The 141,274-nt window shown below is 50.1% G+C and overlaps 2 long non-coding RNA genes across 2 annotated transcripts; one reads left to right on the top strand and one right to left on the bottom strand.

Annotated features, from left to right (window-relative positions):
* Positions 1–23,351: 23,351 nt before the first annotated feature.
* LOC142301864 (uncharacterized) lies at positions 23,352–50,943 on the bottom strand. Its single transcript, XR_012752901.1, has 8 exons — positions 50,763–50,943; positions 24,713–24,814; positions 24,549–24,619; positions 24,401–24,469; positions 24,194–24,265; positions 24,011–24,079; positions 23,757–23,904; positions 23,352–23,669 (listed from the first exon to the last, which is right to left on the bottom strand). It is a non-coding gene; the product is annotated as an uncharacterized LOC142301864 (long non-coding RNA).
* A 190-nt stretch (positions 50,944–51,133) lies between these two features.
* LOC142301865 (uncharacterized) lies at positions 51,134–116,776 on the top strand. Its single transcript, XR_012752902.1, has 3 exons — positions 51,134–51,361; positions 67,279–67,412; positions 116,716–116,776. It is a non-coding gene; the product is annotated as an uncharacterized LOC142301865 (long non-coding RNA).
* The last annotated feature ends 24,498 nt before the right edge of the window (positions 116,777–141,274 follow it).

The raw sequence follows: 141,274 nt of genomic DNA on the forward strand, positions 1-141,274 counted from the left end.
TAATATACATCACTACACCCCCATATACACCTGTAATATACATCACTTCACCCCCATATATACCTGTAATATACATCACTACACCCCCATATACACCTGTAATATACATCACTTCACCCCCATATATACCTGTAATATACATCACTACACCCCCATATACACCTGAAATATACATCACTGCACCCCCATATACACCTGTAATATACATCACTGCACCCCCATATACACCTGTAATATACATCACTACACCCCCATATACACCTGTAATATACATCACTACACCCCTATATACACCTGTAATATACATCACTGCACCCCCATATATACCTGTAATATACATCACTACACCCCTATATACACCTGTAATATACATCACTGCACCCCCATATACACCTGTAATATACATCACTGCACCCCCATATACACCTGTAATATACATCACTACACCCCTATATACACCTGTAATATACATCACTGCACCCCTATATACACCTGTAATATACATCACTGCACCCCCATATATACCTGTAATATACATCACTGCACCCCCATATACACCTGTAATATACATCACTACACCCCTATATACACTTCTAATATACATCACTACATCCACATATACATCACTAGACCCCTATATACTACACCTGTAAAACTACATTGCCATATACTACATCACTACACCCAAATATTACTCACCAGTTACCCCCCCCCTCCCCTCCACTCCCCCCATTGTCCCCTCAGGTTACTAGTCACCACTCACCTTTCCCTCCTCAGGCACCTCCGTACGGGCTCCCGCTGACATCCTTCTTCTCTTGTACAGCTCTCCGCTGAGCTGCTTCCTCTCTCCGGCTCCATCTGCTGCATCTTCTTCTCCTGCCAGGGCGGGAACTTTTCAAATGACACACACGCGCGCCGTACTGACGACATCAGGGCGCGCGCGTGTGTCACAGAGAAAGTGCCACCAGGCAACAGAGGACAGATTCCTGCGTTCCGCTGCTGCACTGTGCGGTGCTGCAGTATCTGTTCTATGTTCCCTGCCGGCACGTAGCGTGTGATGAGGGCAATCCGACCACGGGCCGCCCGGAGCCTGGAGCTTCGGACAACAGGTCAGATTGCCCTCAGCAGTGACCGGCTAGCAAGGACGCCCGGAGCCAGGCGGGCCGGTCACAGAGAGTAGGCAGGCCGGATGTGGCCCGCGGGCCGCCCCTTGCCCAGGTCTGTACTAGACTGTTCAGTAGTCTCTCCTCTACAGCTCCAGTTTGGCGGGAAGCCTTAGCAATAAACAGTTGTGCTGTTACAGTGAAAAGAATGGATCCCTGTTATTCTGTCTCTTCCTGGTAGCTATGAATCTCAACCGCTCTAATTATCAGTCCCTTAGATAACTGTATGATTGTACTCACTCTACCGGCATCCACAGATAGTTCAACTCAGCCCAACGATGACTTGTAGGAAGACAAGGAGAAACGCTGTAGTTTTCTTCTAGAATCTTGTATTAAGTACAAAGTAAAGGCAGCTGAAAAGGAATAATCTGTACAGGGTTGTAGACATGTGTTCAGCAATGGTTCCTCTCTAGACTAAACTGAAGGAGAAGGGAGGAGCATTCTATACAGAAACCAACTAAGGGAGGAACATAGGGACAAACTTCATACAGTCTAATCTACCTAGTAACAATAAGGAATTTCCTGATAGGAGGAAAAATATGCAATGCAAGAAATATATACAACAGGTTGTTCCCATTCATGGGACACAACACTCCCCGTCTGAAATCATCAGATTTCACAAGTCCTTGTACGACATAAGGAGTCGATCCTTTCCCTCGATGTCACGAAACCTGTAACGAGAAAAGAGAAAAACACAAAAAAAATGCAACGGTAATGCACTGAATTCAAGTCCATGCTTGCTTGATGACGCATTGTCCTTGCGTAAAATGTAAAAGTAGAAAAATGGAAAAAATGAATTCAAGTTCAACAAACCCATCTTCAGATTGGGGAAGCCGCAAACATGCCAACTCTTCCTCCAACCTAATAATCCAACGGTAAAGTTTTAGTCCAAAGGAAAAGTTCAAGGTTCAATTGGACACGGATAGTTGTGTCTCAGTACAGCAGGGGTAAGGAAAGGTACGCTCCCCGGCATGGAAGTGTCCAACGACAAAGTTAGTTCATGTAACGTCCTCCTTTGGTAAAAGTGGGACGAGTTTGGTGACACCAGGATGATTCACGCACATGTGCCAGCCGTGGCACGTTGAAGACTTGTAGAAACAGTGAGCGATGTGAATAAGACGAGCTACGGCTCGTACCGCAGATGACCAACTTGTGAAGCGATCGAAGCGATGATGTTTCGACTTCTGTTTTGATGTCACTGAAGTGTAGTGAGCGGAGATGATTGGTCTAATTTCCTTGTTGGATTTTGGTTCCACCAGCTCGCACATTTGCCGGCGTAGTTATCACAGGTCTCCTCGTATAAGATACTTGGAGGTGTCAGCCACATGTTGGCTCCAAGTTTGGACGCAGCAGTGAGTCTCGTTCCTTGGTCAACTGGGTTTTGTTCGGTGGGAATGCGGTACCACTGTTCAGCATGATCTCTGTCGAGGATATTTTGCATAAACTCGACAAAGTGTTTCTCCATCTCTGGTTGTCTTTTCAAGGTGCGTTTTAGAGAGGAGAACCTTGTGGTTGCTTGCTGGGAGTTGTTTGGCAACCTTGGCCTTGGAAACCGAAAGGGTAATGGGGCTACCCAAGTGTTAGTCATTTTGAGAGAACTCTTTATCCATAATCTTTATGAATTCCTTATCTTCTCTCGTCAGTGCCAATTTATTGTCTTCGTTTGTAGACTCAAACATTGTTGACCCGAAGTCGTCATCCCAGAGATGGTATGCGTCCGCGCAGTCGGGCGGCTGCTGTCGCCACCTGGTGTCGCTCAGCCTCTCTTTCACCCCGCAGTGATGCGGACATGGTTGAAAGTGAGTGCTGCGACCGTTTGGGAGGAGGTGCGTCTTGTAGGAGGAGATCGCGTCGGGACTCTTCATTCTGCCCACGCAGACATTTCCTATGATCACCCAGCCTAAGTTGTAGCGCTGAGCGAATGGTGCGTCGTGTGGCCCGTTGATGTGTTGGCGTACTTTGTGCAGCCGAAGGATGTCTCTTCCAAGCAGAATCAGGATTTTTGCATTATGATCAAGAGCTGGGATCTTGCTGGCGATAGTTCTCAGGTGAGGATGGTGAAGAGCTGCCTCCGGTGTCGGAATCTCTTCCCGGTTAGCCGGTATCTGGTTGCACTCGACGAGTGTCGGTAGAGGTATCTCTATGGTATTTTCAAGAGATGTTACCACGAGACCACTGGCTCTTCTTCCGTAAGCTTCTGAGATGCCGCTGCACGTACCTAGTGTGTAAGGGTAGGCATTTCCTTTTAAGCCGAACAAGTCGAAGAGTTCAGACCTGGCAAGTAACCTGTTGCTCTGGTCGTCCAGGATGCTGTACACCTTCACGGCCCTTTCTGGGTGACCTTTGGGATATACCCTTACTAGGCATATTTTCGCACAAGACTTGTCCCAGAGATCTTTTCCGCAAACTTCGGTGCACGAGGAGGATACTGTGAGGTGGTTTTCAGCTTGGCCTGTACTCTCCCCGCCATGACTTGTGGTAGGAGAAGGTGTAGGTGCAGGATCAGGCTGAGATGGGTGGAGCGCTTGTACGTGATCCATGCTGTCACACTCCATGCACTTAATTGTAACCTTACAGTCCTTGGCGAGGTGTTCTGTAGAGGCACAACACCTGAAACATACCCCAAACATTTTCAAGAGTTCCTTTCATTCTTGGAGGGGTTTCTTCCTGAAGCCAATGCACTTCTTCAGGCGGTGTGGCAGTTTGTGAATAGGACACTGGCGGTTTGGATTTTCCGCCTTCCCGCCTTCATTGCCCTTGTCTGGTGCTGACGTTGGTGTAGGTGGTAGAACATCGGTCTTTTTGACGGATACTGGGCCCCTACGTTTTCTGTCATTTTGATGAGTGCTCTCATACCTGGGAGCTGGTGAAGTAGAGTCGGTGGGTTCTCCACAGGTGAAGCTGGGGTCTGCCTTACGTTCCGCGATGCCGTTGGTAAACTCGCAGAAGTAGAAGAATGGAGGGAAGGAGACTTGGTGCTCTTTTTTATAGTTTGTTCCTACCGTGGTCCACCTTTCTTGCACATTGTAAGGTAACTTGGCGACAATGGGTTTCACCCCACGAGCGGTGTCCAGGTAGCTGGGCCAGGTAGGTGTGTGTCTGACATGTGTTCAGCAATGGTTCCTCTCTAGACTAAACTGAAGGAGAAGGGAGGAGTATTCTATACAGAAGCCAACTAAGGGAGGAACAAAGGGACAAACTTCATACAGTCTAATCTACCTAGTAACAATAAGGAATTTCCTGATAGGAGGAAAAATATGCAATGCAAGAAATATATACAACAAGTTATTCCCATTCATGGGACACCAGACCTGTGCATACAGTCGGTCAATGCGATTTAAGCAAAGTGCTGGCATTGAATTCTTGACAACAGAAGGTGTCACCCCAAATTAAATTCATCAGAGAATGCAAGCCATTTATGGTGATTGTGTTGATGTGAGCACTGCGCATCGTTGGGCCAGTAAGTTTAAAGATGGTGCGGCGGGAAGGTCTGACTTGCGTGACCAAGAAAGAGTTGGATGTCGTGTGTCAGCAACCACTGAGTTAATTAGCATGTTAATATTGATTTTGAGCAAAATTAATTTCAGCCTATTTATTTAGCCTTCTATAATAGTCATGGTCTCTCCTGTGGTCCCTGGGGAATATTTATTGCCTACCCCTGTTTTAACCCCTTACCAACATATTATATACTTGAACGTCATATGCTGGTTTCCTGACTTTGATACAGACTCTAAAACTGAGCCCACTTCTCTACCAGCAGATGACATCTGTTTCATGCAGCCTTCTTCTGCCTCAAAAATCTGCACCCTCAACTGTTAACCTGTTAAATGCAGCTGTTTATCTGTGACGGCTACATATACAGCGCACCAACAGGGTGACACATCATTGCAAATGAACATTGGTGCTCCCATGATGAGATGGATTGATGTGACAGCCAGGGGTCTGCTGAAGGCCTCCATGCCTGTTGTGATGGTTCTCCTGTGAAAGCCAACCCATTGCTAGTGTTAATAGGAGACTATGATTTTTTTTTATATATATATACAGCAATATTGTGCTAATTGTATTTTCTTTCCTGATTTCTATTCCATCATGTCACGATTCGCATGTGCAGAGCATCTTGCACACTAGGAGATGCTCTGCTGTGTTTTCTTGGGTTACTGGCTAGCAGGTTGATTGACAGTGCAGGCTTTCATGCTGGTTCTGGGAGGGGCTGATTGCTCAGGTGTTCCATCTTCTGGGTAATTGCTCTGCTTCTTTACTGAGCATGCTCTCCCAGAACTTTGTCAGTTGTACTTTCTTATTCTGTAGTTGTGCTGTTGACCTGTGTTCCTGCCTGTGTTCTGATCTTTGTTTCCTGACCCCGGACGGTTGCTTGACTCCTCTCTGCCCACTCCCTGTTCCTGTCGTTATCTCCTGGCTTTTGACTTCGAACCATTACCTGACCACATCTCAGTTTTCTCCCTTAATCCATTACGTGCTTTCTTGGAATTTTGACCCTCGAATCGTGACCTGAGTACGCCTCTGTGTATGTGCCGCCCCCCGCGTCAGCAGCCAGGCTGCTCTGATCCGGATCCACGGTGGCTCGAAGGATCTCCGGACCCGGGGGTCGGGGTCGCGCGGCCACTCAGAATAAAAAGGGGGGATATTTACAAGGGAGGATGTGGAAAGATCGTGACTCCACCCGTGGTGTGTGGTAAGGTGGAGTACCACCGCTGCAGTTGGGAGCACCCGGTGGCGATGGTGGGGGCAGCCTGGTGTTTAACTCCTCCACGGGTAGGGGGAATGCCCCGGGACTTGATGAGGGTGACGGGGAGGTGCCGATGAGACGGTAAGGGTCACCTATGTACTCATTCAGTCCAATAACGCTGACACCGACAACTGTGGTAATCCAAAGTTCTTGACACCGCTGCCGCTTGGAGGGAGCACGCCTGGATCCCGTGCCCGTTGGTGTTGCCTGTTAGCCTGTGACCTTTTCCTTGGCACCTTTTCTTCTAACTGGTCCCTTTAGCATAAAATTAGTCGGGTCCCGCTCACCAGTGTGGCTAACTGGGTGAGCTTGCTCTCAGGGTTCACACTTGGGGTTTTCTGGACTATGTAGTGGGAAAGTCCTATCCCACTCGTTGCGCTAGTACCCCGATTTTGGAGCGGGTAGAGAACGGATCTTGAAGGCTCCGTCTTCGTCGGCTAAATTGCCAGGACGCCTGGAGCTACTTCCTGACCTAGGGTCCACGTACCCCGTCGTGCCCTGGCCCCTGCCCGGTGATGGCACAAGCCCGCCGGCTGTTCTCCTCGACAGTCCGTGCCCCTTGTCACGATCCCCTGCGACCGGGATCCAGCTCCTACAAGCCCCAGTCTAACGTCTGCCACCTAGAAGTACAGAGGAGCCCAGCTCCTGACCTCTCCTCTCGAGAGTTAACCCTCAACAGCACTCGTGACCTCTCCTCGAGAGTCATTCCTCAACTGAACAGCTCCTGACACTCCTGACCTCCCCTTAACCAACCCCCCAACCCTATTCCCTTCAGGCTGTCCACTGGTGTGTCTGGTGGGTGTGGTGCAGAGTGTTGCTAGGATTTTGAGTAGCTTGTTCTTGGCAACACCAAAGGTCAGGGACCCGTAACCAAGGAGGAGGTGGATAATGTGCAGAAGGGCAGATTGCACAATACCCTGTGACGACCTGATAGGCCAGGGTGTCACATTTACCGACTGTGTCCATATGTAGCCTCCTGTTACCAGACCCCGATTTTCCTGACTACTCTACTGTTTATACTACCCTTAAGTAGTGACTAGCATCACACATAAGATGAAAAAATGGATGGTATCATTCAACCGTTCAACTCTTCCGGTAAAAAAAAAGAAGTCCTCACATGCCTATGTCAACAAAAAAATTAAAAAAAAGTTATGGCTCTTGGAATAAGGGGAGTAAAAATTGAGAGTGCAAAAACTGACAATCATCCAGTCAGAAAGGGTTGTTTTTTTCTAACATTGCACACTATAGAAGACGAATGTAAACATGTTGTTTGAACACATTTTTTAATAGGATTTTTAAGTGTGTGTATATATATATATATATATATATATATATATATATATATATATATATATACACACACACACAGACCAGTCCAAAAGTTTGGACACACCTTCTCATCTCTAGAACTATTAAGAGGAGACTTTGTGCAGCAGGCCACCACTGCTAAGGACAGACAACAAGCACAAGGGACTCTTTTGGGCTAAAGAACACAAGGAATGGGTATTAGACCAGTGGAAATCTGTGTTTTGGTTTGATGAGTCCAAATTTGAGATCTTTGGTTCCAACCACCATGTCTTTGTAGAAAAGGTGAACGGATGGACTCTACATGGCTGGTTCCCACCATGAAGCATGGAGGAGGGTGATGGTGTGGGGGTGCTTTGCTGGTGACACTGTTGGGCATTTATTCAAAATTGAAGGCATACAGAACCAGCATGCCTACCACAGCATCTTGCAGCGGCATGCTATTCCATCCAGTTTGCGTTTAGTTGGACCATCATTTATTTTTCAACAGGACAATGACCACAAACACACCTCCAGGCTGTGTAAGGGCTATTTGACTAAGAAGGAGAGTGATGGGGTGCTACGCCAGATGACCTGGTCTCCACAGTCACCAGACCTGAACCCAATCGAGATGGTTTGGGATGAGCTGGACGGCAGAATGAAGGCAAAAGGGCCAACAAGTGCTAAGTATTTCTGGGAACTCCTTCAAGACTGTTGGAAAACCATTTCCGGTGACTACCTCTTGAAGCTCATCAAGAGAATGCCAAGAGTGTGCAAAGCAGTAATGAAAGCAAAAGGTGGCTACTATGAAGAACCTAGATTATAAGACATTTTTTCAGTTGTTTCATACTTTTTTAAGTATTTCATTCCACATGTGTTAATTCATAGTTTTGATGCCTTCAATGTGAATCTACAATTTGCAGAGACCTAAAAATAAAGAAAACTCTTTGAATGAGAAGGTGTGTCCAAACTTTTGGTCTGTACTATATTTGTATCTGTGTATGTGCGTGTCTGCATGTGCATGGGGCCCAGTGAGACTCTTTCGCCCGAGGTCCACACAAGCCTTGAGCCGGCCCTGGTTGGTCTTACCATAGTTGTAGACATCACGTAGTATGGCAGCCAGAATCCGGATTGTATATTTAGTGGTTTCTGAAATTTTGAAGATATTGATGTAATTGGGAAACATATCGCTCATAGAAGCACAAGACTTACAAGTAATAAGAAAAGTTTTGGGATGAGCGATGAAAACACACGCCAATCCTCAGCAGGTTCTTATCCCGTCTCCTGCCAGTGGTTTTTGGAATTTATAATTTATTCTCGGGCACTGTTGACATAGCAACAAGGGGATGGAGAGATAAGGCAAATATTGAACTGGTACAGAGAGACAGGGAGGATGAAGAACTGTGAAGCATTTAACCCTATAATTGACAGTGTGAATAAAGGGAAACAATCCCTCTACATTAATTTATCAGCAAGTCACTCATACGTCCATCTGTAATGTGCAGGCTCAATGCTCCTGAGCGCTGCGGTGGAGAGGACAGGCTTTTACTGAGCTCTGGGGACATCTAGTGGATGCTCAGTGAACTGCTTCAGAGCAGAAATTATGGTGTAGAGAAAATAAGGAAACTGAAGGTTAATCATCAGTAATTACTGCAGGTTGGAGAAATTCATGATGTAAATATCGCTAAGCTAAAAGTCACTGGTGCAAAAAAAATGAAAGAATACCAGAGCCCCTTGATACCAGGGGCTGCTGATAAGTCTTTGGCTGTGTGATTTTTTTTGTTTCTATGGTAACGAATGTTACATCACATGAAAGCCTTATGTGTCTAATATATGTTTTCAAAATGTTGTGTTTGTTGCTTATGGCAGCAGTGTTCTATGCACACAGGGAAAAAATGGCGGAGTCTAATGCGATATTCACAGCAACTGAGAGCAGAGGAGTCATAAAATTCTTGTTTCTGCAAGTAAAATCTGTGAAGGATATTCATGGTGATATGTCGCAGACATTGGGGGATCAATGCCCTTCATATTCCACAGTTAAGAACTGGGTTGCCAAATTTAAAACGGGCCACTTCAGCACCAATGATGAGGAACGTCCTGGACGACCGAGAGTGGTTGTTCCCGGGATCGTCGATGCTGTGCGCAACCTCATACTGGAGCATCGATAAATTTCAGCTAAAGCAATAGCAGACATCATGGGGATTTCCCATGAACGTGTTTGTGTCATTATTCATGAACATTTGGACATGAGGAAGCTATCTGCAAAGTGGGTCCCCAAATGTTTGACAACAGATCAGAGAAGCATGCGAGTGAAAACTTCCTGGTCTATTTGTCAGCGTTTCCAGACTGATAAGAATTTCCTGGACTGACTGGTCACTATGGATGAGACCTGGATTTATCTGTATAACCCTGAAAACCAGAAGTCAAAAGAGTGGAGGCACAGTGGTTCTCCTTGTCCAAAGAAGCTCAGGGTGCAAAAATCAGCCACTAAGGTGATGGCGTCGGTGTTCTGGGATAAGGAGGGCGTGCTGCTAATGGACGACTTTCAAAAGGGTTCCACCATCAATGCAAGGTATTACATTGAACATTTAGACCAACTGAAGGCAGCTCTGAAGACTAAAAGGCGCGGCAAGCTGTCCAAGGAAATCTTGTTCCTGCAAGACAACGCCTCCGCTCACACTGCACAAGCAACCACGGCAAAACTGGCAGAGCTGGGCTTCCAGCTGGTGGACCACCCACCTTATTCACCAGATCTAGCTCCCTCCGAGTATCATCTGTTTCCAAACCTGAAGAAACACCTCAAGTCTACCAAATTTCACACCATTCCTGATACCATGGCTGCTACGGATGCTGGTTTGAGACACAACCGAAATCCTTCTCTTTGCTAGGCTTACAGAACTTGGAATAACGATGTAAGAAGAGTGTTGACATCAGTGGAGAATATGTGCAATAAATGTAAAGTTTCATCATCCTATCTCGTTTCTTTCTGGATAAAGCCAAAGACTTATCAGCAGCCCCTCGTATATCTGGGATTCCAGATTGCATGCTGCTATTAATGAAAACTTATTATTTTTGAGACTTTAAGATAACTGAAATTAAACTCTACTTTTAAAGTTGATTTAAAGGGTTTTTCAGATTTGGAAAACCCATGTCCCATGGCTGCAAACAAACTGGCCTTACTCACCCTCTCTGGATCCAAAACCAAGTCTCTGACACTGCTATTGGTGTCTGTGCTGCAGACAATCAATACGCTCAGTGCTGCAACCAATCAGCATACTCAGTGGCACTTTGGGAGAGCTGCTGAGCTCAGTTATTAGTTGCAGAATTATCGTTGTGACGTCAGTGCTGGAGACAGTGATAGGGTAGATGCTTTATTAGAGAGAACCTTTCAGCACAATTTTGTAATTTAAAGTAAATACCTGGCTGTAATATTGCTGTAATGCTGATTACATTGATATCTTTGGGGAAGAATACGCTTTGTGTTTCTCAGGGGCTGGACTGTATCCTGGGTCTTCTCCTCCCTGTTTGTGATTCCGCCGACACCTCTATCTGCCTCAGTTCTTAGAATGTAGAATTGTTGATTAATTAATAAATCTTTTATTCCATAGGTCTACGCCTTTCGAGGTATGAAACCTCTTCCTCAGGACCAGAATATCAACAATAAGGTATTGATACACGCGTTTCGCCAGGGGCTTCTTCGTTCTTCACGAAGAAGCCCCTGGCGAAACGCGCGTTAGGGTATATTATTTTCTTCCTCTGCTCCTTGCACTTTACTTTGGCAGCCTGACACTGGTCTGTATGGCTGCACTTGTATCCCCTTGCCTCTCCATGCTTCTGTGGTACATTTCTGGGACTTTGGGCCAATGTAATAATTTCTTTGCCTTTGTTGCTACTTAATTGCTGCCTTTTTGGTGCTTTGGGTCAGTGCAATAACTATTACCTTTCTGCTGCTATGTAGGTATTTTGGGTCAGTGCAATAGATATTGGGTTATATTTTATATATACTGATTTTTTTTGCACTTTTTGTCCATCATGCTGCTACTTATAGTTTTTGGGTTGGTGCAATAAATATTGGGCAATGTTACTTATACCATTTTGGTTCTTTAATAAATTACAGCTCATATACTGCATTTTTCCTTCATTTTGTATAATTTGCACAGGTGGGCTTGTTTCATATGCCTGATCCATTTTTTCATGCACTGTTTAAAGCCGCATTTTTCCTTTAGGTCCTTGTTATCTAGCCTTTTTTGAGAGTGTTTATAATGATGTTTCTGTGATCGTGCAACATTTTGGGGAGTGCAATATTTAATAAATCTCTCTGCACTGAGGACCCCTAGTGGTCAATTTATATATCTCCCATTAAATATTTATTGGTGATACAATTGTGCATTTTAGGATGCTTATGGATGAAAATAATTTTCATGGCTTATTCCCCCTTTTTTGTTTGCCATTTGTTTTTTGTTAATTTGCTGATTTTGTCTTCAATAAAGATATAATTTGATTCAATTTTTTGGCTATTTACTCTATGCTCTTTATAGTTCTTTTTTCACATTAGGTGAGTGTATACTGTTATACATTACTCCTCTGTCTATCTGGTAAGACCCTATCAGCGCTTCTGTTTTCTAGTTTTAGCAGGTCATAGAATGACAGGCCTATCACGATTCTTCTGTGCGGAGCATTTTGCCTTTGGAGATGCTCTGATACGCTTTCCTGAGTTACTAAGCTAGCACCCTTATTGACAGCGCAGGAATCCATGTTGGTGCTGATCTCTCAGGTGTTCCACCTTCCTGGTAATTGCTCAGGTGTCTTTTGAGTATGCTTGCCTAGAACCTTGCCAGTTGTATTCTCTGGTTCTTCTGTTGTGCTGTTGGCTTGTGTCTCTATTAGTGTCCTGATCTTGGTTTTCTGACCCCGGACTGTTATTTGACTTCTCTCTGACCGCTCCCTGTTCCTGTCATGACCTCCTGCCTTCTGACTTCGGACTGTTTCCTGACCACATCTCTGATTTCTCCCTGAACCTATCACGTGCTCTCCTGGATTTCTGACCCTCGGTTATTGACCCGACTACGCCTTTGCTTACTCCTTGTGCTCATATGTGTCCTCCCGTTATCAGACCCTGGCTTTCCTGACTACTGTTCTGTCCATACTACCCGTAAGTAGTGACTAGCATCACAGGTCACTGCTTTTTCAGTGTCCTGACCTCCTCTCTTTGAAATGTCCTCTTCAAACAGAGGACATAGGCTGAGAGGACAGGGAATCACAGAAAGGGAGGATAAGACACAGTGCACAATCTCTCCTCTGTGCACCAAAATCTAATTAGCAGAATCCCTCATATGGTGATTGAAGAAGAACCATAAAGTAGATTTCTTCACCAAGGTATCAATGTAATATGTATTACAGCACCATTTTAAACATGTATTTACTTTATATTACAAAATTGTGATGAGTTTGACACGTTCTCTTTAAAAAAAAAAAAACCAGTAGCAATGGGAAAACCCCTTTAAAGAATTACTAATAGTAATTTTGAGATGCTCGGTGAGGAATAATGCACTTGCTGCCCTCAGTGCACTTACAGTCTCATTTACTTAAAGGAGTAGTTCCATCTCCAAGATCCTATCACAATATGTAGTAGGTATAATAATAAAAGTTTTAATCCCTCCAATTAGAAATGTAGTATAGTTCTCCTGATATAGCCATGTGTCTTACCTCATGTGTAGGACATTGCAGCTTAGGTATCCATGGTTATCACCATGTGCAACTAATTACCTGTCACATACCCATGGATACCTAAACTGCAATGTCCTACACATGCGGTAAGAGACCTGGCTATATCAAGAGAACTACACTATATTTCCAAATTAGTGGTATTTGCTATAATTATTATTATTACATATTGGAATATGATCTTGAAGATGGGAATACCCCTTTAAAGATTCAATATTGATTTTCTCAGCAATGAAAATGTATTTTTGTCAGGAAAATATGTTTGAACTTATCCTTTACCATATTAGCAGCAACGTAATTTATCTGGTGACCCTATAACTTCTGTCAGGTTCCCTTGTCCTAAGCTGAGAACAGAGATGGACACAAACAAGTTGTTCTCTATGGTGAAGCTACCATAGAGGCAAGGACACATGACTCTGGCATTGTAGATCGCTCAGTGGTCATAGTCCCTGACAATCCCCACACCTTACTTCATGTTACCTTTCTCCCAGACAATACATCCCTCCAATAAAATTCTGACACATTAGATTGGATAATTTGGCTACAGCAGCCTTTATTATAACAAATAAATGTCAAAGAGCTCAACCACATAATAAATTTGGTAAGGTCCTTGAAGCTACAAAATCTGGTGATTAAAAAAAAACGTAATTACTCCCAGCCATAACCCACAGATTTGGGAGCACCATATGTGGCACCCCTGACCTGATCAGGCGCCACTGAGTACTGCACCCATGCTGGGTCAGTACAAAACAGGTAATCCCAGAGGCTGACTTGGGTGTGGACAAACACAGACACTTAGAACCAGGAACACACACAGCTTAGAGGGGACCCCTGGGTGGACCCAGGGAGGGGGCGTGGCCCTCGCATCCCAGCTAGTGGTGGGTGTGGGACTGGACACAGGGAGTTGTGCAGAGGCAGCCGAAGGAGTAGGAGTGGAGGAACCGCGTCTGGAGGGCAGAGCAGAGGAGCAGGGCCCTGTCAGACACTGTACCAGTCAGTGGCTGCTGGCGGGGGAGAAAGGCTACCCAGTGGTGCCGCTTGAAAACCACCTAGGGCAGTAGCAAGAGGTGGCTGAGTAAGGGGACCGCCGGTAGTCCAAGCCCGCACGGGGAAACAGGTCCCCAGAGCAGGGGCCCATTCAGTTGGCCTACCAAACCTGCTGGTGAGGGCACTTTATACGCCTCACCAACCACACAAAGTCCGCAGCTACAGCAGCAACGAGGGGGCGCATAAAGAGGATCGAGCTGGAGCCATCTTATCCTTGGTCCACGCTGCCCGCAAATGTGGCGCCCTGGACAAGCCAGGGGCCACAGAGAACAATACCTACACACCCCACACTCCCGGTCAGGCACACCGAAGTCAGACACAAAACCCTTGTTGCTTTCCTCCAGGGGCTGATGTCCACACCAGGGGGTGGGCCAGGCGGTTGGCCCCGCCCACCGAGGAGTACACAGTCCTGGAGGCGGGAAAAGTAAACAGTTTAGTTTTGGAGGTGAAAGTGAGAGGAAGGAAAGTGGTAGTGGAGCAACTAACTGACAGCGTCCGGGTGTGTGGCCCGGGCGGTACAGCAAGGTTGGCAGACGGTGGTGACCGTCTGCAGGAGTGGCCTATCGGAGTCTACCGTAAGGACCGTGGACGGGCGGTGGCCCGGCGGAACCGGACCGGTACGCAAAGAGAAGCCAGCACCATCTGGCAGGGGCTTACGGACCCCGGCAAGGCTAGGAGTCGCCGTGAATTTGCTGAATTCGTTAGTGAAGGGAACCTCCTGGGTTTCCCAGCAGCCAAGCCCCGACAGAAGGCAACAGTCTAACCAAAAGAGGGAGACACCGCCACCGCCAAGACAACCGTTTCCCAGGGGCTCCTCCGGCCCATATCCAAGCTGGGGAGCAGGTTACCGGTGGGAACCCATTGGAACCATCTACCGTACATAGGTGCAGGGAAAGGCAGTCACCTTCAACCTGCCGGGAGAAACAACACCGCAGCCGTCTGTGGGACCGGTCCATCCAGCCGTGTGTTTTACCGAGAACTGTATCCTCATCATTGGCTGAGTGAGTACCACCGTGCCGTGCGGCACAGCGATGCCCCCGCGACCCTGCACCTCACCAGGCCCCGTAACCCGCCTGTCATCCATCCCTACCCCATCACCGGGCCCCGAGAAAGCTTCTCCCTGTCATCGCTCCCGGGATCCCCGTCCAGAGCAGCGGTGGTGTCACCATTATCACCCCAACCGTGGGTGGAGTCACGGACAATATCCAATCCCCACAATCAAATCCCCTTTTCACTCACGGGCGAGGAACGCCGCTCGAGTCCCCGGGATCCGGCCCACCGCTCGAGCCACCACCGAGCAGCAGCAGCAGCCGGACCCGAGCAGTGGGAGAGCGCAGCGTCCCCTCCTCCGCCCGCGACAACTTGGCGTCACGAACAGGATCCTACCGTTCTACCAACTGGTGGAAGTGCGCCTTGTGTAACCGCCGGAGGTGTCCGGCCGAAAAATTTGTAAAGCCGCCATCTTGGGCGCGAAGAATTCCCGCTCGAGCGTCTCCTCGAGTAGTGGAGGCGCAAAGGCCAAAACCCCACCCCTGTAGAGGAGGAGCCGGAAAGAGACTAAGGGGGACGAAATGGTGGCTGGTCGCATGTGAACGTGACTATACGAATAGGGACGCCAGGACCCCACGATCCGCTAACCCCTGAAAAGAATGTCTGCTCCACCCAGCTATGCGGAGGCTACCGAGCCGGTGCCCGGAACAGCAGCATGGCTGAGGGCCCAAACGGCAGGGATCTGCCGACATTACCGCAGGCAGATATGTAGGCTGATGGAGCAGTGGACCGCGGAGGTGGAGGAGGTAGCTGCGGTCGCCCGGGAGTACGGAATGGAAGCAATGATGGAGGAGCTGGTGAGTGACCCACGCCCCTGTGTCCCCGAGGGACCGGCCAATGCGGCTGAGGGACCCGGTCTACCCCTGGCCCCCATGTTGCCCCCGTCTTCCCCGCCCGTGCACCCCGCTGATTCTGGTCCGTCTGGCGTACATCCCCTCGTAACAGTAGCTGGAAGAGTGGCGAGCCCGGAGACTGCGGCAGCTGGCGGCAACCCGCCTGGCGTAGGGTCAGATGATAGTGACTCCAGACCTGATACAGAGCCTGTTTCCGAGGAGGATGAAGGAGTCATCGCCCTGGATGGCATGGAGGCCACTTACATTCCCCGGAGCGGAAATAACGGATACCGGGCGGCCCTTCCTCGTCGCGCCTGCTATGTGCTGGAGGGGCTGGTGCCTGTGTTCTTCCACCCAGGGCCGGCTGAGGATGATGAAAGCGAGCAGTGAAGTCGGCGGTCCTCCGCCTAAAAGTTGTCCCCGTTGGGACCACCAGTGTGTTAAAAGTACCGTTTAAATGAATGATAAGTAAATAATACCGTGAAAGTTACCTGATTTGCTGCTGATTTGCACCGGTCGTTGCCGGCAACTGGTCCCCGTTGGGACCCCCTTTATAATTATGCATAAGGAACTCCTTATGGACAAGCCTGAGAACTTGCAAGGCAACCACAAACTTGTGGCATGTAAATAATGTTGTTTTATGGCTTTCACCGTTACCGCCTCCGGAGAGGCAGATTGGAGGAAGGGCTCGCAGTGGAGCAGGCTGGGGCCCAGCCACCACCGGAACCGGTGGTGATCCTCTGGGGGTTTCAGGGGTTCCCCATGGACGTGGGTCCCCTGAAAAGGACAGAACCCGCTCGGGCAACTTGTGCAGGACTGGGGTCAAGGGGTGCTGCCTATTTAATTAGGGACAGCATCAGGGCCAGGTTGCTTGGGTGGGAGAGAGCGGAAGCCGTACCGTTACGCAACGTTTAAGTAAGAGTACCTCCCGATGTGGGAAGATGTTATTTTAATTGTAATCCCTGTTTTACCGTTTTTCTATTTTTCAGTTGTGAAAATAAAACCGGTGATGGACGGGCAGCCTGCAGATGGTCTGCATTTAACTAAGGGGAAATATGGCACCCTGGACAAGCCAGGGGCCACAGAGAACAACACCTACATACCCCACACTCCCGGTCAGGCACACCGAAGTCAGACACAAAACCCTTGTTGCCTTCCTCCAGGGGCTGATGTCCACACCAGGGGGTGGGCCAGGCGGTTAGCCCCGCTCACCGAGAAATACACAGTCCTGGAGGCGGGAAAAGTAAACAGTTTAGTTTTGGAGGTGAAAGTGAGAAGAAGGAAAGTGGTAGTGGAGCAACTAACTGACAGCGTCCGGGTGTGTGGCCCGGGCGGTACAGCAAGGTTGGCAGACGGTGGTGACCGTCTGCAGGAGTGGCCTATCGGAGTCTACCGTAAGGACCGTGGACGGGCGGTGGCCCGGCGGAACCGGACCGGTACGCAAAGAGAAGCCAGCACCATCTGGCAGGGGCTTACGGACCCCGGCAAGGCTAGGAGTCGCCGTGAATTTGCTGAATTCGTTAGTGAAGGGAACCTCCTGGGTTTCCCAGCAGCCAAGTCCCGACAGAAGGCAACAGTCCAACCAAAAGAGGGAGACACCGCCACCGCCAAGGCAACCGTTTCCCAGGGCCAGAGCCTGCGGGCAAAAGGGGCTCCTCCGGCCCATATCCAAGCTGGGGAGCGGGTTACCGGTGGGAACCCATTGGAACCATTTACCGTACATAGGTGCAGGGAAAGGCAGTCACCATCAACCTGCCGGAAGAAACAACACCGCAGCCGTCTGTGGGACCCGTCCATCCAGCCGTGTGTTTTACCGAGAACTGTGTCCTCATCTTTGGCTGAGTGAGTACCACCGTGCCATGCGGCACAGCGCTGCCCCGCGACCCTGCACCTCACCAGGCCCCGTAACCCGCCTGTCATCCATCCCTACCCCATCACCGGGCCCCGGGACAACCAACCCCCTACCCACGGAGGGGAGAACTAACAACAAAGCTGCTCCCTGTCATCACTCCCGGGATCCCCGTCCAGAGCAGCGGTGGTGTCACAAATATCACCACAACCGTGGGTGGCGTCACGGACAATATCCAATCCCCACAATCAAATCCCCTTTTCACTCACGGGCCAGGAACACCGCTCGAGTCCCCGGGATCCGGCCCACTGCTCGAGCCACCACCGAGCAGCAGCAGCAGCCGGACCCGAGCAGTGGGAGAGCGCAGCGTCCCCTCCTCCGCCCGCAACACAAACAGGCCAGAAAGGGAAGAACGGCAGTTGCGACTTCCCTGGGTGATTCCAGTAACACTACAAGTAGGAGTCACCTCAAAACTAGAAGGGCAAGGAAGGCGAGTCAGCAGTCACCCCTACATCAGCCGAAGGGATACCTGGTTCCTCCTGGTTCATCATAGCATCGCCCGGGTTAACTCACCCCTGCCATCTGAAAGTGAGTAAAAACCCTGAAAGACATTGCTGCTTGTGTGTGAGTTCTTCTGCGACCTGTGGTACTACACACTTACACTGGGCACTGGGGCCAGCCTCACTCTCGGGAGGCCACAACAACTGACTGCATCTACCATCAGCCCCAGGCGTTCCCTAAACTTCAGTGGCGGTCACCCCCTGACCGCAATTACCGAGAGTGGCGTCACGATTCCCATAGAAGTTAACCTGACCTGCCTGTTGTCAGAAGATCCTCATCACGTGGAGTCCCTGAAGACCCTGAGGCGACCTGAAGGTACTGCGGGACTTCACACATATCCCATAACAGATACCAAGAGACCCAAAATTTTGATGCCTTAAAGAGGTGGTTCACCCCTTTTCATTACTTGCCACATTGATATTATGTTGAGAAACAAGGTTTCTCTCAAATACCTTGTGTTGCCAATAGTGTCTGTGAGCGGTGCTATTGCGGTCCGTTCACCCCTATCGCGTGACCCCCGGGCTCTGTGACCTCTGATGTCCGGTGATGTTGCAACTTCCTGTTGACCTGATATCACCGCGGCAGGCCCCAGTCTTCCTGAGTCACTGAAAAATGGATAGGGCTTGGATCAACTGCTAACAAGAAGGTGCTTGAAGGAAGGGACTATGTAAATATAAAAGATTATCTCCAGCACTCAAAGGGACAAGATGCAATAAATAATGCAAACAGTATTTTTATTAATTATCTGCAAAAATGCAGAACACCACAACCATAGCAAAGCCAACGTTTCGGCCTGTGACAGCCTTTATCAAGGTTTTGCATATGGTTGAGGGAAAATAGACAAGATTAAGGTGGGTAGGGTAGGAAGAGCGCCTTAAAACAGCCAGTAGGAGCAAGGACAGGGTAGCTACACGCAGCTGTCACCATTGAATCCTTGGACCCTGTCCTTGCTCCTACAGGCTACTACTACTGGTTTTACGGTGCTCTTCCTACTACCCACCTTACTTCAATATGGAGCTGTGCCGCCCCCGTGTCAGCAGCCGGGCTGCTCGGATCTGGATCCACCGTGGCTTGAGGGGCGTCCGGACCCAGGAGTCGTGCGGCCACTCAAATGAAGGGGGATATTTACAGGGGGATTATGTTTAGAGTTCATGACGCCATCCGAGGTGTGTGGTAATGTGGAGTATCACCGCTGCATTTGGGAGTAGCCGGGGTCGATGGAGTGGGGCAGCCGGATGTTAGAACCCTCCACGGGTAGGGGGGATGCCCCGGGACTCGGTGATGGGAGCGGGGGGAACACTTTCATACTCACACAGTCCAAAAAGCTGACACCGACAACTGGAAAAAACAAAGTTCTGGACACCGCTGCCGCTGTGGGGAGCTAGTTTGGGTCCTGTCCCCGATGGTGTTGCTTGATGATCTGTGACCTTTTCCCTGGCACTTAGCATGAAACTAGTCGGGTCCCGCTCCCCAGTGTGCTAACTGTGGGAGCTTGTGTACCGCCCCCGCGTCAGCAGCCTGCCGCAGCTGCTCGGATCCGGACCTGCGGTGGCTCGAGGGGTCTCCGGACCCGGGGGTCGGGGTCGCGCGACCACTCGGAATAAAAAGGGGAATTATTTACAGGGGATGTTATGGACAGTTCGTGACGCCACCCGTGGTGCGTGGTAAGGTGTAGTACCACGGCTGCAATGGGGAGCACCCGGTGGCGATGGTGTGGGCAGAAAGATGTTTAACCCCTCCACGGGTAGAGGGAAATGCCCCGGGACTCGGTGTTGGTGACAGGGAGGTGCCGTTGGGACGGTCAGAGATCGTTTTAGTACTCACTCAATCCAATAATGCTGACACCGACAACCGTGGTAAACCAAAGTTCGTAGTATCGCTGCAGCAGGGAGGGAGCACGCCTGGATCCCGTGCCCAATGGTGTTGCTTGTTAGCCTGTGGCCTTTTCCGTGGCACCTCTCTTCTAAATGGTCCCTCTAGCTTAGAACTATCGGGTCCCGCTTACCAGTATGGCTAACTGGGTGAGCTTGCTCTCAGGGTTCATGCTTGGGATTTGCTGGACTATGTAGTGGGAAAGTCCTATCCCCCTCATTGCGCTAGTACCCCGATTTTGAAGTGGGTGGAGAACGGATCTTGAAGGCTCCATCCTTGTCGGGTAAATTGTCAAGATGCTTGAAGCTCCTTCTCGACCAAGGGTCCACGTACCCCGTCGTGCCCTGGCCCCTGCCCGGTGATGACACAAAACCGCCGGCTGTCCTCTTTGACAGTCAGTGACCCTTGTCACGATCCCCCTGCGACCGGGGCCCAGCTCCTACTAGGCCCAGACCAACATCTGCCACCTAGTAAACCAAGAAGCCCAGCTCCTGACGTCTCCTCTTGAGAGTCACCGCTTAACTGTCACCTAACACTCCTGACCTCCCCTTACCAACCCCCCAAGTGGGCGACCCGATTCCCTTCAGGTCAGCCACTGGTGTGTCTGGTGGGTGTGGCCCAGAGTGTTCCTAGGATTTTTATTAGCCTGTTCTTAGCAACACCAAAGGTCAGGGACCCGTAACCAAGGAGGAGGTGCATACTGGGCAGAAGGGCAGATTGCGCAATACCCTGTGACGAGCTGATAGGCCAGGGCGTCACACTTGCTCTCAGGGTTCACGCTTGGGAGTTTCTGGACCGTTTTAGTGGAAAGTCCTATCCCCCTCATTGAGCTAGTACCCAGATTTTGGAGTGGGTGGAGAACGGATCTTGAAGGCTCCGGCCTCGTCGAGTCAATTGTCAGGTTGCCTGAAGCTACTTCCTGACCTAGGGTCCACGTACCCCGTCGTGCCCTGGTCCCAGCCCGGTGATGGTACAAGGTCGCTGGCTGTCCTCCGCGACAGTTACGTGCCCCTTGCCACGATCCCCTGCGACCAGGGGTCCAGCTCCTACTTTGTCCAGACCACAGTCTGCCACCTAGTTGTGTCATGGTTTGCCTAACCGTCCACATGGCTAGGGGGCGGAGCCTTCTCCTGGGCCTCACTTCTGGAGCCTGGATGCCTTAAAAGCTGACATTTCCAGTGATCCAGCGCCGGCTATAAGCTTAGCGCTGCTTTGCCTGTGAGTGCTGGTCCCTGTAAGTGTGATCCTGATCAGTTCCCTCTCTGTGCCCTAAGCCTCTGTCTGTGTTCTGTCCCCTAGTCATTCTGCCATTCCTCTGTCCCACCTCCTTCCTTCCCACAATAGCCCCGGTTGTTTCCCCCTCTCCTATCTACCCATTCGGTTGTTTCCATTGGTACCGACCTCGGCTTGATCTCGACTCCTCCATTGCTAGTTCCTAGGTCTTCCTGCTGCCCGTACTGTGTATGACCTGGACCCGTCTGACCATCCCCCGCATGCTCCATAGCTTCAGCTGTTCGGCTGATGCTAGCAGACACTGCATTAGCACACACTGGGAGTTCCCGTCCTTGCTCATTCAGCTCTGTGCAGTGTCTTTCCCTGCAGGACTCTAGCTCCCCCTGCTGGCAGCCTGACAAGTTGTTTCCAAGGAGCCTGGCTCCTGGCCTCCTCAATTCACTCTCCCTTCTCCAACTGAACCACTCCTGATCTCCCCTTAACCAACCCCCCAAGTGGGCGACCCTATTCCACTCAGGCCATCCACTGGTGTGTCTGGTGGGTGTGGTGCAGAGTGTTCCTAGGATTTTATTGACTGATGTTGGTAACACCATTAGTTGGGGACCCATAACCAAGGAGGAGGTGGATATCGCACAGAAGGGCAGATTGCACAATACCCTGTGACGACCTGATAGGCCAGGGCGTTACACAAAGTATTGTAACCACAGGCACCTTACCCGAGAAATGGTCTAGAGACAACTAACCCGTCTAATTTCCCTCTCAATAAAAACACTGTTTGCATTATTTATTGCATCTTGTCCCTTTGAGTGCTGGAGATAATCTTTTATATTCCTGAGTCACTGGGCTTTGGGTGGTGTTTCATCGCACGTCACAGCCCAGCATCACTTCTGCTTGAAGCTCTCTGCAGTGAAGGAAGAGGAGGCAGGGAGATGCTGGGCTGGGCTGTGCTGAGCGGTGAAATTCCGCCCACAGCCCAGTCACTCAGGAAGACTGCGGCTCGCCTCAGTTAACGTGACATCACCAGACATCAGAGGTCACGGAGCCTGAGGGGTCACGTGAAGGGGGTGAGCGGACCTCAATAGTGCTGTTCACAGGTACTATTGCCAACACAAGCTATTTGAGAGAAACCTTGTTTCTCAACAGAATATCAATGTGGCCAGCAATGAAAAGGGGTGAACCATCTCTTTAAGTCCCACAAAATCACCAGACCAACTAGATGAAAATACAATTGAGGAATCCATATATTGATGGACCCCCTAACCAATTTAAAACAAACTTCAAGGACCCCGCCAAGTGCCAATAGCCACCATAATCCGAGCACTGTACATCAAATATTTATTCTGAAAAACCTCCTAAAATAAGGGAGAGCAGGTAGGTCTTAGTTCTTGTCTCTAAAATCAGGAGAATAAAAAACTCAATCCCCACACTGGCCTTATAAAGCCTATCTTTCCACTGTTTACTCCTCCCCACTAAAGTGTCCCCACCTCTCCCCAAACTAAATGCTGGTCTCTGCCCATTGTCGTGGACTAAAGGCCGCTTTACAAGCAACGACATCGCTAACGAGATGTCGTTGGAATCACGGAATTCGTGACGCACATCCGGCCTCGTTAGCGACGTTGTGGCGTGTGACACATACGAGCGACCGCTAACGATGCAAAATACTCACCAAATCGTTGATTGTTGACACGTCGTCCATTTCCCAAATATCGTTGCTGATTGTGGACGCAGGTTGTTTGTCGTTCCTGAGGCAGCACACATTGCTACATGTGACACCGTAAAACCACATAAACTAAACCTCAAAATAAATATCTTTATTAATAATATTGATTTAAAATATAGACACCATATGTCTTCCAAACAACAATAGACAAATACAAAGTGAGTGAAGCTTAGTTGAAAAATAGAAAGGCGTGAGAGAATGAGTAATAGATCAGTGGTAGGTATCGGGTTTCATAGAACCTAAGCTATATCTCTTAATGACCCTTCCTACCAGCGGAGGGTGTCATAATGTTTAGGACCCCCCCCCCGCTCCAGATGGCTAGCCCTCACTATCCCTATTTCCAACTGGCTTGTGTCCACCACCAACATCCAGGTGCAGAGTGTGTTAAAGACAAAACTACATGTAATACACAATAGCGTTAAATGTAGGTTTTTTCACTGAATAGATATTCAATCTGAAAACTTGATATTTGTTAGAAGGGAGCGACAGGGTCTGCCACGCAGGCTCCTGCAGCTCCTCCCGACGCGTTTCCCCCCCTTCTAACGCAATGAAAGGGGGTTCATCAGGGGTACAAGATAGAAGACACCTGTAAGAAAGACAGACATGTGTCACTAATCAAATTCAGGATTAAATATGCTTCCTTGAACCAATGTGTGCAGCAAAGATGACTTACTTAGAAAATGGTTAAAGCCAGTGACTCAATAAGTCTTCTGACCAGGATAGGTGCGACAGGTATTACTGTATCCTTTTTTTTCCACAAGATCCCCTATTGTTCCATCAGGATAAATGGACTTATAAGAGGGGTTATGTCTTTGGACTTACTACAAAACAAAACAAAAAGAGTGAAGAGGAAAAAGTCCCTTAGGGCAACATGCAGATTGCACAGAGTCACTACGACAAGGATGGCAATAAACACATAGAAAGAACCTGATTCCTCCTCAATGAACCATGGCCCAACGGATGTGTATTGGTCTCCAATTCACGTGAATAGAGAACCTGCGATGTATAATCAAAATATCACCATTAGAGTCATGATGGAGTAGGGGGCCATCCCCCCCCAAAAAGAAAAAAAAAAAAAAAATTTATTTAAATAGAGGCAATTATATCTACCCTATTGCATCAAATGAGTCAAGGTAGTGGTTGTTCCAGCCTAATTCCTGGAGAATTCTCACCACAGGGTTCCTGAATGTAAAATAAAGGAGTCTACATCATACCCCCATTTCGTGTATCAACATGCGTAAAATTCTTGAAAACCACATATGACATAGGATCACTATAATGTGGATGGTAATAAAAGATAAAAGATGCAAAAAGAACCTGATTGTTCCTTAGTGATCAGGGGTCCAACGGATGTATTATATTCTCCAATTTAAATGAAGAGAGAATCTGTAATGTACAATCAAAATATCCCTGTTAGAGCCATGATGGAGCAGAGGGCCATACCCCAAAAGGCCATTATATCTACCCTTTGACACCAATATGTCAGGGTCGGAGTAGTTCCAGCCTGATTCCTGGAGAATTTTCATAACACGGCTCCTAGATGTGAAAAAAAGGGGACTCCATCATACCCCCATTTACATATCAGTCATGCATAAACCCTCAAATCACAAAAAAAAAAAAAAAATATACCTGCAAAAGAGAAGATACCATCCGAGGAACATCTATGTAACAACCTGCTGCAGTCAGCAATAAATGATAGGCCACCGATAGAGGGGAGAGCAGAATATATGCCTGTAATGAAAGGACTTCCTTATTAGTCCTAGGAATTAAAAAAGTACTGAGGTCCCACCTGTTATAGGTCAGACCTACAAAAGCAGACTAAATCAGTATCAATGGGGGGCCCCCTTATGAACATACAAAGCATTCGCCCCTCCTGTAGCCCTAAACCGAAGTGCCAACCAATCCTATTATATAAAGATTTGATTTTAATCTTACCTTTGCAGTCTTCTCTTCTGCAGGGGGCATCGCGCTCATACATGCTTACCACACATTGAAGCGGAGCCTCTCCCACTGCTCTTTCCAGACACAGCAGTTTGATTGATCTTTCTGGAAAAAATTGCAGCATATTAGACAGAGATAGCATGGAATCCAATCAGATTTCAGCCTGTAATCCACATCTACATTTCAAAGTCTGCACATCTTGAAATCCCATAAAGACGTAGGAGTTGCTACCCTCCCCTTTCATTGTGTAGTTATGTCCCCCTTCCTGGACCACTTCCTGGTAAACATGTCCCCATCCTGATATATATTTATTACATTCTGGTATATTTGTCCCCATCATGGCCCCATCCTGGTAAATGTACCCCATCCCAGCATATTCCTCATCCTGGTAAATGTTCCCCCATCCCGGCATGTATCTCATCTTGGTAAATGTACCCCATTCCTAGTAAATGTTCCCCCATCCTGGTAAATGTACCCCCATCCTGGTAAATACAGTTAGGTCCAGAAATATTTGGACAGTGACACAAGTTTTGTTATTTTAGCTGTTTACAAAAACATGTTCAGAAATACAATTATATATATAATATGGGCTGAAAGTGTACACTCCCAGCTGCAATATGAGAGTTTTCACATCCAAATCGGAGAAAGGGTTTAGGAATCATAGCTCTGTAATGCATAGCCTCCTATTTTTCAGGAGACCAAAAGTAATTGGACAAGGGACTCTAAGGGCTGCAATTAACTCTGAAGGCGTCTCCCTCGTTAACCTGTAATCAATGAAGTAGTTAAAAGGTCTGGGGTTGATTACAGGTGTGTGGTTTTGCATTTGGAAGCTGTTGCTGTGACCAGACAACATGCGGTCTAAGGAACTCTCAATTGAGGTGAAGCAGAACATCCTGAGGCTGAAAAAAAAGAAAAAATCCATCAGAGAGATAGCAGACATGATTGGAGTAGCAAAATCAACAGTCGGGTACATTCTGAGAAAAAAGGAATTGACTGGTGAGCTTGGGAACTCAAAAAGGCCTGGGCGTCCACGGATGACAACAGTGGTGGATGATCGCTGCATACTTTCTTTTGGAAGAAGAACCCGTTCACAACATCAACTGAAGTCCAGAACACTCTCAGTGAAGTAGGTGTATCTGTCTCTAAGTCAACAGTAAAGAGAAGACTCCATGAAAGTAAATACAAAGGGTTCACATCTAGATGCAAACCATTCATCAATTCCAAAAATAGACAGGCCAGAGTTAAATTTGCTGAAAAACACCTCATGAAGCCAGCTCAGTTCTGGAAAAGTATTCTATGGACAGATGAGACCAAGATCAACCTGTACCAGAATGATGGGAAGAAAAAAGTTTGGAGAAGAAAGGGAACGGCACATGATCCAAGGCACACCACATCCTCTGTAAAACATGGTGGAGGCAACGTGATGGCATGGGCATGCATGGCTTTCAATGGCACTGGGTCACTTGTGTTTATTGATGACATAACAGCAGACAAGAGTAGCCGGATGAATTCTGAAGTGTACCGGGATATACTGTCAGCCCAGATTCAGCCAAATGCCGCAAAGTTGATCGGACGGCGCTTCATAGTACAGATGGACAATGACCCCAAGCATACAGCCAAAAGCTACCCAGGAGTTCATGAGTGCAAAAAAGTGGAACATTCTGCAATGGCCAAGTCAATCACCAGATCTTAACCCAATTGAGCATGCATTTCACTTGCTCAAATCCAGACTTAAGACGGAAAGACCCACAAACAAGCAAGACCTGAAGGCTGCGACTGTAAAGGCCTGGCAAAGCATTAAGAAGGAGTAAACCCAGCGTTTGGTGATGTCCATGGGTTCCAGACTTAAGGCAGTGATTGCCTCCAAAGGATTCGCAACAAAATATTGAAAATAAAAATATTTTGTTTGGGTTTGGTTTATTTGTCCAATTACTTTTGACCTCCTAAAATGTGGAGTGTTTGTAAATAAATGTGTACAATTCCTACAATTTCTATCAGATATTTTTGTTCAAACCTTCAAATTAAACGTTACAATCTGCACTTGAATTCTGTTGTAGAGGTTTCATTTCAAATCCAATGTGGTGGCATGCAGAGCCCAACTCGCGAAAATTGTGTCACTGTCCAAATATTTCTGGACCTAACTGTATCCCCCTTCCTGGCATGTTCCCCTTCCTAGTAAATGTTCCCCATCCCAACACGTTCCCCCATCCTGCTAAATATTCCCCATCCTGACATGTTCCACATCCTGGTAAATATTCCCCATCCCGACATGTTCCCCCATTCTGGTAAATGTACCCCATCCCGATATGTTTCCCCATTTCGACATGTTCCCCCATCCTGGTAAATGTTCCCCTTCCTGGTAAATGTACCAGATCCTGGCATGTTTTCCCCATCCTGTCATGCATGTTTCCCCCATCCTGTCATGCATGTTTCCCCCATCCTGGCATGCATGTTTACCTCATCCTAGCATGCATGTTTCCCCCATCCTGGCATGCATGCTTCCCGCATTCTGGCATGCATGTTTCCCGCATCCTGACATGCATGTTTCCCCCATCCTGGCATGTATGTTTCCGCCATCCTGGTATGCATGTTTTCCCCATCCTGTCATGCATGTTTTACCCATCCTGTCATGCATGTTTCCCCCATCCTGGCATGTTTGTTTCCCCCATCCTGTCATGCATGTTTCCCCCATCCTGGCATGTTAGTTTCCCCCATCCTGGCATGTTAGTTTGCCCCATCCTGGCATGTTCGTTTGCCCCATCCTGGCATGTTAGTTTCCCCCATCCTGGCATGTTAGTTTCCCCCATCCTGGCATGTTTGTTTCCTCCATCCTGGCATGCATGTTTCCTCCATGCTGGCACTGCCCCCCCTCCTTGGCACAGTTGCACACAAGTTAAATAAAAACAAAAAAACATACAACTCACCTTCCAGCACCCGCTTCACCGCTGCGCACTGCTGGGTCCTCAGTTCCCGCGCGGCCAGAAGACGTCATTACGACAGCTCCGCTTACTGATGCTCCTCCGTCTCCTACAGACCGTCATTACGACAGCGCCGCTTACTGACGCTCCTCTGTCTCCTACAGACCTGCGGCCTAGGAGAGGAGGAGTGTCAGAGCAAGGAGAAATGTCCCTCCGCTCCAAAACTTTGAACTGCCGGCATGACTGCACCAGCAGTGCAAAGCGGCAGGATGAGGCGACAGCGCGCGTGCCGGCAGAAAGGGCTCTGCGTGCCACGGCTGGCACGCGTGCCATAGGTTCGCCATCACTGGTGTAGAGGGATCATTCTAAAGGGGGCTTTACAGGCTACGATATCGTTAATGTTTTATCGTCAGGGTTACGTTGTTAGTGACGCACATCCGGCATCATTAACGATATCGCAGCGTGTGACACTTACCAGCGACCTTAAGCGACCTCAAAAATGGTGAAAATTGTTCACCATGGAGAGGTCGCCCCAAAACCAAAAATCGGTAATGGTTGATTATCGATGTTGTTCGTCGCGCCGACGGCAGCAAACATCGCTGTGTGTGACACCGCAGGAGCGAAGAACGTCTGCTTACCTGCCACCGGCCGCAATGCGGAAGGAAGGAGGTGGGCGGGATGTTACGTCCCGCTCATCTGCGCCCCACCGCTTTGATTGGCCGGCCGCTTAGTGACGTCGCGGTGACGTTGCTGTGATGCCGAACATCCCTCCTCCTTGAGGGAGGGATTGTTCGGCAGTCACAGCGACGACGACGATCAGGTAAGTGCGTGTGACGCTGCCGTAGCGATAATGTTTGCTGCGGCAGCGATCACACGATATCGCACACACGACGGGGGCAGGTGCTTACACACTCGATATCGCTAGCAATTGATAGCGATATCGTAGTGTGTAAAGCCCGCTTTATTCTTATATCCACATTGAAACATAACCAAAAGGTAGAAGATATAGATTAGATATTAGAAAAAAATGTGACAGTGATGGAGATCAATGAGTGGAACACGTTTCCACGAGAGGTGGTGAGTGCCAGAGGATGGACAAATATCTGTCTGAGATGTTTTTGTAAAGCGGGCTTTACACACTGCGATATCGGTCCCGATATCGCTAGTGTGGGTTCCCGCCCCCATCTGTTGCGCGACACGGGCAAATCGCTGCCCGTGCCGCACAACATCGCCCAGGCCCGTCACACATACTTACCTGCCCGGCGACGTCGTTGTGACCGGCGAACCGCTTCCTTTCTAAGGGGGCGGTCCGTGCGGTGTCACACCGACGTCACTGAGCGGCCGCTCAATAGCAGCGGAGGGGCGGAGCTGAGCGGGACGTAACATCCCGCCCACCTCGTTCCTTCCGCATAGCGGCCGGGAGGCAGGTAAGGAGAGCTTCCTCGTTCCTGCGGTGTCACACGGAGCGATGTGTGCTGCCGCAGGAACGAGGAACAACCTCGTTACTGCTGCAGTAACGATTTTTGAGAATGGACCCCCATGTCACCGATGAGCGATTTTGCATGTTTTTGCAACAATGCAAAATCGCTCATCGGTGTCACACGCAACGGCATCGCTAATGCGGCCGGATGTGTGTCACCAATTCCGTGACCCCAACGAGTTCGCATTAGCGATGTCGTAGCGTGTAAAGCCCCCTTTAATCCTGCATTGAGCAGGGATTTGGTCACGATGGCCATGGAGGTTCTTTCCAATTCTAACATTCTATGATCCTATTGAAGGAAGGTGTGTATGCTGGGCCATGATGCTTCCTTACTCCTTAGCCAGTGGGACTTGGTGCTTGTAAACCACTTTGGGCAGGGTGTGCAACACCTACAGTTCTCTTTATGGCAACATCCACCACCCTGCAGCCGGTCACGGTCGTAGACGTAGCATATAGACATACGACACTGAAGTTCTCTTGGCAAAGCAAATAGAACAGTTTATTTGATCCTCCACTTTTATGACAGACATAGCCACAATTCTATGATCCTGCTGCTGCTTTCTTCTGGGGTACTTTGCCTGACCTATCCCACTAGTTGTAACCTTGTCCTCCAGCTGCTTGGCCCATGCTGCCACTTCCCCCTCTTCTCTTTTTGGCTACCCCTGGTTCTCTCACTGCCTCGGATGGCTTCTAGTCATTCAACTTCCTTTTGGCTCGTCCAAGGTCCTCTCTGCCCTGATTGCCGTGTAGTCCCTGGACTCTTCTAAGTCCGTCCCAAGGTGAGCTGTAGGCTCCGGACCCTTGGAGGATACCACCAGGTTCTCCAAAAGACCCAATTTACAAGGCCACACCCTCACTCCAGGAACACCAATGCAGAACTGAAACCCCACAAGGCCCATCTCACTAACCAACCCACTGGCCATCTGTCATTCCTCCCACCTTGCTCAAAGTTCCTTTACAACCAGAAAGTGTCTGACACTGCTACATCTATAAAGCCTACACCCTGAGCCTCCTTGGCTAAAGTATATATATATATATATATATATATATATATATATATATATATATATATATATATATACCATTAATACAGTTACAATACAGTACACATTATGGAATAACACATTTCTACGTTAAATTCTCGGCCTCTAGGTGGTGCACAGTTCTGGCTCTGCTACATCGAGAAACTACCTCATCTAGCAGCAGCATTTCTAGCACATTCTCTATAAGCTGCAACATGTGTATCGTCACTGGGCCGGTGATGAAGGGATGTCTTGTGGATGTCCCGGAGGCCTGGCCCAGCTTCGTGGCCCCAAGGTGTCCACGAAGGGATGAAGGGAAAATTGGTGGGGATGTTAGGAGTAGTTGTCTCGTGATGCCACCTGTGATGTGCGGCCAGGGATTAGCCGCCGCTGCGGGTGTTGTCCTCTGGGGCGGATGGTGGCCACCACCGGTGTTGTGGAGTGTAAGGCCTTCCTTTCTGTGCTCTTTAGTGTGGATCCTTGTGACTTGAAATTACTTAGCGACCACAGTTCTGTGTTTAAGTTTCCGTCCCACTTAGCAGGCAGTGTGAATCCTTTGTTGGGCCTGACCGTGATCACGACTCCGGACTCTATATGCCACTGTGCTCCGGGATCTTGTGGTGGCTAGAGGGACGTGAAATCCCCCTGTCCAGCAGAATCTGATGGCAGAACATGAAGTGTATGCCACCCTAGGGCTCTGCACTCTGAACTGCGCTGGTACTGAGGGAGCTATTGAGCTCCACCTCCAGCTACCGTGTTGCTCCTGTGTCTCATTAGCTCACCCGGTATCTCCTACTCTTCTCTCCTCCTGAGGGTAAGCTGCAGCATTCCCAACACCCGGTCCGGAGGGAGCTCTGAGACATCACCCTCCGCCGGTCCCGAGAGAGCTCTTAAGCACTCCTCTCGGTGGCCGTGTTCTTGACTCTTCCGAGTCTGTAACTGTTGTGAGGTAAATGTGTCTGTGTTCTCTCACTTCCCCTGTGCTGCCCCTTCCTGATGACTCACTCGTGGTTGGGAAAGTCCCGTTGCTATGGCGACCGCCTCTAGCTCAGTTCCAGTGGAAAAGCACCTAAACTGTGTGTTGTGTAATGTGATAATCACCAGTGGTTAACCTCTTCCTTACCCGGGATGAGTACTGCACCTTAAGTGAGATGCAATACCCTGTGGCGACTAAATCCTCAGGGGCGCCACATATACAATACATTTCGCACAAAACACATAGCATAAAATAAGGTAGGGGTGGGGGAAGCACAACCACCTCCTAAACTATGATTCTATGAAACCAGGCAGTAAATAACCTGGGTTTCACCTCTGCATAGACTCATACCTGTAATCAATAAACCTAACCCCTAACTCAGTAGTGAGGGGGTGGTTGTCTCGAGCCCCACGTTCATTGGAGCTACTGTTACTCTTAACTATATTGGCAAGTGCAGAGTGCCTACATCGTTAAGCTGTGCATTAAAGCAGGGAGACTCAATCTCCCTGCACTGCCACTCTCCACTCTCTGACTCTGCCATTCTGTGGCTTGCGGTCTATCTATAGCCTTCGGTCTACAGAACAGTAGGATAGCGTAAAGAATGGCATTGCTCCTGTGAGGGGTTATGTCACAGGAAGGGGTGGGACCTCCTCCGCCTAGCTAATACCAGGAAGCTGCGTTGTGCTGTGGCTGCTGGAGAGATGAGGCTCGCGGAGAGATTTAACTGCTAGAGGACTGAGCTGCTGTATAATGCAGCCATGTTCTTTTTATACATAGGACTCAGCATGAAAGATCTGAGGCATTGTTTTCAGGGCACAGATAAGTGGATGTTCCTATTTGGCTTGGAGGCGTCATGTTCAAAGGTTGCACAAGGAAGGAGCTGCATATTAGAGAGGTTGAACATGTTAGGGGCTGCTAGGGGAAAAGGGTGATTTTGAATGCGAGCGTGTGTGCTGGAGAGCTATTCAGGAATGGAGGTGATGTTACCCCCATAGGACACCATGGAAAATGTTGATGTTACTTAGCTTGGGGGATAATGTGGTGGCCATTATACAGAGTGAGAGTTACTGCATGAGTCATTCTGAGCTTGGGGGGGGGGGGGGGTCATACAGCACTGGAGCTAATTCAGGGTTATTATATAGTTTGGGGCTAATAGAAGGGCCATTATACAGTTTGCAGGCTATTGTGGGGGTCATAGTACAGTTTGGGGGTTAATATTGGAGCCATTGTACAGTGTGGGAGCTAAAGTGGAGACCATTATACAGTTTGAGGTTTACTCTGGGGGCCCTCATACAGTGTAGATGGAAGGCTCTCATACATTGTAGGGACTCTGTGGAGGTCCTCATAAAGTGTGGGGGCCATTATACAGTGTTGGAGATAATGTGAAGGCCATTATACAGTTTTGAGCCTACTGTTGGGGCCATTATACAGTTTAAGGGCTACTGTGGGAGATATCATAAAATGTACGGACTACTGTAGGGGCTATTATACAGTGTGGGTTCTACTGTGGTGGTTATTATACTATGTTTTGGGGGAGCATTTGAGACATTATACTATGTACTGCGGAGCTGTGGATGCATTTTAATGTGTGTAACGGAGCTGTGGGCCCATCATACTGTGTATAGGGGACATGTGGGCCCATCATTCTGTTTATAGAGTGGCTGTAGGGACATTGTACTCTGTATAATGGAGCTGTGGGCACACCAAACTTTATATAGGGGATTTGTGGGTCCATCATTCTGTGTATAGGGGAGCTGTAGGCCTATTAATTATACTATGTATAAGGGACATGGGGCCCATCATCATTTTGTGTATATGTACCGCCCCGCGCTCGGCTGCAGCCGAGCTGCTCGGATCCGGGCTCGTTGGTGGATGGCTCGAGTGCCTCCGGACCCGGGGTCACTTCGCTTTGAAAGGGGGGTGCTGGCGCTTTTGGTGGGGGTTAGGTAGGTGCACGGCCGGAGCCGTGCTTGAGTTTGTGACGCCACCCACGGGTCGTGGTGAAGTTGGACACCACCGCTGCCATTACTGGGCACCCGGTGGAGATGGTAGTGCAGCAAGATGTTAACCCCTCCGTGGGCAGGGATGATGGCCCCGGGACCCGTTGGGGATAGCTGGGCGGTGCAGGGCGGTGTGCGGCCGGATGGCACTGTTGTACTCACGGTTATTGCCACACACACGTCTCTGGTAAACCAAGTTGATGGTGGTCGGTGCCCGCAGCCGGCTGCGTCTGGTCCCCCACCCGGTTCGGTGGTCTTGGCCTTTTTCCTGCACCGTGTTGTGTATCTGTGGTCTGCCTGCGCTTCAGAGACGGGAGTCCGCTCCCCGGCTTTGTGGAGGTCAGGAGAGCCCTTTTGCCCGCAGGCGCTGGCCCGTGGGATCTCTCTGCCTGTGCGGTGGCTGTCTATCCCCCTCAGTGGGCTGTTGTCTTCAGTCGGGACTTGGGTGGGAAAGGACCTATAATCCAGACCGCAATCAGTTAATTAACTCAGTCCAGTGGATTCTGGACCTCGTTTCAGGGTCTGAGCACCCTCCCTGTGTGCTCCGGTTTCCGAGTGGGTTCCCCGGGTCAGTACCGGCGGGCCACTACCCTGTCCCGGTCCACCACGGTTCCACCGAGCCATCTTTCCGGCTCTATACTAACATATTTACAAGTATGATTACTTCTGGTTCATCCCAAGACGGGAGGCACTATGCTTTAACGTTGCAACATATAAAAACATTTTTATTAAACAGGAATGGGACGGGACCGGGTCCTTTCATTTGCCCACCCAAGCAAACCTAAACCTTGATGCTGCCTCTAAAAACATGTCACCACCCTTTTCCCCAGTCCAGGAATCGGGTTCGGGTCCGGGTCTTGCCCATACGGGCCGGGTAATACGTTCCTTACCCAGCAGTCTCTCAGAGGCCCCACGTCCAGGGGACCCCTGACCCGGAGGGTTGTCACCGATCTGCATGGTGATGGGACCTCGGCCTCCTCTACCGCAGGCCCTTCCTCCAACTCACCTCCCCGGGGACTGTAGGACCTGAAATGGTGGTCTGGGATTATTTACAAGCCCAAAAGTTTTTGGGTGGCCTGCAAGTTCTCAGGCATGTTCATTTAAACGGGCAGTAACGGGGATCAAACAAAGTCCCAACGGGGACGGGCAGTATGGTAGCCTGGTATCGCTACCTCACTCAACAGTCTTCTTCATCCTCCTCAGGACTGTATGGCAGGGGAGGGGACTGGGTGTGCCTCCGGGCACTGCGGCTCACCCTCCTTTTCACATTGAGGGCGAACCATCCCCTCTCCCCGCAATGCCAGGTGTAGCTCACCAGCTCTCCGGGCTCCAAGTCCCACTCGAGGTGACCAACGGGCAAGTGCGGGTACACGTCCCTGCGGGACACAAACACTTCCGCCTCCAGGCTGGGCTCAAAGATAAACCCCCATCCAACGCGGGGGTCAAACTGCCGGACTTGGCCTTTGTAGGTCGGGCCCCGTATCCGGTAGGTGGCGCTGCAGAGATTTTCTTTTTCTCTGATGGTCCGGGCCAGCACCTCCGCCTTCTGCTTCTCTCGGGCCACAATCTCCCGGCCCAGCTGGCCCTGCTGCCGCTCCCAATAAGGAGCGTCCTCCTGCTCTGGTTCCCTTTGTGCAGAGGTCGGGCCCAGCCGGAGCTACCCCGTGCCGGCTACGACCGACACCTTCTACACTGGGGAGCTCCGCTGTGTCGTGGCCTGCTTAGCTGCCTCCCAGCGGCAACCCCGCGTCACCTCAGCCGAGGCTTGGAACCTAGGAGCGGCCAGCTTTACCTGCTGGGCTGGCTTCCGGACAATGGCCACCTCCATCTTGGCCGGACTGCAGGGGCCTGGATATCTTGGGGCGCGGTCACTTACGGGACTGGCGGGTCCGCACCGGGAACGGGCATCCTCTGTAGATGGGTCTTCCATGGATGCAGTATTGGCGCCGGTCGGATGACTGGCCGTCCGCGGGCTGCTTCCATCGGCGGGTCCTCGCGGGCGGATTGGACGGACTCCGCTGCCGGTGTCGGGGGCAGCGGACCGAGCGGGGGAGCAGCGGCAGCCGGTACGGGCAGTGAGGGAGGCAACATAGAGGGCAGGGGCAGACCGGGTCCCTCAGCCGCGTCGGCCAGTCCCTCAGGGACACAGGGGCTTGGGTCGCGTACCTGCTCCTCCAAAATTGCCTCCACTTCACGTACCCGCACGGCAGCAGCTATCTCCTCCATCTCGGCCACCCACCGCTCCATCCATCAGGAAGCGCACCTGGGCTTGCAGATGGCGGCACATCAGCGTCGTCGGGGCTTCCACCCACACTGCTGTTCCAGGTGCGGGCTCCGGTGCTGCGAGCTTGCGGGACGGGTCGGCCATGGCGCTTTCGCGGGGTCCAGGAACCATAAATGTGGCAGGATCCTGGAGTCCCTGCCATTTATCAGCTTGGTCACATGTCGCTGAATCTTCAACCGACCCCCTCGGTCTTTTCGCTTTTCGACCTCTCGCTTTGCTGCACGTCGCGTTCCCAGGGGGCGGAGCTTCAGTTTTTCACGCTCTTTCTGCGGGGAAGACGACTCTGGTGGGAATCTTCACGCTAAAAGATGGCGGCAAGATAGCGGACTCTGAGAATATCGCAACGGATCACCGCTGACTTCACTTCAAGGCGCACTTCACTAGGTAAGTGAATGGGTAAGTATCCTGTTCGTGACGCCAGAAGAGTCGATGTGTACTGACCTGCTCGGATCCGGGCTCGTTGGTGGGTGGCTCAAGTGCCTCCGGACCCGGGGTCACTTCGCTCTGAACGGAGGATGCTGACACTTTTGGTGGGGGTTAGGTAGGTGCACGGCCGGAGCCGTGCTTGAGTTCGTGACGCCACCCACGGGTTGTGGTGAAGTTGGACACCACCGCTGCGATTACTGGGCACCCGCGGGAGATGGTAGTGCAGCAAGATGTTAACCCCTCCGTGGGTAGGGATGATCTTCTTCTTGTCTTCAGTCGGGACTTGGGTGGGAAAGGACCTATAGTCCAGACCGCAATCAGTTAATTAACCCAGTCCAGTGGATTCTGGACCTCGTTTCAGGGTCTGAGTACCCCCCTGTGTGCTCTGGTTTCCGAGTCAGTTCCCCGGGGCAGTACGGGCGGGCCACTACCCTGTCCCGGTCCACCACGGTTCCACCGAGCCATCTTCCCGGCTCCTGCAGGCTAAGGCCACCGTTTGCCTCCTAGCCAAAGGTCCCCGGGCTCCAACCCCGGCACCTGTCAGACTGTCACAGGCCTGTCCTACAGGCCTGACCTTCTCCACTGCTCAGCACTCAACTAGACTCTGACTAAACTGTGCTGTGTTTTCCTGCCTCAGACCCTCTGAACTCATCGGTGGGCGTGGCCAACCACCTGGCTCCACCCCCTGGTGTGTCCATCCAGCACTGAGGGAGGTGACTAGGTTTTAATGGTTGGCTGATGACACCTTATTGAGGGACAGGTGTAGTGTGGGGGTCTATCTGTGACTAACTGGCTAGTCCAGGGCGTCACATATAGGGTGGCTGTAGGGACATCATACTCTATATAAGGGAGCTGTGGGCCCATCATACTATGTATAGGGGACATGGGGCCCATCATTTTGTGTATAGGGTGGCTGTAGGGACATCATACTCTGTATAAGAGAGCTGTGGGCACATCAAACTGTGTATAGGGGATCTGTGGGCCCATCGTTCTGTGTATAGGGGAGCTATGGGAACATTATACTCTGTATAAGGGAGAAAAAACAAAAAGCCAGCACTAAATGTGCACTTCAGCACTAAAAATTCCAAACTGTACTTATTATAAAAATTTTGAGATTTTTGGCAAAAAATTGCAATTTCTTGAGCTGCCTCGCCACATCACGGCAAATCTCATTTGAGGCAGTCCTACACTAAAATATTTTTATAAAATGTGCCATACGACCTCACATATGAATAGTAGAACTGCTCTTAGCAGCACTCACCTGGTCTATTTCAATCCCGTACCCATGACTGAGTCATGGCTGTGGGCGGGACAGGTCCAAGCAAATGCTGCATGACGTAAATAGCCTGTGGACAAGGCCTGATGACTTAATGTGAACAGTCACCAACCGCCAAAATCTAGACAGATGGAATACATCCCAAATTGAGGTGCATAGCATACATGCATAAGGGAGCTGTAGGCCCATCATCTAATATATAAAGCTCAATGTATGTGTGTATGTGTGTATGTGTGTATGTGTATATGTCCGCTAAAGGAATCCGCACCGTCGCATGTAAAAATCACGAAATTTTGCACAGACACCCCATGTGACTCAGGGAACGTCATAGACTATGTTTGGGCAGGAAAATTTAACCCCGTGCTTTCCAGTTACGCTACAAAATCCTACAGCCATTAAACTGAATGGAGTTGGGAACTATAAGCTATAAATAGCAACTGTCAGTGGTTGCTATAGGAACAAAATTAAATGTTAGTATAAGATAGAATAGACGGATAGAGAGAGACAGAAAAAGACAGACAGACAGACTGGGAAAGAGACAGACTGGGAAAGAGACAGACTGGGAAAGAGACAGACTGGGAAAGAGACGACCGGGAAAAGAGGCGGCCGGGCAAAGAGGCGGCCGGGCAAAGAGGCGGCCGGGCAAAGAGGCGGCCGGGCAAAGAGGCGGCCGGGCAAAGAGGCGGCCCGGCAAAGAGACGGCCCGGGAAAGAGACGGCCCGGGAAAGAGACGGCCCGGGAAAGAGACGGCCCGGGAAAGAGACGGCCCGGGAAAGAGACGGCCCGGGAAAGAGACGGCCGTAATAGGTTGCGGTAATGTGCGGTAATAGGGGCACATAGGGAAGCAGGGGCTCCGTTTTTGTGTGTCAGTAGGATGAGGAGCTTGTTCAGCTTGGGAGGAGATAGGGAAGATGCTGGAAATGTGAGAAGTGAAATGTGTGTCTTTGTTGTAATCTCTGTAGACAAGTCATGGCTGGAAAAAGTTATGTCAGTCTGGGCTAGATGGAAAAGACGGGAAAGTGAGAAACTCCATCTAAAAGAATGTCAGCTGTAAGTCACTATAACTATTCTGTAGTCACTTGTATATTCTGCTGGACTTATATGTCACAATATGGCGGTAATATAAGTGTTGGTCTTTGTGTAGAGATTTATCTTCAGTAACAGCATAGTTGTCTGCTGAGGTTCCTCTGTACTATCAATCAGGGTGCGCTACACCTCTGCATGGACACTTAGGAGATTTTTGCTTGCAGTACTGACCATTGGCTATAGATTCTTGTTTGGAACGTATGGATAGGAGAAGCTAAATAATGGATCCTTTGTTGACAGAAAATTGTGTCATGACAAATGGACTGTGTTCTGATGATTCAGTCTGCATTTTGACAGCATCTGAAGGATCCAGTGTTGGGGGTGGTGGCACCGAAGTGGAAGTGTGTGGACAGCCATCTTGGGAGAGAAGAGTGAGAGCTGCTAGGCAGAGGACGTGTGAATCTTCATGCAACGCCATCCATGGGAGCCGTGTGACCTGGTGAGACGAAAACCACTCCAGTTAACAGAAGACAATGTCCCGATCAGTTACTCCAGCAAGGGAGAAGCAATGTTTAAAGCAAGGAGTGGAGACAAAAGTCCCAGGAACTGGTATCAGTGATGCATCTGGATTGCCCTCCTGCAGTTCAGCTGTGGTACCATGCATCAGTATCTGAATCGCTGCTTTCCTCTCAACCACGCAGTTGGATGGACATAATTTGGCATTATTACAGCAAACAGAACCAGGTCAGTAAGTCCTGAGCTCAGACCTCACCACAGTGATCATGGAGAGAGCGTGAATGCAAAAGCAGTTAACTTGGCACCAAACTTAGTGCAGCAGATATAGGTACCCAATCAGTGCCCAACAGACCTTTTTGAGCTATTAGTGTCTGAACCGGACTACCGCTTTAGGAAAGTATACACAACATTTTATCGAACATTTCTTAAGTGAATTACCTACAGGGTGGAAGGAAAAGGAGATTTAGAGGTTTTGTTAAGTTTGTGAACTTCTGTGTTGCACCACCAATAGGCCATCTTTGACATCCATCTGATTACTTCTTTATACTAGATCAACTTAAAACTTCTCAGCCACCACACTAGGCGGGTATACTAATAGGCAAATAATAGTAACGTAGTGACTACATCTGGGCCTACTGAGTTGTGCAGCACAATGGTCCTGGTCTGTATTGACTGGGTTTATGGTAATCTATTTGGAATCTTTCTTTCGTTATTGGAAAAGCATTTTATTCAAGTTTTTTAGTAAAGAGTTCCTTTGGCAAATTTTATGTTTGGATATTTTCCTTGTTCACTGTTTTGCTGTATGCTGGGGAGCACACCCTGGTACACGGTCTACCTATGGCCAACAAAAAATAATACCAACAGTGTGGAAAATATACATAATTACCAAAGAGGGGAATTCCAACTAAACCTATTTGGTAAGAGATTGACAAGGGTGACTTACACCTGCTTACAGCTTCCTGTGAGACAGCTGAAACTATCAAGCTCGTTGCCTCCATGTGAGTGAAGTTCAGTTGACAACAATGTACACCTCTGTCCTTCTGCCATCCCTGAATGGGAAACCACTCTGCCATCAAAGGGCCACCACATCCTGTATGTATCTATGTAACATATCCCTCCATCCTACATGTTTTCTTATAAAAGGGATGCACCCCAATGCAACAACCAAATTCCAACAACTAAGGGTTCACTCACATCATATAAATACACTGATTGCATCTTATGCAATCTTATGCTACTTATGGCCATGTAAAATGGCTGAGACTTGCCAATGCAACTCTATGGGTACAAGAAAAAAAAAAAAGACAGCACACGGACCATCTTTATGCTGTTCACATTTTACAGTTATATTACCATCCCGTAGCATAGAACACTGTAAATGGTTGTGTAAATGATTGTAGAATAATACTTGCTGAGAAAAAAATGCATTGTATATGCATATCATACGGCTGTGACAAAGATGCTATGGTGTTTCCCCAAAAATAAGACCTACCCCGAAAATAAGGCCTAACAGGAGTTTTCAGCAAGGCTTAAATATAAGCCCTACCCTAAAAATAAGACCTAGTCACGGGTCAATAATAAAATGTCAATACAGCTAAAAAAGTTAAAGAATACTGCAGGACACTTCATTTTAGAAAACTAGACACCTCCCCAAAAGAGAGAAGAAAGAAGACAGAAGACCCTGTGATCATACTCACCAGATGACGACCAGGAGCAGTGGAACGCATCAAGGACCTTCGGGGAAACGCACAAGATCGCACACACACACAATTACACATCAGATCACACACCCACACTCACCACATCCAGCGTTATCAATTGCACAAGTACCTGGGACACTGTGCAGTGGAGTGCCAGGACCTGCAGGTGGAACTGTGACGCCCTGGACTAGCCAGGTAGTCACAGACATAACATCACACACACACCCTCCCCTGGATAGTCTACATCAGTCAAACAAAATCCTTGGTGCCTCCCTCCAGGGTCTGATGTCCACACCAGGTGGGGCGGAGCCAGGCAGTTGGCCCCACCCACCAAGGAGTTCACAGGCCTAAAGGCGGGAAAAAGCAGTGAGTTGTAGTTCAGTTTTGGAGTTGAGTGGAAGTGGAGTGAGGAGTTGAGGTTGGAGTGGAGAAACTGCTAGTGTCTGGGTAGGAGCCCAGGCACTGTCAGCAAGGTCGGCAGACGGTGGTGGCCGTCTGCAGGAGTTAGTGGACCTCTGCGGAACCGTAGGACCGGGGTCGGGCGGTGGCCCGCCGGTACCGAACCGGGGAGCGGAGTGAAGCTAAGCACAAAGGCAGGGCCATCGGACCCCGACTAGGCTGGGAGCCGCCGACAACAGTCAAATCCGAGAGTGACCGGAACCTCAGGGGTTTCCTAACACCCAAGACCCGACAGAAGGCAACAGTCCACACAGTGAGGATAAAAAGCCACCACCATAGGCTAGAGATCCAAGGGCCAGCACCTGCGGGCAAAACGGGCTCCTTTGGTACATATACGCCGGGGAGCGGACTACCATTGGGAAACCATCGGAGTCAACACATTCTACACAGGTGAAGGGAAAGACAGCCACCATCAACCTGTCTGGGGAGAGCAAAGACACTGCAGCCGGCTGCGGGACCCGTCCATCCAGCCGTTTGGTTTACCAGAGACTCTGAATTTGTGCCTGAGGGAGTCCCACAGTGCCATCCGGCACCGCGCAACACTGCCCCTGCAACCCTGCACCCCAGCCATCCAGCCTCCCCGTTCCACCACCGGGCCCCGGGATCACCAACCCCTACCCACGGAGGGGGAACCAACATCCTAGCTGCTCCCTGCCATCGCTCCCGGGATCCCCGTCACCAGCAGCGGTGGTGCCCATTATCACCACGACCCGTGGGTGGCGTCACAAACTATCTCCCAAAACAAACCACCTCCTTTTCACTCGTGGGCGAGGAATGCTGCTCGAGTCCCCGAGCAGCAGCAGCCCCGGACCCGAGCGTAGCGAGCGCGGCCCCTCCGCCCGCGTCAGAACACAAGGAGGACCCAGCGGTGGAACGCAGCATAGTGACAAGAGAGCAGAGAGTCCCCTGCTGGCTGGAAGCAAGTGGTATCACCGGATGTGTGGAGTGTGTGTGCGATCTTATGAGTGTATGTATGAGTGTGCGTGTGTGTGTTTGAGTGTGTGTATGCAATCTTATCAGGGGCTGGCTGGCACAATTTAGCCTGGGGGGCAACCACAAAGCAGTGGCCCTCAAGTTGCGGCAGCCTGCCAATGGACTGTTCATCTCTGGACGCTGCTTTAAAGCAGCAGTGGTAACAGGCTTTATGAACAGGCTGGTGCATTATATATATATATATATATATATATATATATATATATATATATATATATACACAGAACCGCGCTTACTGCGTACATAGATACTGCAAAAGAACCAAGATGACTACATACAGTAGATACGGGAACTGAAGCGAGCTTATTGGAGCAGAGCTGAGATATGGGAGCAGAACCAAGATTACTACAGAGATAGGGGAGCAGAACCGAGCATACTGCCGCGATATGGGAGAAGAACCAAGCTTACTACAGAGATATGTGAGCAGAACCAAGCTTACTACAAAGATATGGGAGCAGAACCGAGCATACTACTACAGAGATATGGGAACAGAACCGAGCTTACTACAGAGATATGGGAGCAGAACCGAGCTTACTACAGAGATATGTGAGCAGAACCGAGCTTACTACAGAGATATGGGAGCAGAACCAAGCTTACTACAGAGATATGGGAGCAGAACCAAGCTTACTACAGAGATAGGGGAACAGGACCGAGCTTACTACAGAGATATGGGAGCAGAACCAAGCTTACTACAGAGATATGAGAGCAAAACTGAGCTTACTACAGAGATATGGGAGCAGAGCAGCGCTTACTACAGAGATATGGGAGCAGAACCGAGCTTACTACAGAGATATGGGAGCAGAACCAAGATTACTACAGAGATATGGGAGCAGACCCGAGCATACTACAGAGATATGGGAGCAGAACCGAGCTTAGTGTACCAATACAGGAACACAATCGTACTTACTCAGTCTTCTACATAGAAACAGCAACAGAACCAAGCCTCCTACATACATACGGGAACAGAACAAGCTTACTGCATACACATAGCACTAGAACAAAGCTTACTACTTAAATATGGTACCATAACTGAGCTTACTATATAGATATGGGAGCAAAACCATGCTTACTACATAGTTACAGTACCATAACCCAGCTAACTACTTGTTGCTTCTATATTTTGAATGTTAAACACGCACAGCAAACTGATGGCACACGGACTACACACTGATGCCATCTGTGTGCTGTGCGTATTTTTCACGACCCATAGACTTCTATTGACCATAGTCATCTGTGCTGCAGGAAAAAAAACAGACATCACTATATGTAAAATACACAGACATGCGAGTAGCACCATAGGATATAATGAATATATGCGGTAAAAAAAAAAACGGATATAACACGTACCAGAAACATGGACATGTGAAGGAGGAATTAAGGTGATAGTTACGTCACAGTGCAGGAATGGGTTAATTTACTTGTCTTTTCATAAACACAGAAAGACAAATTAAATTCTCTAACACATGTGAATAAGCCCTTAGGGCCCGTGTCCACGATCAGTGTCGGCAGCGTCTTGGACGCAAAGTGTTTTCACTGAGTCCAAAATGCTGCATTGTACAGCACACGCACAGTGAATGGATTTACAGAAATCTCCGGCCCCCTGGGCTTCTTTAGACTCTCCATAAATTGACCTGTGGTGCAAGTTTCTGAGCTGCAGTTTGTGAATTTATTCTAAGAGATGCTAGAGCTCTGAGCGGGAAAATACAGCAAAAATCCACTGTCAGTGACCCTGATCGTGTGCACGGACAGCACGTCTCCGCTAGAGAAAGTACACTGCGTCCAGACCGTGAGGAAGCCTGATGGTGGGCACTCACCCTTAAAGATATAAGATACAAATGTTTTACACATACACCACAACACTATAACGGTATGTGGCCACGGTCCAGACATGCTGCATCCTGGAGGCAGCGTGTCCTCTCCTGTAGGGCCGCGAGTACTCTCCGAAGGGACTGTAGCTGCCTGTGCCCACAGTCAGGGTTAAGGCCGCTGCGGTCGTTTTCTCTGAGGAAAACACTCGCGTCTCCGTAGCAATAAAGTGACATGCTGCAGCTCGGGGATCCACGCCACAGGTCAGCTTTTGCTGTGGGACGGGCAGTACATGCGCAGTGGGCATGGAATTTTTAGAAATCCATCCACTGTGCTTGTATTGTACAACACAGCGTATTGGATGCAGCAAAACCACTCTACATCCAAAACACTGAACCCTGATCATGGTCATGTACCCTTACATACACACATCATACACACATACATAGAACCCCACAAACACGGACATGCAAACATACAGTACAGACACGTACACCCACACGACATACACACATGTACACAGATTTATTCACATTAAGCAGATACATATTTGAAGATAATCACAAACATATAAACATACACATACATAAATAGACACAATCCTGTACACACAGACATGCACACATACTGGGGGGCTTTTACTTTTGATGATTGAGGACACTTCTCTTGCCTTCTGTGTGGCCTACAGACTTGTTTGACGCTCCTCTTCGGTGAGGAGGCAGCGCACGCTGCATGACGCAGGACCAGGATTTTCAGGGCCCCATACTGGCAAAATTTTCAGGCCCCTTGAGACTCTGCCCAGGCTCCACCCCAGCTCCGCCTCCACCCCTCAAACCTTCCATAGTACCACCGCCATTCTTGGAAAAACTCCACTTCTGCAAACCGTCCTCACAAACCAAATATTAACCATTGTTCGGCTCAGCTATGCAGCACAGTCGTCATTTTGACAGCCTGAAAAAAACTGCATGCACCATGTTTTTGGGTTATCAAAATGACAAGCTCCAGACGGAATCATCAGCCATATGTGTGTATATCTAATATATAAAACTCAGTGTATGTATGTGTGTGTGTATGTCCACTAAAGGAATTTGCACCGTCGCATTTACAATCACAAAATTTTGCACGGACACCTCATGTGACTCAGGGAGTGTCATAGACTATGTTTTGACGGGAAAATGTAACCCCGCGCTTTACAGTTACTCTCCAAAATCCTGCCTCCATTAAACTGAATGGAGGTGGGAGCGACAGGCTATTAATAGCAACTGTCAGTGGTTGCTATAGGAACAAAATAAACTGTTAGTATAAGAAGCTTATGTGTGAGATAATAAGATGTCGGTGAGGAAACTGATAGAGAGACAGCCGGGGAAAGAGACAAGCCTGGAAAGAGACAAGCCTGGAAAGAGACAAGCCTGGAAAGAGACAAGCCTGGAAAGAGACAAGCCTGGAAAGAGACAAGCCTGGAAAGAGACAGACTGATAGAAATACAGACAGACAAAGAAAGACACAGACAGAGAGACAGACAGACAGCGACACACAGACAGACAGACTGGGGGAGAGACAGTTACTATCCCGGGCAACGCCCGTGTACTACAGCTAGTGTGTGTATATATATATATATATATATATATATATATATAAATTGAGGATGCAGGCTGCTGGCTGTGTGTATATATAATATAGAGTCTGTATGTATGTATGTATGTATGTATGTATGTATGTATATATATATATATATACACATATATATATATACACTCTACGCATCGGGTATTCTAGAATTTACGTATTGTGTAGTTAATGCATGATTTTTGTTATATATATATTATATATATAGATGTTGTTGTGTGTAGTTACCAAGTTTTTGTGTAGGGCGCTGTACATGTTCTGGGTGTTGTCTGGGTGTGGCGGGGGGTGAGAGCGGTGTTGTTTGTGTGTTGCGTTGTTTGTGGAGCGCTGTGTGTCTGTAGCGTTGTGTGTGGGTGTTGCGCGGTTTGTGTGGGTGTGAGGTGTGTGTGTGTGTGTTTTGGTGGGAGGTCTGTTTTGTGCAATGTGTGTGTGTTGCGCGGTATGTGCGTATATTTGTGTGTGCCGCGGTGTTTGTGTGTTGGGTGTTGTGTGTGTGCGGCGTTGTCTGTGTGTGTGGGTGTCTGTGTAGGGCGGTGTTTGTGGTTCCCAGTGTGTGTGTGGTGTGTTGTGCAGTGCGTGTGTGGCGGTCGGTGTGTGTGTGTGTGTGTGTGTGTGTTTTGGGGGGAGGTGTGCATCCCCCATCATGCGCCATCCCCATGCTGCGCACCCCCCATCGTGCTCCATCCCCCCATGCTGCGCACCCCCCATCGTGCTCCATCCCCCCATGCTGCGCACCCCCCATCGTGCTCCATCCCCCCATGCTGCGCACCCCCCATCGTGCTCCATCCCCCATGCTGCGCACCCCCCCATCGTGCTCCATCCCCCATGCTGCGCACCCCCCATCGTGCTCCATCCCACATGCTGCGCACCCCCCATCATGCTCCATCCCCCATGCTGCGCACCCCCCATCATGCTCCATCCCCCATGCTGCGCACCCCCCATCGTGCTCCATACCACATGCTGCGCACCCCCCATCATGCTCCATCCCCCATGCTGCGCACCCCCCATCGTGCTCCATCCCCCATTCTGCACACTCCCCATTGTGCTCCATCCCCCATGCTGCGCACTCCCCATTGTGCTCCATCCCCCATGCTGCGCACTCCTCATCGTGCTCCATCCCCCATGCTGCGCATTCCCCATCGTGCTCCATCCCCCATGCTGCGCATTCCCCATCGTGCTCCATCACCCATGCTGCGCACTCCCAAATGTGCTCCATCCCCATGCTGCGCACTCCCCATTGTGCTCCATCTTCCATGCTGCACACTCCTCATCGTGCTCCATCCCCCATGCTGCGCACTCCTCATCGTGCTCCATCCCCCATGCTGCGCACTCCTCATCGTGCTCCATCCCCCATGCTGCGCATTCCCCATCGTGCTCCATCCCCCATGCTGCGCACTCCCAAACGTGCTCCATCCCCCATGCTGCGCACTCCCAAAAGTGCTCCATCCCCCATGCTGCGCACTCCCCATCGTGCTCCATCCCCCATGCTGCTCCATCCCCCATGCTGCGCATTCCCCATCGTGCTCCATCCCCCATGCTGCGCACTCCCCATCGTGCTCCATCCCCCATGCTGCGCATTCCCCATCGTGCTCCATCCCCCATGCTGCGCATTCCCCATCGTGCTCCATCCCATATGCTGTGCACTCCTCATCGTGCTCCATCCCCCATGCTGCGCACCCCCCATCGTGCTCCATCCCCCATGCTGCGCACCCCCCATCGTGTTCCATCCCCCTTGCTGCGCACTCCCCATCGTGCTCCATCCCCCATGCTGCGCACCCCCCATCGTGCTCCATCCCCCATGCTGTGCACCCCCCATCGTGCTCCATCCCCCATGCTGTGCACCCCCCATCGTGCTCCACAGTCACACATCAGAAAGTATACACGCACACATCTGATCGCATACACTCACACCCCACTTCTGCCTGTGCCCTCCGGTGGGAGGTCCCAGCAGCTGTGCTGCACGCCGTGCTCCTCTGCTTTCTACCGACACACACACACCCGATCGCATACACGCACACACCCGATCGCATACACGCACACACACACTGACGATATCGCACATACGCGCTCACACACTCACAACATCCGGAGATACCACATGCTTCTGGCCATGTGATCCTCCGGCAGGTCCTGGAAGATCACTGCACGCACAGGATCGCCGCCGAGAAGCAAGCGATATCACGGGATGTTGTGAGTGTGTGGATGCGATCTGATGTGTGTGTGAGGTGTGTGTGAGAGTGAGTGTGATCTGATGTGTGTGTGTGTTCCTATGTGTGTGCGTGTGTGTGTTCCGCCGCTGCAGGACCTTGATGCGCTCACCTGGGAGCCGGTGTACGCTGGTAACCATGCTAGACAATATTACATGGTTACCAGCGTACCCCGCCCCCCGCTCGCACGGGAGCCCACACCAGCGTACGCCGTCAACCCCAGCAATGCGAGGGTATGTGTCGGCTGGGTTGGTGGCGTACGCTGATGTGGGCTCCCGGGGGTACAGCACTCACCTGGGAGTCGGGTCTCCATGTCGTTTCGGGGAATGCGTGCAGGGGGCGGGGCCAGAACGAGCGTGCAATGCGTGAGGGGGGCGGGGCGTAGCCGAGTTGCTAATGCGTGCAGGGTGCCGGGGCGAGGCCAATCAGTGTGGGGGGCGGAGCCGAGGCGAGGCAAACGGCCAATCCGTGCGGGGGGGCGGAGCCGAGGCGAGCGGCCAATCCGCTGTTTGTCACCGTAAGGACACAATTTTGGAGCAAGACAGACAGACAGACAGAATAAGGCAATTATATATATAGATATAAATCTAGAGTCTGCTGGCTGCATATACAGTGGGTACGGACGGAAAGTATACTTGTTTAATAAATTTGCAAAACTTTCTAAATTTCTGTTTTCTTCTGTCCAGATGGGGGTTGGGGGCAGAGTGTACAACAAGGAGAAAAAAAATAATTTTTTTGAATTTACCAAATGGCTGCAATGAACCTGAGTGAAAAATGTAAAGGGGTCTGAATACTTTCCGTACCCACTGTGTATAATATAGAGGTTGGGGGCTGCATATAGTGTATACACATAGACATAATGCAGACAGTAGTGTGCTCCTGTATATACAGTATGGTGCTGTGTATGAGCCGAGAGACAGACAGACGCACACCGCTCCGCTCCATGCCCACAGGCGCACACCGCTCCGCTCCATGCCCACAGCGCTCCGCTCCATGCCCACGGGCGCACACGGCTCCGCTCCATGCCCACGGGCGCACACAGCTCCGCTCCATGCCCACAGGCGCACACGGCTCCGCTCCATGCCCACAGGCGCACACGGCCCTGCTCCATGCCCACAGGCGCACACGGCTCCGCTCCATGCCCACAGGCGCACACGGCTCCGCTCCATGCCCACAGGCGCACACGACTCCGCTCCATGCCCACAGGCGCACACGGCTCCGCTCCATGCCCACAGGCGCACACGGCTCCGCTCTATGCCCACACGGCTCCGCTCCATGCCCACAGGCGCACACGGCCCCGCTCCATGCCCACAGGCGCACACGGCTCCGCTCCATGCCCACAGGCGCACACGGCTCTGCTCCATGCCCACAGGCGCACATGGCTCCGCTCCATGCCCACAGGCGCACATGGCTCCGCTCCATGCCCACAGGCGCACACGGCTCCGCTCCATGCCCACACGGCTCCGCTCCATGCCCACAGGCGCACATGGCTCCGCTCAATGCCCACAGGCGCACACGGCTCCGCTCAATGCCCACAGGCGCACACGGCTCCGCTCCATGCCCACAGGCGCACACGGCTCCGCTCCATGCCCACAGGCGCACACGGCTCCGCTCCATGCCCACAGGCGCACACGGCCCCGCTCCATTCCCACAGGCGCACACGGCTCCGCTCCATGCCCACAGGCGCACACGGCCCCGCTCCATGCCCACAGGCGCACACGGCCCCGCTCCATGCCCACAGGCGCACACGGCCCCGCTCCATGCCCACAGGCGCACACGGCCCCGCTCCATGCCCACAGGCGCACACGGCCCCGCTCCATGCCCACAGGCGCACACGGCTCCGCTCCATGTCCACAGGCGCACACGGCTCCACTCCATGCCCACAGGCGCACACCGCTCCGCTCCATGCCCACAGGCGCACACCGCTCCGCTCCATGCCCACGGGCGCACACCGCTCCGCTCCATGCCCACACGGCTCCGCTCCATGCCCACAGGCGCACACCGCTCCGCTCCATGCCCACGGGCGCACACCGCTCCGCTCCATGCCCACGGGCGCACACCGCTCCGCTCCATGCCCACACGGCTCCGCTCCATGCCCACAGGCGCACACGGCCCCGCTCCATGCCCACAGGCGCACACGGCTCCGCTCCATGCCCACAGGCGCACACGGCTCCGCTCCATGCCCACAGGCGCACACGGCTCCGCTCCATGCCCACACGGCTCCGCTCCATGCCCACAGGCGCACATGGCTCCGCTCCATGCCCACAGGCGCACACGGCTCCGCTCCATGCCCACAGGCGCACACGGCTCCGCTCCATGCCCACAGGCGCACACGGCTTCGCTCCATGCCCACAGGCGCACACGGCTCCGCTCCATGCCCACAGGCGCACACGGCCCCGCTCCATGCCCACAGGCGCACACGGCCCCGCTCCATGCCCACAGGCGCACACGGCCCCGCTCCATGCCCACAGGCGCACACGGCCCCGCTCCATGCCCACAGGCGCACACGGCCCCGCTCCATGCCCACAGGCGCACACGGCTCCGCTCCATGCCCACAGGTGCACACGGCTCCGCTCCATGTCCACAGGCGCACACGGCTCCGCTCCATGCCCACAGGCGCACACCGCTCCGCTCCATGCCCACAGGCGCACACCGCTCCGCTCCATGCCCACAGGCGCACACCGCTCCGCTCCATGCCCACGGGCGCACACCGCTCCGCTCCATGCCCACGGGCGCACACGGCTCCGCTCCATGCCCACACGGCTCCGCTCCATGCCCACACGGCTCCGCTCCATGCCCACACGGCTCCGCTCCATGCCCACATGGCTCCGCTCCATGCCCACACGGCTCTGCTTCATTCAAATATAGACACACACAGCTTACATGCACATATACAAACACATTGCCCTACTGCATGCACCTACATACACAGCTCTAATACATGCACCTATTAAACACAACCGTTAAATACTGCACATATAAACACAGCATTACAAGCACATTTACTTACAAACACACATTACCTCATGTTGCCGTTCCTGATCAGTGCAGACCAGGAGATGAGACGCTGGGAGCTGCATAGAGGATGCATCAGCTGCAGGACCTGATGTAAGTAATTTCAGGACCTTTCACCTGCTGCCGCTCCAACAGCCTCCGTTCATCTCCCGGCAGCTTCCTCCCCTGCACCGATCACATAGTTTAGTGCAGAGCAGCAGCGGGAGGGCAGCTTTCGGTGAGCGGCCGGTTCTCCCTCCTTGCTTCTGGGCCCCATACACCAGTGAGGGCAGTAATGCCCTGATATGACGTCATTACAACTGTGCGCGGCCGTGTCTCCTGTACTATAATGCCGCCGGGTGACACTGTGTGCGCCTGTAATGTGTCAGTGTCGGCCCGCGGCATCACAGTACAGAAGACACGGCCGTGCGCAGTTCACTGTGCGCGGCCATGAGTGTGTAATAATGACATTATGCAGCAGGCGGCCGGCCCTGTATAGCGGTTGGGAGGGCGGCCCGGGGGGCAATCTTATGGGTGAGTGTTGGCCAGAAGGAGGGGAGGATTCCTGCTGGGAGTGCCCACTGGAGATCACAGGAGGACCTGGCAGCCAGCAGACGCCCAGGGTCTGGTAAGTATGACGAAACTGGGAAGGAGGATCTGCATTTCCTCCAACCATGTTTCTCCGAGCATATGCCCTCCCCTGAAAATAAGACCTAGCGCTTTTTTCGGGGCAAAAAAATATATAAGACAGTGTCTTAATTTCGGGGAAATAGGTTAGGCAAGAAAAATGTATGCATCAACAAGAGAAAAGAATGTGCGAAAAAAGTGGGATCACCACAATGAATAAATATACAAAAATATCTTTATTATAGAAATAGGCACAAATACCAACAACCGATTAAAATCAATTAAAAAAGCAAAACAGCTTATGGGAAACACACATACTGAGAGTGCCAATGGTCTGACACCCAAAGAATACCTCACACCCTCAAAGAGCCCCAACCCCACAAACATATAATAATGCAATGATTAAAGACACAGTGTCCATAAACTGGGACCACCAAATAAGCAGATGGAAAATGCAAAATCAATCAGACAGATCAGAGTCCCAGTAGATGCCGTGGTGGTTTGGCAATGCAGCAATATCGCCACCAATAAGCATGATTTAAAGCAAAAATAGCCCATACAATACCACCTACGGATGGACACACAACGGGGTGCAGGCAAGGAGTGGAGGGGTGAGGTATAAGCCCCACGCGTATCGCTACAAACAAGGTGTAGCTTCCTCAGGGGAGATGTGCAATGATGGAAGCAATGTGCCTTTTTATTTAGTACAACATAATTAGAACATAATTACTAAATTGCCTACCAGCGTGTGGAGAAAGAGGCAAGGAGAGGTTGCTGTGGAAATGGAAGACGCCCGATGGAAGCTGCCATTTTGCCACGTGATCACAGTCATGTGAATGGGAAAGAGCCACAGGAAATGTAGTATGCGCATGCGTTAGCAACATCAAATAGCAGGCGGCGTAGATAATCATACTAACAGCGTAAAGCATCGTAGCCGGCGCGTGCGCAATAAGCAGATGCTGAAATAGATGGTCCCCACACATATTCCACCAACTAGTGTGAAGAATACCACTAGTTGCGCAAATATCGTAACCGGCGCATGCGCAATAAGCTGAAACGCCGAAAACAAGCAGAATGCCAAGATAAGTTGTTACTGCGCATATTCAACCACCCACGAGCTATATTTAGATTTAAACACAGGTGCCATATAGGCTATTGTTTTACATTATTTGGGAGAAGAAACAAAAATCAAAAATACAAATGGATCAATACAAATAATATGTAATATCAACAAAATATAACTCAGTGGTTAATAAAACATGGAATGAATCACCTTTTTTTTTTTTTTTTTTTTTTTTCTTTTCTTTTGCCATATAAAGCCCACCAAATCTTATCATATGGTGCAACCATGGTCATATTACAGGCACTAAAGGGCCATTAAGCAGCATGTAATGCTATATAGAACCATATAATGTACCAATGACAGAGAGATATGAAAATATGTGCAAGCCTGCACCCTTTCTGCATACAGGACCAGGCAAACCGGAAAATCAAGCAGTTTGTTTACATACATAGGCTGCTGCACATACATGCATTACCCAAAATATATATAATGTACCGGATCACGTGGCAAAAGACAAACAGGGGGTGAAGGGGGTATATATACAGACAAAGCATTACAGATACAGTAATACAAAAAAAAAAAAAAAAAAAAAAAAAAAATATACAAAAAAATATGAAGGTCAAACAAGAAGACTCAATCCAATTCCTTTCTTCTTAACGTTGTAACCATGGAAATGTCAAGATGCAGGCGATCCAGCAATCCATCCTATCGATTTTTAAACAGGAAAACTGCCAACTAGGATAGAATGTAAGAATAATTTAGTAGAGCTGGAACAAGAAAACAACAAGAAGAGGCCAACAATGGAAACCCCCAAAAAAATTTTTGAAGAAAAAGAAAGAGAAAGACGCCCCGACCACCCTGGATAGAATAAGATAACCAGAGAAACCCATCCAATCATGTGGAGATGGGCCATACCCGAAGGCCAGAAAAGAACACCGAAACCCAAACTGAGCGTTGAACCAATGCTGCAAAACAATGTGGCAACGTGGACAAAGGCCCAATAATCGAATAATGTATAAAAAGGCCCCTTGTCCACGGTGCCGTCCATGAAAAAATCACAGACGCCATTCTTATTTCTTGTAGAAGCCTGTGAACAGAAGCTCCTCATTTAGTCCGTTAGGAGAAAGGCTCCGTAATTGGTAGATCCATCTTGCCTCTCTTCTCAACAATTCATCCGACAATCTACCTCCACGAATGTTAGAGGGCACGGACTCCAACACCAAAATCCGGACACCCTGTAGTGAGCCATTATGCATTTCCAAAAAGTGTTTTGCCACTGATGTGATAGGCTTACCTTGGGCCTGATCTTTCTTTGCTCGTCCAATATCCGAGAAGTGGTGCTGTATCCGCCGTCGAAGCTCCTGAGTGGTCTGCCCCACATATAGTTTCGGACAACCACATGTGAAGACATATACCACGTTCCTCGTCCGGCAATTGGAATAAATCTTAGTCGTTATGGACCCTGGAAAGATGGAAATTTCAATGCGTCTATTGGCAGCCATAAAGGGACAAATAGTACAGTCTCCACAGGGAAAAGAGCCAATCAATCTGTGCCCTCGACCCAAGGAGACGGTAGGCCTAAGAAAATGGCTGGAGGAGAGGATATCTTTTAAATTCTTGGCCCGTTTTGCGGTAAGCTTAGGGCGGGTACTGATAAATGGAACCAACCTGGGTTCGCTCAGTAGTATATCCCAATTCTTCTCCAAAATCCGCCAAATCTTATCCCAATGGTTGTTATACGCAGTGGTGAGATTGATGGTGCAAGGCTCACTGCGTTGTTTGCCCCGAAAGGTATCAGACCTTGGAATATTGGCAGAATGTTCAAAAGCCTTTGTAACCACTTTGCGGGGATAGCCTCTTTGAAGAAAACGTGTGGTGAGTGCCTGAGCTTCGTTCCTGAAAGTGATGGAATTAGTACAATTGCGGCGTACCCTGAGGAATTGACCCCTGGGTATGCCATCACGCACATGCCTGGGGTGGAAAGATGAATAGTGTAATACACTATTGGTCGCAGTCTGTTTCCGAAACAGGGAGGTAACAACACGATTTCCTTCCAAGGAGATCTTCAAGTCAAGAAAGTCCACAGAAATGGTCGAAATACTCGATGAGAGCCTAATGTGCCATGGATTATCATTGAGTTGAGCGATGAATTCTTCACAGGATGATCGATCACCTGTCCAAAAAAACAAGATATCGTCTATATAACGAAACCATTTCACCACGTTGTGCTTGAAGGTAGCGGTGAGTGCCACATGTGTCCCCTCCCACCAACCCAGAAAAAGGTTGGCATAGGAGGGGGCACAACGGGCACCCATCGCGGTCCCAGAAACCTGCTTGTAGAAAACACGATCAAAAACAAAAAAACTATTGTGTAGGACAAGTTGTAACAAATCCAAAAGAAAAGAATCATGCTTTCTGTCACCTGTGGACCGTCGATCAAAGAAGTAGGTGACTGCCTGAAGCCCCAAGTCATGTTCGATGCAGGTGTACAATGACTCGACGTCCATGGTGACCAATAAAGTACCAGCATTCAGTTCAACTTGTTCCAATTGGGTGATGAGATGTGAAGAGTCCCTGACGTAAGAGTCGAGAGCAAAAACATAAGGCTGCAAATAAAAATCCAGGTAAACACACACACGTTCATAAAGACCCCCTATGCCCGAAATTATTGGCCTACCAGGTGGGTCCACCAAGGACTTGTGCACCTTGGGGAGCATATAAAATGTGGGTGTGATGGGAAAACGTGTTGTATCTGTATCTGTAATGCTTTGTCTGTATATATACCCCCTTCACCCCCTGTTTGTCTTTTGCCACGTGATCCGGTACATTATATATATTTTGGGTAATGCATGTATGTGCAGCAGCCTATGTATGTAAACAAACTGCTTGATTTTCCGGTTTGCCTGGTCCTGTATGCAGAAAGGGTGCAGGCTTGCACATATTTTCATATCTCTCTGTCATTGGTACATTATATGGTTCTATATAGCATTACATGCTGCTTAATGGCCCTTTAGTGCCTGTAATATGACCATGGTTGCACCATATGATAAGATTTGGTGGGCTTTATATGGCAAAAGAAAAGAAAAAAAAAAAAAAAAAAGGTGATTCATTCCATGTTTTATTAACCACTGAGTTATATTTTGTTGATATTACATATTATTTGTATTGATCCATTTGTATTTTTGATTTTTGTTTCTTCTCCCAAATAATGTAAAACAATAGCCTATATGGCACCTGTGTTTAAATCTAAATATAGCTCGTGGGTGGTTGAATATGCGCAGTAACAACTTATCTTGGCATTCTGCTTGTTTTCGGCGTTTCAGCTTATTGCGCATGCGCCGGTTACGATATTTGCGCAACTAGTGGTATTCTTCACACTAGTTGGTGGAATATGTGTGGGGACCATCTATTTCAGCATCTGCTTATTGCGCACGCGCCGGCTACGATGCTTTACGCTGTTAGTATGATTATCTACGCCGCCTGCTATTTGATGTTGCTAACGCATGCGCATACTACATTTCCTGTGGCTCTTTCCCATTCACATGACTGTGATCACGTGGCAAAATGGCAGCTTCCATCGGGCGTCTTCCATTTCCACAGCAACCTCTCCTTGCCTCTTTCTCCACACGCTGGTAGGCAATTTAGTAATTATGTTCTAATTATGTTGTACTAAATAAAAAGGCACATTGCTTCCATCATTGCACATCTCCCCTGAGGAAGCTACACCTTGTTTGTAGCGATACGCGTGGGGCTTATACCTCACCCCTCCACTCCTTGCCTGCACCCCGTTGTGTGTCCATCCGTAGGTGGTATTGTATGGGCTATTTTTGCTTTAAATCATGCTTATTGGTGGCGATATTGCTGCATTGCCAAACCACCACGGCATCTACTGGGACTCTGATCTGTCTGATTGATTTTGCATTTTCCATCTGCTTATTTGGTGGTCCCAGTTTATGGACACTGTGTCTTTAATCATTGCATTATTATATGTTTGTGGGGTTGGGGCTCTTTGAGGGTGTGAGGTATTCTTTGGGTGTCAGACCATTGGCACTCTCAGTATGTGTGTTTCCCATAAGCTGTTTTGCTTTTTTAATTGATTTTAATCGGTTGTTGGTATTTGTGCCTATTTCTATAATAAAGATATTTTTGTATATTTATTCATTGTGGTGATCCCACTTTTTTCGCACATTCTTTTCTCTTGTTGATGCATACTAGTTTTCTAATGTGCTAAGTGGCTTTGATCCCCTCATATTGTTCATTAATCTGTTTTGGTGCCCTCCCCTCCCACTGTTGTACACAGTTTTAGCTGTGAAGGTCTTTCTCCTTCTTTCCTGGGAGTGTGGCACATGTGTTGTTGATTGTTGTATTTGCCTTTTGTACAGCATGGATTTAGAGGCTAGGGAGGCTGCTTGGAACAATCAGTCTGTTGATTTATTTGGGCCAGCTCCTGACGTGGTTGTTCAGGATTCTTTCCAGCAGCTCACTATTGAACTTACTAATTTGCATAAATCAGTCACCAAAATTTGGTGGAATATTAAGACTCTTGAGGAGTATTTGAAGATGGGGATTGTGCCCAGGGGTTTACGGGTGCAAATCTTTCCAGCATGGGAGCCCGATGGGGAGTTCAAGAGTATTTGGGAAGCTGGACTTTTAAAATGCTCAGCTATTATTCTCAACATGCTCATTGAGCATGATAGGGTTATCCTTAATAACATCAAGGATAAGATTAGAACCAGCGAATCCAAGCTTAAAACCTTTGACTTAAATGTGCAGGTTCTTCCCTTCCAACAACAACTTAAGGAATCTGTCGATAAGTATGAAAGGGATATTATCAAGGGCAAAAAACAAAAGTTTTTTAGGGATAAGAAAGATTTTGAGAATGGCTCCGCCTTCAGGTGGACACACCATGGCAACCAGAGGTCCCGGAGGCCTGGTGGAATGGGTCACATTCCTTCCAATATGTCATCTAGGGACTTGTCCTCCAGTGATTTTTTGTCCTCGGACACCAGCGATCGAGAAGGCCCACCCGACGAGGCAGACGCAAATCCAGCAAATCCATCAGGTGCTGTGTTGAACCAAACGAAACGCAAACAGTGGCTTCCATCGTCCAACAGGGTGACCAGGCACAATACCAGGAAGAAATAGTGATGGAATCAAGCACTTTGTGTGCTGACCCAGAGATTGATCCACAAGGTAACTTGCAGATCATTAATTTGACTGATTACCATTTGTCTGTTGATGAAGTCAGCCTTCTATCCAAAGGCCTTTCCTTTTCGCCCACTAAAGTGCTTGACAAATTTGAGCTCACCAAGGATGTATACCTCTTCTGCAGGCAATTGGTCTTCAAACTTTTATATCATCAACCAGGTGTCGTTGATACTCTACCTGCAGAGGATAGACAAGTCTTCCGTGATTTGCTGGATCTGTTGGAAGAAAGTGGGGACCTAGGAGGTAAGAAGATCCCGTTTACATCCCGCTTACCATCACAAGCCACACCCTCCTTCTCTCTGTTCCCAGCAGTACAAATTTTCTATGAGACAACATGTCGTGACATACAGAAACTTAAGATTGTTCCTTTCCAGCAGAACAATCTTACTGCTGCTGAACAGAGAGCCTTGTCTGATCTTAAAAAGAATAACACCTTCATTGTAAGAGAGGCTGATAAAGGAGGAAATGTGGTGTTGTGGCCTGTTGATCTATATACCAAGGAAGCCCATAGGCAGCTTAAGAACTCAACCTCCTATGCGGTTCTCCCTTCGGATCCCACTGATTCCTATAAAAAACGGTTGGACAGACTATTGGGTCGAGCTTTTGATTTGGGCATAATTTCTAAACGTGAAAGAGAATTTCTCACAACACGTTTTCCCATCACACCCACATTTTATATGCTCCCCAAGGTGCACAAGTCCTTGGTGGACCCACCTGGTAGGCCAATAATTTCGGGCATAGGGGGTCTTTATGAACGTGTGTGTGTTTACCTGGATTTTTATTTGCAGCCTTATGTTTTTGCTCTCGACTCTTACGTCAGGGACTCTTCACATCTCATCACCCAATTGGAACAAGTTGAACTGAATGCTGGTACTTTATTGGTCACCATGGACGTCGAGTCATTGTACACCTGCATCGAACATGACTTGGGGCTTCAGGCAGTCACCTACTTCTTTGATCGACGGTCCACAGGTGACAGAAAGCATGATTCTTTTCTTTTGGATTTGTTACAACTTGTCCTACACAATAGTTTTTTTGTTTTTGATCGTGTTTTCTACAAGCAGGTTTCTGGGACCGCGATGGGTGCCCGTTGTGCCCCCTCCTATGCCAACCTTTTTCTGGGTTGGTGGGAGGGGACACATGTGGCACTCACCGCCCCCTTCCAGCACAACGTGGTGAAATGGTTTCGTTATATAGACGATATCTTGTTTTTTTGGACAGGTGATCGATCATCCTGTGAAGAATTCATCGCTCAACTCAATGATAATCCATGGCACATTAGGCTCTCATCGAGTATTTCGACCATTTCTGTGGACTTTCTTGACTTGAAGATCTCCTTGGAAGGAAATCGTGTTGTTACCTCCCTGTTTCGGAAACAGACTGCGACCAATAGTGTATTACACTATTCATCTTTCCACCCCAGGCATGTGCGTGATGGCATACCCAGGGGTCAATTCCTCAGGGTACGCCGCAATTGTACTAATTCCATCACTTTCAGGAACGAAGCTCAGGCACTCACCACACGTTTTCTTCAAAGAGGCTATCCCCGCAAAGTGGTTACAAAGGCTTTTGAACATTCTGCCAATATTCCAAGGTCTGATACCTTTCGGGGCAAACAACGCAGTGAGCCTTGCACCATCAATCTCACCACTGCGTATAACAACCATTGGGATAAGATTTGGCGGATTTTGGAGAAGAATTGGGATATACTACTGAGCGAACCCAGGTTGGTTCCATTTATCAGTACCCGCCCTAAGCTTACCGCAAAACGGGCCAAGAATTTAAAAGATATCCTCTCCTCCAGCCATTTTCTTAGGCCTACCGTCTCCTTGGGTCGAGGGCACAGATTGATTGGCTCTTTTCCCTGTGGAGACTGTACTATTTGTCCCTTTATGGCTGCCAATAGACGCATTGAAATTTCCATCTTTCCAGGGTCCATAACGACTAAGATTTATTCCAATTGCCGGACGAGGAACGTGGTATATGTCTTCACATGTGGTTGTCCGAAACTATATGTGGGGCAGACCACTCAGGAGCTTCGACGGCGGATACAGCACCACTTCTCGGATATTGGACGAGCAAAGAAAGATCAGGCCCAAGGTAAGCCTATCACATCAGTGGCAAAACACTTTTTGGAAATGCATAATGGCTCACTACAGGGTGTCCGGATTTTGGTGTTGGAGTCCGTGCCCTCTAACATTCGTGGAGGTAGATTGTCGGATGAATTGTTGAGAAGAGAGGCAAGATGGATCTACCAATTACGGAGCCTTTCTCCTAACGGACTAAATGAGGAGCTTCTGTTCACAGGCTTCTACAAGAAATAAGAATGGCGTCTGTGATTTTTTCATGGACGGCACCGTGGACAAGGGGCCTTTTTATACATTATTCGATTATTGGGCCTTTGTCCACGTTGCCACATTGTTTTGCAGCATTGGTTCAACGCTCAGTTTGGGTTTCGGTGTTCTTTTCTGGCCTTCGGGTATGGCCCATCTCCACATGATTGGATGGGTTTCTCTGGTTATCTTATTCTATCCAGGGTGGTCGGGGCGTCTTTCTCTTTCTTTTTCTTCAAAAATTTTTTTGGGGGTTTCCATTGTTGGCCTCTTCTTGTTGTTTTCTTGTTCCAGCTCTACTAAATTATTCTTACATTCTATCCTAGTTGGCAGTTTTCCTGTTTAAAAATCGATAGGATGGATTGCTGGATCGCCTGCATCTTGACATTTCCATGGTTACAACGTTAAGAAGAAAGGAATTGGATTGAGTCTTCTTGTTTGACCTTCATATTTTTTTGTATATTTTTTTTTTTTTTTTTTTTTGTATTACTGTATCTGTAATGCTTTGTCTGTATATATACCCCCTTCACCCCCTGTTTGTCTTTTGCCACGTGATCCGGTACATTATATATATTTTGGGTAATGCATGTATGTGCAGCAGCCTATGTATGTAAACAAACTGCTTGATTTTCCGGTTTGCCTGGTCCTGTATGCAGAAAGGGTGCAGGCTTGCACATATTTTCATATCTCTCTGTCATTGGTACATTATATGGTTCTATATAGCATTACATGCTGCTTAATGGCCCTTTAGTGCCTGTAATATGACCATGGTTGCACCATATGATAAGATTTGGTGGGCTTTATATGGCAAAAGAAAAGAAAAAAAAAAAAAAAAAAAAAAAAAAAAGGTGATTCATTCCATGTTTTATTAACCACTGAGTTATATTTTGTTGATATTACATATTATTTGTATTGATCCATTTGTATTTTTGATTTTTGTTTCTTCTCCCAAATAATGTAAAACAATAGCCTATATGGCACCTGTGTTTAAATCTAAATATAGCTCGTGGGTGGTTGAATATGCGCAGTAACAACTTATCTTGGCATTCTGCTTGTTTTCGGCGTTTCAGCTTATTGCGCATGCGCCGGTTACGATATTTGCGCAACTAGTGGTATTCTTCACACTAGTTGGTGGAATATGTGTGGGGACCATCTATTTCAGCATCTGCTTATTGCGCACGCGCCGGCTACGATGCTTTACGCTGTTAGTATGATTATCTACGCCGCCTGCTATTTGATGTTGCTAACGCATGCGCATACTACATTTCCTGTGGCTCTTTCCCATTCACATGACTGTGATCACGTGGCAAAATGGCAGCTTCCATCGGGCGTCTTCCATTTCCACAGCAACCTCTCCTTGCCTCTTTCTCCACACGCTGGTAGGCAATTTAGTAATTATGTTCTAATTATGTTGTACTAAATAAAAAGGCACATTGCTTCCATCATTGCACATCTCCCCTGAGGAAGCTACACCTTGTTTGTAGCGATACGCGTGGGGCTTATACCTCACCCCTCCACTCCTTGCCTGCACCCCGTTGTGTGTCCATCCGTAGGTGGTATTGTATGGGCTATTTTTGCTTTAAATCATGCTTATTGGTGGCGATATTGCTGCATTGCCAAACCACCACGGCATCTACTGGGACTCTGATCTGTCTGATTGATTTTGCATTTTCCATCTGCTTATTTGGTGGTCCCAGTTTATGGACACTGTGTCTTTAATCATTGCATTATTATATGTTTGTGGGGTTGGGGCTCTTTGAGGGTGTGAGGTATTCTTTGGGTGTCAGACCATTGGCACTCTCAGTATGTGTGTTTCCCATAAGCTGTTTTGCTTTTTTAATTGATTTTAATCGGTTGTTGGTATTTGTGCCTATTTCTATAATAAAGATATTTTTGTATATTTATTCATTGTGGTGATCCCACTTTTTTCGCACATTCTTTTCTCTTGTTGATGCATACTAGTTTTCTAATGTGCTAAGTGGCTTTGATCCCCTCATATTGTTCATTAATCTGTTTTGGTGCCCTCCCCTCCCACTGTTGTACACAGGCAAGAAAAATGTCACTCTCGCATGACATACCGAATACCAAACTGTTTTCACATGTCCTATTCTCCTGGATGAAAATTGGTGTGCCTTCTTTACATCGCAGGTACTTGCAGCCACCACGGCAAAAAGTCTTTTACACAGCTCCCATCAAGTTCAGTGCTACTGTGGCGCCCTGGACAAGCCAGGACGTCACAGGTACAGGAACAACAAACCCACACCCCGGTTAGGAACACTAAAGTCACACACAAATCCTTGTTGCCTCCCTCCAGGGGCTGATGTCCACACCAGGTGGGGTGGAGCCAGGCGGTTGGCTCCACCCACCGAGGAGTTCACAGTCCTGGAGGCGGGAAAAGGAAGGGAGTGGAGCTGAGAACAGTTTGGAGAGTGAAGGTAGTGGAGGAGCTGACTGGCCGTGTCCGGGTACGTGGCCTGGGCACAGAAACAGCAAGGTTGGCGGACGGTGGTGACCGTCTGCAGGCGAGGCCGATTGCCGCACAACCGTAAGGACCGGGGACGGGCGGCGGCCCGCCGGTACCAGACCGGGGAGCGAAGAGAGGCCAGCACCATTCGGCAGGGCCTACGGACCCCGACCAGGCTTGGAGTCTCCGTTAAACCGGTCAAATCCGTCAGCGACGGGAACCTCCGGGGTTTCCCAGCAGTAAAGACCCGACTAAAGGCAACCGCTCAACCGTGAAGGGAAATACAGCTACCGCCACAGCTAGAGTTCCCAGGGCCAGCGCCTGCGGGCAAAAGGGGCTCCTCCGGCAAATATACCGCTGGGGAGCGGGTTACCGGTGGGAAGCCATCGGCACCGAGAACATAACACCAGTGCAGGGAGAGACAGTTACCGCCAACCTACCGGGAGTGACCGCCGCAGCCGTCTGTGGGACTCGTCCATCCAGCCGTTTGTTTTACCAGAGACTCCGTGTCTGTTACTGGCTGAGTAAGTACCACCGTGCCGCCTGGCACTGCGCTGCCCCTGCGACACCGCACCCGGCCAAGCCCCGCTATCCACCTTACAGCCAACAACTCCGGGCCCCGCGACTACCAAAATCCCCCTACCCACGGAGGGGAGAGAAAACATCCCAGCTGCTCCCTGTCATCGCTCCCGGAATCCCCGTACAGAGCAGCGGTGGTGCCTCAACCTCACCACACACCGTGGGTGGCGTCACAAACCGACATCCCAAACCCCAACAGACCACCCCTTTCACTCACGGGCGAGGAGCGCCGCTCGAGTCCCTGGATCCGGCCCACCGCTCGAGCCACCGAGCAGCAGCAGCCGGACCCGAGCCGCAAGCGCGGTCGAGCAGCACACCCCCCGCCCGCGACAACTTGGCGTCACGAACAGGATCTTACCGTTCTACCGTCTGGTAGAAGTGCGCCTTGTGTCCGGCGCAAAATTTTCAGAAGCCGCCATCTTGGGCGCGAAAAGTTTCCCGCTCAAGTGTCTTCCCGAGCAGTGGAGGTGCGAAAGCCGAAGCTCCGCCCCTGAAGAGGAGGTGCCGGAAAGAAACCAAGGGGGCACGGATGGCGTCTGGCCGCATGTAGACCGCGGTTATAAAAGCAGGGACGCCAGGACCCTGCGGCCATCTTTTGGTTCCTGGAAGAGGCTGCCGCAGCGATGCACCGTCCGACCAGCAACACCATAGCCCCCGCGCCCGGCACCGCGGCGTGGGTGGAAGTCCGGACCGCTCAGCTGCATAGCCGACTGCAGATCCGAGTGCAGCTCCTCTTGGAGAAGTGGGAGGCCGACATGGCGGATGTGGTGGCGGCCATACGGAGACGCGAGGCGGAGGAAGTTTTGGAAGAGCGGGTAAGCGACCCAAGCCCCTGTATCCCGATAGAGTCGGCCATCGTGGCTGAGGAGCCCGGTCTGCACCCGCTCGCCCTGCTGCCTCCCCCGCTGCCCGTATTGGCTGCCGCTGCCCCACCACTAGGCCCGCTACCACCGCAACCGGTAGCGGTACCCTGCCAATCCGCCCAGGCGGACCGACCTGCAGCCGAGGCCCGTGACCGTCCGGCACCGCTCCCCTGGAAGATACCAAAAGCCAAGCCCGTTAGCAGAGATGCCCCGGAGGCACACCCAGTGACCGTGCCTAGGCCCGAACCGACTCCGGCAGCTTGCCCCGTGCAGGAGGAGACGGAGGTCAAGCGGGAGAAGCTCCCTGTACCCATCCCCCACGCCTCGGCTGATGCTGCGCCGGGTCGTTGCTGCGAGGCAGCACCCCAGGCCATGAGACCGCGGGACCTCCCACCCCGAACGCCAGCCATGGGCAGCGTAAAAGAGGTCTCGCGGGGCCCGACCCGTGCGCAGGGGCCCGCAATAGCCCCTTACTGGGACAGAGAGCTGACACCGCTGGGCCAAGAAATCGCGGAGAGGGAGAAGAGGAAGGCGGAGCTGGTGGCCCGCACAATAAGGGAGAAGGAGAACCTCCGCAGGGCCACTTTCCGAGTGCGGGGCCCGAGGTATGAGGGGCAAGTGAGGAGGTTCGACGTCCGTAGGGGATGCGGCTTCATTTTCGAACCGGGCCTGGAGGCCGAAGTTTTTATAGCCCAGAGGGACGTAAATGACCACCTGCCGGAGGATCACCCAAGCCGCAACTTGCTCCCTGGCGACCTTGTCACCTATACCCGGCACTGCGGGGAAAGGGGCTTGTTTGCCCTGGACGCTAGGCTGAGAGGAGACCAGGAGCCTCAAGCACAGACCCAGCCCCCTCCCCCGCCAGGTGGAATGGATCTAGAGTGATGGCAGCGATCCTCCGCCGCAAGTGTCCCTGTTGGGACCACCAGCACCGTGTGATGTTCTTGTATGTTGTTGAACGTAACCGAATGATAAGAAGAAGTAATCAACCGAACTGTGACCAGATTAGCACCGAGATTGAACCGGCCGTTGCCGGCAACTAGTCCCCGTTGGGACCCCTTGCACCGTGCGTAAGGAACTGCTTACGGACAAGCCCGAGAACTTGCAGGGCAACCACAAACTGGTGGCATGTAAATAAAAATGTTGGCTTGTTACCGTGACCGCCTCCGGAGAGGCTGATTTGGGAGGATGGGCCTGGAGGAAAGGGATGGCCCAGGCCTGCCACTACCGTAACCGGTGGCAATCCTCCTCCCCATGGACGCGGGTCCCCTGAAAGAGACCGTACCCGCTCGGGCAATTTGGTTCTGGACTGGGGCAAGGGGTGCTGCCCACTTCTTAGGGGCAGTATCAGGGCCAGGTTGTTTGGGCGGGGGGAGAGCGGAAGCGGTTTGTTCAATAAAATTGACTACCGTTTAGTAACGTTAAAGCACCGTGCCGCTCGAGTCCCTGGATCCGGCCCACCGCTCGAGCCACCGAGCAGCAGCAGCAGCAGCTGGACCCGAGCCGCAAGCGCGGTCGAGCAGCGCACCCCCCCCGCCCGCGACACTACCTATATGAATCCATATAAACTTAGTTCCTTCCAATAGTGGCAGATAAAATAATTATACCCTTCAAGATGTTATAAATTGCGCTGTCCTATGTAATATGAAATAATCATCATAGAATTGTGTATAATACCTCTACAATATTACATTTAGACGAGCTCTCAGGGAGCTGTTCGCATTCTGAGCTTTGCTATAGGGCCCTATGATTTTGTGCACATCCCTGCTATGTAAATCACATATTTGGAAAGGAAGCTGGAGAACGTAAATGTGAGTGCATTGTTCTTCTCTGAGTACCTACTGATGCCAAGTTTTCTGAATCTCAGGGAACACACAGTAGAGACTGAATACGCATTGTCCTACCCTGCGGGGACCGGTAGAATGGGTGGACAGGAGGACAGGACCTTCTCATTCAATTGGGAATAAACATAAGAGTATTTAGCGAGCAGGTGTTTATCAATGTGGAGAATCCTCGGCTGCTTTCAGCGCAATGCCAATGATCTATACTTATAATCAGCATTTGATTCACATTACAAACAGTGGCAGCGCTCACCTCTCATCCTGTGTCTCTCTACATAATTAGCGTACCAGCGACTATAGGATATCATTATGAAGAGTCCTCAAATGACGGTCTGGACATCAAGCGGTGAGGGAGAACGTTATTAGATTTAAAGCATCTCTGCAATATAAAGTATAATATCAATGTGTAAACAGTGTCAGACTGTGATATCGGGGACCCAGTGATCGAATAGATGGAAATATTATATTATACGCATTCCCATATTTACCTATGCTTCTATATAATGACAAATAGGGTAGTTTGTAGATGAGTGATGAGATGCTGCCTTTGTATGTACAGAATGAATGAAATGTCAACTACTGTTCATATAGGGAAGTGGTGGGTCCACCAGGGAATACACCTATTCTCCAATTGGTAAGTCTGAGCCTATACTGTATGTAACTACTATTTTTAATAAGGATTAAGGAATTGTGGGTTTCTTAGGACAACTTTTAGTTTAGTGTAAGTGTGCACAATATTTTGTGTCCGAGGGCCATATTGTCAGATTGAATCAATCCCAAGAACAGTAATAAAAGTTTAAAGGGAATCTGTCTTCTGTATTTAACTCTATAATGTATTAACAATGCTGCACCAACCTCCTGGTAATTTTTTCTATCGTCCCTTAAAGGGGTTGTCCACTACTTTGACATTGGTGGCCTATCCTTAGGATAGGTTAGCAATGTCTGATTGGCTAGGGTCTGACACGCCGCACCCCTGCTGATCAGCTGACCTTGGTCCCACCGGTTGGAGCAGGTGGCTGGAAATGCTCAGTTCCGGCGCTGCTTCATCTTCTGATAGCGGCCGGGTAGTACACATCCGCCTTCCATTCTAATTCTTACCTGGAGTGATGAACTCCTCTGCACTCCTGACGTCAGCACTCGTCACTGACTTCCATTGTCCACCGTGTTCACAAGCGAAGTATTGTGGGAGCCTGTGACATCACTGCTAGTCACAGTCTCGGGCTGCTCGCGACACTTGATGTGAGAAAGCAGTGAACATGGAAGTCAGTGACGAGCGCTGACGTCAGGAGTGCATCTCAGATCATCACAGCAGGTAATGAACTTTGCTAACCTCCTAATGTCGGTGCTCGTCATCCCCGCAGCTGCTGACACTGCTGTGCTAGCAAATGCTGACATGCTGCAGTGTGAGCAGCTACGGAGCTGGCAGGTTGCAGGACTCAGACTGCAGGGGCACCCGACGGAGGTCCCATTGACTTGTATTGTGTCACGGTCCGCAATTACGGAACAGAATAGGGCATGTTTTATAATGACGGAGTGGACATACTTCATCCGATCTGTTTTTTTGTAGGAACTGAGCTTCCGTGTGCCATCCGATCCTCCTCAAAAGACATTGAAAAGATGGTCCTGTCAGTAGGTCCGCAAAAAATCAGGAACTGAACAGGACAAACGGAACCACCCTCTTCTTGATACAGATTCACACAGGTCAGTATGTTATGCTGTGAACCTTGCACCCGGACTACTTGCTGTGATCCCTTACAGGGGCATCTCTTGGAGCTACTACCCTCTTTTTGTATTTCAGCTATCTCTCTCTAAGGGTACCTTCTCACTTAGCGATGCAGCAGCGATCCGACCAGCGATCTGACCTGGTCAGGATCGCTGCTGCATCGCTACATGGTCGCTGGTGAGCTGTCAAACAGGCAGATCTCACCAGCGACCAGTGAACAGCCCCCAGCCAGCAGCGACGTGCAAGCGACGCTGCGCTTGCACGGAGCCGCCGTCTGGAAGCTGCGGAGACTGGTAACTAAGGTAAACATCGGGTATGGTTACCCGATATTTACATTAGTTACCAGCGCACACCGCTTAGCTGTGTGTGCAGGGAGCAGGGAGCCGCGCACACTGAGCGCTGGCTCCTTGCTCTCCTAGCTGCTGTACACATCGGGTTAATTAACCCGATGTGTAATGCAGCTACATGTGCAGAGAGCAAGGAGCCGCGCACACTGCTTAGCGCTGGCTCCTTGCTCTCCTAGCTGCTGTACACATCGGGTTAATTAACCCGATGTGTACAGCAGCTACATGTGCAGAGAGCCGGAGCCGGCAGCACAGGCAGCGTGAGAGCTGCGGAGGCTGGTAACTAAGGTAAATATCGGGTAACCACCTTGGTTACCCGATGTTTATCTTGGTTACAAGCTTACCTCAGCTGTCAGACGCCGGCTCCTGCTCCCTGCTCGCTTCATTTGTCGCTCTCTCGCTGTCACACACAGCGATCTGTGTGTCACAGCGGGAGAGCGCCTTTGAAGAAAACGAACCAGGGCTGTGTGTAACGAGCAGCGATCTCGCAGCAGGGGCCAGATCGCTGCTCAGTGTCACACACAGCGAGATCGCTAATGAGGTCACTGCTGCGTCACAAAAAGCGTGACTCAGCAGCGATCTCGGCAGCGAGCTCGCTGTGTGTGAAGCACCCCTAACAGGTATCACGGTCACCCACTTGCCGGTGTAGTAGGACTCTGTCGCCACTAAAGGTTTTTTTGTAGGACTTGCCCATTTTTCCAGAAACACACACTCAACACTTGTCTTCTCTCCAAAGGTGTCTCCTTAACTGCCCTAAATCAGGAACCCTTTCACACACTGGTCACTATCACCCTCTCCACTATGGACTGGCCCTCGGTTAACCCTGTAATGTGTGGCTAACATGACATGCAGACTAGGAAGATAAAACATGTAAAACCTCTGGCATTAAACACAAGTAACAACAGCCTGTCCCCTCCTAACATTTACATAGGTCGCTTTGTCTTATATTACTTTTTGCTTGAAGGTCAGACATCATTCAGTGCAGAAAATTTGCAATAATAGAAGACATCTGGACGTAAGCAAATACTTTTTTACAGCATAGCATACATAACATTACCGACATTACTGTCACTATCCTAATCCCTTGTTATGAATTATTGGTTTCTAAAGAAGCAGAGGAATATTAGGGAATGCAGCGTAGGTTTCGAGAGCAATTCTTCATGCACAAAAAAAGCTAAAAGATTTTATCAAGAAATTACTTGATATGGGAAGGCGCCATGGCCTCTAGCGTAACAGGTTTCCACTCGATTTCACTGGTTACAGGTATAATTACCAACTTTTAGAAATTCTCCACCGGGAGAATCGGAAGCGTAGACAACACTGGCCACCGAATATATCAAGCATACATGCACCCCTCTTGCAACCCATGCCTGACTCACGCTCGTTCCATGCCATGAGTATGCTTTTCGTAGTCCTGGCCTGCCAAGAGCAAATATCTTTTTCACAGCATAGCATACATAGCATTACCAACATTACTGTCACTGTCTAATCTCCCTGTTATGAATTATTGCTTTCTCAAGTAGAGGAATATTAGAGAATGCAGGGTGGGTTTTGAGAGCAATTTTTTATGCACATTAAAATGCTAAAAGACTTTATGAAAAAATTAGTTTAGGAAGTAGGAAAGCACACATGGCCCCCGTGAAACAGGTTTCTGGCGACATCAATGATTACAGCCATACTTGAAAACTTTTAGAAACTCTCCTCTGTGAGAACTAGAAGCAGGTATAAAGCTAGAAACCAACTATATAAAGGGTTGGTCCACTACTCAGCGTTGTGGCCACACATCGATGTAAAGCTCATAAAGAAGACTTTTTTCAAATACCTTGTTTAGTCAATTGTGCCTCTAAGTGGTGCTATTGCGGTCCGCTCATACCCCATGAAGTGACCTTCGGGCTCCATAACCTCTGAGATCTGGTGATGTCACGTCAACTTCCAATTGACCTGACATCACTGTGGCCGGCCCCAGTATCCCTGAGTGACTGGGCTGTGGGCGGTCACGTGATGGAGAGGAGCGGACCGCAATAGTGCCGCATAGAGGCACAATTGACTAAAGAAGGTATCTGAAAAATCCTTCTTTGTGAGGTTTAGATCAATGTGTGGTCACAATGCTGAGTAGTGAACCACATCTTTAAAGAAGTTGTCCAGTTACCAAAACTGATTTTTTTTTCTGATAAATCTTGCTATTATGTGCCTCTCCACACATCTATTATGTTTTTTCAGCTATATTACCTTTTATTGTGCACTAGCAGCACATCCTCATTGCTGGCTCCAGCTCTGATGGGGTTAATCTCTCTTCTGACTTCCTGGGTTCAGTTCCTACAACTCCCATAATTCTTTGTGGCTCTAGGGCTGTGCCTAAATTATCTAACACACCCACTGTGTCTAACACACCCACTCTGCTCTCCACCCAAAGTGTCCTCCCTGCCTCTTCCCTGTGGATGCACTGACCGCAATCACACAGACAGCAGCAGCTCTGCACAGCCAGGGGAAGAAAGCTGCTATCTTCTGCTTGTTCTCATATAGCTCATAGTCTGTGTGTGCCTGTGTGTGTGTGTGTGTGTGTGTATATACAGTGTGTGGTGTGTGTCGGTGTGTGGTGTGTTTTGTGTATATATAGTGTGTGTGGTGTGTGTTGTGTGTATATACAGTGTGTGTGTGTGTACAGAAATGATGATTAGCCGGCGCAACATGTGAAAAAAATAATTGGGGAAAAAAAATGAAGGGGTGATGAGATTGCTTTTTTTCCCTCTTGCCTAGTCTGTGTGTCGTCCGTATCATCCGGGTGGCATGCATTTTGCCGGCTACTTTCACATCAGCGGTTTTTTGCCTGTAGGCAAACAACCGCAAACCACAAATGACTGGATCCTGTGGATTAAATGTGCAGCGCATGCAACCGTTATTTTACCGGATCCTTCTGCAGCGGGACACAGAATTTATTGGCCGGCACTGGAGTCAGCTGACTCCTGATCTCACAACCCGCACACACTGCAATAGCTGCAGGTGGGTTCATTCACATGACCGTTCCGTTTGTCCTGTCAGTTCCTGTTTTTTTTGCAGACCCACGGACAGGACCATCTCTTCAATGTCTTTTGTGTAGGATCGGATGGCACACGGTAGCACCTCCATGTGCATCCGATCCTACAAAAAAAACCACATCGGATTCCGTATGTCCGCTCCGTTATTATGGAACATGTCCTATTCTGCTCTGTAAGTACAAAAAACAAACAAAACCGCTCACCACTGCAGAGACAAGCCTGAATATATCCTCCTGTTAGTCCCCTTTGGTCCGGCACGGATTACGGCAGCAAGCCGAGAAGATAATAGAAGAAAGCAGTGGAAAAATCCAGCTGGACTCCAAAGGGATAAATAAAAATGCTTCTTTATTTATATCAACTCGATTAAAAATATATATCCATTTCTCAAGTAAAGACACCGGCTTGTTCACACTGATGCATGGCAGATGTATACTACAAAAGTATACATCTGCCATGCATCAGTGTGAACAAGCCGGTGTCTTTACTTGAGAAATGGATATATATATTTTTAATCGAGTTGATATAAATAAAGAAGCATTTTTATTTATCCCTTTGGAGTCCAGCTGGATTTTTCCACTGCTTTCTTCTATTCTGCTCTGTAATAACGAACCGTGACTCAATACAAGTCAATGGGCCCGCAAAATTCCCGGAAGCAACACGGAAGCACTTCCGTGTGACTTCCGTTGGGTGCCCGTGCAGTCTGTGTCCAGCTCCAGCCCCAGCCCCGTGGCTGCCCGCACAGCAGTGTCAGCAGCTGCCCGCACTGCAGTGTCAGCAGCCGCGGGGATGACAAGCGCTACTGTCAGGAGGTTAGTAAGTTCATTAACTGCGGTGATGAAGTCCTGCACTCTTGACATCAGTGTTCGTCACTGCCTTCTATGCCCGCCGCTTGTTACATCACCTCTCGCTGTCGACCTGAGACTGTGACTAGTGTTGACGTCACGGGCTGCTCGCGATACTTGGTTTGTGAAGGCGGCGGTCATTGAACTCAGTGACAGCGCTGCTGTCAGGAGTTCAGCGATCATCGCAGGTAATGTACCTCGCTAACCTCCTGACAGCAGCACTCGTCGTGCCCTGCAGTGACCTGGGCTGACCTATTGATGCTAGCTCAGGTCACTGCACGGCTCTCCCAGCCAATAGGGAACATTCTGTTCTTGATTGACTGGGACATTGACTATGGTATGGATCGTCGTGGGACCCCCTTGGATTACAGCAGACCTGGATTTGTTTTTCTTTTTAATAAATTGGTGAAAGAGGGAATGTGTTGGGGAGTGTTTTTTCAAATAAAAATGTGTTGTCTATTTTTTTTTATTACTGACTGGGTTGGTGATGTCGGGTATCTGATACACGCCTGACATCACTAACCCCAGGGCTTGATGCCAGATGACATTACACATCTGGTATCAACCCCATATATTACCCCGTTTGCTACCGCAGCAGGGCAACGGGATGAGCTGGGGAGAAGCACCAGGATTGGCGCATCTAATGGATGCGCCACTTCTGGGGCGGCTGCAGCCTGCTATTTTTAGGCTGGGGAGTGTCCAATAACGGTGGACCTCCCTAGTCTGAGAATACCAGACCACAGCTGTCCGCTTTACCTTGGCTGGTGATCCAATTTGGGGGGGGACTCCGTGTTTTTTGTTTTAAATTATTTATTTAATTTAAAATAATAGCGTGGGGTGCCCTCTGTTTTGGATTACCAGCCAAGGTGAAGTTGCCAGCTGTGGTTTGCAGGCTGCAGCCGCTTGCTTTACCCTAGCTGGCTACAAAAGATAGGAGGACCTATTCTGTCTCTTCCTGGTAGCAATGAATCCAACCGCTCTAATTATCAGTCCCTTAGATAACTTTATGGTTTTACTCACTCAACCGGCTTCCACAGATAGTTCAACTCAGCCCAACGATGACTTGTAGAAAGACAAAGAGAAACGCTGTAGTTTTCTTCTAGAATCTTGTATTAAGTACAAAGTAAAGGCAGGTGAAAAGGAATAATCTGTACAGGGTTGCAGACATGTCTCTTCAGCAATGGTTCCTCTAGACTAAACTGAAGGAGAAGGGAGGAGCTTTCTATACAGAAGCCAACTAAGTGAGGTACATAGGGACAAACTTCATACAGTCTAATCTACCTAGTAACAATAAAGGAATTTCCTGAGGAAAAATATGCAATGCAACAATTATATACAACAGGTTGTTCCCATTCATGGGACACAACACTCCCCGTCTGAAATCATATGATTTCACAAGTCCTTCTACAACGTAAGGAGTCGATCCTGTCCCTCTGTGACGGGGTATGCGACAGAGCAGTGAGGGACGCCAGGCCAAGGAACAATCCAAAGGGCTTTATTGGAATCACAAAGATAAAGCAGCAAACATAAATATAAATCCTTCAAATCTGCAAGGAGTCCACAACAGTGAGAACAAAAGATCCAGGGGCACCGCCTGGTATTCCGATGCCAGGGGAATTAGGGCAATGGTCCTTATATGAGTTCCTTGGGTCCAACAGGTGAACGACAAAACACAATCCCACGTGGCCGCGGATCTCCAGTCTGTAACAGTCCACACACACAGACCCCAGGATCCAGCCTCAGCTTTGGATCCTAGTCCTACTCCAGCCGAGCTCCAACTAACTGAACTAACATGTTCTTCTCTCCTGGGATCAGCCCCTTAGTTGGGCACACCTCCCCCTGGCCATTTGATGCATGAATGGACTTTAGACTGCTGGCTCTGTTCTGTTTACCAAGTTGTAGATTGGAGAAGTCCCATGCTGAGAAGAACAATATACATATGCAACCCCCACCAAATCAATGACAATAGCTACTGCTGAAGCCTGAGTGCAATATGATACAGGCTAGGGGGAAGGTATGGTCACTTACATCCCAAGACATAGTATTACAGCAAATACAGTGAGAAGGTAAAATACATCACATGGCATCTTATACAAAAATATGGGATGGAGAAAACTACATACATCATGACAATTCCTTCCCCTCCCAACTTGTGTACGTACTAGGGACCTCTACAGGTCCCTAGTTAAGTACACGCAGGCATGGCTGACAGGACTCAAGGCTCCTCTTGCCTGGACAGTCCATCTGCATTTTGGGTGTTGGCTCCAGGTTCTTTAGTGTATGATGAAGATGTAGGGTTGAATGTTCGGGTCCAGTTTATATCCTCCTTCACTTAAACTCTGCTTCCTGCACCCACAAATCGGCATTGTATATCTCCCACATCATTGCCTAGGAGTATGTCTGCAGGAAGGCCACTCATCACACCGATTATGCATTGTTTTGCCCCAAAGCCATAATCCAGGGTCACACTCGCTCTTGGAATGTATCTTTGAGTACCTCCAGCCAATTCAATGGCAATTCCTGGTCCCTGTTGAATTGCTTCTGGTTGAATTACTCGGGGATCTGCGATGGTGAGAAAAGCCCCAGTGTCACGAAAGCCAACAACTTTTTGGCCATCCAGCACAACCTCCTGTACATGTTTATGCTGAAGATCATAAGAACGCGTGGCTGTGGCTCGCACTCCATAGACTCCTGGTAGGGAAGTCAACATATCAGGGTCACTTGGCAAATCATCAGGGCCTGAATCCAGCTCTTCTCCTGCTGAAGGTGTCTGTAGATAATGGACAGGCAACGGTGGTCTGCAGCTGTTCTGCCTCTGAACACCTGGACAGTGAACTTGCAGATGACCAGGCTGCCCACATTGATAACATCTGCGCTGCATCTCACTCCTTCCAGTTTGCCTTCTGGAGAAGTAGGTAGGAGACCTTGGTGACTGATAGGGAGGTGCAGGTGCTGGAGGTGGTTGTCGATTTGGAGGATGACTCCACTGGATAGATGGGCATGTGGCCCGCAGATGTCCGGGATGCCCACAGCTATAACATCTCCGCTCTTCTACTTTCTCTCCTCGTCGTATTCCAAAAAATGTGGTAGAAACAACTGGAGGCACGTACACACGGGTATCCACATGAGGTGGTGATCTAGGTCCAGGAACATTGGACACTGAAGGACAAGGAACCTCTGGTGTTGGGGAGCTGGTCATTTTTGCTCCCTCTGCTAGCAGCTTCTTCCATTGAGGCTTGATGGTGAGAGCCTCATCAGCTAGAGCTGCAGCTTCCTCCACAGTGGCTGGTCTCCTTTCACGCACCCATTCCCGGATCTCAGCGGGGCACTTGAAGTAAAACTGCTCTTTTAGGAGGACCTGGAGGACGGTCTCCAAGGTTAAGGCCTCCTCTGCCTCCAGCCAACGATGCCACAGATGTTTGAGTTTGTGGGCATACATATTGAAGGACACTTCCTCATCACATGCTAAAGTACGGAACTGAGTCCTGTAAGTGTCTGGCGTTACAGCATAATGTTCTAGAATAGTCTGTTTAATATCCGCATACTCACAGTTCCACCGAGGGTCCATAGCTCTATAGGCTGCAGCAGCTCCACCCTCTAAGAGCCCAACCAGATGCCGGACTCGCTCCCTTTCTGGGACTTCCATTAATCGACACTGATGCTCAAAGTCCTGGAAGAAGCCCTCAATGTCACCAGCAGCCTCATTAAACTGCTTGAAGTCTTTGCGGGACACCCTGGGAAGTTCCCTCATGGGTGCTGGGGTTACAGTCTGTCTGGAACCTCTCGCGGCTTCCACAGCGAGCTGCTTATCCAGCAATGCCATCTCCTCCATCCTGCGCTCCTTCTCTTTAGCTCCACGCATGACCTCCATCTTATATTCTATGGCGGTCTCCTCTCCCAGCAAGGCCATCTCCTCCTCGTACCACACAACCCATTGACTTTTTTGGGTATTTACCTCCGGCTCCCGTCTTCGCTCCCCTTGCTGTGGAAATTGTTCCTCGGTGCCATCTTGCAGGCAAGCGTTTTCCAATGCCTCAATTAGTTGCTCCTTAGATAGTCCTTTGTAGCCGACACCTAATTCATGGGCCTTTGTTTGTAGGCTCACCACAGTCCAGTTCCTGTATCCTGAGGTTCTGGTTTCAGACGTTGATTGGCCGTTGTCCTCCATTTCTTCTGCTCTGATCCCGCCGCTGCCACCAGTTTGTGACGGGGTATGCGACAGAGCAGTGAGGGACGCCAGGCCAAGGAACAATCCAAAGGGCTTTATTGGAATCACAAAGATAAAGCAGCAAACATAAATATAAATCCTTCAAATCTGCAAGGAGTCCACAACAGTGAGAACAAAAGATCCAGGGGCACCGCCTGGTATTCCGATGCCAGGGGAATTAGGGCAATGATCCTTATATGAGTTCCTTGAGTTCAACAGGTGAACGACAAAACAAAATCCCACGTGGCCGCGGATCTCCAGTCTGTAACAGTCCACACACACAGACCCCAGGATCCAGCCTCAGCTATGGATCCTAGTCCTACTCCAGCCGAGCTCCAACTAACTGAACTAACATGTTCTTCTCTCCTGGGATCAGCCCCTTAGTTGGGCACACCTCCCCCTGGCCATTTGATGCATGAATGGACTTTAGACTGCTGGCTCTGTTCTGTTTACCAAGTTGTAGATTGGAGAAGTCCCATGCTGAGAAGAACAATATACATATGCAACCCCCACCAAATCAATGACAATAGCTACTGCTGAAGCCTGAGTGCAATATGATACAGGCTAGGGGGAAGGTATGGTCACTTACATCCCAAGACATAGTATTACAGCAAATACAGTGAGAAGGTAAAATACATCACATGGCATCTTATACAAAAATATGGGATGGAGAAAACTACATACATCATGACACCCTCGATGTCACGAAACCTGTAACGAGAAAAGAGACAAACAAAAAATGCAACAGTAATGCACTGAATTCAAGTCCATGCTTGGTTGATGACGCATTGTCCTTGCGTAAAAATGTAAAAGTAGAAAAATGTAAAAAATGAATCCAAGTTCAACAAACCCATCTTCAGATTGGGCAAGCCGCAAACATGCCAACTCTTCCTCCAACCCAATAATCCAACGGTAAGGTTTTAATCCAAAGGAAAAGTTCAAGGTTCAATTGGACACGGACAGTTGTGTCTCCGTACAGCAGGGGAAAGGAAAGGTACGCTCCTCGCCGTGTCCAACGACAAAATTAGTTCATGTAACGTCCTCCTTTGGTAAAAGTAGCACAAGTTCGGTGACTGGACGAATCACATACATGTGCCAGCCGTGGCACGTTGAAGACTTGTAGTCGGTGAAACAGTGAGTGATGTGAATAAGACAAGCTACGGCTCGTACCGCAGATGACCAACTTGTGAAGCGCTCGAAGCGATGAGGTCTCAACTTCTGTTTTGATGTCACTGAAGTGTAGCAAGCGGAGACGATTGGTCTAATTTCCTTGTCGGATTCTGGTTCCACCAGCTCGTACATGTTGCCGGCGTAGTTATCGCAGGTCTCCTCGTATAAGATACTTGGAGGTGTCAGCCACATGTCACCGAGTTTGGACGCAGCAGTGAGTCTCGTTCCTTGGTCAGCTGGGTTTTGTTCGGTGGGAATGTGGTGCCACTGTTCGGCATGATCTGTCGAGGATATTGCGCGTAAACTCGACAAAGTGTTTCTCCATCTCTGGTTGTCTTTTCAAGGTGCATTTTAGAGACGAGAACCTTGCGGTTGCTTGCTGGGAGTTGTTTGGCAACCTTGGCCTTGGAGACCGAAAGGGTAATGGGGCTACCCAAGTGTTAGTCATTTTGAGAGAACTCTTTATCCATAATCTTTATGAATTCTTTGTCTTCTCTCATCGGAGCCAATTTGTTGTCTTCGTTTGTAGACTCGAACGCTGTTGACCCGAAGTAGTCATCCCAGAGATGGTATGCGTCCGCGCAGTCGGGAGGCTGCTGTCGCCACCTGGTGTCGCTCAGCCTCTCTTTCACCCCGTAGTGATGCGGACATGGTTGAAAGTGAGTGCCGCGACCGTTTGGGAGGATGTGCGTCTTGTAGGAGGAGATCGCGTCGGGACTCTTCATTTTGCCTACGCAGACGTTTCCTATGATCACCCAGCCTAAGTCGTAGCGCTGAGCGAATGGCGCATCGTGTGGCCCGTTGATGTGTTGGCGTACTTTGTGTAGCCGAAGGATGTCCCTTCCAATCAGAATCAGGATTTTTGCACTATGATCAAGAGGTGGGATCTTGCTGGCAATAGTTCTCAGGTGAGGGTGGTGAAGAGCTGCCTCTGGTGTTGGAATCTCTTCCCGGTTAGCCGGTATCTGGTTGCACTCGATGAGTGTCGGTAGAGGTATCTCTACGGTATTTTCAAGAGATGTTACCACGAGACCACTGGCTCTTCTTCCGCAAGCTTCTGAGATGCCGCTGCACGTACCTAGTGTGTAAGGGTAGGCATTTCCTTTTTAAGCCGAACAAGTCGAAGAGTTCAGACCTGGCAAGTGACCTGTTACTCTGGTCGTCCAGGATGCTGTACACCTTCACGGCCCTTTCTGGGTGACCTTTGGGATATACCCTTACTAGGCATATTTTCGCACAAGACTTGTCCCAGAGATCTTCTCCGCAGACTGCGGTGCACGAGGAGGATACTGTGAGGTGGTTTGCAGCTTGGTCTGTACTCTCCCCGCCATGACTTGTGGTAGGAGAAGGTGTAGGTGCAGGATCAGGCTCAGATGGGTGCAGCGCTTGTACGTGATCTGTGCTTTCACACTCCATGCACTTAATTGTAACCTTACAGTCCTTGGCAAGGTGTTCTGTAGAGGCACAACACCTGAAACATACCCCAAACCCTTTCAAGAGTTCCTTTCGTTCTTGAAGGGGTTTCTTCCTGAAGCAAATGCACTTCTTCAGGGGGTGTGGCAGTTTGTGAATAGGACATTGGCGGTTCGGATTTTCCGCCTTCCCGCCTTCAGTGCCATTGTCTGGTGCTGACGGTGTAGGTGGTAGAACATCGGTCTTTTTGACTGATACTGGGCCCCTACATTTCCTGTCATTTTGATGAGGGCTCTCATATCTGGGAGCCGGTGAAGTGGAGCCGGTGGGTTCTCCACAGGTGAAGCTGGGGTCTGCCTTACGTTCCGCGATGCCGTTGATGAACTCGCAGAAGTAGGAGAATGGAGGGAAGGACACTTGGTGCTCTTTTTTATAGTTTGTTCCTACCGTGGTCCACCTTTCCTGCACGTTGTAAGGTAACTTGGCGACTATGGGTTTCACCCCACGAGCAGTGTCCAGGTAGCTGAGGCCAGGTAGGTGTGTGTCTGTTTTGGCCAGCTGGAGCTCGGACAGCAGGTCGCTGAGTTCCTGGTACTTTGAAGCATCCTTGCCAGATGTTTTGGGAAGGTCGTATAGTTGTTTCAGCAATGCATCTTCAATTGCTTCAGGACTGCCGAAGCCTTTTTCTAGTCTGTCCCATGCGGTTGCGAGACCAGTTGTTGGGTCGCTGATGTAGACGGATCTGAGTCTCTTGATTCTCTCAGTAGACCGTGGCCCTAGCCACCTGATTAGCAAGTCCAGCTCTTCAGTAGCCGTAATGCCAAGGTCACGCGTTGCGGTTTTGAAGGCACACTTCCACCCTCTGTAGTTTTCGGGCTGGTCGTCATACTTTGTGAGACCGGTGTTGGTGAGTTCTCGGCGGATCATGTACCTCGCAAAGTCGGACATGTCTGATCTTTCCGACGTTGGGGGATATTTGCTAACTGCGTGGTGCTGGTTGCGTGATTCGTAGCTTCGTGGTTCGGGAACATGGGAAAGTACCGAGTGGCGTGGGCGTTTAGACCAGTGATCGGTTTGGTGTGTACAATCTCTGTTGTATACGGGGCTGGAACTACATACCGTGTTTTTCCAAAAATAAGACACTGTCTTATATTTTTTTTGCCCCCCAAAAAAGCGCTAGGGCTTATTTTTGGAGGAGGTCTTATTCTTGGAGAAACACGGTTGGGGGTAAGTTTACTCCCCAAAAAAGCAGACCCCCCCCCCACTTCCCAGGAGACTCATACTCACCAGACCAGGACGTCTGCGTGGTTCCCAGGTCCTCCTGTGATCTCCGGTCAGTGCTGCACGCCGTCCTACCCTGCTGCTAGCTGACACGCTGACATACACAGAAGATCCCAGACACACACAGCAGATCACAGATATACACAGCAGATCACAGATATACACAGCAGATCACACACAGCAGATTTTAGGCACACACAGCCATCACAGATACATACAGCCGTTCACAGATACACACACAGCAGATCGCAGATATACACAGCAGATCACACACAGCCATCAAAGATACACACATCCGATCGCAGACACACACAGCAGATCACAGATATACACAGCAGATCGCAGATATACACAGCAGATCACACACATCCGATCGCAGGCACACACATCCGATCGCAGACACACACAGCCGATCACAGACACACACAGCCGATCACAGACACACACAGCCGATCGCAGGCACGCACAGCCATCACAGATAGACACATCCGATCGCAGGCACACACAGCCGATCACAGATACACACATCCGAACGCAGACACACAGCCGATCACAGAAAAACACAGCCGATTGCAGACACACACACACACAGCCGATTGCAGACACACACACACACACAGCCGATTGCAGACACACACACACACACACACACACATCACATTCACATCCAGCACTTACGGCAGCAGAGAATGAAGCAAGTCACGTGTCCGGCCGCAGGTCCTGTTCATCGCCCTGCACCGCACTGCCTCTCAGATTCTCCCGGCGAGAAGAGATTGGTGTCACTGGATGAGGTGAGTGTGTATGCGATCCGATGTGTGTGCGATCCGATGTTTGTGTGTGTGTGTGATTTGTTGTTTGCGTGTGAGCCGATGTTTGTGTGTGCGATCTGATTATGTGTGCGATCTGACTGTGTGTGCGATCCGATGTTTGTGTGTGAGATCTGGTGTGTGTGTGAGATCTGATTGTGTGTGTGTGTGTGTGTGCTGATGTGTGCGGGTTTGTGATCACTGCAGGTCCTCTGCTCGGCGTCTGGTGAGTGTAATTGCCGGGTACCGCTGTGTATAATGAAGTGTCCTGCAGTATCTGTAACTTTTTTAGCTGCACGGACACTTCATTATTGATCCGGGACTAGGGCTTATTTTCGGGGAAGGGCTTATATTTAAGCCTTTCTCCGAAAATGCTGAAAATCCCTGCTAGGTCTTATTTTTGGGGGAGGTCTTATTTTTGGAAAAACACGGTAGTTGTTGGGAGTGTAGCGCCTTGCCGGCATGTTAGGTTGCATGTAGACATGAGCATACGGAGGTTGCTGATGCGCAGGGTGTGGCTGTGCATTGGAATATAAAGCTGGTTCAGGCTGGAAAGTCTGAGGTGCATTGGACTGACCTGGAAGGCTGGAAGCTGTAGGTGGATCAGTGTCTTGAGTCTCTGGAGGAGTGTTAGCACTGACGGGAATGTTGATGGTCATTGGCAGTTCGTCGGCTTGGCTCAGCACGTAATCTCTTGTACGCTTAAGTGAGTCTTCTGTGTCGAGATCACACAAACTGGCGCTGCCTTCTTGACTCCCACCCAGAGCTTCCTCAAAGACTTTTAGCCTTGCCATGGCCGCCACATGTTCACATTCCTTCTGAAGGGCTTCAATTTCTGCTTCCTTGCGTGCAGATTCTGCAATTGTCTCTGCTTCTCTGCGTGCAGATTCTGCTTTCATCTCTGCTTCTCTGCGTGCAGATTCTGCTTTCATCTCTGCTTCTCTCTGGGCGAAGATGGCTTGTACTTTCGTTGTTTCTACTTCTGCGCGCGCCTTTATGAGCTGCTCGCTGAGGGTTGAGTACCTTGATGAGCCTGATTTGAGTGAGTGCCTTGAGCTCTTAACGGACCTGGATTTGTAAGATGCCGCTCCTGATATTTGCGCCATTTTTGGTTCAGTCCCGCTCACAATGTCGCGCACGGTGCGGTCTCGTTCAGCATTAAGCTGTTGGAAGTCCTGTAGTTCTTTTTGAGACTCGGACGTATTTGATCTCAGCAGGGTAGAGGAATATTTTTTACAAATCTCTTTGTAGGACTGGTATGCTGAGTACAGTTGATCCAGGGCTCCCTCTGGTGGTAGCTCATGAGCACCAGGCGCAGATAAAACAGTCACTTGTTTTTGCACTCTTAGCTTATGGGGGATTCTAGGCTTATAGCTGCACACAGTTCTGATAACAGGTTAATACTTTACAGGGCACTTTCTCTGAAGCTGCTATAAAATGTTATGCTGTGGCTTGTTATCAGCCCCTTGGGGTAATCCTTTCTCTGGATTGTATGCAGTATAGCACTCCTGGAAACAGGTTCTTTACTGATATATGTAAACTAATCCCGGTAACAGCTAGTCCTTTTCACTATTCTGTCTCTTCCTGGTAGCAATGAATCCAACCGCTCTAATTATCAGTCCCTTAGATAACTGTATGGTTTTACTCACTCAACCGGCTTCCACAGATAGTTCAACTTAGCCCAACGATGACTTGTAGAAAGACAAAGAGAAACACTGTAGTTTTCTTCTAGAATCTTGTATTAAGTACAAAGTAAAGGCAGGTGAAAAGGAATAATCTGTACAGGGTTGCAGACATGTCTCTTCAGCAATGGTTCCTCTAGACTAAACTGAAGGAGAAGGGAGGAGCTTTCTATACAGAAGCCAACTAAGGGAGGTACATAGGGACAAACTTCATACAGTCTAATCTACCTAGTAACAATAAAGGAATTTCCTGATAGGAGGAAAAATATGCAATGCAAGAATTATATATAACAGGTTGTTCCCATTCATGGGACACAACAGGACCGCATGTCATTTTTTTATTATTATTTATTTATTTTTTGGCTAAATACAAGGCTAAGCACCTTAGTGCCACATGAAAGTCACAAAAGGGTGCCAGCTTAGAATATGCAGGGAGGTGGGACATTATATATGTCTTTCTCATCTATCTATCTATCTATCTATCTATCTATCCCTCCATTCATTCATCCCTCTATCGCTCTCTCTATATCTATCTATCCATCTCTATATCTACCCATCTATTTATCTTGCTGCTTCAGTTTTTTGCGGTACGCAAAAAAAAAGGAAGGCACACGGATGTCACATGGATGCCACACAGATGCTATAAAATAAAACATAATAAAACAATAAAAAAAAAAATCACATAACCCTAAAAAAATGGGGTAAAAAAAAAGTGTGGGCTCCCGCTGCATTTTCTATTGCTGAGGGTAACCCAAGCAGCTACTGGCTGCTAACCCCCGCTGCTTAGTGTTACCTTCACTGGCAATGGAAAATCCAGGGAAGCTTTTTTTTTTTTTTTAGATATAAAGGTTTTTGCCTAAAAACTGTTTTAAAAAATTACGTGGGCTTTGCCATATTTTTTGTACGCTAGCCAGGTACAGCAGGCAGGTATGGGCTGCCCCCAACCCTCAGCTGCCTATTTGTACCCGGCTGGGAACCAAAAATATAGGGAAGCCCGTATTTTTTAATTATTTCACTTATTTCATGAAATAATTAAAAAACAAATGACGTGGGCTTCGCCATATTTTTGTGTCCAGCCAGGTACAACTAGACAGCTGGGGATGTGAATCCGCAGCACAGGTTAGCCCGAGGTTTCTGGGCGTCTCTGCAGCGAATTGCAGTCCACAGCCGCCCCAGAAAATGGCGCATTCATAGAAGCGCCATCTTCTGGCGCTGTATCCAACTCCTCCAGTGGCCCTGGTGGCAGGTGGCACACTGGGTAATAAGGGGTTAATGCCAGCTATGTTTTACCAGCTGGTATAAAGCCTGAGATTCTTAATGTCAGGCCAAACTTGACCCGGCCATTAAGAATCTGCAATAAAGGGTTAAAAAAAAAAAAAGACATCACACAGAGAAAAATACTTCATTAGAAATAAATACACATACTCAGTAGGGACTCCATGTTTATTACTCCCTCTCACCCCTCCACGATCAAGAGATTTCTGTACTGACCATGCCAGGAGAAAGCGAGGGAAAAGAGAGAGAGCAAGGGAAAAGTGGAGGGGAGGGGGGGAACAGGGGAGGGGGGGAACAGGGGAGGGGGAGAAGAGAGAGGGGTGAGAGAAGAGAGAGGGAAAAGAGAGCGAGAGGGAAAAGAGAGAGAGCGAGAGGGAAAAGAGAGAGAGCGAGAGGGAAAAGAGAGAGAGCGAGAGGGAAAAGAGAGAGAGCGAGAGGGAAAAGAGAGAGAGCGAGAGGGAAAAGAGAGAGAGCGAGAGGGAAAAGAGAGCGAGCGAGAGGGAAAAGCGAGAGAGAGCAAGAGGGAAAAGAGAAAGCGAGAGGGAAAAGAGAGAGCGAGAGGGAAAAGAGAGAGAGAGCGAGAGGGAAAAGAGAGAGAGAGCAAGAGGGAAAAGAGAGAGAGGGAGGGAAAAGAGAGAGAGGGAGGGAAAAGAGAGAGGGAGGGAAAAGAGAGAGCGAGAGGGAAAAGAGAGAGAGCGAGAGGGAAAAGAGAGAGCGAGAGGGGAAAGAGAGAGAGCGAGAGGGGAAAGAGAGAGTGAGGGAAAAGATGGGGGGAGGGGGGGCAGGGGAGGGGGAGAAGAGAGAGGGGTGAGAGGAGAGAGGGAAAAGAGAGAGTGAGAGGGAAAAGAGAGAGTGAGAGGGAAAAGAGAGAGAGTGAGAGGGAAAAGAGAGAGAGTGAGAGGGAAAAGAGAGAGAGTGAGAGGGAAAAGAGAGAGAGTGAGAGGGAAAAGAGAGAGAGCGAGAGGAAAAAGAGAGGGAAAAGAGAGAGGGAGAGGGAAAAGAGAGAGAGGGAGAGGGAGAAGAGAGAGAGGGAGAGGGAAAAGAGAGAGGGAGAGGGAAAAGAGAGAGAGGGAGAGGGAAAAGAGAGAGGGAGAGGGAAAAGAGAGAGCGAGATGGAAAAGAGAGAGAGAGCGAGATGGAAAAGAGAGAGGGAAAAGAGAGAGCGAGAGGGAAAAGAGAGAGCGAGAGGGAAAAGAGAGAGGGTGAGGGAAAAGAGAGAGGGTGAGGGAAAAGAGAGAGGGTGAGGGAAAAGAGAGAGGGTGAGGGAAAAGAGAGAGCGAGAGGGAAAAAGAGCGAGAGGGAAAAAGAGCGAGAGGGAAAAAGAGCGAGAGGGAAAAGAGAGAGCGAGAGGGAAAAGAGAGAGCGAGAGGGAAAAGAGAGAGCGAGAGGGAAAAGAGAGAGCGGGAAAAGAGGGGGGGCAAGGAGAGAGGGATAAGAGGGAGGCAGAGAAGAGGGGGAAGAGGGGAGGGGGAGAAAAGAGGGGTGGGAGAAGAGAGTGGGGTGGGAGAAGAGAGAGGGTGGGAGAGGTGCTCTGTCACCAACTTGCTCCACTCTGTGACTTGTGGTGCAGGTGACCAAGTGGAGACAGTTGGTCCCATGCAGCAGGAGAGGTGACAGAGCAGAGCGGTGACATGCTGTGCTCTGACACATGTGGTGCTGCATGGGACCAACTTGTCAGTGTCTTGCTGCGTCCTGTAGTGCTGGTGGGAGAGCACACATGATCACACTGCCCGACACCGCCCGCTCTCCTGACATCGCAGCAGAGCGGGCGAGTGGAGAATGTGATAAGATACTTACATGACAGGGGGGATTTCAGCTGAAGAACCCCCCATGAACTCACACAGGCAACCTGTGCCTCACCATCTGCCGGACGCTAAGCCGTCTTCACCGCTCCACACTGTGCCATCATCCGGATCCTCCCCTTGATGCTGGGCTGTGACGAGCGGTAGTTACCGCCCACAGCCCAGTCAATCAGTGTGAGTGGCGCCAGCATCCTCTGACGTACCCGTCTAGTTTGAGAGTCTGCAATTGACGGGACGTAAGAGGATACTAGTGGCCGCAGCACCAGGGGGTCATGTGACAGGCACTGAGCGTGCAGGATAGCGCCGCCCAGTGCCAGAACTGGAAATAGAAGCCAATGAAGAAAAGACCTATAATGGTAAGTGGAACTCATAGAGAAAATAAAAAAAATGGGTGAACCACCCCTTTAAATCTTACATGCACCAATTTTGCAAGTCATGCTTGTTCTCACGCTCATCCCATCTCATGAGTTTGCTTTTTGCAGGTCATGCCCCTTTATGTGCCCCATCGCTGTACATCTAAATTCCGAACCCAGTCTGATTCTACTTGTACCCCAGTCCCATGCACATGAAAAATCATTCAGGGAACATTACTTTTCAAGAGGCTCCTGCATTGTCCAGAAATTTTCCAATTTTTCCATGAGTTCCAGAAATTGAGGGTGAGTTGGCAGGTGTGGTTACATGAGCTAATGTGAAGCTTGTGAGCCAGATTACAAAACCTGTAATGGTATCCATCAACCAGCCAGTGTCTAAAATAATTTTTAGTCCCCCAATGGCACCAAGGCTTTAGTGTGACTTTTGAGTTTTCACCCCTAATTCTGCACCCCAGAGAAGATAACAATTTATATGTGGCATCGGCTATGGTTGAACTGCAGAAAACTACAATTCCGAATGTGCCTTGTGTCGCGGGCGGAGGAGGGGACGCTGCGCTCTCCCACTGCTCAGGTCCGGCTGCCGCTGCTGCTGCGGCTGCTGCTGCTCGGTGGTGGCTCGAGCGGTGGGCCGGATCCCGGGGACTCGAGCAGCGTTCCTCGCCTGTGAGTGAAAAGGGGATTTTGATTGTGGGGGTTTTGATTATTGTCCGTGACGCCACCCACGGTTGTGGTGAAGTTAGTGACACCACCGCTGCTCTGGACAGGGATCCCGGGAGCGATGACAGGGAGCAGCCTGGATGGGGTAGGGATGGATGGCAGGCAGGTTACGGGGCCTGGTGAGGTGTAGGGTCGCGGGGGCAGCGCTGTGCTGCACGGCACGGGGTACTCACTCAGCCAGTAACACACACGGAGTCTCTGATGAAACAAACGGCTGGATGGACGGGTCCCATAGGCGGCTGCGGTGTTTTTCCCCTGACTCCAGGTTGGTAATGTAAGTCCTTTCCTGCACCTTCCGTACGCTCCTCCTGCGCTCCGGTTTCCAGCTGGCTCCCCGGTTCAGTACCGGTGGGCCACCACCCAGCCCCGGCTACCTCCGGTTCCACCAGACTGTCTTCCCACCTCACACAGACGGCCACTACCGTCTGCCTCTCTGCTGCACGAGGGCCCTAGGCTCCAACCTAGGCCCCAGTCTGCGTCTGCCTCTCTGCAGACCTCCTCTCTCTTCCTCTCCTAGACTTGTCTGGACCTGCTTCCTGCCTCAGGCCAGCCAAACTCCTCGGTGGGCATCTCCATCTCCTGACTCCGCCCACCTGGTGTGTCTGTCTGAGCCCGAGGAAGAAACCAGGTCTCAATGGGGATGTCTGCTGTGAACTGCTGGGGGTGTGTAGGTGTTGTTCTCTGTGGCCCCTGGCTTGTCCAGGGCGCCACATTTGCAAATCCGGGGAAGGAGGAGCAGCCGAAGAGACTAAGACGGATTGGTGGAACATGGGGAAGAAGAGGAAAGGCGGGGTTTGTACTGTCGGATGTGAGGAGCTTCAGCCATCTTGCAGGGGCGAAGCTGACACTCTGTTTGATGAGAGTCTGAGTTCTGAAGCTGCAGGATGTACTATTGGTAGGAACTGCTGTCGCGGGCGGAGGGGACGCGCTCGCCACGCTCGGGTCCGGGGCTGCTGCTGCTGCTCGGTGGCTCAAGCGGTGGACCGGACCCGGGGACTCGAGCAGAGCTCCTCACCCGTGAGTGAAAAGGGGGTGGTATGTTTAGGGAGATTGTTCGTGACGCCACCCACGGGACGTGGTGATGATGGCACCACCGCTGCTGGTAACGGGGATCCCGGGAGAGATCGTGGGGTGCAGATGGGATGTTGTCCCCTCCGTGGGTAGGGGGGTTGGTGATCCCGGGACCCGGTGGTGTAACGGGGAGGCTGGATGGCTGGGGTACAGGGACTGCTCGGCGCGGTGCCGGACGGCACTGGTGTACTCACTCAGACAATCACTGACAGAGTCTCTGGTAAACCAAAACGGCCGGATGGACAGGTCCCGCAGCCGGCTGCAGTGTTGTTGTTGTGCTCTCCCCGGACGGCTGATGGTGGCTGTCTTTCCCTGCACCTTTTAGAATGTTCTGACTCCTGTGGTTGCCCACTGGTAGTCCGCTTCCCGGCGTATAGGTGCCGTAGGAGCCCGTTTTGCCCGCAGGCGCTGGCCCTTGGATCTCTAGCCTGTGGCGGTGGCTGTATATCCTCTCTGGGTGGACTGTTGCCTTCAATCTGGACTTGGTTGTTAGGAAACCCCTGGGGTTCCTGTCACATTTGGATTTGACTATTGACGGCGGCTCCAAGTCTGGTCGGGGTCCGATGGCAATGCCTGTGTGCTTAGTTTTACTCCGTTCCCCGGTACGGGACCGGCGGGCCGACGCCCGACCTGGTCCTTACGGCTCTGCAGAGTTCCACCAACTCCTGAAGACGGCCACCACCGTCTGCCAACCTTGCTGTCAGTGCCTGGGCTCCTACCTAGACACCTCAAGTGTTTACTCCTCTCACTTTCACTTCCAAAACTGATCTGACACTTTTCCCGCCTCCAGGCCTGTGAACTCCTCGGTGGGTGGGGCCAACCGCCTGGCCCCGCCCCACCTGGTGTGAACATCAGACCCTGGAGGGAGGCAACAAGGGTTTTTGATTGACTGTTGTAACTGCCTAGGGTGGGGGGGTGTATGTTGGTATGTATGTGACTACCTGGCTAGTCCAGGGCGTCACACTGCCATCCTCCGGATTTCCCACTCAGAAGAAGGATTTTGCCTGATGTACCCACCCCCTCCAAACCATTGGATCCAGAAGCTCTAGTGTGGGATAGTCTGAGAGAACAGACCTGCTGCAGACAGAAGTGAGTAGGACATTGCTGTGACTTGTAGTTCTACAGTCTGAGAAGTGTGCTGGAGCAAATTCAAGGCCTTGCTAAAGAGGACTTTTGATTGTACTATCTGGGAGTTTGTATAGGACTAGCCCTGGGGGAATACTGCCTTCATTGCCTTAAGTGCACCAACATACAGCAAGCGCGCCAACATGTGCGGCATCTGGGACTCCAATTTGGAATTTGGGACTGTGTCATTTGCGAGGCTGCAGCTGTTAGTAGGTAAATTGTAATTAGTCAGCACAGTGTGTGTTGTAGGTTAAAGAGGAAGCATTGCCACTAACTTTCAGGTCTATTGCAAAGCACCACAGTAGAATACTGCATGAGGCTTTGTGTGCACGTTGCGTAATTTCATGCGTTTATGCGTTTACGCTGCATATTGCACTGCAATGTAAATGCATGTGTCCTGCGTCCCCAGCACAATCTATGAAGATTGTACATAATCCATCCGCACGTTGCATTTGAGAGCGCAGCGATTTGCATGCTGAAATTTTGATCCAAATCGCTGCGTTCAAAAAAGTAACATGTCACTTCTTTCATGCGCTTTGGATGCAGGTCCCGCTTTGTCTATGGGAGAGGCAGCATCCAGAGTGCATGAAATCGGCATCTATTCTGCAGACACACTGCATCCATTAGGCAGTGTTTCTGCAGCAATTTGAAGTGCACATGTATGGCGCCCCTGAGGCTTCCGTCGCCACAGAGACATTGCACCTCAGCCAGAGGTGTGATGTCCCATCCTAGGTAAGAACGAGGGTACATACCGGTTCACAGGCAAATCTACACAAACACTCATTGTTAGGCACATACAGGGACCAGAGATAGTGGCAGCTACCCCCGTGCTGTAGTCAGGGGGGCCGTAAGACCCATCTCTCCTCCCATGGGGTGGAGGCCTAGCAACAAGGAAAGTGGGAGGAGCCAACTAGAAAGGGAGAGTAGAAACAGGAAATTCAAGTTCAGACAGTGTGAGAGGGAGAAGGAGAGGGAGGTAGTTACCTCAGTAGGGTGCAGAGAAAGTGACAGAGAGAGAAGGTTCCTTGTGGAGATCCTGGGGCCCGGCTAGGCCCAGGTGACACCCCAGACAGAGAAGAGAGGATCCCAGGGCCACGGAAGGGCATATTTGCTCGTGGCCTGCTCCACAGGAAGATCGGGTGGAGAAGTCTGGCTGCATTCGGGGACGGTCCCCAAACAGAGGGAAGAAAGACATTTCCTCATAAAGTAACACCGAAGGCCCAGGGTGGTTGCAAGTGCCCAGGGCCACCACCTGCCATAGATCCCCTGGGAAGAGGTCAAGATTCCTGTAAGGCAAGTCCTCTTGACCAGATTCTGGGCAAAGGCCGAGACTAGTTCATCTACCAAAGTCGAGGCTAAGAAGTCAGCCAAGGAAAGAGACTTAAAAGTGGTGCACCGGTATTAACTCTTAAGAATTACCTGGGATCGGCGGAGGCACCGGATAGTGAATTCCAGCACTCCAACGGCAACCAGTCTGCTGCTGCCCTGGCCACAGTGAGTAAAGACCTTGAAATTGCAACTCCTGGTGTCGCCTCCCTTTTGTTCTACACCGCACCACCATTTCATAGACTTTCATAAGCACCAACGGTTGCCCCGGGGTACCGCTCCACCTGTGGGGAGCAGAACCAACCCAGCTGCCATTACATCAGCCCCGGAGGCCCTATCCAGCAGCGGCAGCTCCATAGCCGCAATCCACAGGTGGCGTCACGAATATATATTTCCACAAACTTTATTATTTATCAGCACCCCTCCATACCGCCACTTTAATTGACTCCACCAGGGTCACGTAGTCGGGCCCCGCCACCGCTGACTATCCTGGACTAGTCCGGCCCGACACCGAGTCACCTAAGGCCCTGTGGTGGGCAAGTCACATGCACTGCCAAATCGCTGCAGATTTTTCAGCATGGACACTACGCAACGTGTGCACATAGCCTAACATTACCTGTTGTTCACTGTTACTTGCTGTTTCTTTTTGCAATTTCTGGTTCTCATCCTCCTGCAAATAAACCTGTTAAGATTCGTAACCTCAGTTATTGTGAGTGTGTACGGCGCATGGGCAGGGGTTTCCCGAGTCGAACCCTAGCAGAAGACAAAGACCCTTCTGCATTACCTAGAGCTTCTAGCAAGATTTGGGTGTAGGCACTGCGTCATATCAAGGTGAGAACTACTGAACACCCTGCCCTGGCAGCAGATTAAAGGGGTGTTACATATATAACTATATAATAGGACAAGGCCTTATTCACATATTGCAGAATATACGCACTAAGAATTTGGTCACAAATCTGCACGAAAGGCATAAATAACCCAATATGGTATTTGGATTTGGCTGCAGATTTCACCCTACTCTATTACAAAACATTGAACAAGGTGATTAAAATCTGCAATGAAAATCCACAAACGAATGAGCTCTCTACAAATCTGCAATCAACACCATGCCCTCAGTTTTATACAAAGTGCGAATGAGACTTTGGAGTCTCCATTTGCTAGTATTGTAATGTAAATGGCTCCATATTTTTTGTACAGAATTTGCACCAAAAACCCACAGAAAATCCTAAATCAGAGAGCCAGAAAATTGGCATAAAACACTTTCGCTTAACTTGTGATTGCACTTTTATTTTCTACTGTTGATGTTTTTATACCAATTTCAAGCAGCTCAGTCAAAATGGGTGGAGCAGGGTGGAACAGGGCTTGGCTACCGCAACCTGTCAAATTCATGGAAAGAGGCTGCATTTCTTACTTAAGAAATTTTACTCCACTTCCTAAGTGGAGAAACATTCCTAGCGCTGCACACAGAGGCGCACACCACTGATAAGATGCACTGAATTAATTTCCTGGGCGTACGACTCTTATGAATTTGGCACATCTTTGTGTGACGCAGCTGGACTAGTCAGGGCGTCACAGGGGACTGCGCGCTCTTTATTCTTAGTGCAGGACTCAACCCCTCTTGGTTTCGGGTTCCCAACTTGCAGCACTACCTCCATCAGCATCCAAAAATCCCAATCACACCTCGCACCACACCCTGTCAGGCACACCAGTTGGCTGCTAAGCTGGAATAGGGCCGCCCACCTAGGGGTCAGGCAGGGAAGTGGGAGGTGACAAGTCAGTTCTGTGGTAGCCCTCGAGCAGTGAGGAGCTAGCAGGGAGCGTGTGGCTCCCAGTGAGAAGATTGGGTTGTAGACAGTGGTTTGGACCCGGAGGATTCGGAGACCCGGTCGCGGGATATTGGGAGTAGGTGCCTGGCTTAATCTCGGAGGACGGTCAGCAGCAAGTACAATAGCCGGTATGGGACCGAAAGCACGTCGGGGTACTGGACCATAGGTCGGGGAGAGGCTTCAAGCAACCCAGCAATTAACCTGCGGAGGATAGGGGCTTTATGGCCTGTCCCCATGAAGCTCAGAGATCGGGGGCACTAGCGCAACGAGGGGGATAGGGCTTTCCAACCAAAGCAGCCCACTGAAATCCCAAGCGTAAGCTCCTGAGAGCACAGCTCCTTCACATAAAAAGTGGGGAGCGGGGCCCGGACAGCTTCAAGCTTACGGGCCACTTGGAATCTGTGCACGGAGGCAGGCTCTGGACCATCAGGCAGTACTGCAGGGTTCAGAGACCCGGACAAGCTCCCCCAAGAGGGCGGCAGCAGCACCCAGAGACTTGGTTTACTACGTTGTCAGTGTCTGCTTTCCTTCTGAGTGAGTACACCCCTGCTCCAAGCGAGCCTGCGCTCCCCTGCAAAACTCCCATCATGCAGAGTCCCGGGGCCTTCCCTACCCGTGGGGTTTAACGTCATCTGGCTGCCCCCATTCCATCACCCCGGGTACTCCCAATGGTAGCGGCGGTACTCCCCATTACCGCACACCACGGGTGGCGTCACAAATAGAGATGAGCGAACCGGTCGCGGTTCGGCTCGAGTTCGGTTCGCCGAACGGAGGTCTCGTTCGAGTTCGGTTCGGCGAACCACTCGAACCGCATAGGAAACAATGGGAGGCAATCACAAACACATAAAAACACCCTCAAAGGTGTCCAAAAGGTGACAAACAACTCACAACACAACACAAACACATGGGAAAGTGACAAGGACATATACTCATGCAAAAACAAGAGCTGGACAAGGAAAAAGAGGAGGAGACACAGATATATGAGTATATGCAAGGAAACATCGATGCCATTACTGTGCAACTTGAGCCCTGCTCATTTTAGGCTTCCAATCTGGATAAATTGCCTGAGCTCGCCACGTACGCCTTGGGGATCTTGTCATGTCCTGCAGCCAGCGTTCTCTCGGAACCTGTCTTCAGTGCTGCTGGGGGTCTGCTAGCAGATAAGCACACGCGTCTGTCCACTGACAATGTGGACATGGCTCTCAGAGGACTTTTCTATCCCTGGGTCATCCAGGGGAGGCGAAAGGCACGCGTATTTTTGAGAGTGCTTCATGCAAAGCATCTTTTTCATTTTGAAAAGGGGGATCAACTGATGCCAGTCAAGTGGGGTGTGTGTGGCCCAATTAGTGGAAACGAGGGAGACTGTGGTTGGAGTCCAATCGCTGTTTTTTACAGGATTTTCAAAGTGCATGACATGCCTAAGAGGTTTAGTTTCGGCATCTCAAACTTGTTGGCTACAGAAAGGCTGCCTTTACACCCTTTTGTCACCGAGGATTTTCGAGACCTTATGCCCATTGCAGTGCCCCAAGAGCCAATGGCCATTTGCCACTCCTTCTCCAAGAAAGGGGTGCCCGCGCTAACACAGCAGGTCGCACACAACATCACCGCTTCCTTGAGAAACTCTGTGTGTGACAGGGTGCATTTCACCACAGATACTTGGAACAGTAAGCATGGACAGGGGCGTTACATGTCGCTGACTGGGCACTGGGTAACTATGGTGATAGATGGAGAAGTGTCTGCTGTACAAGTCTTTCCGTCCCCACGAGTTGTGTGTTTAAATCCTTCCTCTGTATGTACAAGTTCCTCCACTGCTTCTGCCTCATCAACCTCGTGTTGTTCCTGCACCTCAGCCCAAACCCTGTGTGGTCAGGCCACCCTTCCTTGTAACTGCGCCCAAGGAATCCCACACACCTCCTTACTATGCTGGCAGCAGAGCTCAAGGCCATCCGGCGGTCAAATGTTTACTTTGAAATGTAGGGGAAATGTGAGACACCGCTGAGGAGTTGTGGACGGTTAGCTCTGTAGAGTGAGACCGAGTTTCATCAATGGTTGTCTCCACTCAACCAGCAGCCAGGGAATGCCGGGTGCGACAATGATGCTAAACAGTCTGCGGCCCTTCTTCAGGGCAATGTGACACACGTGCCTTGTATGGCTCACGTGTTGAATCCGAATCTCCAGCAATTTTTAAAACACTATCCCGGCCTACATGTCCTTCTGTCAAGGGCACGGTGTAACGCCTGCCTGGATCGACACACTCAGACGGGCTGTAAAGGATAGGCTAGAGGGAACCCACTCACCAAGCTGGACCCCCAGAACCCTGAAACCCTTTAATCCCTATACAGTGATGTTGAATGACACAGGGCCCAAGTTGATCAATACCTGTGGAAGGCTGCAGTTCCAGAGAATAGTAGTCATGCAGGGTCAAAACATTAATTGAGGAAGAGGAACAGAATGGGAGGGACAGGACTTAATCAGAAAACAAGCATAGGTGAAATGCAAATCGGCCAACGAGGTACCTAAACAGCAAGCAGGAAAAGTAGTCAGGTAACAAGCACACAAACTCATAAAACTAAACTGGGGGTAACAGTAACCAGAGGTTCATAGCTATGTCTGGCAGTGGTCTTCAGACAGGAGGGGCCTAAAAAGGGGTGTTGTGTCTTCCCATTGGTTGTAGCTGAATGATGGTACTTCATCTGTGAGATACCCACCATCTGCATTCAGCCTGTGGTTCTGCATCTGTCAAGGTAACGCATCCCAGTAGGTGAGCATAACCTGCGTCCACCTGCACCGCTGGCGTCGACTCCTCTCCCATCATCAGCACTATGCATGAAAGGAACACGTTGTCACCTTGCGACAGGAGTACAAATTGACGTAGCGGACTACGGTGGTGACTTAAGAGCCGTGTGCGGCAATGATGCAAACATGGCAGTGTGCCTTCGTCAGGCCCATGTGACACATGTGACTTGTATGGCTCACGTGTTTAATCTGATTCTCCAGCAATTTTTAAAACAACATCCCAGCCTACATGGCCTTGTACAGCGGGCACGCTCACTATGTGCTCACTTCCATCGTTCGCACCCAGTAGCTCAACAACTTTCATCGCTCCTGAAGTCTTAAGGTCTGGCGGTTAAACGTCAGAAATGCGATGTTTAATTTTAATCTGCACATGTTGCAGCGTCTGTGGCAGCACCGCAGAGCCCAGCTGAAATACGTTATGACGTATACCCTGGGCTAACTTGATCCAGAGGTGGTGCAGATCACGCTGCTGGAGTGGTGTCAGATCAAGGACATATGCACCGTTCTACACAGTTTACAAATGTCGACGCAGATGTTTAACACTGGCGATGACATTCTCAGCGTGACAATTTTGGTCATCTACATGATGGAACACACTCTAAGTATTATTCGGAGTCAGGTGTTGGTCCAAGAGGAAGGGAGGAAGTACTGGAGGAGTCATATGCGGAAGGGATAACAAGATCTACAAGGTCCAGACGGTCAGCGGCACCTTGGCGGCAGTCATGGTACGGTGGGGGAGAGGGATTTTCAAGGGAGCATAGTATCAGCAAAACAGTTGAGGAAGGTGCAGGAGCCCAGGAAGAAATGGAGGACAAACTGGCGATTGGAATGGAAGACTCAGCAGATTAGTGAGAGCTTGCTCACATTTCGGTTGTGCGAGGTTGTGGGGAGAGGGCAGAGGAAGGAGGCACGATTCTCACCTCTCCGCCACCAACACACCAAGGACTTGGTCCTCCTGGATGCTCAAGACACATGAGCGCCTTCTTGCTGCACTACCTACAACATGACCCTCGGATTGTACGAATTCCAAGTCATGCTGACTACTTGGTTGCCACACTGTTAGATCCCCGGTACAACACAAAATTTTGCGAAATAACTCCTACCATAGAAAGGGACGCACGTATGCAGGAGTATCAGCAGAAGGTGGTACGCAATCTTACATCTGCTTTTCCAATAAACACCAGTGCTGCACAGAGTGAATCTCAACGCTTTTTCATCGATAGGAGGAAATGGTCTTACTTGTCCACATCTGAGGGACCGAGGGCTGGCTGCTGTGCTGAGACGGCGTCGAGTACGGTGTCTCTGCAGAGTTGCATTTTTGGTCATATACAAACTGAGTTGAAAAAGGACAGATGCTGGTGGAAAGGGGAACAGGTGTGTTGGAAAGCGTTAAAAGTTTGTGTCCATGGGTTTGGTGGTTAAGCAACATTAACATTTGCTGAAGAAACAACATCTAGTATGGTGGGACTGGCAGATTTGGATGAGGTGGTATATACTATGTTACCGCTATATCAAAAATATTAAGAAGAAAAGAAAGAGAAAGGTAGATATCCCAATCGCCATTCGGTGTCCACCATGCTCACAGATGGAAAAGGAGAGGTTGGCAACTGGAAGGTTAGGTGGAGGATACAGAGCAGGTTGACTCTCAAACAAATAGTAGCCTGAACCGAGTTAGACGCAACTCAGATCTGGAGACTTGGAGCCCCGTTAGCGTGACAGGGTCCACATGACCACCCAGTCCCGGAACTCCCTGTTAACAACACAGGGGCCATTGGTTACGCAGTCCGTGTGCGTAGGGGACACACCTGTGGACAGCAGGCGCATCAGCAGCAGCAGGCCTGTTTATGCCACTGGGCTGCACTTGCAGGACTGGTAGGACAGGAGCTGTTCTTAACCGTTCTGCGTTACCAACTGTGGTGGCGGCCTGCATCGATGACCTATCCCTGCTTACCTCTGGCCTAAAGCCGCAATGGGTTCAACACATGGAGGTGTGCTCTTTTTCGGAGCATAATAGAAGACTGGGCACCTCGTTGTTGGCTCCAGCCCCTTTTATAACCTGGGTCCGCTCGCAACCAGGTTGGACCACAATGCACCTCCTGGAGACAAAAGCAGAGTGACACATCATGAGTGGCATAACTAGCGTCCTATTTTGAACCGCCACTTGAATGATGACCTCATGGCTGCCACAACCAAAACACCTCAACAGTCATCGCCTGACAAACAACAATGAGGTGACAAGTCATAGGGGCGGCCCTCTGCAAGCCTGTTAGGAGTGGCCTGGCCAAATTGTCAGGACACCTGATGCCCTGTGGTCTATATGGGCTCCCCACATCAGGGGCAGGGCCAAAGAGTTCATTACCCGACCTAGCCTCTGATGCAGTAAGTGCCTGAGCATGCTCAGTAGCATGAAATACAGTTTCTGAAAAAAAGACTATCCGCTTCAGCATGCTGTCTAGGCACAACACAGGACTTAGACCCGGCACGGAGTGCAAGTACCTGTGCAAAGAGGCTTTTCTCAGTCAGTGTGAAGTCCCACAGGTGTTGTGTTGGTGCATTACCTTCAGGGGCTCCATGTGGAGGAAGAGTCTGGTCACACTTAGGTTGCTTCTTTTTATGTATTTTCGTGACGCCACACTCGGTATTGCGGTCAGTGGGGGTCGCCACTGCAGTGTAAGGGGACACCTGGGGCTGATGTTGGGTGCAGTTAGTTTTAGTGGCCTCCCGAGAGTGAGTCAAGCACTAGGGTCCTGTGTAAGTGTGTTGAGCCGCAGGTCGCAGAATGACTCAGGCACAGTCCAAAAGAGCATGCGCTGTAGCCCAAAATTAAGACTTTGCCTCAGGAATGACACAGTCAGGCAGAGCATACTCAGTTGGCGTAACACTGGAGTTAGGCTGCGGCTGGGGTAAATCGGCACACAGGAAGGAGCAACTGCGGAAACACTTCGTTCAATTGTGAGGGGAGTCATTTTGGAGTTTTGTGAGGAGTACCGTAACGTCAGTGAGCAGCATCCTGTGCCACAGACCAACATTCTTCCGGTGCTGTCTATACTGTTAACCATGATAGGAGCGTAAAGTCTGTATTTATGGCAACTGGACATCACATTACCCGGGTACGGTAGGCTGTGCCCAGACAGTAATGCGTGCACGCAACACTTTGTTTTATTATGAAAACACATATCTGTTCTGGGTAGGACGACTATATAGACAATCATACTTGCTGCCTCTGCACTGTCAAATTGTCACGTACAGTTTAAATCATAGAGGGACAGCGACACATGTTTGCATTGAATGTTGCTTTTCAATATTTACATGACTGTGTTGCAGAGCTGTGTGGTTTGCATTCACACTGTTATCATCTGCCTTATCTGTGAGGCTTCAGCTAACAAGGGTATTCAGGGTGGGTGATGTATTTTGTCTATGTTTAGGTAGATATCTGGGAAGCTCTTGTGATGCGCCACTAGTTAGTTGTCTTCGCACACACACACACGCACGCACAAACACAATTACTGCTGCTACGCAGAGGGCTTAGCAAGCAGTAGGCCACTGATTAGATTGTTCTATTATTTCAATTTAATGCATGGTTCTTATTGTTTGTTTTGGGAAAGTGAAAGAATCATTTATGAACCCAACTGCAAACAGTGCTTTTCATGTTGCGTGGTTTTGCTGCATACTGTCGATCTCACCAAATACAAGACTTAAAATGAAGCATAAGTCGCAAAGGGAATTTCACTGTGCTACAATGCGGCCTAGCGGGGCTGTGCAACCACCGCCTGCCCCATCAAGTGCATCTGCGTGCTCTTCATCTTCTGTGACTGTGGGGACAGCAGTCACACATGCTTTTTCATGATGAACTTCCACCCCTTTACCCGTAAGCGGGAGTGTGATTGCCAGGTCGTCACTTGTTTTGGAAGTGGAAACAGATGGTATTGTTGAGCTGTCAGACATCGAGAGAACCACCATTGGAGGAAGGCAACATTATATCCACGCCTGCACCTTCGTGAAAGATTGGCTGGACTACCTGCAGTTAATTATTGCGTTCCACAAATGGAAAGGAGTGTAGAATGCACATGTGGTGTACCTTGCTTGGCAGCAAAGGAACACTAACTTAGTATTCCAGATAATTTTAGGATGGCAGAAAAAGTGTCAGCTCTTTGGGCTAATTAAATAGCGTGGCAAAAGTGGGCAGGTGGGTACAGTGGCCGTGTTCTGTGTGTACCAGGACAGTAAAGGAAGCCTCACTTTCTATCCCTCCTAATGGTGAAATGCAGCAAGGAATTCCATGAGTTTGCTATAAAAAATAGCATTGCAAAATGTGCAGGAGGGTGTCATGCAGAGGTGTTAGAAATAGCTTGGCACCATTGGGGCACAAATGGAGTACAACAGCCACTTTTTGGATGCCACTAACTGGCAGCATTTTTTGCTATTATTATAGCTTATTAAAAACAGAGCAGGAGGGTGCAATGCAGAGGTGCTGCAAATAGATTTGCACTAGTGGGACACTAATGGAAGTCCAACAGACACTTTTAGGATGCCACTAAGTTTACTCAGTGTTTGCTAGTATAATGGCTTAGTAACAATGAGTTTGAGTGTGCAATGCAGAGGTTCTGCAAATAGATTTGCACTAGTGGGACACTAATGGAAGTCCAACAGCCACTTTTAGGATGCACTAAGTTTACTCAGTGTTTGCTAGTATAATGGCTTAGTAACAATGAGTTTGAGTGTGCAATGCAGAGATTCTGCAAATAGATTTGCACTAGTGGGACACTAATGGAAGTCCAACAGCCACTTTTAGGATGCCACTAAGTTTACTCAGTGTTTGCTGGTATAATGGCTTAGTAACAATGAGTTTGAGTGTGCAATGCAGAGGTGCTGCAAATAGATTTGCACTAGTGGGACACTAATGGAAGTCCAACTGCCACTAACTAGCAGCATTTGTTTGCTATTATTATAGCTTATTAAAAACAGAGCAGGAGGGTGTCATGCAGAGGTGTTAGAAATAGCTTGGCACCATTGGGGCACAAATGGAGTACAACAGCCACTTTTTGGATGCCACTAACTGGCAGCATTTTTTGCTATTATTATAGCTTATTAAAAACAGAGCAGGAGTGTGCAATGCAGTGGTGCTGCAAATAGCTTTGCACCAGTGGGACACTAATGGAAGTCCAACAGCTACTTTTAGGATGCCACTAAGTTTACTCAGTGTTTGCTAGTATAATGGCTTAGTAACAATGAGCTTGAGTGTGCAAAGGGCAGGAGGGTACAGTGGCAGGGTTGTGGGTCTGGGTAGAGGAAAGGAAGCCTCACTTTCTATCCCTCCTAATGGGGAAATGCAGCGAGGAAATCCCTGACCTTAGCTACACAGACGCTGTTATCTTGTGTAGCTGTTAAAATCTGTTTTCACGGACCTGACTGTCACCTATGGCTCTGAGCCTGCTGATATTAGCCCTTACAAGGGCTAATAGAAACTTCTATCCCTATTTTGTATAGCGCTGTGTGTAGAGCGTACACAGCAGTATCGGAGACAGGAGCTACGCCAGCGGTGACTGACACCCAGACGCAGAAGGCAGATAATGGCGTCCAGACGGGCAGATGCCCGTATTTATAATGCAGGGACATGTGACATGGACATCCTATCACACATGCCGTTGCTTCTCTGGCTAAAAGTCCACTTAGCTGTGTGTGTGTCTGGGATTGGCTGACATGCTGGCCCGCCCCACTACACGCGCGCACTTAGGGAAGGAAGACAAGGAAAAAAAAAAAAAATGGCGATCGCCATTATCCCAGCAGCAGTGATCTGAATGCGCTGTTCCCGCACACTATACGCTGAAATTTCATAATAGTGTGAGTGTGGCGCCCTGGACAAGCCAGGTCGTCACAGGTACTACACCAACACACCCCACACCCCGGTTAGGCATACCTGAGTCAAACACAAATCCTTGTTGCCTTCCTCCAGGGGCTGATGTCCACACCAGGGGGTGGGCCAGGCGGTTGGTCCCGCCCACCGAGGAGTTCACAGTCCTGGAGGCGGGAAAAGTAGAGAAATCAGTTTTGGAGAGTGAAGTGGTAGTAGAGGAGACTGACCGTGTCCGGGTGTGTGGCCCGGGCACATACAGCAAGGTTGGCAGATGGTGGTGACCGTCTGCAGGAGAGGCTGATTTGAGTGAACCGTATGGACCGGGGACGGACGGTGGCCCGTCGGTACCGGATCGGGGAGTGAAGAGAAGCCAGCACCATTCGGCAGGGCCTACGGACCCCGACCAGGCTAGGAGTCGCCGTAAAACCGGTCAAATCCGTTAGCGAAAGGACCCTCCGGGGTTTCCCAGCAGTCAAGACCCGATTGAAGGCAACAGCTCACACCGTAGAGGGAAACACAGTCACCGCCAAGGCTACAGTTCACAGGGCCAGAGCCTGCGGGCAAAAGGGGCTCCCTCAGCATCCATCCAAGCTGGGGAGTGGGTTACTGGTGGGAAGCCATTGGAACAGTAAACACAACACAGGTGCAGGGAAAGGCAGTCACCATCAACCTACCGGGAGGAGAACAACCGCAGCCGCCTGTGGGACCCGTCCATCCAGCCATTTGTTTGACCAGAGACTCTGTGTGAATTACTGGCTGAGTGAGTACCACCGTGCCATGCGGCACAACGCTGCCCCCGCGACCCTGCACCTCACCAGGCCCTGTAACCCGCCTGCCATCCCTAAAACCCTCACCGGGGCCCCGGGACAACCAACCCCCTACCCATGGAGGGGAGAACCAACATCCAAGCTGCTCCCTGTCATCGCTCCCAGGATCCCCGTCCAGAGCAGCGGTGGTGTCACAACTTCACCACAACCGTGGGTGGCGTCACGGACAATATCCCCCAAACCACACACCAACCCCCCTTTCACTCACGGGCGAGGAACGCCGCTCGAGTCCCCGGGATCCGGCCCACCGCTCGAGCCACCACCGAGCAGCAGCAGCAGTAGCCGGACCCGAGCAGTGGGTGAGCGCAGCGTCCCCTCCTCCACCCGCGCCATGAGTCACAGAGTGACTTACACTATTACAGCGGAAAGCCAGCTAGTAATTAGCTTGGTTTTTTGCTGCTAGAACCGTTCTCTAACGTAACTAGAACTATCGAGCTTTAGCAAAAAGCTTGAGTTCTAGTTCGATCTAGAACAGCCCCCAAAATCACTCGAACCGCGAACTGGAGAACCACGAACCGCGCTCAACTCTAGTCACAAACTTATCCCCTGTAAATAATCCCCCATCACATTTTAGAGTGACCCTGAGCCCCCGGGTCTAGAGACCCTCGAGCCACGAATAGCGAGACCCGGATCCGAGCGATTTGACCACTGCTGGGGCTGTATAGATGCATGCCCTAAATGCCAGTCTTAAAGAATCAGAGCCCTACCCTAACTGTTCTCACTGGCAAATAATTGGTTAATGATATCATATAAGCGGTTTCATTAAATTCTTTACATCTCGCATCTTTCAGCTTTTAACTGTGAGTTTTGAATGTGAGTTTGATTACATTATAATTAAGGTAATTCTTTTCCATTAATCCAATTACACAAGCTCTGTAATTACTCAGGATGTGCGATGATGGTTCCTAGTCAGGGGCAATCTGCACAGTTGACTGAACTAATACCAGTTACTTTCCAGTCCTTTGTATATATAATACATAAATTGAAATACAGCATACACGGTTCTTAAAAATATGCAATTAGTCAAAGTGTTATTAACATTTGTATTGTCAGCGAGAAATGGAAGATTAATGGATATTCACGGCTTATTAGATTTGTGTCGGAAAAAACTTATCTAAAAAGCCTGACATTATTATACCATACAATTAAAGCTTTCCCATCATACAGTGTATCCCCAGTACTCCGAAATCTGGTCACTGTGATACAGTAATGTCATATCATGGTATGGAAAGATCAGTTGTCTGTTTATAAACTGCCATGTAGACATAGGTGTAGTTCAGTTTTACAAATCACTTTTAGGCCAGTGACACACTTGCGAGTGCCTCGCGCGAGTCTCGCGGTGCATCACCCGTCACCAACTCACATTCTCCTCACAGGAGTGTCTCAGCTGCATAGAGGTGCATGCAACCGACCCGCTCTTGTGAGGAGAGTGTGAGTCCGCGCCGGGTGATGCACCGCGAGACTCGCGCAAGATACACGCAAGGCACTCGTGAGTGTGACACCGGCCTTACACCCAGAGCAAAGTTTCAGTTTGCTGACTTTTCCTGTCTAAATGCCCTAGCCAGAGTGTAGTGTTTGTTTGGTGCCACCTTAACACCCAAGATCAATGGGCTCAAGTCCTGCTCCCTATGGATGATTGTTGTCCATATATTCAAACTTCTGTAAGAGGATGGCCAGAAGAAGATACCTCTATTCATTGCCGCATGGCATCTGTACACCAACATCGTCATCTGCTGGAGGATTAGCACCACGAAAAGTTAGAAGGGGATGCCAAGTCAGGTGACAAATGTGGTGCAGTGACAAAATATAAAAAGCTGGGTCGGCAGCGAGAAGATGGAGTTGGCGCCATGTGTGTGTAGCAGGTCAGGCACATGTTGTCTGCGAGGGAATCATCTGAAAATGTCCTGAACCCAGAGAAACTCGAAGACTGCATACCATTCCCAAAGAACCTGAAGTCCAAATGCCATCGCCAGAGGAACCCAAAGACCAAATACTGTTTGCCAGATGAAACTGAAGACCAAATACCGTCACCAGAGGAACTTGAAGGCCGAATATCGTTTCCCAGAGGAACCTGAAGACTGAATATCATTGCCAGTGGAACCTGAAGACCAAACCCTGAATATCGTTACGAGAAAAGGATCAGACTACGCAGTCAAAAACATTTATTCCAGAGCAGCATCCAAGTGAGCCAGCACATTACCTCCTGCCTTAAAGTGCTGGAGGGGAAAAAAAGCGCAATAGGGTCTTACCCAAAATACAGAGTAAAAATAAATACGGGAATATGCTCACCTTAAGTTGTGTATCACACAATAGGATATAAAGCCTGTGACCAGCTGCTGCAGAGTCCACTTGCTAGAAAAGCCCAAAGGTACTGTAAAATGTGGATCTACTACTGTGCTGCTGGAGATACGACACACGTCCAGGAGAGGTAAAATGTAAGGTACCCCACTTTTTCATCAGGATATCCACCTGAATGACAGACAACGTTAGTAACACAGTCCATACATAAACTGCTGGTTGTTCAAAAAGAAGGATGCTAAAACAAAACACATGACAATGACTATCCAGCCCTTTTAACCTTTTGAACTCTGACTCATTGTCATTTGTTATGTTTTGGCGCAATTTTTTTGAACAACCAGAAGTTTATTTATGAACTGTGTTACTAATGTTGTCTTTCATTCTGGTGAATTTCCTGATGAAGAAGTGGGGTACCTGATGAAGAAGTGGGGTACATTTCGAAACGTGTTGAATTAAACCACCTTGAATTATATTTCTCCTGGACGTGTGTCATATCTCCAGCAGCGCAGTGGTAGATCCACATTGTACAGTACTTCCTGCCTTGACATACAGTACTGAGAGAGTGAATAATAATTACTGAATATAATATAATATAAATATAATTACTAAAGATAACTGTCGGTATAGTGAATTTCAACATAACTTCACCACGTTTAATGAACCGCTAGTGTAGTTAGATTTATGAAGGTATAAGTTTCCTTATTTTATTGCATATTGTAAGTATAAGTAAGGGCAACACTGACACTCCCTTTACGGAAGGACAAGGATTGGGTTATTGTTAAGAGAATTTCTATAGAATAACATTGTGATTGCATGTGTGTCACCCAGGGTTATGGGGTACTCGGTCCTGGGAGGTGTATAGCTGGGAAATGTCACTTTGGTGGCCGTTGCCCGGTTCCGTGCCCTGGGTGCTTTTTGGAAAGGGGAATATTTACAGGGGATTAGAATAATGTTCACACGTGACACGACTTGTGGTTTTGCAGCTATGTAGATGGAGTCGCCACTGCACAGTTCCTGCTACTGGGGCTGGTGTTAGTGACAGCCTGGATGTTAGGCCCTCCACAAGCAGGGCCAGGTCCCAGAGGGTAGGTGATGTGGCGGGTGTCGGAAGAACGTAGGCCACACAAGAGGTTTTCAGTGCAACTGGTTCTTTACTCACTTTCTGGTGATAACTGGTCACCCTAGGCCGGCTGGTTTCACCTTCAGGTCCCCTTAGTCCCAGTGCTGGTTTAGTAACCTGGTGGCTTTTTCCTCTGCACCTGTGTTTTGGTTGGTGGGTCCCTGTGGCGTAGAGCAGCTGGGGGTCCCCTCCTGGTGATCTTCTACTGCAGTCCGTATGACGGTAGCATGAACCCTGTGGGGTTGGAGTCTCTGGTCCTGTCCTCGGTTCTCTCTTAGCTACTGAGTCCCAAACTTCAAGATCAGTGAGGTCCTTGATGGTCCCCTCACTGTGCAGGTGTTATCAGGCCTGCCTGGAGCTTCTGCCTGACCTAGGGTCCTGTACCCCGTTGGTGCATAATTCCGGAAGACTCTACCGTACTCCACAGGCAACTAACCGCCTGGGCCCTCAGGTCACTGTTCACTCCTGTCAGCGCGTCTGCTCACGTTCACTGTCACTGCTAGACTCCTCACTCTCCACTGTCTGACCGTCCACCACCTGCCCCTCCCACATGGTCAACTAGTAGACTGGATTGGCTCCACCTCTAGGTGGCCATCCATTGGTCTGACCCTAGCCTGGTACCATTCTATGGGGGAATATTGGGGAAGACAGGGATTACTTGGAGTGTTTGTGTGTGACCGACACTGGTCTTCTGGGTCCCTAGAAGGTAGGTCCTGCATCCTGGTGGAGATGCAGTACCTTGTAGCTCCCTGATGGCTTCAGGGGCGCTACACATGCACCTGATCACTCAAGTGCAACTGGAAACGTGCTAACTAATATGATTTGTTTGCTTAGAGCTTCTGTATTGATTTTCACCTACCCATCCCACCTTCATCTCTCTGTTCCCAACTAATAAAAATCTGTTGTAGTCAGCAATGAGTGGTGTTTACTGCGTGTTGCAGTTCTGGCCTCCTTTGTACACAGGGCCGCCATAAGGGCATTACAACCGTGACTGGTGCACGAGGCCCAGTGAAGAGGGGGTGCCCAGACGGGCCTGGAGTAATTACCTAACTTTATGAAGCCCCAGCCGGGCCCCCCTCTTCACCAGGCCCCAGCCACCGCAGCAGCAGAGAGCCCGGCAGTGTCGCTTCAGCCACGGCACATGCATAAGGTGCAAGCGAAGCCTTTCTAGGGCAACGCATGTGTGACGCACCAAGGGTGCAGGAATCGCTTCCTCCTTGGGATTACACACACACCCCCACATGGTGCATATGAGCCGCAGGGGAGGAGTTCAGTCAGTCGGAGGAGAGCAGCAGAGCAGTCAGGAGTGTGTCTCCTGGGCTGCAGAGAAAGTTTCAGAGCCCCGGGACTACACCTCCCCTACCCGTGGAGGGGATTCCACCTTGCTGCCCCACACCACCAGTCCCGAGCACGATCCCCAGAGGCAGTGGCAATGCCACCATCTCATCACCACAACCCACAGGTGGCATCACGGACAATCTCCCTTACCTAATCCCTTTTTTCTTGTGGAGCCTGGGATGACAGACCGGGTCACACCACTGTGATACCTCTAGAAGCGACCCCATTGGCCCAGTTCTGAGTACCCCCTATCCCTGGGCGACACAAAATTGGCGTCACGAACAGGATACTTACCCATTCACTTACCTAGTGAAGTGCGCCTTGTATGGACAGTCAGCGGTGATCCGTTGTAAAAGTTTCAAAATCCGCCATCTTGCCGCCATCTTTTGGCGCGAAGATTCGCATCAGAGTCTTCTTCCCCGCGAAAAGAGCGTGAGCCTGAAGCCCCGCCCCTGGGAACGCGGCCGTGCAGCAAAGTGAGAAGTCGAAAAGCGAAACTGATCGGCCTGAAAAGCGAGTGCCGCGAAAAGACCAAGGGGGAGAAGCGGGAAGAGCTCATGTAACTGCGGCTGATAAGTTCAGGGACGCCAGGACTCTGCAGAAACCCGTTCCTGGACACCAACGCGGCAGGATGTGTCGGAGTATCCAGGTCCAAGCCCACTTCATGCTGGCGAAGTGGGCATCGGAGATGAAGAGCATGGCTGCAGCCGTCCGGGCACGCAAAGTGGAGATGATCTCGGAGGAGTGGTTAAGCAGTGACCCACGTCCCTATGTTCCCCAGGAACCGGCCGTCCCGGCTGAGGGGCCCGGCCTGCTCCCGTCCGCCACGTCCTTTCCGTCGTCGTCGTCCGTGCCCGCAGCCAACGCCACAACCGACCCGCTGCCCCAGTCCGGGGCAGCGAAGCCCGTATCATCTACGGGGGAGGACCCAGCTGCTGGGCCCTCAGGCCTTACCGTCACCATCGCTCCGGCACCGCTGACGACATCCCATACGGCCCCGGCAGTCCGCTCGGCCGCAACAGTGATGACGTCGGCTCCGGCAGTCCGCCCGGCCACAGCGGAGGTGACACCCGACCGGAAGTCTGCCCCAGATGCGGCGCCAGCCGCTCCCAGGTACCCCGTCCCGGCTGTGGAACAGCGGGAGTGCACCTGCAGAGAGGAGGAGCAGGCCACTGAGCGATGGGGCCCTCAGCAGTTAGCGAGGCCGGTTGTAGCCGGCGCCGAGGGCATCCGAGTGGGCCTGGCTTCTGAGCAGGAGGCAGAGCATGGAACCCGTGCCCCGTACTGGGAGTAGAGGCAGCAGTAGCTGAATATGGACAGCAACCCGCAAATAAGTTCAAAAGTTAAAAGTTAAAGTTGAAAAGTTTTAAAGAACCCGCTCCAGATATAAAGACTCCTACCTTTGTTGAACGACCCCAAGTTCCCCAGGAGACGCCATCCAGCACACGGGGTGTAAAGAGGAGGACCTTGCCCAACTTGTTGAATGCCACTGCGGTCGGAGCCGCAGAGGGCGCCATCAGGGGTCGGAGCCCCCGGTGGAGGACAGCAAGTGAGTTAAGTTGGAGCGAGGACAGTTCCAGTTACAGAGCCCGGTTTACCGTACCCGCACTGCAGGCAGTGGAAGACGGGGTCTTTCTGGACAGTGTCAGCGTGAGTGAATGTGGCATAGGGGACCCGTGCTGCCCTGTGGTGGACTGAGGGAAAGTGGCTGGAGGAGGCAGCGAAGTTAAGTGTTGTAAATAGTCCTGGACCACCCTTTCAGGTCCTACAGTGTCCGGAGATGCTGGTTGGAGGAAGGGCCTGCGGCAGAGGAGGCCGAAGCCCCATCACCATGCAAACCAGTGACTACCCTCCGGGTCAGGGGTCCCCTGGACGTGGGGCCTCTGAGAGACTGCCGGGTAAGGAACTTATTACCCGGCCCATGTGGGCAATACCCGGAACTGAACCCGATTCCTGGACTGGGGAAAAGGGGTGCTGACCTGTTTTTAGAGGCAGCATCAAGGTTTAGGTTTGCTTGGGTGATCAAATGAAAGGACCCGGTCCCGTCCCGTTCCCGGTTAATGTTTTGCAACGTTAAAGAAAACGTACCTCCCGATGTGGGAAGATGCATGTTTGTAATGTTTAACTTTTTTTTTTTTCCCGTTAAAATAAACGTCAGTGGCCGGACAGCCCGCGGACGGGCTGTGTTTAACCAAGGGGGAATGTGACGCCCTGGCAAAACCAGGTAGTCACAGATAACTGTACCCCCACCAAGGGTGCAGGAATCGCTTCCTCCTTGGGATTGCACACACACACACCCCCACATGGTGCATATGAGCAGCCACCCCTCCCCCCCCAGTTAGGAGCTGAAAAGAGCAGCAGGGGAGGAATTCAGTCAGTCGGAGGAGAGCAGCAGAGCAGTCAGGAGTGTGTCTCCTGGGCTGCTAAGAAAGTTTCAGACCGGTCAGGGGTTGGAGCCCCTGGACTGCGGGAACAGGTCAGGCACTAGGAGGGGACCCAAAGTGGACCGGGGCAGGGTAGTGGCCCGCTGGCATCGGGAACCCGGAATAGTGCAGGGAAGGGGACTTCCCCCGTTCCAACCAGAGGAGCTAAACAGAAAAAAGCTGTGGAAATAAAAGCGCAGATAGGGTATTACCCCAATATGTGCGGGGTGAGGAGGGGGGAATAATCTTACTCACCAGATGCAGTTGTGACAGTCACAACTACTTTACTCGCGTGTACAACTTGATCAAGGCTGCAGCCACCCAAACGGCAGATAACAGAGAGGGGTAGAGAGGGGTGATTTAGTGCCGCGCCAAATGATCACTGTTCAAATGTCAGATTAACGTGTCTTTATTGTTGGCATAGGTCTACGCGTTTCAGGAGCTCAGCTCCCTTCCTCAGGACCGTCAAGCACCAAAGAAACATCAAATTTGAGATTTGATGTTTCTTTGGTGCTTGATGGTGCCAACAATAAAGACACGTTAATCTGACATTTGAATATTGATCATTTGGCGCGGCACTAAATCACCCCTCTCTACCCCTCTCTGTTAACCAGAGGAGCTAAGCAGACTACAAGGTGCAGTGCATCAAAAGAGGGCTTCTGCTCATTGCACCGTGTGTGGGACCAGCACATCCCTCCAAAAGGCTCCCGGTCACCGGCAAGTTGGTTTACAAAGGACTCTATGTTTCCTGACCACACACATCAGCCTAGCTTCATCCAACACCAAGACAACCGAACTGTGAGTTTCCTGCTCCCTGCAATCCCTGCCATCACAACAACTCCCAATTGGGCCCCGGGACTACACCTCCCCTACCCGTGGAGGGGATTCCACCTTGCTGCCCCACACCACCAGTCCCGGGCACGATCCCGAGAAGCAGCGGCGGTGCCACCATCTCATCACCGCAACCCACGGGTGGCGTCACGGACAATCTCCCTTACCTAATCCCCTTTTTGCTGTCGAGCCTGGGATCACAGACCGGGTCACGCCACTGTGATACTTCTAGAAGCGACCCCATTGGCTCGGTTCTGAGTTTCCCCTATCCCTGGGCGACACACATGCAAATTAGCCATATAATGGGAAGCAAGGTGAGTGGAGCAGAGTAGGGAGGCTGCACATCATCCCGCAGCCCAGCGTGATCAGGACATCACTCTGCACCTCATGCTCACACTGCTGCAGAAAACACGGAGATGGCGAGGACACTGCATCTGGAGGGGAAATGTGACGCCCTGGGCAAGCCAGGGGTCACAGGTCATGACACCACCACACCCTACACCCCGGATAAGTACACCAAAGCTACACAAAAATCCTTGTTGCCTTCCTGCAGGGGCTGATGTCCACACCAGGGGGTGGGCCAGGCAGTTGGCTCCGCCCACCGAGGAGTTCACAGCCCTGGAGGCGGGAAAACCAGGCAGATAGAGTTTGAGGAGTGAAGTGGAAGGAAGTGGTAGAGGAGCAAGTGAAAGTAGTGGAGGAGAAAGTGACAGTTTAGAAAGCCTGAAGTTGGTCCGGGTGTGTGCCCCGGACTGAGAACAGCAAGGTTAGCAGACGGCGGTGACCGTCTGCAGGAGAGGCTGCTTGGAGGTTGCCGGAAGGACCGTGGACGGGTGGTGGCCCGGCGGTACCGAAGCGGTATACGAAGAGCAGTCAGCACCATTGGCAGGGGCCTTTCGGATCCCGGCAAGGCTAGGAGTCGCCGTGAATTTGCCAAATCCGTCAGTGAAGGGGACCTCTGGGTCTTCCAACAACCAAGTCCCGATTGAAGGCAACAGTCCAACCGTTAGAGAGAGACACCGCCACCGCCAGGGCACCAGTTTCTCAGGGCCAGCGCCTGCGGGCAAAGTAGGGCTCCTCCGGCCCATAACCAAGTCGGGGAGCGGGTCTTTCCAGCCGTGTGTTTTACCAAGAACTGTGTCCCCGTCTCAGGCTGAGTGAGTACCACAGTGCCGTGAGGCACAGCGCTGCCCCCGCGTCCCTGCACCCCACCAAGCCCTGCACCGGCCCCGCCATCCCTCATCACCCACCTCATCACTGGGCCCCGGGACAACTACCCCCCTACCCACGGAGGGGAGAACCAACAACTTTGCTGCTCCCTGTCACCGCTCCCGGGATCCCCATACAGAGCAGCGGTGGTGTCCACACAATCACCACAACCGTGGGTGGCGTCACGGACAATAAACAATCCCAAAAACCAATCCCTTTTCACTCACGGGCAAGGAGCGCCGCTTGAGTCCCCGGGATCCGGCCCATCGCTCGAGCCACCGAGCAGCAGCAGGCCGCAGCAGCAGCGGCAGCCGGACCCGAGCAGTGGGAGAGCGCAGCGTCCCCTCCTCCGCCCGCGACAGAAACATAGGCGCTCCGTGAGCTGAAGATCGCTAGAGGTCAGTAGCGTAGCTATGTGAAGCTCCAAAGCTCCACAGGTGTTGTGTCGGTGCATTACCTTAAAGGATTCCACGTGGGATGGTCTAGTCACAGGTAGGGAACCTTCTCTTTAGGATTTTCGTGACCCCACTCTCGGTATTGCGGTTAGGGTGACCGCCACTGCAGATTAAGGGGTGACTGGGGCTGATGGCAGGTGCAGTCAGTTGTAGTGGCCTCCCGAGAGTGAGACAAGCCCCAGGGCCCTGTGTAAGTGACTACCAACTCGCCTTCCTAGTCCTGTGTGTTTTGGAGTGACCCCTACTTGAAGTCCTGCTGGGCTCACCCAGGGAAGTTGCTGATGCCTCTCTCCCCTTCTTTTGGCCCGTTTGCTTGTAGCCTGGACCAGGTCACTCCGGCTGCTTGCCTCCTGTGAACTATGGGCCCTCACTTTGCTACGTGGCTGCGGACTCTGTGGTGGTATGGCGTGGGTCTGAAGTGCCCCCACCAGCAGGTTTGGAAAGAGAAAATTGAATAAATCTCTGCACTGGGACCTGTTACCCTTGCGGGCCTGGTACCTCCCTGGCAGTCCCCTTACTCTGCCACCTCTTTGCTCTCTCTAGCCTAGGGTGGATTTCGGGTGGCACTACCAGGTGACCGATCTCCCCCGTCGGTAGTCACTGCGTGTAAGTTGTCTGACTAGTGGCAGCTTCAGGTCTCCTCTTTGCGTCTGCTCACCCTGAGCTCCACTTCAGACTCAGCTCCCTCCTTCCTACTCTGTCCGCCTACACAACCTAGCAACCAGGCTCTCTACCACACCCCTTGAGTGGAGATGGAGGCCATGCCCCCTCCTGGATTCCCCAGGGGTCCACTCAAAGGTAGATGTGTGAGACCTGATTACTATGCACCTGTGTAGTCACACCTCGGTCAGCCTTCTGGATTACCTGTATTGCACTGCCCCCAGCATGGGTGCAGTACTCAGTGGTGCCTGACCAGGTCAGGGGCGCCACATTCCCCCTTAGTTATCACCAGCACGTCCTCTGGCTGCAAGACAACATTTTAAAATGCATAAAACAGTAAAACATTTAAAACATTTTAAAACCACCAGGTACCATACATCACCACCCTCCATCCACAAGTCCGTTAACCCACCCAAAACCCTCTCATGAAGCAGGTCACCGGTCCTTTTAGCAACCAGGTCTGGGCCATCTGTTTCCCCAGACCTCTCCTCCAATCTTCCTCTCCCGTTGAACCGCGCCTTCAGCCACTTCTGCCAGGATGTAGAGGCGGCTTTCTTGGTCTGGTGGTTTCAGGGTATACCTGGCTTGGTGGAGCCACGCCTTCAGCCTCTTCTGGCAGGATGTAGAGGCGGCCTCCACAGTTGGTGCTGACAAGGTACCCTCTTTGTGGTGGAGAGCCAGGCCCCATAAACAGGCGTGCTACCTGGTCACAGGCGAGCCAGGCCCCTAAACAGGCTGGCTCTGGTGGTGGTACCATTCAAGGTAACTATGTACACTGCGAGAGTTTGTGGCTATAGCCAGTTCATAGCCTATGGTCCGAATTTTCAAAGTGCAAAGGGTTTCTCACATAAGTTCATGTGGGCACATTTCTTGAAACTGGAACGTTGCAAACTTCAAACTTGTAACTCTGCTCTACTTTACTTTTCTTTACATGGATTCCTCCTCTGTACCAGGGCTTTGGCCTGTAGGGCTGTGGCACCTGTCATTTTCTACATTTCTGTCGTCGTCATCATCTGTGGCTGTATCTTCCATTGGTTCTTTGTCTTTAATGGTGTCTTTTTCTGGTTCTTTATCTTCTATCTCTTCTTTTTTTCTTTTTCTCTGTCTTGTTCGACTGTTTCTTTGATTGTTTTCTCTTGCTCTGTTGTGGTTGTTGTTTCTTTGGACTTTAGGAACTGTGTGGAGGCAGCTGGGCCAGAATCAGGTTCTTTAGGACATGGTGTAATGTCTAGCGCATACCATCCACGCTCTCCTCGATGTTTTGTGAACTCCACCAAGTCTCCCATGTACAGTTTCCTTCCAGGATCACCTCTTGACGAGTGGGCTCTGACATCTCGTCTGCTGACAAAAATGCCCTCCTTCATGCCAGGTGCAACGATAAAGCCATACCCTGATTTTAAGCTGAAGTCTTCTACTACACCACGGCAAAAGGATCCTCTTTCCTGGTGGCGGGCTCTTCTCAGGGATTGCTTGTCTTCTAGATCTCGGGCTGTCAGCTCTTCTCTCTTTTTCTGTTCTGGGGACTTTTGTGTAGGGAAAGGCTTTGCTCTGCGGCGGCGTGCTCTGCTTGCGGGGTTCTTAGTGACTGCAGGCTCCCAGACTACATACATGCTTGGGGCCAGTACTGTCAGTTCTTCATCAGCAGAGGGTGTTGGGCTCTCCTCATTCCAGCGGGAGTATGGCAACATATCGGGCTCTGAGCCCCCTTCAGCTTCACAGGGTGCTGCGTCCTCCTCCTGCTGTTCTGGGATTGCTGCTTCAGCCTTCAAGCCTCCCCTCCCCCTTAGTTCTTCTGAGCACTCCTCGGACGGCAGCACTGGGGATAGGCTTTCATCAGCAGGCCAGGGCGGTGGGCTCTTTATCGAGGATGTTACTGGAGCCTTCTTGTGGGAATGCGGAGGGAGCAGATACCGGTCCACCATCTCTTTTGGGAAATGGGCCTCCAGACCCGCCTTGAACCTCATGTATTCGGGGTCTTCTCCCAGCGGGGACGGGAGAGCCAGTCCTTGGGCTGGGAAGCGGTGTCTGCTCTGGCCTTACAGGCCGGTGTAGATGGCCTTGCGGCCTTGTCTTTGCGGGCCGAGCCTGGCGTGGCTATGGCCTGGTCTTGGCGGGTCGCGCCCAGCATGGCTGCGGCCTGATCTTGGTGGACCGCGCCTAGCATGGCGGCGGCCTGGGTTAGCGTCGCTCCTGCGGCGTGGATGAGCGTCGCTGCTGCGGCGGGATCTTGGTGCGCCGGGCCTGGCATGGCGGCGGCCTGGATTGGTGTCGCTGCTGCGACCGGTTCTTTGCGGGCCGGGCTGGGCATGGCGGCGGCCTGGATTGGCGTCGCTGCAGGGACCGCGGACGTGGCAGCGGGGATCGGGGCACTCGCGCAGGCAGGGGCATCAGATGACTCACCCCTCAGCAGCATCGCTGGTGTTCGGGCGGTCGCTGCTCCGCGTGTCGCTTGCCTCGCCGTCCACTTCTCATGGGCCCAGGTGATTCTAGCCATCTCTCTGAGCTCTGTGCGTCCTTCCCGGATCTGCTGCATCACCTTCGCCTCCAGCCTTTCACACCACTGGTCCAGCTCCCAGTCCCACCAGGCAGCGGAGCCTAGCTCTGGGTCGCTGCGTGTGAACGCCATTTTCTGTGCTCTCAGCGGCGCTTCTGCACAACCTTCCACCTTTGCTTCCTGCTGCAGACTTGTGGCTTCCTTTCCTTCCCGGCGTCTCTGCACACCTCCGCTCTCATCACTTGCGAGGTCAGGACTCTGCAGGGGTTCTCTGGGTAGCCACACCTCTTCGTGGGCGGTAACTTCTTCTAGCGCAGGCTCCTGTTGTTCTTTGGCGCGCTCTTCATGGTGGCAATATGGCGGCGCTTCCAATTTTTCAAGCGGACTTCCCAGACACATGGTCACCTGTCTTAACAGGTCTAGTCCTTATCCTGTTCGTGACGACAGAAGTGAAGCCCCACAGGTGTTGTGTCGGTGCATTACCTTCAGGGACTCCACGTGGGATGGTCTGGTCACAGGTAGGGAACCTTCTCGTTAGGATTTTCGTGACGCCACTCTCGGTATTGCGGTCGGGGTGACCGCCACTGCAGATTAAGGGGTGCCTGGGGCTGATGGCAGGTGCAGTCAGTTGTAGTGGCCTCCCGAGAGTGAGGCAAGCCCCAGGACCCTGTGTAAGTGTGTGGAACCACATGGCGCAGAATGACTCAAACACAGTCCAGGCAGTCTTTCAGGGTTTTTACTCACAGTTGATGGCAGGGTGAGTAACCCGGGCGTAGCTGGGATGAACCAGGCTGGAACCAGGTATCCTTCCGGCTGGCTGATGAGGGTGACTACCAACTCGCCTTCCTAGCCCTGTGTGTTTTGGAGTGACCCCTACTTGAAGTCCTGCTGGGGTCGCCCAGGGAAGTTGCTGATGCCTCTCTCCCCTTCTTTTGGCCCGTTTGCTTGTAGCCTGGACCAGGTCACTCCGGCTGCTTGCCTCCTGTGAACTATGGGCCCTCACTTTGCTACGTGGCTGCGGACTCTGTGGTGGTATGGCGTGGGTCTGAAGTGCCCCTACCGGCAGGTTTGGCAGGAGAAACTTGAATAAATCTCTGCACTGGGACCTGTTACCCTTGCGGGCCTGGTACCTCCCTGGCAGTCCCCTTACTCTGCCACCTCTTTGCTCTCTCTAGCCTAGGGTGGATTTCGGGTGGCACTACCAGGTGACCGATCTCCCCCATCGGTAGTCACTGCGCGTACGTTGTCTGACTAGTGGCAGCCTCAGGTATCCTCTATGCGTCTGCTCTCCCTGAGCTCCACTTCAGACTCAGCTTTCTCCTTCCTACTCTGTCTGCCTACGCAACCTAGCAACCAGGCTCTCTACCATGCCCCTTGAGTGGAGATGGAAGCCACGCCCCCTCCTGGATTTCCCAGGGGTCCACTCAAAGATAGATGTGTGAGACCTGATTACTATGCACCTGTGTAGTCACACCTCGGTCAGCCTTCTGGATTACCTGTATTGCACTGCCCCCAGCATGGGTGCAGTACTCAGTGGCGCCTGACCAGGTCAGGGGCGCCACAGCTACTGAATGAGGCTGTTGCCCTGGGCCCATGACCTAGAGGGGCCCACCAGGAGCTACTGCCACCTAGGGTCATGTTAAATCATCAGGTTTTTGTTTTTTTTTAAACTCCATTTCCCTTTGCCGGGCAAAGTAGCAAATCAGCCAACTTTTTGAAGGGGGGGTGGAGGGGGGGGGCGGTTAATACAGAAGCGCTGCAGAGGCAGGGAAGCTCTAAACTTCTCCTGGCCCTGACGGAAGAAAATACCTGCAAGTGCTGCAGGATTTGCAATGACATCAAGTTCATATGACCCATGTGGGAGGAGCAGGGAGATAAAGGAGGCATTGTAGAAGATGAGGACACATGTGGCAGGTAATGAAGGAAGAGGAAGATATGGGGGTGCAGGGTGTGACAGAAAGGGGGGCAGAGCATGACAGGGAGGGGGAGAATATGACAGAAGGGTAGAAGGTTTGACAGTGGCGTACAGGGTGTGACAGAGGGGTGCAGGATGTCACAGTGGTGCAGGCTCTGACAGAGTGCTGTAGGCTGTGACAGAGGGGTGCAGGCTGTAAAAGAGGGGGGCAGGGTTTGACAAAGGGGGCAGAGTGTGACAGAGGGGATCAGACTGTAACACAGGGGGGCAGGCTGTGACAGGGGTGCTGACTATGCCAGAGGGGTGCAGGGTGTGACAGAGGGGTGCAGAGTGTGACAGAGGGGTGCAGAGTGTGACAGAGGGTTGCAGAGTGTGACAGAGGGGTGCAGTGTGTGACAGAGGGGTGCAGGCTGAGACAAAGGTGCAGGGTATGACAGAGTGGTGCAGGCTGTAACAGAGGGGTGCAAACTGTGTGGGATTGCGGTTTGCAGGGTGTGTGGGATAGAGGAGTGCAGACTGTAACAGAAGGGTAAACATGGTTACCTGGTTAGGGGCCCATTCAGTAGTTTTTCCCCCCTTGAGTCGAACATCTAGCTACGCCTCTGCCAGGGGTTGGGGGGGCACCATTCCCAGCTCCTGCCTTGATTCAGCTAGATGTGCGTTGGAGGGTGCACATCCAGCTGAAATGCATCGCTGCTCAGAGGATGCCGCGTGACATGGGAGCTGGGGAGGGTGACTAAAATGTTTGTATATTTTTTTCTTTTGCAGCAGACAAATATACGAGGAGAAGCCCCGGAAAGGGACATATGTACAAGAAGGAGGACATATATAGCAGGAAGAGGACAAAAACCAGGATGAGGACAAATATACCAGAATGTGCTCAGGAGGAGGAAATATATACACCAGGAGGGGCCATGGAAGGGGACATATATACAAGAAGGAGGACATATATACCAGGATGTGCCGAGGAGAGAGCTATACATACCATGAGGGGCCCAGGGTATGTATGGGATATATATGTGTATATGTATATATATATATATATATATATATACCAGGAGGGGGACAAATAAACCAGGATGGGGACATGTATAACAGGAGGGTCTCAGGATGGGGACATATATACCAGGAGGAGAACATATATGCTAGGAAGGAGACAATAAATCAGGGTGGGAACATACATAACAAGAAGAGCCCAGGATCGGGACATATCTACCAGGATGGGCACGTATATACCAGGAAGAGGACATATATAGCAATAGGAGGACATATATACCAGGAGGCCATAATACAGAGGGGTAATGTGTTTGTGTGTGTATGTGTGTGGGGATAGTATACAAAGGGGTAGTGTGTGAGGATTTATATAAAGAGGGGCAACTTGTTTGGGGGGATAGTATACAAAGGAGCAGTGTACTTGATGGATATTATAGATAAGCAGTGTGTTTGGGGATCTTATACAGAGTGGCAGTGTGTGGTGGGATATTATACAGAGGGGCAGTGTACGTATGTGAATATTATACAGAGGAGTAGTGTGTGTGGGGATTTACAGAGGAGAAGTGTGGGGGGATATTATACAGAGGGGCAGTGTGTGAAGAGGGATATATAGAAGATCGGTGTGTGTGGAGGGGACATTATACAAAGGAGCAGTGTGTGTGGAGAGATATTATGCAGAGGAGCAGTGGGTGGGGGGGTATTATACAGAGGAGCAGTATGTGTGGGGGATATTATACAGAGGAGCAGTGTGTGTGTGGGGGATATTATACAGAGGGGCAGTGTGTGGTGAGGGATATTATAAAGAGGGGCAGTGTGTGGGAGACATATTATACAGAGGGGCAGTATGTGGGGTTATTATACATAGGGGCATTGGGCATTGTGTCTGGGTATATTATTCAGAGGGGCAGTGTGTGTGTGTGGGGATATACTATACATGGGGCAGTGTGGGAGAGATATTACAGAGAAGAGTGGTGTAGAGGGTGTGTTATGGAGAAGGGGGGTGTATTTTTAATTTCCTGAGGGAATTACTTTATTTTCTGCAATAACTTCAAGTGTGCTAACACTTCTGGCCATGACTGTGTGTGTGTGTGTGTGTGTGTGTGTGTGTATATACAGTGCCTACAAGTAGTATTCAACCCCCTGCAGATTTAGCAGGTTTGATAAGATGCAAATAAGTTAGAGCCTGCAAACTTCAAACAAGAGCAGGATTTATTAACAGATGCATAAATCTTACAAACCAACAAGTTATGTTGCTCAGTTAAATTTTAATAAATTTTCAACATAAAAGTGTGGGTCAATTATTATTCAACCCCTAGGTTTAATATTTTGTGGAATAACCCTTGTTTGCAATTACAGCTAATAATCGTCTTGTATAAGACCTGATCAGGCCGGCACAGGTCTCTGGAGTTATCTTGGCCCACTCCTCCATGCAGATCTTCTCCAAGTTATCTAGGTTCTTTGGGTGTCTCATGTGGACTTTAATCTTGAGCTCTTCCACAAGTTTTCAATTGGGTTAAGGTCAGGAGACTGACTAGGCCACTGCAACACCTTGATTTTTTCCCTCTTGAACCAGGCCTTGGTTTTCTTGGCTGTGTGCTTTGGGTCTTTGTCTTGTTGGAAGATGAACTGACGACCCATCTTAAGATCCTTGATGGAGGAGCGGAGGTTCTTGGCCAAAATCTCCAGGTAGGCCGTGCTATCCATCTTCCCATGGATGCGGACCAGATGGCCAGGCCCCTTGGCTGAGAAACAGCCCCACAGCATGATGCTGCCACCACCATGCTTGACTGTAGGGATGGTATTCTTGGGGTCGTATGCAGTGCCATCCAGTCTCCAAACGTCACGTGTGTGGTTGGCACCAAAGATCTCGATCTTGGTCTCATCAGACAAGAGAACCTTGAACCAGTCTGTCTCAGAGTCCTCCAAGTGATCATGAGCAAACTGTAGACGAACCTTGACATGACGCTTTGAAAGTAAAGGTACCTTACGGGCTCGTCTGGAACGGAGACCATTGCGGTGGAGTACGTTACTTATGGTATTGACTGAAACCAATGTCCCCACTGCCATGAGATTTTCCCGGAGCCTCTTCCTTGTTGTCCTTGGGTTAGCCTTGACTCTTCGGACAAGCCTGGCCTCGGCACGGGTTGAAACTTTCAAAGGCTGTCCAGGCCGTGGAAGGCTAACAGTAGTTCCATAAGCCTTCTACTTCCGGATGATGCTCCCAACAGTGGAGACAGGTAGGCCCAACTCCTTGGAAAGGGTTTTGTACCCCTTGCCAGCCTTGTGACCCTCCATGATCTTGTCTCTGATGGCCTTGGAATGCTCCTTTGTCTTTCCCATGTTGACCAAGTATGAGTGCTGTTCACAAGTTTGGGGAGGGTCTTAATTAGTCAGAAAAGGCTGGAAAAAGAGATAATTAATCCAAACATGTGAAGCTCATTGTTCTTTGTGCCTGAAATACTTCTTAATACTTTAGGGGAACCAAACAGAATTCTGGTGGTTTGAGGGGTTGAATAATAAATGACCCTCTGAATAAACTTTTCACAATTTAAAAAAAAAAATAAAAAAAGAAATAACATTCTTTTTTGCTGCAGTGCATTTCACACTTTCAGGCTGATCTACAGTCCAAATTTCACAATCCCAAGTTAATTCCGAATGTGTAAACCTGCTAAATCTGCAGGGAGTTGAATACTACTTGTAGGCACTGTATATATATATATATATATATATATATATATATATATATATATATATATATATTATATATATATCTATGTATGTATATATATACAGTATATATATACATATGCATTTTTCCAAGAATGGCGGTGAGATTGTGGTAGGTTTGAGGGATGGAGGGCAAGCTTGGATGGAGCCTCCTGTCTGGAGTCTTAAGGGGCCCAAAAATTTGCCAATATGGGGCCCTGAAATCTCTAGTGGCAACCCTGTGGATGGGTGCAGACATAGTATGGGAAGGAAGTGAGGGGAAATGGGTGTGGACACAGTAAGAAAAGTGAGGGGGGATGGGTGTAGACACAATGTGAAAAGTGAGAGAGGATGGGTGTGGACACAGTATGAGAAGTGAAGGGAGGATGGGTGTGGACACAGTATGAGGAGGGAAGGTGGATGGTTGCAGACACAGCATGAGGAGGGGGGATGGGTGCGGACACAGTATGAGGAGGGAGGGGGAATGGGTGCGGACACAGTATGAGGATGAGGGATGGGTGCTGACATAGCATTGGGAGAGAGGGAGGATGGGTGGAGACAAAGTATGCAAAGAGGGGGGATGGGTGCAGACATAGTATGGGAAGTGAGGGGGATGGGTGCGGACACACTATGGGAAGTGAGGGGGAAGGGTGCAAACACACTGAGGGAAAGGTGCAGAGAAAGTATGAGGGGAGAGAGGGGGGATGGATGCAGACACACTGAAGAGTGAGGGGGATTGATGCGGATACAGTATGGGAAGTGAGATGGGATAGGTGCAGATAGTATGAGGAATGAGGGGTGGATGGGTGTGGACACAGTATGAGGAGTGAGGGGGAATGTTTGCGGACACAGTATGAGGGGAGGGGGATGGGTGTGGACACAGTATGAGGAATGGGGAGATGAGTGTGGACACGGGTAGTGTGGGTGGGGATGGTTTGTAGAAAGGACTTCATTGGGGGACAGTGTGAGACCACAGCAAGGAGGGAACAGTATGGCGATAAGGGGGAGTGTGATGAGAGGGAACAGTATAGAGACTGGACAATATAGGGGGACACAGTGTAGAGGACAGTGTGAAGAGGGGCCTAGTATAGAAAGGAGAGGGTAGTGTGGAGGGCACGTACCATAAGAGGGACTGTGTGTGTGTGTTACTTTTCAGGCATCATGTCAGGATGTGCTGTAGAAAAGCGGAGAAGAGACATGCTGTGGCCATGAAAAGTCATCATGGCATCTGGACAAGATAAAGAAAAGAAAAATAATGACTCCGATCAGAGAAAACATCATCTATAAGGTACCTGGATGTAAATGATGATTTGTGATACTGACTAATTCTCACCAGTATTGGGGTTCCTGTATGGTCTGATAATGACTGATAACTACAACTTCCAGTATCTTATTACCATTGTTAAGGACATACTAGATGTTCTAGGTTCATGCAATAAATATATATACAAAGTTGACCTGACATTACAATTGATTAACCGTGTACAGATTCTTGTGATGTACTGTACATCTTGTACTGATGAGGGCTTTGATGCTGTTTCTATATTGATAGGGGTTATATGGATGTATTTCTGTACCTATAGTGGTTCTGAGGATGAATTTCTGTGCTGATGAGCATTTTGATAATTTGTTTCTATGCCTATGGGGGTTCTGGTTCTGTATTTCTGTACCTATGGTGGTTGTGGTAATGTATTTCTGTACTGATGAGCGTTTTTATGCTTTGTTTCTGAACCCATGGTGGTTCTGGGGATGTATTTCTGTATTGATAAGGGTTTTGATGCTTTCTTTCTGTATCTATGGTGGTTCTGGTGATGTGTTTCTGTACTGATAAGGGTTTGAATGCTTTGTTTCTATAGCTTAGGTGGTGCTTGTGATGTATTCTTGTACCGATGTGGGTTTGATGCTGTGTTTCTGTATTGATGGGGGCTCTAGTGATGTATTTCTGTACCTCTGGTGGCTCTCAGATGTATTCCTGATCCTGTACTAATTTAAGAGTTCAGAATTTTTAAGATTAAACTATACAGGGCTATATTAATAAAGTATTGTGCCATCTGCCAATTTAAGGGTTGCTATGTTTTTTTAAAGTTAGGAGCATTAAAGGGGTTATCAAGTTTGTGATGAGTCTGCAGTCACTCTATGTCACTCTATGTGACTTCACAGTTTTGAATTCTCACAGTGCACACACTGCATATTGTCAAGATTCTCTGGTGCCGGCATTGAGAGTGGGAGGTAACAAAACCACAAGTATACTATTTACATACATGCAGTCACATGCCGACTAGACATGCATGGCCTTGATCAAAATGAATTGAGTGAGGCCAGACATGTTTAGTCAAAATGAGTCCAGAAGTATACAAATCGCATACTTGTGCTCATATGACTGCCCAATCTCATCATTGGCACTAGAGAATCCTAAAAGTGTGCAGTGCAAGCGCTGTTAGAATGCAGAAGCCTACAGTCACCTAGATTGACTGAAGACATTCATCTCAAACCTGGACAAGCCCTTTAATTATAAAATTAAGCTATGTAGCATGCCCAATCCTAACACTGTGTAATATACTCACTGTCGGGATTCGTCTCTGCTTGATGGTTTCAGTAGTCATCACATGGCCACTCCACTCAAATGTGATTTTCATACTTTCGGTTATCTGACAATTCGCTTTTCTTCTTGATTCTCTCTTTTTTACTGAACATTGAGAGAATTAGGAAGAGCAGCTCATCATCACATGACTCTAAAGGCCGCTTTACACACTGTGATATCGGTACCGATATCGCCATCGTACCCGCCCCCATCTCTGCCCGTGTCGCACAACATCGCCCGAACCCGTCACACTACTTACCTTCCCTGCGACGTCGCTGTGACCGGCGAACCGCCTCCTTTCTAAGGGGACGGTTTGTTCAGCGTCACAGCAGCGTCACAGCAGCGTCACTGAACCGCCGCCCAATAGAAGCGGAGGGGCAGAGATGAGCGGGACGAACATCCCGCCCACCTCCTTCCTTCCGCATTGTGGCCGGGAGGCAGGTAAGGAGAGCTTCTTCGTTCCTGTGGTGTCACACGGAGCGATGTGTGCTGCCGCAGGAACGAGGAACAACTTTGTTACTGCTGCAGTAACGATATTTGATAATAGACCCCCATGTCGTCGATGAGCGATGTTGCACGTTTTTGCGACGATGCAAAATCGCTCATAGGTGTCACACGCAACGGCATCGCTACAGCGGCCGGATGTGCGTCACAAAATCCGTGACCCCAACGAGATCGCTGTAGCGATCTCGTAGCGTGTAAAGCCCGCTTTTGTATGAAAATCGCATATGAATGTGTGGCCCTCCTGAGGCTTCCGTCGCCACGGAGATATTGCACCTCAACCAGAGGTGTGGTATCCTATCCCGGGTAAGAATGGGGTCAACTACCGGTTCACAGATCAAATCTGCACACACCAATTGGTAGGCATACACCGGGTCAGGGATAGTGGCAGTAACCCCCATAGATTTAGCCATGGGGCCGTAAGTCCCATTCATTGGTCCCAATGGTGTGGGTGGGGCCTAGCCAGGGGGTGTGTGGGAGGAGTCAGAAAGAGTGAGCAGAGGAACAAGGAAGTCAGTTCCTGAGGGGAAGGAGTGAAGGAGGTTACTGGTCGAGATCCTGGGGTCTTGCTAGGCCCAGGTGACACCGAAAGAAGAGATTCCAGGGTCACGGAAGGGCAATTGTCCCGTGACCTGTTCCACTAGAAAGCTCGGGTGGAGGGATCAGGCTGCAAATCAGGGATGGTCCCTAGACTGGTGGAAGAAAGACATTTCCTTAAAGAAAAACCGAAGTCCTGGGAGATCGTTGCAGGCGCCCAGGGCCACAACCCGCCACAGATCACCGGTGAAGGGGGCAAGGTATGACTGAGGTCAGCCACCTTTCTACAGGCCCTGTGGTGGAGGCGCAAGACAATCCACAAAAACAGTTGAGCGCTGGGAGACAGCCAGAGAAAGGACACAGAGAGGTGAACCGGGACTGACCCTTGACCTATTCGGGATCGGCGGAGGTCCCTGACAGCGGATCCTGGCATTCCGTGGGTAACCGGTCAACTGCAGTACTGAGACTGAACAGTGTGTAAAACATCTTAACTGCAAGCCGTGTGTCGTCTGGTTTATCCTGCACCTCGTTAACAAACACCATAGACTTTACCAAGCACTAAAGATTGCCCCGAGGTACCCACTCTACCTGTGGAGAGCAAGAATCACCTCAGCTGCCAGAACATCAGCCCCGGAGGTCCCTTCCAGCAGCTGCGGCTCCATAGCTGCAAATTACCACATGTGGCGTCACGAATCATATATAAACTTTATCATCATCTCCCCCCATATCGCCAACATTTTGTATTGACTCCGCCAGGGTCACGGAATCGGGCTCCGCCACCGCTGACTACCCCGGACTAGTCCGGCCCGACACCGAGTCACCTAAGGCCCTGGGGTGGGCGAGTCAAATGATTGGTCACATGATGATTACTCAGGCCTCAGGGGGAGGGAGTGGAGTGCAGAAGTGGAGTTTTTCTAGAGTCGACATTAAAAGGTTTGAGGAGTGGAAGTGGAGCTAATTGGAAGCCGGGCTGGGGTGGAGCCTGGGTGGAGTCTCAAGGGGCCCGAACATTTTGCCAGTATGGGGCCCTGAAATTCCTGGTGGTAGCCCTGATTGAACCCATAACCTCAAAGGGTAAAGATGAGTTCTTGGAGATTTTAGGTATTGGAGCATCAATATTAGGAGCCCTTTCAAAACATGCTACCACAGGTTCATCAAGTGGATATTTACACTAGACAGAACAAAGAAAATAGAGAACTTCTTATCCAGATTCTTCCAAACCCTTCTCATAAGAGCCTCAATCGTAACGTGAGTTTTTAGAACTGAAGGCTCTCAAACATCTGGTCCTGGACCGACCTAGGTTCTGTTTTCACTTTCATTTGAAGAGTGACTCTTACAGGTTTTAGTGATAGATCAATATCTTCATCAATGAATGAAGGTCTTCCCGAACCCACCTCCCCTGAGTGTGAATCAAACACTAATACTACTTATCATACTACCATACTCATCAATTTTTGATGCACTTTGCTCTATAGAATCAGACAGGTAAATCAGAATACTAAACCACTTTCTTGTGGAAGTAGCCAGAGAGCTTTCTTAAGAGCCCTCTTCAATCCCTGTACAGAAACATGGACTTCACCCTTGAGAATCTCCTTTAAATTCTTAAGAAGTGAAGGGCGATTATTCCTCTTTGATCTTATCCACACACAGTTGACATAAAGGTTTAGTGTAGAAGTTAAGGCCCCGTCACACTAAGCAACATCGCTAGCAACATCGCTGCTAACGAACAACTTTTGTGACGTAGCAGCGATGTTGCTAGTGATGTTGCTGTGTGTGACATCCAGCAACAACCTGGCCCCTGCTGTGAGGTCGTTGGTTGTTGCTGAATGTCCTGGGCCATTATTTAGTTGTTGCTGTCCCGCTGTGAAGCACAGATCGCTTTGTGTGACAGCGAGACAGCAACAACTAAATGTGCAGGCAGCAGGAGCCGGCTTCTGCGGAGGCTGGTAACCACAGTAAACATCAGGTAACCCTGTCCTTGGTTACCCGATATTTACCTTCGTTACCAGCCTCCGCCGCTCTCACTGTCAGTGCCGGCTCCTGCTCTGTGCACATGTAGCTGCAGGACACATCGGGTTAATTAACCCGATGTGTACTATAGCTAGGAGAGCAGGGAAGCGCTGTGCGCTGCTCCCTGCTCTGTGCACATGTAGCTGCAGCACACATCGGGTAATTAACCCGATGTGTGCTGTAACTAGGAGAGCAGGGAGCCAGCGCTAAGAGGTGTGCGCTGCTCCCTGCTCTCTGCACGTGTAGCTGTGTGCGCTGGTAGCCAAGGTAAATATCGGGTTGGTTACCCGATATTTACCTTAGTTACCAAGCGCAGCATCTTCCACGCGGCGCTGGGGGCTGGTCACTGGTTGCTGGTGAGCTCACCAGCAACTCGTGTAGCGACGCTCCAGCGATCCCTGCCAGGTCAGGTTGCTGGTGGGATCGCTGGAGCGTGGCAGTGTGACATCTCACCAGCAACCTCCTAGCAACTTACCAGCGATCCCTATCGTTGTTGGGATCGCTGGTAAGTTGTTTAGTGTGACTGGACCTTTAGGCAGCTCAATACGTACACTGTATATTTCCTATTTTTAGATTTGTGAGTGGCTTTCTTAAGGGTATCTATAACACTGTAAACAAAAATAAAATATATGCAATAGAATGGGGAGAAAAAAATAACTTTGTGGAGAACTCCTCATACCCCACAAGCCTACTGAGCTGCCATCATAGCCGACTGGATTTTCAGTATGCTGAGAACTCTATTCATTATTCTGCTTGGTTGAAAAAGAGCAACAACACATAATTCTACAACAGCAAATGTCACCTGGCTAGCTTCTCTTTCAAGAGGGTAACATTGTACCTCCTGGCACCTCCGTCATCCATACTTGCACCACCAGGCTGACTGTGTGACGCCCTGGCAAAACCAGGTAGTCACAAATAGGTCACATCCTCCTTGTTACCATCACAACCCACACTTAGGCATAACAAACAGCCATAAAAGCCTAGCCACCCCCTCATGATAACCAGGACACACCAGTGGGCGGGATCAGGTGGATGAGAACGCCCACCTAGGGGTCTTGAGGTGTCAGAGGCGGGAACACAGCAGATCAGTTTTGACACCAGTCAAGTACAGACCATTGACAGCAGTGGTAGTCAGGGGTAGTGGCCCTTGGACTAGTTGGCTAGGTGGCAGACGGTGAGCAGAGCCACAGGTGATGGACTTCCGGTCGCGGGAGACCTAAAGTGGATCGGGGCAGGGTTGTAGCCCGCCGGTACCAACAGCGGGAATCCGGTCCGGAGGCCGTGCACAGTCGGGGTGCCTGGACCCTAGGGCGAGGAAGGTCGCAAGCCCCTCTCCAATTAACCAGCCGGGGACAAGGTTGCAGACATTGTCCCAATTTACTGCCCAGATAGAGCAAAACGGAAGCCCAACGCGGAGGATAGGGTGTCCGCCAAGAACCCACTGAAATCCCAAGGGTCAGCTTTCGCGGGCCACAGCTCCCAACACAAATAGAATCGGGAGTGGACTTCTCCGTTCCATGCAAAGTCATCCAAAAGAGAATGAAACACAAAGTGCAGGAGGAAGGGTTATCTGCTCATCAACCTGTGTGCGGGACCCGAATGCACCCTCCAAAGGCAGCTGGCCACTGGCAACTTGGTTTACTACTGGACTCATGTGAAATTATTGAACTGTGAGTACACCATTGTCCCCCGGTCCGGTCCATCGCGCCACCTCCAGCAGCCATCACTCCCGTGTTCGTCTTCCCCGGGACCCGGGACTACACCTCCCCTACCCATGGAGGGGATCCCATCTTGCTGCCCCCTGCTCCATCAGCCCCGGGTGCCCCATCAACAGGCAGCGGCGGGGCCAACATCCTTCACCGCAACCTACGGGTGGCGTCATAGACAACCTCCCTTGTAAATATCCCCTTTTCCGATGGTTGTGAGGACGGGCGGCCGTTCGAGCCCGGTTCCTGTCACCACTCGAGCCTCAGCAGCGAACCCGGATCCGAGCAGGCCCCCAAGAGAAGCGGCAGCGGCCCCCGCCCGCAACAACTGCACATGGGAAGGATCGCAACACTGGTCAAATGGAGCTACCATTGGGTAATCAGGACTGTTGACTTCCATAAGCCCCCTCCAGCAATAAATGGCACCACTAACTCTAATCCAGGATGCCGCACTTACAGAAGAGCAGAAGAGTAGAAATCATCCACTGCAGCCTGTTTGACATATAAAGGGCATCAGGAACCCATTAGAGAAAGGCAGAAGTCCAGCAGCAGAAAGAGACCCAGAAATCAGAGGAAAAAAAGAGAAGGAGCAAGCAGACTATCTGCGGTTCCTAGTGGAGACTAAAGGCCCCGTTACACGCAACGACATCGCTAATGAGATGTCGCTGGGGTCACGGAATTCGTGACGCACATCCGGCCTCGTTAGCAATGTCGTTGCGTATGACACGAGCGACCGCTAACGATCCCAAATACTCACCAAATCGTTGATTGTTGACACGTCGTTCATTTTCAAAATATCATTGCTCATTTGGGACGCAGGTTGTTTGTCATTCCTGAGGCAGCACACATCGCTACGTGTGACACCCCGGGAACAACGAACAACACCGTACCTGCGTCCTCCGGCAACGAGGTGGGAGTGACGTTCATGCGACTGCTCTCCACCCCTCCGCTTCTATTGGTGGCCTGCTGTGTGACGTCGCTTTGACGCCGCACGAACCGCCCCCTTAAAAAAGAGGTTGTTCGCCGGCAACAGCGACGTCGTTAGGAAGGTAAGTTGGTGTAACGTGTACCGGCAATATTGTTCGCCATGGGCAGCGATTGGCCCTTGACGCACAAACGACGGGGTAGGGTGCTATCGTTAGCGATGTCGCTGCGTGTAAAGAAGCCTTTACTGTGGCCCAGATACTTCAATCCACACTGGAAATAAAGGCCCTGCAGCTCCAAGTGAGATTTAGTTAGGCCCCCTTCACACGTCCATGATAAAAACACACATTTTTCATGGTCCGTGTTGATGGTGCATATAGCCATCCGTATGCTGTGATTTTGGCACATGTGTGTTCTCCATGTGCTATCCATGATAGCACACAGATATCAGCAGCTTCTTATTCACCTGTTTCTAGCACTGGTGTCTCAGGTGCTGCTGCATTCGGGTCCGCAGTGCAGTGAATATTCATGAGCATAATGAGCAGGCCTGGAAGCAAGTGACAGCACAGCGCTGAAGACAGCAGCGCTAGAGACAGGTATGTATTCAAAGACACTTGTTTTCTCCAGTACGTGTCACACTGATGTCACTCGGATCACATCAGTGGGAGGTCCGTGTGACATCAGTACTGTCAGAGAAAAAACGGACTTGTCTCCATGCAGAACACACGGACACACATCTGTGAAAACAGGCATGTGTGCGCAGACCCATTGATTTTGATGTGTCTGCATATGTTTTTGTCTCTGGTACAAATGTAAATGGACGTCATATGCATCTGGATCACGGACATGTGACGGGGGTCTTAAACAACAAACTTTCTCTACCTTTGTCCATGAACAGAAAACAGGAACTGAGGTGGCAAGAGGGCGCTTCCCATTTAAAGAGATCCTGGAGGAAGTCAGTGCCTGTTACCTGCCCAGTTAAGGAGGGCTCTTCAATGGGCATAAAGGAACAAAATATTAACACAGCTATATAATTGGCTGTGATACACATGACAGAGGCAAAGGGATGTATTGTAGGACTGCCTGGTTAATGAGCCCCAAAAGACGTGTGGGCAGTATATGTCTTGGGAATGTCATTTCGGGTGGCCGTTGCCTGGTTCCATGCCCTGGGCCCTTTTTGTAATGGGGGTATATTTACAGGGGATTAGGTTAGTGTTCAAACATGACGCCACTTGCGGTGTTGCGGCTATATACAGTAGATGGAGCCACCGCTGCAGAATGGCACTACTGGGGCTGGTGTTAATTGCAGCCTGGATGGTAGACCCTCCGCAAGCAGGGCCGGGCCCCAGAGGATGGGTGATGTGACTGCCTCGGAAGAAGGTAGTCCACAAAGAGGTATAGTACAACTGGTTTTTACTCACTGCTGGTTGGTGGTAACTGGTTACCCGAGGCCGGCTGGTTTCACCTCCAGGTCCCCTTTGTCCCAGTGCCAGTTTAGTAGTCTGGTACCTTCTTCCCCTGCACCTGTCTCTGGTAAATGGGTCACCATGGTGTAGAGCAATTGCGGGTCCCTGTTCTGTGGTTTGTCCACTTTTGTCCGCCTGACGGTAGCATGAACCCTGTGGGGTTGGAGTCTCTGGTCCTGTCCCCGGTTCTCCCTTTGCTACTGAGTCTTCGGATTTTTAGGGTCAGCGAGGTCCTTGATGGTCTACTCGCTGTGCAGGTCGGCTTGGAGCTCTTTCCTGTCCTAGGGTCCTGTACCCCGTTGTTGCGTTGTTCTGGGAGTACTCCATCGGCAACTACTCTCCTGGATACCAGGTTACCGTTAACCCGAGTCAGAACGTCTCCTCACATCCACCTTCACTCCTCTCCTCAGACACTCGCTACTCTCCACAGTCTGCCGCCACCACCTGGTCAACTAGTGGACTGTATTGGCTCCACCTCTAGGCCGCAATCCATTGGTCCGAGCCTATCTATGTACCATTGTATGGGGGATTGTTGGGGAAAACTGGGATTACCTGGGTTTTTGTTGTTACCGGCACTGGTCTCCCGGGGCCCTAGGGGGGTAGGCCCTGCATCCTTGTGGGGATGCAGAACCTTGTAGCACCCTGATGGCTTCAGGGGTGCTACACGTGTACCCAGAATATCTGCCTAATCACAGACTTTTTCTTGCTGAGGTGTGCTTGATCTTCCAGTACTTCCACTACCAGGCATGCCTGTTTTTAAAAGGGTTGCCATAAACATTTATCATAGGTGATATTTTTTTTCCTAGTGGTTTGAGAAAAATGGGGGTCCTAAATTGCATGCAATTCCATGTGTGAAGAGAGTGGTAGAGCACAGGTATGACCACTACTTTGTTCAATGTCCATGAAAGTGGTGGTCATGCAAACACCTGACTCTAGTCACACAGTGGACTTAAAGTCCCCTAATAATCAAATTTTACTTTACAGAGGTGCTTGAAAATTTGTGAAATATTCAGAATTGTACATCTTTTTGCATAAATTTGATATAAAACTACATTAGATTTTCACACAAGTCCTAAAAGTATATAAAAAGAACCAAATCAAACAGACAAGTCAAAAATATTCATCATTTTTTTGTTGAAGAAAAAATTCTAAAATCACATGTCTGTAAGAGGCAAAACTATTTGAACATTCAGGATTAGAAGATCTCATGAGGGTAAAATTAAAGTCTCATGTTTTTAATCAATGGGATGACAATCGGGTGTAAGTGGGTTACCTGTTTTATTTAAAAAAAAAAAATAGGAATGTATCAAAGAATTTGAAATTGTGTTATAGCACAAACAGGTGATTTCGTAGAACTTTAGAAGAGTTATTGATGCTCATCAGGCAGATAAAAGATACAAAACCATCTCTAAAGGGCTTGGATTCTACGTAGTCAGACAAGTTATGAACAAATGGAGGAAATTCAAGACCATTAATACCCTGTTCAAACAATAAAGATTTCTCCAAGAACAAATATAATAGTCTACAATGTCACAAAAGAACCCAAGGTGACTTCTATGCAACTTAAAGGGACTCTGTCAGCAGGTTTCTGCAATGCAATCTGAAGACACCATGCTGCAAGAGTTAAAACAGAAAATTCAGCCCTGTGTCTGTTATCTCAGTCTTTTTTTGTTTACCTGCAATGTTAGTTTAAGCCTCTTATCTTTATCATTAGTGGGTCTCAGCAGCTCTAGTCCAAATTCACCTCCTTCTGTGATTGATTGGTGTACGTATACCTTCTTTCACTTGTAAAGCGCCATGGAATAAATGGCGCTATAATAATAATAAATAATAATAATAATTAACATCTTCTGTCTATGGAAATGTGCACTGAAAGCCTGGTGTGAGCGAGGACAGCTCTCCCAGCACTGCTGCATACAAAATGTAAAATCTTTCATTCACTGTGTCAGATTGGCTGCAGCCACTAATCTAAGGGATACATCTTTGAACTCAGGACCTCTTTGCCTTCATCATGCTGCTCTTAGATGAGGTAGCAAAAATCTGGTGACAGACTCCCTTTAAGGCTTCTCTCACATTAGTTAATGTTAATGTACATGAGTCCACCATCAGGAGGACATTGAACTACACTGTGCATGGCAGGATTACAAGGAGAAAGCCTCTGCACTCCGAAAATAACATTACTGCCCATCTGCAGTTTGCTAAAGATCACCTGGACAAGCCAGACGTCTACTGGAACAATGTTATTATTGATGAATCAAACTAAAATAGAGCTTTTTGGTTTAACCCCTTGGTGTCATAGCCAGTTTTCGACTTTATGCCATATCTTTTCTTTTCACTTTTCTATTGTCACGTTCCAGAAGTGTTTATTTTTTTTGAGGATGCGAGAGCTAGTTATACAAGGGCTTGTTGTCTTCAAGATGAATTGTATTTCTCAGTGCCATCATAATGGGGTTCATAGCACTTAACAAAATTTAATTAAGTCTGTGGGAAGGAGCATAAACAAAGCAGCCGTTCTGAAGGTTTTTTTTCTTTTGATTTACATTTTAGGCTATTTGCTGTGCTGCACAAATAAAGATAAATTTAGTCTGTGAGTCAGTATGAATATAGCAACATTTTTTTTTTTTATACAAGGACATTCATTTTCAATATTCCTCTACTTTTATGAAGAAAATTTGTATCCAGATTTCATTAAATATAGTGTGCCGCCCCCGTGCCAGCAGCCGGCGCTGCTCGGGTCCGAGCCTTCAGGGGAGGTGGCTCGAGGGTCTCCGGACCCGAGGATCTCGCGGACACGCTGAATAAATGGGGGGACGTAAATGTACGGGCTGAGCCGTATTAAGTTTGTGACGACACCCACGGTGTGTGGTGAGATGGGACACCACCGCTGCTGTTACGGGGCACCCGGGGGAGATGTTGTGCAGCAAGTTAACCCCTCCGTGGGCAGGGATGGTGGCCCCGGGACCCGGGTGGTGCGTGCAGGGGATGGCAACCGCATGGAGTGCTGGTGTACTCACGGTTAGAAACACACACAAGTCTCTGGTAAACCAAGGTGATGGTGGCCGGTGCCGCGGCTGGTTGCGTTCTGGTCACCCACCCGGCTGGTGGTCTCTATCCTTTTCCTGTACTGTTTAAGTAGAAAAGACTTCCTAGTATGAAACGTAGGTGTCCGCTCCCAGCTGGATGTGACCTAAGGAGCTGTGCCCGCAGACGCTAGCCCGTGGGATCTAGGGGCCTTGGCGGTGACCTCTTATCCCTAATCGGTGGGCTGTTGTCTTCTATGAGGGACTTTGGGTGGGACAGAACCTCTAGTCCTGGCCTCAATCGGTTAATTAACCAGCTCCAGTCGATTCTGGTTTCTGGCTTCAGGGTCCAAGTAACCCCCTTTGTGCTATGGTTTCCGGGTCGGTTCCCCGTGTCGGTACCGGCGGGCTACAACCCTGGCCCAGTCCACCTCGGTTCCACTGAGCCGTCTTCCTGTCTTCTGCTGACAGAGACCACTGTCTGCCTCCTAGCCAAGGCACCAGGCCTCCTACCCTGGCACCGTTCAACTTGGACTTCATTGCTGCAGCTACCCCTATCTCCAGCCCACACTCCTCTCCAACTGAACTTCAACACTTTTCTGCTGGTTTTCCCGCCCTGAGCTGTCTAAACTCCTGGGTTGGCGTGCACCAACTGCCTGGCCACACCCACTGGTGTGTCTATCTGTCCCTAAAAGGCTGACTAGGGTTTAATGGTTGGCTGTGTGTTTCCTAATGAGGAAACGGTATTGTGCAGGGGCCTATTTGTGACTACCTGGTTTTGCCAGGGCGTCATACTAGCATTGCACAATTTTGCTTTTTAGGCAGCTGCACACACACAGAGTGGGTCTAAAAAGTAGTGTACAAAGCGGTGGTAGCCTATAGACGTGCAGAATCTCCATTGGATAACCTTGCTGCTCCATTATGACTTTCTATTTCTCAGAGCTTGTATGGAGTCATAAAGGTATGTGCACACGGTGGGTGTTTTTAAAGGGAACCTGTCAGCAGATTTGGGGCCTATAAGCTGCGGCCACCACCAGTGGGCTCCTTATATACAGCATGTTAGAATGCTGTATAAGAGCCCAGGCCACTGTGTAGAACGTTAAAATCACTTTATAATACTTACCTAAAGAGTCGCTGTGGTGGAGTTGGGTCATATGGGCGCCTCCTTGCTCCGGTGCCAGCGCCTCCTCTTTGTGCCATCTCTGTTGTCCTCGTTCTGAAGCCTGTGTGTATGACGTGTGTACATCATACACACTCGCCGGTCCCGCACAGGTGCAGTACAATACTTTGATCTGCCCTGCTCAGGGCAGATCAAAGTGCGCCTGCGCGGGATCTCAATGCCGGCGAGTGTGTATGACGTAGCACACGTCATGCACCCCGGCTTCAGAAGAAGGACGACAAAGATCGCCAAAAGAGGATGCGCCGGCATCGGAGAAGGGAGACGCCCATATCACCCAGCTCCACCACAGCGTCCGTTTAGGTATTATAAAGTGATTTTTATGTTCTACACAGCGGCCTGGGCTCTTATATACAGCATGTTAGAATGCGGTATTTAAGAGCCCGGTGGTGGTGGCTGCAGCTTATAGGCCCCAAATCTGCTGACAGGTTCCCTTTAAGGCACTGGCACATCCGCAGATGGTTTCCTAGGCAGAGCCACTTCAGAAAAAATGTTGGCGGTTAAACAATAATTACCATGCTCACAGCAAAATCGTTTTCACATAACTGTGAATTATGTTAACTTTTTGAGAGGTTTTTTCCAGGTAGATTCCAGGCAATGTCCACATCATATCATATGGATGAGGCCTGGTACTGAACAGGTTAAAAAGCAAATATGGGCAGAGCTCCGGGTCTAGTGAAACGGTTACACAGGATGATGGTAATTATGCTCTGTAGATAGTAATTATTCCGTAGAAATCCACTGGACAGAACCTGCATCCAAGAAATCCAATTATTATATTTAATCAGTAATTCATTAGCAGCTTAAACAGAAAGTGGATTTGTTTAATTTAATAGGAAGTTTTCATTTGTACTGGGCCGTGATTAAGTCACGTTAATCTCATGGGACAATAACCTGACACCAGACGTATAATTAGGACTTTGCACGTTGCAATCCGTAGGCAGATTGGGCTGTGCTTCTGTCGCGGGCGGAGGAGGGGACGCTGCGCTCTCCCACTGCTCGGGTCCGGCTGGCGCTGCTGCTGCGGTCTCTGCTGCTTGGTGGCTCGAGCGATGGGCCGGATCCCGGGGACTCGAGCGGCGCTCCTCGCCCGTGAGTGAAAAGGGGATTGGTATTGGGGATTTATTGTCCGTGACACCACCCACGGTTGTGGTGATTGTGTGGACACCACCGCTGCTCTGTATGGGGATCCCGGGAGCAGTGACAGGGAGCAGCTTTGTTGTTATTTCTCCCCTCCGTGGGTAGGGGGTTGGTTGTCCCGGGGCCCGCTGATGGGGTAGGGGTGGATGGCAGGCCGGGTGCAGGGCCTGGTGAGGTGCAGGGTCGCGGGGGCAGCGCTGTGCCGTACGGCACGGTGGTACTCACTCAGCCTGAGACGTTGACACAGTTCTCGGTAAAACACACGGCTAGAAAGACAGTTCCCACGGACGGCTGCTGTTGCTTTTCCCCGGTAGTTAACGGTGACTGTCTCTTTCCCTGCACCTTGTGTAATGTTGGTAGCGATGGGTTCCCACCGGTAACCCGCTCCCCGACTTGGATATGGGCCGGAGGAGCCCCTCTTTGCCCGCAAGCGCTGGCCCTGAGAAACTGGTGCCTTGGCGGTGGCGGTGTCTCTCTCCTACGGTTGGACTGTTGCCTTCAATCGGGACTTAGTTGCTGGGAGACCCAGAGGTCCCCTTCACTGACAGATTTGGCAAATTCACGGCGACTCCTAGCCTTGCCGGGATCCGAAAGGCCCCTGCCAATGGTGCTGGCTTCTCTTCGTATACCGGTCCGGTACCACCGGGCCACCACTCGTCCACGGTCCTTTCGGCAACCTCCGATCAGCCTCTCCTGCAGACGGTCACCGCTGTCTGCCAACCTTGCTGTCTCAGTCCGGGGCACACACCCAGACCAACTTCAGGCTTTCAAACTGTCACTTTCTCCTTCACTTCAACTCCTCTCTCTTGCTTCTCTACCACTTCACTCTCACTTCAACTCTGACTAATCTGCCTTCAACTCACTGCCTGGTTTTCCCGCCTCCAGGGCTGTGAACTCCTCGGTGGGCGGAGCCAACCGCCTGGCCCACCCCCTGGTGTGGACATCAGCCCCTGGAGGAAGGCAACAAGGGTTTCTGGTTTAGCTTTGGTGTACCTATCCGGGGTGTAGGGTGTGGTGGTGTCATTACCTGTGACCCCTGGCTTGCCCAGGGCGTCACATTCCCCCTTAGCAAAATGCAGACCGTCTGCGGGCTGCCCGTCCAACACCGGTTTTAATTTTCTGAAAAAGATAAAAAACGGTAACACATACAATTATAGTAACATCATCCCACAATCGGAGGCACTTTTCTTAAATGTTGCAGTAACGGTTGCGGCTGCCGCTCTCTCCCACCCAAGTAACCTGGCCCTGATGCTGCTCCTAAGAAACAGGCAGCACCCCTTGACCCCAGTCCTGAACCAAGTCACCCGAGCCGGATCTGTCCTTCCCCTCCAGAGGGTAGCCACCGGTTCCTGTGGTGGCTGGGCCCCAGCCTGCTCCACTGCGGGCCCTCCCTCCAACCTGCCTCTCCAGAGGCAGTAACAGTAAGCTGCAACAAAACATATTTATTTACATTTCACTAACGTTTGTGGTTGCCCTGCAAGTTCACGGGCTTGTCCGTAAGGAGTCCCTTACGCAACTTTAAGCGGTTCCCACGGGGACAACGGTGCCGGCAACGGCCGGTTTCAAATCACGGTTGCAGACAATCAGATGAGACTTCGGTGATCATTTTTATCTTTAAGAACTTTCAGAACTTTCAAACACACACACTGGTGGTCCCAACGGGGACGGTGCAACGGTGCTCCGCTGCCATCACTCAGAGTCCTCGGCATCACCTGAGGGAGGGGGTGCGGTGCTCACACGGGCTTCCTGGCTGCCCCTCAATTTTGCATCCAGCGCAAACCACCCCCTCTCCTCGCAGTGTCGGGTGTATTGTACCAGGTCCCCTGGCATCAGGTTGCGGCCTGGGTGCTCTTCTGGAAGGTGAGCATTCACATCCCGCCGGGCTATGAACACTTCGGCCTCCAGGCCCGGTTCATAAATGAATCCATAGCCCTGGCGGACATCAAACCGCCTCACCTGCCCCTCGTACAGCGGGCCCCGGACACAAAAAGTTGCCTGTCTCAGGCTCTCCTCCCGTATCGTACGGGCCACCATCTCCGCCTTCCTTCTTTCTCTCTCCTCGATTTCCAGGCCCAGCGGTACCGGCTCCCTGTCCCAGTACGGAGCTGCTGTGAGCTCCAGCGCACGGGTCGGGCCCCGCGAGACCTCTCGGACGCTGCCCACTACTGTTGATCTGGGCGGCAGGTCCCGCGGTGACTTGGCCTTGGATGCCACGTTGCAGCAGCAACCCGGCGAAACCTCAGCCGAGGTGTGGGGGATGGGCATAGGGGCTTTCCTCTGCTGGGCCTTCGGCACGGAGCGGGCTATCGGCTCCGGCTCGGGGACTTTCTCGGGGGACGCCTCCGGTTCAGACTTCGGGGCTTTCCACGGCAGCACCTCCGGTCGGCTACGGGCTCCGGCTACAGGTCGGTCCGCCTGGGCGGACATGCTGGGTATCGCTACCGGTTGCGGTGGTAGCGGGCCTAGTGGCGGGGTCACGGCTTCCGGGACGGGTGGCGAGGGAGGTAGCAGGGCGAGAGGGTTTAGACCGGGTCCCGCAGCCGCGATGACCAGCCCTTCAAGGGCATCGGGGCGTGGGTCACTCACCCTCCCTTCCGCAGCTTCCTCCTCGCGTCTCCGCACGGTCGCTATGACATCCGCCATGTCGGTCTCCCACTCCTCCATGAGGAGCTAAATTTTGACCTGCAGCCTCTGGTAGAGCTGCGCGGTCCGGATTTCCACCCACGCCGCGGTTCCAGGCGCGGGGGGCTACGGTGCTTCGGGAAGGCATCCACATGTTGCTGGCGGCTTCTCCCAGGAACAAGATGGCTGCAGAGTCCTGGCGTCCCTGCCTTTATAGCCGCGGCTACATGCGACCAGTCGCCATTTCGTCCCCCTTAGCCTCTTTTCGGCCCCTCCTCTATCAGGGCGGGGTTTTGGCCTTCGCGCCTCCACTACTCGAGGAGACGCTCGAGCGGGAACTCTTCGCGCTAAAGATGGCGGCTTCTGAAATTTTCCGGCCGGACACCTCCGGCGGTAACAAGGCGCACCTCTACCCAATGGCAGAGCGGTAAGATCCTGTTCGTGACGCCAAGTTGTCGCGGGCGGAGGAGGGGACACTGCGCTCTCCCACTGCTCGGGTCCGGCTGCCGCTGCTGCGGCCTCTGCTGCTCGGTGGCTCGAGCGATGGGCCGGATCCCGGGGACTCGAGCGGCGCTCCTCACCCGTGAGTGAAAAGGGGATTGATATTGGTGATTTATTGTCCGTGACGCCACCCACGGTTGTGGTGATTGTGTGGACACCACCGCTGCTCTGTATTGGGATCCCGGGAGCGGTCACAGGGAGCAGCTTTGTTGTTATTTCTCCCCTCCGTGGGTAGGGGGTTGGTTGTCCCGGGGCCCGTTGATGGGGTACTCACTCAGCCTGAGACGTTGACACAGTTCTCGGTAAAACACACGGCTGGAAAGACTGTTCCCATGGACGGCTGCTGTTGCTTTTCCCCGGTAGTTAACGGTGACTGTCTCTTTCCCTGCACCTTGTGTAATGTTGGTAGCGATGGGTTCCCACCGGTAACCCGCTCCCCGACTTGGATATGGGCCGGAGGAGCCCCTCTTTGCCCGCAGGCGCTGGCCCTGAGAAACTGGTGCCTTGGCGGTGGCGGTGTCTCTCTCCTACGGTTGGACTGTTGCCTTCAATCGGGACTTAGTTGCTGGGAGACCTGGAGGTCCCCTTCACTGACGGATTTGGCAAATTCACGGCGACTCCTAGCCTTGCCGGGATCCGAAAGGCCCCTGCCAATGGTGCTGGCTTCTCCTCGTATACCGGTCCGGTACCGCTGGGCCACCACCCGTCCACGGTCCTTTCGGCAACCTCCGATCAGCCTCTCCTGCAGACGGTCACCGCCGTCTGCCAACCTTGCTGTCTCAGTCCAGGGCACACACCCGGACCAACTTCAGGCTTTCAAACTGTCACTTTCTCCTTCACTTCAACTCCTCTCTTTTGGTTCTCTACCACTTCACTCTGACTAATCTGCCTTCAACTCACTGCCTGGTTTTCCCGCCTCCAGGGCTGTGAACTCCTCGGTGGGCAGAGCCAACCGCCTGGCCCACCCCCTGGTGTGGACATCAGCCCCTGGAGGAAGGCAACAAGGGTTTCTGGTTTAGCTTTGGTGTACCTATCCGGGGTGTAGGGTGTGGTGGTGTCATTACCTGTGACCCCTGGCTTGCCCAGGGCGTCACACTTCCATTATACAGTTATTCTGGACCCCTACAGGCCAAATCATAGATCTGGACTCATTGATCTCATCCAGGAGTCTTTGTCAAATGACTAGTTTTGCTCCGTTGCATTCAAATTAGAATTGAGCGAGTACCTAACTATTCGTACTCATTATACTCATAACGGGTACTGTCTAATACTCGCATATTCATTCCGAATAGCGTGTGCAATGCAAGTCAATGGGAAAAACTCGAAAGTAAAAAGTAACCCGAATGACGTACCATTCGTGCGAGTAGCAAATAGTACGGCATTCAGGTTACTCGTTAATTTGAAAGTTTTTCCCCATTGACTTGCATTACACACGTTGGGACCTGGGCTGCCTTTTATCCGCAGTTGCCTCTTTTTGCGACATGGAAGCGGTTAAATATAGATTACAGGTATGCGTTGCTCCAATATGGTTCTGCTTTTTTTTTTTCTCTTTTATCTGGGAAGCCGCATGGCATATGAAATACATAATATAGAGTAGGACCCCCCCCCCCCCCCCTCATAGAGATTTGCCATGAAGTGGCAGGGGTGGCTCAAAGAATTGATCAATTATTTGCTAAAAATCTCATTTTGTATTAGAGTACAGTTGGAATAAATCTGTGAATTTGCACTTTTATATGATGTATGCCACTCTCCGATCGTGCTGGCTCTTCTTTCTTTGAATAAATTAAATAGGCAGACACTGATAGCACGATCTACCCTTATACCAGTGACAGAATGTAAGGGGGACAATCATCACAGGACAACATACATGGTGGGGACCACCCAGTGCCACCTCCAATCTCAACTTTATTGGCATGCATAGGACATTGCTACAGTTTAAAGGGAATCTGTCAGCAAATTTTTTGCAATGTAAGCTGAAGACCGCATGCTGTAAGGGTTAAACCATAGAATTCAAAGATGCCTGTCTTGTCAAGATCTGATCTGTTACTTATTTGTTATGTTTGTGTAAGCAGCAGGACTTCTCATTGCTCGGACTACAACGTCACACGCACAGCAGTCCGATACGCCGCCTCCTCTGAGACCTCACTGTCAATGTACAATCTCAGAGAGCCTAGTGTGGGCAGGACAGCTCTCAGCTCTGCTACAAGGCTAAACATAAAAATGCAGAATATGCCAGAGTGGCTTCAACCAGTAATCCAAGTGATACAGTGTTGGATTCAGGGTCTCTTTGCCTACATCATGTTTCTCTTAGATGAGGTAGCAAAAATCCACTCCAACCCTCCGGTGGAGCAAGTATCCTGCTCTCAGATATCTCGGCCACAGGTTGCTTTAGGTCTGTAGCCAACCGAATGGCAAGGGCATGCACAGGGTGTCAGCATCCAGCACTGACAACGCAATGACGTTACCACATTGCTCTGCCTGCACATAAACGCTGTGCTGGCGGACTTGTGAGGCAAACACACACCTATATTCTGGGAAACTATTACTTTTAAGATCAGTCAGGGTACTGTTACTTTTATTGTGAAGAAACTCAAGAGGCTTCATTATTATTTGTGGGGCCCTGAAGAAGCATTTTGATTCTTGAGAGGCATTGAGGAGGAATAATTGAGGGAACTTTAGGAGGGCATTACTACTTTTTAGGGGTGCTTGCTACTTGTTAAGTGAGCACTTAAAGAGCTTTCTTGCTTTATAGTTGGCACTTGGTATTATAACCTTCAACAAGGCACATAAGCATTATTACTTTTTAGGATTCAAAAAAAGATGACATTAATACTATAAAGGGCAGAAATGCTCACCTGCATTATTTTCTAGGCAACAATTTTACTGTCAAAAGGGGTATTCGTACTTGGAGCAGAGTTACCACGCAGCATAGCAGGTGCAGTAATGGGAACAAATACGGGAGCGGTTAACATTGGGGTGAGGCGTTTATGCAGTTTGGGAACAGATGAGATGGAGCTGGAAATGTGAGAAGTCTTTGTTGCAAACTCGTAGCTGAATTGGTCATGACTGAGCAAGATGAAAATGATGAGAAAAATGAATGACTCCCACCAGAAAGGGTCCTTAATCTATGACTAGCGATGAGTGAACTCTAACTGTAAAGTTCGGTGTTCGTATCAAACAGAGACCCCCCCCTACCCACTCCCCCACCCTCCCAAAATAAAAAAAAAATAGTGTTAAAGTTCAGCACTCTGTTACTTTACGTATGCAAACCACTTGAGCGAGCATCTCTGTGCTTGGGTACTCTCCATGTGAGCGGCTTGCAGTGTTTGAATGTCTTGCACTTGAGGTAAGAACAGAATGCTCGGATGTAGTTTGCACAGAAAAAAATAAAAATGAAAAAAATCCACCCTACATATCTAGGCGGAGACCCGAACAGCCCAATC

This window comes from Anomaloglossus baeobatrachus, chromosome 4, assembly GCF_048569485.1.
Source record: "Anomaloglossus baeobatrachus isolate aAnoBae1 chromosome 4, aAnoBae1.hap1, whole genome shotgun sequence".
Lineage (NCBI taxonomy): Eukaryota > Metazoa > Chordata > Amphibia > Anura > Aromobatidae > Anomaloglossus > Anomaloglossus baeobatrachus.